Here is a 123,074-nt window from a genome sequence, read left to right as displayed (position 1 = left end):
GAGAGGCAAATCAAACATTGGATCGCTAACGCTCACCCAAAGAAAATCCTACCTATCAATTGATTCTTTACTCCCTCAATCCCTTTGAAATATATTGTATTCAGAAACTTACTTGTCTAGCTCCAGTAGAGCTTGTTTTATGAATGAATGAATGAATAAAAGCGTTTTTCCAAGAAGAAAAACCACGACGCATGAATCCTGGGTCCCACACGAAGATCCCGCTCTTCCAACTGCACAATTCATTCTTTTTCAATCTTTCCAAAATTTTGACCCCCCAAAAAAAACTAGCCGAGATACGACCACGAAGACATTCCCATAAAAATTTTACAAGATCTTTCAAAAGACAATCAATTCTCTTCACCATGATGTCCTGTTTTATTTGGTGAATGATATATATTACGTGTATCATTCTCTTTTCTTCATTTGCCAAGTCATGCTCTTATGTCATGTCTCGCCAGAGATTGATAATCTTATGCACATCGTAAACCATTGATTGCATGAAGACATACATCATGTTTTGACACAAATCCAAAGTGGCAAGACAAAACCAATTTCGATATCTCATAGAGGTTACCCTTTCTTTTGTATTTATACCTCATAATCTAATTCTGGATAATAGAGAGAAGAGTCATTTTATCACAAATTAAATTTCATAGAAATGTATTTCGCTCATGATCAAGCAAATAATTAGAAAGGCACTTTTTAATAGTCGAGAAATGAAACCACAAAGGCATTACATAAGTTCAATGACTTCAGTTCATGGATAGGTCTTCCGGCAACCTTGAGAGCATGAGTCCGCACAAGCTTGAATCTTCTTCACATCCACTTCAACTTTCTTGGTGTCTACATAAGTTCAAATATGAAACAAAGATTTTAAAAAGTAGCCCATATCAAAATTGAAATAGAATAAATTTTTTTTTTTAACAAGAGCATATATATCGAAGTTTGAGGAAAATGAAATGAATTAGTACGCATCATCCTCTTGTTATTAAAATATATCAGTGAAACACTTATAGAGAAAACAAGATTATGCAATGAGTTTCTTGATTTTATGGATCTTATAAAGAAGTTACGCTATATCTTTGATCACAATGTGAAGATTATTACTGGAATAGTAGTCAAGGCAAGAATACTCAACGGACATTGCAGTGCTCTATTGCCACAGATGTCAAGGACATTCTAGACGGTTCTGTAAGGCAATTGCGAACGCATAGACGGGTCTGAGAGCTGAAGGCACAAAACCATGTACAAAAAAGTTTGGTCACAAACCATCTGTTTGGAAAGATTTTGTTCTCATCAGCATTGACGCCAATGGATGACCACAATATTAGAGTTGCCACGAGCATCATCGCTCTCATACTATTGCTCGTTGTTGCCACCATGTCTCTTTCCACCTTAACAGTTCTTAGCCCCTCTCTCTGTCTCTCTTTTATGGAGTCTTGACAGCTTTGTGACTTAGTGCAGTAATTTGTCGGGATGATCCAGTGTGGCACTTTTGTATACTTAGAGATTCATTTAAATTGCTGAATGAGTTGATGATCCTTATCATTTATGTTGGACATTGAAAGCTATTGAATTTCATAACGTTTTTTACCGTCATCAATATATAACCTTTTTATAACGTTTTGTAACGCCTATGTAAGGGCTATATAGCAATCATCTATTAATTACCGATTGATTCTCAACGGCTCTTTTGTTTGAATATAAAATTACAAACCATAATCCAAAAATAAAATACTCCGAACTAAAAGAGACTTTCCCTTCTTTATTTTTCTTCTTGGCCGGGTTATAGACATAGCATTATTCCCGTTCCTTCTTGGTTGGGTTATACATATAACATTGTTCCTATAGTCATACATCAGATGTTCCTTCTTGGTTGGGTTATACATATAACATTGTTCCTATAGTCATACATCAGATATTACACTCCCATCCATTTGTCCAAATAAAATATATGTCCTATCAAAACCGTGTTAAAATTTATGTCCAACACAATCATTTTACATAATCCTACTGGAGCGTAAGGCCTTGTTTGGTAACCATCCAAACAGGGCCAAATTCTGATTCTTTGTTCCCAGAATCAGTTTAAGCCTAGAATCACGTTTGGTAAAATTTTTGTTCCCGGGAACAGATTGGGAATAGAATCAATAACAAAAAAAAAGTTGATTCTTGTTTCGAAAACGAATTTGAGAATCAAAATCAAGAAATATTCTTCTTCCCTTCGGTCATCTCGCGACCGCTGTCCACCACCGCCCGCCACCATCCGCCGCTGGCTGCCGATCCGGTGAGCTCGCCCAGGCTCGCCGAGACAAGGCGAGGTCGGGAGAGCTCGCAGAGGCAAGCCCAACCACCCGAGGCTCGGCCTCACCAGATCTAGCGAGGCGAGCCTCGCCTGAGGTTGGGCAGGGGCTAGGCAAGCCTCGTGATGCCCAGCCCCACCAGTGGCCAAGCGAGGCTCGCCCAGCCCCGCCGATGGCCTAGCAAGCCTTGCTCAGCCCCAGCGAGGCCGGCCTAGCCATTGGCGAGTTAGGCAAGCCTTGCCGAGGCCCGGTGAGGCTCGGCGATGAAGGCGGCGGCAGCTCCAATGAGGTCACCCGGCCCTCGTCTAGCGGTCGCGGTCGGCGACCGGCCACAAGAAGAAGAAGAAGAAGATGAGAAAAGGAAAAAAATGAAAAAAGAAAATAAAAAAAAAAAAAAAAAGTAAAAAAATTATTTAAAAATTAAAAGAAATTGATTTGGAACAGAATTAATGAGTACGGTACCAAACGCAATTTTATTCTAGAATCAGAAATTTTGGATAGTTACCAAACGGCTTAAAATGCTTAGAATCGGTCTGCAAAATGAGAATAAAAAAAAATCAATTCGATCGGAATCTACTCGGTATGTAGATCGTTATCAACGCGCCTAAGCCAACTTTACATGCTAGACTCAGGATGTAGACGAAATCACACACTAAGAACAATACCAATTGTGAAAGCAATATGAAAAGAAATAAAATCAGTTTCCATAGGAATGAAATTATCACAACATAAACAGTTCTTTTCCATAGAGCGCACGACTTACTCAACCCAAAACTATATTCCCAATGCACAAATAAGTGTAAAATTCAAGTTGGGTGCTTCCCTCACACGTTTAAAATACAAGTCACATGTTGGAATGTCACAAAAGCAACCATTGATGTATTGTATTCTTAATTATGGGTCAATTTCCCTGTTATTCCTCCTTTCTTTGTGACCTTGAATACATACCCAATCGATTTCCTATCTGATGCAATAAAATAATGTCTTTCCAGACCTTACTTCATTGGTCTGAAATTTCAGGCAGTGGCAGGACCCAAGCCGATTTCTTTTCTGTTCTTTTTATCATTCTTCGGGATTCCTTCTGATCCTCCCATATGAAATACCAATGAAACTTATCATAACTAGGGAAGGTTGAAGCGTATTCCGCTCGTGGAGAACCGGATTCCAAGTACCTTGTTTTTGCTATGTCGAGTTGAAAGATCGGCGGCTGAGGACTAAAGGCTGATTAATTATGGACATAATTGGGATTGAACATTCTAATCCCAACCGGGAATCATATCATTTTCAATGCAAAACGGAAAGTGTATAACGAAAGATGGTTGAGATAGGTTTGGAATCGTAGAAAGGGTAGGAAAATAGGAGAGTAAGAAGAAGGGCAAACTGACGCAGGACGGAAACGGGCAGCAAAACATGACTGAGAATCACAGAAAGGGGAGAAAAAATGGGGTAACGAAAAAGGGGGAAGTAAATCAAATAAAAGACGGAGGAAAGGGTAAGAAACGCCAAAATTCGGCAGCAACTCAATGATCGGAATAGCCATTGACACCTAAACTTAGCCCGTGCATTGACACCGATGAATATGGTGCGATCGCTAAACCTAGTTTCCCAGTGAATACTATAAAAAAGAACCATTATCAACTAAACTCTTGATGAGATAATTATAAATCTATTGATAAGAAAATTAAATTAAAAGTGTAATCTCGTCATTCTCCCCCATCTAAAAGAACTTGACTACAGCAAGTTGCATGGTCGCCATTTCTAATGAGCCAAGTAATGAAACCGCTTAGCGCGTGAAAACCCCGATATCCCTATCGTTACGTCAGGAACTATCTTCACAACAATGTCATCCGCAGTAGCACACTTTATCTTCTCAATCCTCTTCAAGATTTCTAGTAGCTTCCGAACTTGTCTCGATTGAATCTTCTAAAATGAAATCTCCAAATACAAAGTCATCCGATATAGTTTTCTTAGACATATTCTCGATCTGGAGTAACGCACCAGTATTTTTGCTGAACCAAACTTCATGTCCAACATTGTATGCAAATTTTCAGCAAATGATTCAGTATGATATCAATATGTAAAATCAACTAATGATCGTGCTTGTTTATACTTTGTTTTCATTTTCTGAATCTTTTATAAAAATGCAAAGGGCCTTAAGGCGCATAAATTAGTACTTAGAGTGTGCTTAGTTCGTGGAAAAAATTTGCCCCATTTTTTGGCATTTGGTTCACTTAGGAAAATGAATCGATAGAAAAAGTTTCCCTACTAAAACTCAATTTCAAAAAAAAAATGATTTCTTCTTAAAAAAATTGGAAAATGTTTTCCAAAACATGATCAATTATCGGCACTTTGACTTGAAACTCTACGCTTGGACAAAGAGACCCCGAGTTGGTTCTCAAGTCCCGATTTTCAAGACTATGTCCCTCAACGGCTAAGGCAAGGTCTATCAAGTTACATTAGGCTGGGCTAAGACCCCTAGTGCCTACACCCAATGCTCCAACACTTGAACTTGAGTCCATAAAGACCGTGCTCGAGTCCCCGCTCGAACTCTGATACCAACCCTTGGGCCTGGGTTCACAAAGACTATTTGTAGTTCATCGACGTCAGGCTCAAGTCCTTTGTCAATAAAACATTGTTTCTTGTAATATTTATATATATATATATATATATATATATATATATATATATTCTTCTTTCTTATTCTTTTCTTCTTTTCTCTTTTATGTTTACTTTTTCCTTTCTTCTTATTCCTCTTTCTTCCTTGGCCGACTGCATGCCTCAGTGATAGCCAGTAGCCTAGCAAGCTAGGGGCTCGCCTAGTGAGCCAGGTTTAGCCAACACTAATGAGCTTGCAGCTCGCTCAATCTCGGCGAGGCTAAGCTCACCCGATCCCAATGAGCTTGAGCTCACCCATGGCGATTGTTGAGGCTTGATGACCAGTAGACAAATAAGGAAATAGAAAAATAAAGAAAAGAAAAAGAATAAAAAATCAAAATAAAGATACAAAATTTAAAAAAAAAAAATCAATTTTATTTTTTTGGCCTTAGATAAAGTCATGAGATTGAAGTTATTTTTACAATGAGATCAAAACACCATAAAATATTTTTGATCACATATCATCAAATAAAGGGAAACTCACAATTTTTTGAGGAAAATATTTTGGAAAAGTATTTTCTTTTATCATGAAATTTTTCCCAAAAAAGCGTACCCTAAATGCATTACAAATAATGCTCACTTAGACTTTTCATGGGGACTTAAGTTCTTTTTTTAAGGGTTTTTTAGATAAATTTGGTGCATAAACCCTCCTCTCACATAAGTATGGGTCCAACTCGAGTGTGGTTGGCATCACATTTGACAGTCACAAGAAATTTTTAGAATCTCTAGGAAAAGTGATCGTTTCATTCGCCCTCCTAAGTAATTACGTAATATATAATGTTGGGTGAAAAACATTTCCAAGCGAGAGGTAACTAATACGTTGCAACATACAGGGCATATTCATGATATCTGTGTATGTATGACCATCTGTATGTTTAAGTCGACGTACGGATATAAATATGTTAGTTTTTGTACTTTGTATGTAATGTGAGTATACACAAAACACTAATTATTTGCTCGTCAATGAGGTGACACGACTCCGAAGTCCTTTTTAAGGATCACATCATCATGCATCTGTGTCGGTAGAAGATATTCATGATGTTTGCTCATGAATATCGAGATATTCATGATGTTTGCTCACTGCATAGCACGTGCTGAGATCATATCAAGAAACGAGGAGGGAGAAAAATCTTAAGAGCGGTGATATTGCACCAACCTTACACGGATATCTTTTCTCAAACGACGAATCGAGCAGTGACTAAACTAATCCTCTAATTCATTCGAAAGAGCAAATTCTAGATGTTTGTGTATAATTGCTATAACTTTGGATGCAAGGAACATTATTATTGTATTAAGGCTCCATTCGTTTTACGGAAAATGACTTCTAATAAAAACGTTTTCTGGATTTTCCAACATTAATTTCACAGAAAATGAACTAGTTAAGAAAAATGTTTTCCATTATTAAAAAAAAATTAAAAGTGAGCAAATTTTTTCCACTTTTTAAAAGTGAAAAACATTTTCCATAACTTATTCCACCTCACTTCTTTTCACCAAATACACTTTCGTTTTATTTTTAGTCTTTCTTTTCTTTTCTTCTTTTTATTTTTTTTAAATCAAGTTTTAATCTTTTTTCCTTTTCTTTTTTTCTTTTCTTTCTTTCCTTTTCATCTCACGGCCGAGCTCGCCCGAGCCCGGCGAGCTCGAGCCTCACTAGATTTGGCGAGCTTGGCAAGGCTTGGGCCTCACCCAAGCTCGCTAGAGGTTGGTCGGGCTCTAGCGAGCCACAAGCTCGCCGGATCTAGCGGAGAGCTCAGGCTCCTAATCCAAGCAAGCCCAAGCTTCGCCACCGGATTTGGCGAGCTCGCGACTCGCCTAGATCGGCCAAGTCTCGAGCTTGTCGGATCTAGCAACCACATCTTGGTCGGCCGCCGGGCAACCAGCCATTGTCGAGGCATGTGGTGGCGGAGGAAGGAGGAGGAAGAAGGAGGAAGGAACCAAAAGAGGAAAAAGAAAAGAAAAATAATAAAAATTTCGATATTTTAAAAATATAAATAATTAAAAAATCATTTTAAAAAATATAAAAATGATAAAAATAATTTTTTTGGTCAATTAAAAATATTAAAATTCAATTTTTTTGATAATTTTTCCCAAACAATTAAATTAGCTAACGAATAGTGGAAAATATTTTCCACTTAAAATTCGGGTTTCAGTAGAATATCGAAAATATAGTCATTTTCCAAGAAAATAACTTCCTAGAGAAAACGAACGGACCGAGAGACTACTAATCTTATCAAAAACTCCCCTCAAAGCTTCTAAGGCTACGTTTAGTGCAAGGGAAGTGAAGAAAGCATTGGATGTTCTTCTAGGTTTGGTTGCCACTATTAAGGTAGCGCATGAGAATGTTTCTGTTTCTAAAGATTTCTGTTCTTTTATTCTCTAGAACAATTCGTTTGGTAATGCCAAGTTGTTTTTCTATTCCCGAGAATAGAAAGTTAGCCTGGGAATAGATTTGGAGTAGAAACGAGAAGCAAAAAAGTTACTTCTTGTTCACGGGAACAATTTCTAGAAATAAGCTAATTTTCTTTTTCTTTTTTTTTTATTTCTCTTTATTGACGCGGTCACCTTCAACCACCCGAGCCACCGCCCACCGCCGGCCACCGCCACCGCCACCGCCGCCGTCGGTCGCCGGTTGCCGGCCGTGTGGTCGTCGCCAGTGATGGGCGTGCGGCGTGATCGGCAATCAATAGTGACGATTGGCAGCCGGCAATCGTGCGGCGGCGGCGGCGGGCGGCGGCGATCCGTGAGCAAGAATAAAAAATGAATAAATACAAAAAAAAAAAAAAAAAAAAAAAACGGTTGCGTTATCAAACGCATTTCTATTCTTTTTTTGTTTCAGAGTAGATATTTTGTATAATTAGCAAATGAGTTCTTTTATTTATAAATTATTTCCGGAATAGAAATAGAAAATAACTATTTTGTAAAAAAAAACTATTTTCCAATTAAGAAGCATTGTCATGCGCAGCTTAAGCACGAGGAGGTGATTCTACGACTCACCGAATACCAAAGAGCAAAAACACAATATATAGCAAAAAGAAAGTTCTTTTCTTATTATCTTTCCTAGCCGACAACTCCTGCACACCAATTTGTTACAGACAGAATAGGAAATATTCAAGATTCTCAACGAACAGGAAATGAGTTTCCGTTGTACACAGTAAGATGCGCATAAATATTCAATTTTCATACTCTCCTTTTATAGATCGGACTTATTTATGGGTTTTAACTTGAGATATATTGTCAATAATTAACAACTGATTGAAAGACTAATTGTAAACGTACTTACGACACTAAATTCAAGCATCTTCCTAACCCAATCCATCAAGTTGAATAATCTTAGCTGAAGAATAAGGTATGTGTCGGCGAAAAGAAGACTACAACAAGAGCTTTAGAAGTTGACATGCGATGTTTAGGAAATTGGGGATGCATACGGGCATCATTTGGGGGACCATTCTCTGCAAGAAAAGGACAGCAAGGACACACTTTTAATTTTAATTTTTTTCCTTTGTGTTTATATTCTCGAATTGTTTTTTAAGGTTAGTGGCCACATGTCGTTCCGAGTCGTAATATTCCGAATTATGGGTGGGATCTGGTGATGTAAGGACAGCGAAGGTTACGTGAAATGGGTGGATTAATCTTTGTAATCACCAATCATTTTAGTTGATATTTGATGTAATGTACATATGTAATATAGTTTAAATATTTGACCACTCTTGGCATTCTCTTTATTGGCATCAAGTTATTATTAATTAGTAACTTGGGCATGCATCCTTCTATTTTTAATCCATCAGTGACAACGACACAATGTGCCCATAAATGACGAAGAGTTTTATCAATCTTGGATAAGAAAGGTATGTCGTATATAAGTTGAATACGATGATTATCAAACTTAAATCGATCAATGATTTTAATGTTTAGTGGAGTGAGTCACCTCTTGCGGTTATTGTTCGTTTGGTATGGTGATTGGATCTCACTTTCAAGTTGATTTATGAAACCATATGTGATTATGTCATGAAGTTGATATGTGGTGAAATATGGGAGCCATGTTAACCAATATTGGGCACTTGTTAAAGAAAATATCATATGAGAACTCTCATGTTGATATTGTTTATTCGTAATGAGAAAAAGTCAAAGTCTGCAAAATTTTAATTAAGCAAAGAATGGAAATAGTAAAAGTCTATTCAAACACGCCTTTCGATTTCCAAAATAATAATTACACATCATAAGAATGGTCAGTGTAGCGAGCCCCATTGTATTTTCTGACTTGATTGTTTAACGAGTGTTCGAATGGCAATCTTGAACAAATCCTTCATGTTAACACCGGTTATATAAGATGCACTGCAAACTAGGGGTGAGCAACGGTCTAGGGTCGACCCTGGACCAACTCTGGACCGGCCCAACCCGCGGTCTGGTCCAGGTTCCCAAGGGACCGGGTGGGTCCTTGGTCTCGAAATTCCCGGGACCAACACTATGCGGGTTGGTCCTCGATCCTAAGAGTTTTGGGTCGGTCCAACCTCGGCCAACCTTTGTATATTATATTATATTATATTATTTATAATTCTCTTATATATTCAAACCTAAGTAAAATTTCTGTTATATTATATTATATTGAAATGTTCTATCAATAGTACTAATAGTAATTTCAATTTAAAACTTTTGTTGAGTATTAATTAAGTGTCGTTTGTTTTGTTTTCGGGTGTTTAAAAGTTCAAGTGAATTAACAAGATGTGAAGTTATATATTCATGGTTTATATTAAGTATTTTGAACTTTTTATGGTTTAATTGTATTTTACTAATGAATTTCATTTGCACTTTACTTTTCAATTTGTGTCAAATGGTAGAAGTTTTTGAAGAGTAGAGTAGTCTTTGCAGTTGCTACGGTAATTTGCTAGTCAAGTGGTGTGAAGCTCATTTTTTGGTTGAGTAGACTCTACATCAAATGCGAAACGCTTTTGCATATGATGTTATGAATATTAAAGATAGATGATTACAAGAACTTTCCATCTTGTCCCATATCTCGATGAGCGGTTAAGGTACAAAATTTCTATTATTGTGTCATCTTAAATTTGCTAAATATGTATTGGTATTTATAGTTTAGTTGCACAATGTCGCATTATTGATTGATATGTAATTTGAATTTGTAAGTTTGCTTTTTTAGGGAGTATAAAAAATAAGACGAAAAAATTATCGATCGGTCCGGGTTGACCACAGGCCAGGACCGAACCCATTGGGTCGGTCCGGTCCTTGGTCCCCGAGCTCAATAGGGTCGGTCCTTGGTCCTAAAATTGAGGACCGACAGCTGACGGGTTGGTCCCAGGGTTAGGGGTGACCACTGACCACCCGGACCATGCTCACCCCTCTTGCAAACATTGAATTCGATCTTGCAGTAATACGTTCCATGTATGGTGCTGATGAAGGATTGCACTCCATGATCTCGTCCTCCATCAACTTTCTCGGTCCTTCATTCGAAGCAAGCTTTGGGTCTTGGGTCAAAATGGACATGAAGACGACATGGGATGTCTGGTTTTCCATCTGTTCTGCAACTTGTGGAAAGATACATGCAATTTGTCGGAAGAGGAGTCTCGAATTTGTCTTATGAACTCTGTTCTGTGTCATTGAGAAGTGATGATGCACGCGATGGACCTATCTCTGTCAGATTCGTGAGGTGAACAGAGGTCATGGAGAGTTCAATTTGCCCGGGGACCTGAGCAAATTGCAGACGTCTCTTTCCACAAGAAGCATTCTGAGCTGCAAGTGCTTTCGACTGCTCGACTCTTGCATGGCTCCCAGGCCTTGAAATTCTCACTCTCATTACAAGTTACATTCGCCATTATGAAGGTTAGCACATATATGAAATGCCCAAATCTTTGCAAACACCGTTTAACAGGTGCAGAGACATCAGCATCAATGCCTTGTGCAAATAAGTTCTTTTCCTCAAAAGGTTCAAACTGAGAAGAAAAGAGACTGGACAGTGAATTCATTAACAGGTTATTGCATGAACCATGTACGAGAGTCCCATAATATGAGCAAGCAAGATGAGTAAGAACAGGCGATTCACAAAAGGTAAGGAAAGTGAACACAGGCAAGGGGGCAATGCCTCCTGCTCAATGGTTTTTTTCTTACAAAGGAACCGCGAGAGCACACAAGCTTGCCTTTCGATTCCATGACCCGGAAACACAGCGTGCACTTGCAGACATATGGGCAATGCATGCAACTGGGTAACGAGCGAGCCAACAGAGACAATTTGCAAAACAAAAGTACTTGCCTAAACCAAGAAATGAAATCCTCAATTATATAGAGATAAAATCTCCTATCCATTCCACCCTGGCACTCTGCACAAAGGTTGTCTAAACTGTCAAGCCAGTGAAGGGAGGCTAGAGACCTAACTGTGCATGACAGAACTTATAATTAAACCTGAAGAATCGACAAGAGCTGGTCATTTATTCAAAACATTAGCAAGTCTCTATATCATGATTAGATGTAAGCGAGAGGCAATTACAGGATTGGGCCCCAATTCCCAACACCCCCTATCACAACCTAAAAATGGGAGTACAACGTTACTTAAAATATGGTCCTGCAAAAATTTCCAGTGCTAACATGCACCAGGGTGTGTAAGAATTGATTGACCAACATTAAAGACATGTGACAACTCGATTTTACTCTGTCTTCCAGCTCCTTGCATCACTTGCTTTCAGCGTCATAAATGTCCGTGCTGCAAATGTTTATTAAGGAAAAGCAACGATACTATTGAAAGAACCATACAAATAAAATTGAAAGACTACATAAGATTATAAGATCTTCACTTAGTCCCAGAAGGTTAAAAGGCACCCTAATTCAATGAATTATAGTAATTTTACAAGCTATAGTGGAATGCAAAGGACAACTTCTGTAATTTGTAGGTAAATTTCTCATTGCTAAGCTACAAACACAATGAGGGACACCTGCAGGAAAACTACATCCACAAATAACGCAAGGTAGAGGAATTGATTTAATATATGAGAAGATGGGGATGGAAACGTCGACCCACACAAACAATAGAAGACAAGGCTCCTCAAACCTACAGGTTTCAGCTAAAAACTCCTTGCTACCTATTAAAAGAAACTGCATCTTAGTTCACGTCCTTAAATCATCCACAGCAGAAGAATAGAGACCTTACATGCCAACATCCTGGGAAGACCTTGACATGCATTTGAAGATAATACCTTTTTCAGAAAGAAAGAGCTCATCACTCAGGAAAACATTCCCTCGTAGTGTGCAAGTGAAGACTTGATTTCACAGTTATACAAGGATTCAAAACCTATTTGCCACCACCTAAGTATCCAAAGGAGATCTAAAGAACTCAATCACTAGTTCTTTGCAACGGCTTTCTAAGCACTATTAGAGCATGTATACCAAAGTTTGTCAAGGGATCAAGAGTGGGACAAGGCCATTAACGTTTAAGGTTTTGCACCTTATCCATCAAATCCTCAGTTCACTAAGATCATAAGGTTGAAACTGCTTGCTCAGAATCACTACAAGACATGCACATCTAGTAACCTCCTGTAATGAGACTCCAATTAAGTAAGGAATTAACATCTTGTACCAACGAAGACACCACCATTTTCTGGATCCTATACAATTACAAACCATTGATTGATCAATCCGCAATAGAAGATAATAAATGGATAAAATGGAAAATACTGATACATTCATCTATAGAAGAACATCGGCAGAAGATCTCGACATAATTGAAAGACAAGTGCTTTAATAAACACAATCCATCAATACCATGAACATGAACAGATAACAGCCGAAAGCACGAGATGGCAACAAAAAGAAAAAGAATGCAAGGAAAAGGATACACCAAGTAAAACCCATGAGCGAAAGCCCCAGCCAAGACGAGGGTAAACAAACGATCCCTCACCACCGGGTTCCTCCTCAACGAGAGCCGAACTGCGAAACCAGATTCCGAAACGAAACAACCCCAATTCAATAAGAAAAACAAAACCAAGATAGGATACGACAGAAACGATTGAAAACCCACGAAATTTAATCAAACTCTAAACAATCATCATACGTACTGAGAGGAAGAACAGGAGCGTATATAAGAGGGACCAAGAACTTAATCGGGGCTCCTTTGTTTTGCTTCCTCACAATAGCCTCCCTTCAAATCACCTAAAAGAAAAGACCAAAACCCGCAAGTGAACACAACCGATCAATTCAGATTATTCAAGAAAGATGCAGACTTTGAGCTTCAAAAAGACCCAAATATTTTAAAAACAAAACGGGAATTGTGAACTTACTGGTTGGAGGTGTCGGACGGTGAGGCCATTAATTCAAGAGAGATTGACAAATGCGCGCGGACGCTTGAGAGAGACTCGTCAGGAAAACAAAGGAGTTTTCAACCAGAAAAAGAGTTTTCTGTTATATTAAAAAAAAAAAACCAGAAAAAGAGTTTTGCTGGGTTTAGAATTCAGATCTCAAAATGATCTTTGGTCTTCATATTACTGTTGGCGGTGGCGAAGCGGTTTTCCGGTTTTGGAGACGGTAAGAAGCATTCGAGACGGCATGTCGTTTCAGCCTGTGCCCTTTGATTCTGGAGTTCTATATTGGGACGAGATTACTTTCAATTTTTTTGTTTTGCTAAATTACATAATTGCTCTTAGTTGATTTATCGAATTAGCCTTCAATTTCCGTAAATATAAATTGATATTTGACAACATATCTTTTAGACAATTATGGTTTATGAACTTCTACTTTCTTATTTTCACCAAATTTTTTTTTTTACTTTCTTATCTTGACTTGAAACTTTATTGTGCTTTTTAATAAAATAGATTAATTAAAAAAATTGGAGCTCAATTAGACTGCATGATATAGTCTAGGACTTGATTGAACCAATTATAAGATTTAGTTTTTAGATGTGTTTCATACATAGGATTTAGAACTTATGGTATACGCATGGTACTATATCTCATCAAAGTTTTACAAAATTTGGCGAAAAACATTCATACGCTGCTCGCTTTTCGAACCAGGCCATGTAGGAAAGAAGTATTAGTTAAGTCATGGGTAAGATGTATCCTAATGAACTTGACACAATTACACAATCGTTCATTCAAGTTCAACGGATGTTCTACTGCCGAATCGCGAGACTCAAATTAGGGAGGCCTCTCATGGGCTTTTTTCACCGGCGTGGGGGCATTGGCACAAGGAAAGCTTCAAAAAATCTTGGACTGAGAAAGCACCTCCGGCCACAATAGATTAATCTTTTCATTTATTTATTTGGATGTGAATAATCTATCTTTCATAAGGAATCATTTGTTTTAACATGTCAAAATTAGATCCGTCAAACCGACGAGTTGAGAATCGGGTTGAAAATGATCCGAATCAAAATTAACTGATTTTAGTGTAATGTAAATGTAGTTATTGATATATGATCCAAAATCAATTGTAAAAAAAAATTCATTAGATTATTGATTTTTTGAAAAAAAGAGCGGTTCCATAAATCGGCTCGTTGAAGAAGAAAAAATTCATTCTCTTTTAAAATTTAAATTCTTTCTTGTTTTTCCTTCAAATTCTCGTCCCATGACCCTCTGTCGGAACGGAGAGGGTATGACATTTGATGAAAAGTCCAAGGACTTTGGTGAGATAAAGAGCGAAGGATTTAAACCAGGGGTCTGTACATATCGGACGGTCAGCAGGTTCTAAGTAAATCGAATCTAACGGAGGAGACGGCAGCGTCGGCTTGAAGCCATGTTAGACAGAAGAAAAAAGAAAAAAGGGAAAATCACGCTTTCCCTTCCATCTCCAAGCATCAAATAATAATAAAAAACTCACAATAATACTTTTTATTATATATAATAACATACGTACAATTTCAATTCATCATGGATGAATGATGTGACACAGAAAAATACTTAACATAACAATAATCAATCCTATAACGATGGCTCCAAATTCAGCGTACATGAGACTTTTTTGACCCTCAGGCGTCGAAACTATTATCGGGATTGCAAATGTTGTACCACACAACATAATAGCAATCCAGATAATAATTACGGCCAATTTCATAATAATTGGCCATCGTTTAGAAATTCCACTGACCATGACTATAAAAACAAGAAATGATAAAGCCAGAGAATACTTGATACATTCAACCATAAAATTATACTCAAAGGAATTTTTCACAGCCATGACATGGACGATGGTACCTTCCACGTATCCCCCCGGCATATTGAACTTCACCAGAAAAGCCACCACCACTAGGACCATCGCAGCTCCCATTACCATAATTTCCTCCATCTCCTCGGAACAATTCTGGCTCTTGTTGGTTTCTTCTTCTTCTTTTTTTGAACAAAGGCTCTTGTTGGGTTTGCTCTCTGCATAGCATTTCAAATCCCCATTATATCCCGACAAAAAAAAACAAAAAAACCCCATAGTTAGTACTCTGATGCACCTCTTCGCTAAAGACCCGAATCGCACGGCCCACGGTTCCCCTACAAACCAATTTTTCAACAAAATTTCCCCCTCCACCTAATCCTGCGGCCCTCCAACCAAATTTTACCGAATTTCCCCCTTCCCTCCTAATCCTGCGATCCTTCCCCATCCACACCTCCCTCTCCCTCTCCCTCCCCGAAAGGTCCCCTTATAAAAATTGAAGAATAAAAGCAGTGTAGTTGTACCATTTCCACATTGAACCAAATAATAAAAGCATCCAGAGAATGTTGCTATTCAGAACCATCTATATTATAACCTCATGCATGTTGTACAGAAAGAGCCTACATAACAAACCCACGAGTCTGCATATATGAGGCAAGATGAGAAGCAGACAGCAGTTGCCAGGATGAAATTAATCGCCAAGAATAAATGCAAAATTAATCTTTATCAGGCCAAACACATGCCAGATTTCTCATTTTCCTCGTCACAAGAGGATGAAAAACAAAAATAAACTGGTGGAGAACAAACCTCATCTCCACGCTCATCTCCACGCTCATCGAGCCACTCCCTCGAACTTTTGCAACATGTCGCAATGGGCATCTCCTTTATAAAGCCCCATTGCCGCCTCTGCATCTCGACCCTACAATTCTGCGCCAGGATGGAGATGTAATCCCTGTCGATCTTCACCTCGAGCCTCGCTCTTTCGTAGCTATCCGGGGATAATCCTGATCAAACTTTGAAGTGGACTTAACATAATAATTCACACCTCTCTGCGTCGTGTACTGGTACTCAAATGGATACGACCTTCATAAAGAGTAAATCGGGTCAGAAGAAGGCAAGAAATTCAATAGCAGGATCAACAAGACGGGGAGATGCTAAATCAATTATCTGCCTGTCTCAGCCCCATTCCAGTCCCGAAGCTAAACCCTCGATAATGCGTAGTTGCCGGCTGCATGCTGCCGAAGAAGAAGTTCCTAAATATCTCATCGGCGTCGAACTCCGCCTCCTAAAATCCGTTGAATCCTTGCGCTAGGCCGCGCCTGGCCGCCCGAGCCATGTGAACAGGCTCATCAGAACCGGTGACACTATAGGCCTTCCGCACATCCTCCACGGTGCAGCTCCTCTCAACCCCTAATATCTCATAGAAGTCCTTCTTCTTCCTAATTTGCTCACGATCTCTATCTGCTCCTCGGTGTACGACGCCGCGCCGCTCGACGAACGGGCCTCGGTGCCGAACCGACGGCCTCTGTTGGCACGACAGATCGGTCCGGCGCCGGCCCCTCGCCATTGTTGGCCGATTTCGATTGCGAATCGGACTGCCCCTCGATTTTCTACAGCAGATCGTCAACCGGCAGGCTGGGATCCCTAGACGAGTGCGGCGATCGCCAGAGGCCACGGGAACGCCGAATTGGGGGCCAGAAAATTGCGAAATTCGCAACGGCGAGGCATTGAATCCGACGGAGACGGAGTGGATTAGTTAGAGGTAGGATTTTTGAGAGAGAGAGAGAAAGGCCGATGGTCCTCTGGAACCGCAAATCGCTCGAGGTGGCCAATATAGAACGGGTTATGTTCGGGTGCGGGCTGGTGTACGCTACCACGCGCCCGCGCCCACGCCCGAACAGTGACACGTAGTTGCAGTGATCCGGGCCGTTCACGTACCGCCTTATTCCGCCACCGTAGGATTATTGCCGATTTGGTGTTATAATCGTACGGCGCGCACGTGTACGGGCGAGAGGAGGAGGCAGGATTGATAAGTGCGGGTGAAATACACGAGAAAATATTCAGTGGTCTCGCTGAATTATAAAACCAAAAAAGAATCTTTTTAAGTGAAATCACATTCACTCGATTTTCTCTATAACATATATTGACAGAAATTTGCATTATATGCATCAGAAAAATGTATAACATTAACCTTCACACAAGGTTCATTTACAAGAGGAAACACCAGTCAATGGCATCTCACTTTCCCTCATCTCGCTTTCCCTCAAAGCGATCGACAGATCCTGATCATTCAACACGTTTGAAGTCGACCCTATGTTGCTATGAGAATGATCACCTCCGCCTTCTTCATTTCCCAGAGCGTTATTATTATGCCCTTCAACGCTTGATTGATGTCCGTTTTGCTCCTCATTCCCCATCACAATCACAGGGCCAAAATGAACATGTCTTTGCTCGTCATCGTCATTGTCCCCACCATGCGGGGAATCATTCACCGGCAACTGCGGATTTTCCGGCAACGCCGGTTCTGGCGCCTCAACAATGCTATTTACGCCAGCAGTAAACCCTTCTGGCGAAGGCCGGAACCAATGGTATGAACAAAGAAGACAAAGGCGGAGATAACCAAGAAGCCAAAAGCATAGTGGAATGGCCTCAAGGACTATGCCGGCGGGGTAGAGCCAGCTGGGGGATTCGGTCTTAGGACGGAATGTGTAGAGGCTGAGGAAGACACCCCCCACGACGACGCACGCGAAGAAGAGGCTGATTACTATCAGGACCCGTGCATCGCCATCCCTTTCTCCCATAGAGATTTAACTTAGATGGCTAAATGTTATGAATATGAGAACAATGAAGAACGCGAACCAAATTACAGACGATCAATGGTTGATCCTATATATGTTTCTTACGCTAGGATGGTTGCTGGTGGTAGACAAAGGCATCTCATGGTGGTGGGAGAGAGAGAGAGAGAGAGAGAGAGAGAGAGAGAGGCGCGGGAGTCTGTTGATCTTCTTAATCCAGCTCCAATTTTTTTTTTCTTTTTATGGGTTCTTTAGGTTGGAACAATTATCAAACGGAACGGAATCTTACCCAAAAAAAAAAAAAAAACAATTATCAAACGGAAAAACGACGACTGCACTCGTTTACAAGAAGAACAGTACGTCTCAACCACAACCTCAAAAATAGAGGAACAAATCGAACGCGGACGTTTTGTCCCCTACGTCCGATCCGTCCACATTGGCAGCCCCCAATACTTGGCTGCTCGAAACCGGCCATCGGGACCCACTCGGGGCCGGGGAGGCGGCGGCTCAGATCTCAGATGGGTACCAACTCATCAGTCATCACCCCATACGTCGTGGGCCCGACAATTCTATCTATGATTTATATTTTGAAAAGTTTTCTCGTTAGGCGCGCAAGTTAGCATATACTTTCAGTGAAATGATTGATGACACCACTCCATCATACATTATAATATATGCACGAATCCGGATGGTGGCAAGTGTCTCCTCTCCCTTCTCTTGTCTTTTCCCCAACCCATGGACTAAAGGACAAATACGAGTTCTGCTTTGCCTCGTTCAAGGCGCTACACGTAACGAACTACAAAAGCATGCACGCATAATTTAATAAATCCGACTCAACAGCATGGGATTCCACCGTAGATTGAGCAATCAAAAAGTGAGATTACAGTCATACTTTCAGAAACTCAGGTACTCTGAAGATATGACCCCAAAAAAGGCGTACTTTACAATTTCACACGAAATAAGTATTAATCTAACGAACAGGCTACACAATTGCGCCGCTAGATTTATGTAGTGTCGATATTCCTGAAATATTTTGGGGGTGTAATTCACGGAAAAAAAAAAAAAGGAAAAAAATCACTTCTTATATAAAGAGTAGAAAATCTATTGAAATTAAGAGACGCAACTCAAAAAAAAAAAGGAAATTTCTTATTTTGGATCGAATCCCACTAGCATAAAATCACCCCTGCCCGTCACTCCCCGCTCCACTTGCAACTGCTCTACACTCTCTCGAGTCTCTCTCTCCATGAAAGAACCGCCTTCTCTCCCCCGCCTCCGGAAGAAACCCTCCGCCGCCGCCGGCAGCCCGTCAAGAAAGCTCAAGCTCGTCTGCAGCTTCAATGGCGCCCTCCAGCCCCGCCCGCCGTCCGGCGACCTGCGCTACGTCGGGGGCGAGACCCGCATCGTCTCCGTCGACCGCGGCGTCTCCTTCTCCCGCCTCGCGTCCAAGATCGCCGACCTTTGCCCCAGCATCCCCCGGGGTTCTCCATCAAGTACCAGCTCCCCCACGCCGACGCCGGCGCCGGCGCCGGAAAAGGCGGCGGCGGGGACGCGCCCCTGGTCTCGGTCGCCTCCGACGACGACGTCAGGTGCATGATCGAGGAGCACGACAGGCTCGAGGCGCGCGGTAAGCACGCGAGGCTCTGGGTCTTTGTTCTTAGCGACGGTAGCGATGGCAAAAAGGTCGTCCAGACGGTGGGGCTCGGGAAGGATCGTGATGCGCGGGGGGGTTTGTGTGGAGAGAATGAGATTTCGGGTAGGAGAGGGTTGGAGGGTTTCAATGGTTGCGGATTCGAGGTCCAGAACGGTCAGGAGGCCCGATTTCGTGGCAATTGGGTTGGTTGCGCGGTCGTTAAGAATCCGCTGAATGGTGTTGCCGGGACGGGATTTCGTGATGATCCTGTTAGGAATATGGGGTGGAACGAGCCAATTCTCGTGAAACAATTGGCTGTTTACAATAATGTTCGAGATGTTTTAAATACAAACATGGAATTTTCCGCTCGCCGGGGGCGCGTGAAGTACGACCGGTCACCTGCTTGTTTGGCTTCTGGACCCCAAGCCCCAATGGACCTGTTGGACCGTGTAAAAGTGGGCACGCATTGTCCGGGCAGTGACAGTCGTTATAATCTTGTTCAATTTTGGGTAGCACGCCCACGCCCCCTAACTCCAAGAAATGGGAATCTTCCAGTGCAAACATATGTAACTGCGCAGATTTTGTCAAGGAAATGTAGCCACGAGTTGGGGATCTGCAAAGGATGCTTGAGTCATTATATTGCCGTACCCCAGGATCCAATGCAATGGGGCAATCCCGCAGTGGTTTTGAACAGTGAAAGTGTTAATGCTCCGAAAAACTTGAGAAGGATTGAGGCGGGGTTGCACAGTCATTTGAACAGGGAAAACATTGTACCATCACCTCGCACCAATCCACTCACCAGAAGAAGTTATACTGAAGAGCCTTCAGCTGTGGCTGGCAGGGCATGGGGAGCAATGCAGAGCAGTAACCACAGCCATAGATCTGGGGCATCTGATGCAAGATATCAGAGGGTTCATCCATATCATGTTCGAAATCATCGCTATAATCCAGCTGAGATGAAGAGCTATCTAGCTGTTAAAGCTGAACCGAGGCTCTCATTTGGAAAAAGTTGTCCTGGTCTCAAGCCTGTTTCTAATATGTCAAAGTAGGAGCAGTTCACAAGAACACATCAGGCAGAGCACAAGGCATGGACTGGATTTTATAACTGTTTGTCGAATGGAAGCGTGAATTTGATGAACTCCTATTTGAATTGTGAAAATCCTTGCATTTATGCTCAAGGTGATTATCCGACCTTACTATTTTCAAATGCAAAGTTTATGGAATGCAATCCAGCTTATCCGGGTGTCTCTGCAGGTGTGGATGGGAAGCCAGCTGTGCATCACAATTCCATATGTTGATCGACATGCCTAGAGGTGATGGATGCTCGAGAAGATATCCAATCCGCATTAAATGCATATAAGAACACTGTAATACATCAAACCTTCCCTGAAAATTTCCTTAATGGGTCAAAATGTGATTCTAACATATACAAGAAACCACCTCCTATGGATCCTTTGGAAAGTTCTGACTTTTGCCTCTTGCCAAGTGACAGCAAACATAGTGACAGCACAGGCATGAGATGCAATGGCAAGTATCCCAGTGGATCAATGGGCATTAACTTGTCAAGCTATAATAATAACATTTCTTCATCAGTTGATCTGTCATTACACCTCTCATTGTCATCACCCAAAGATGTGGAACTATCTGCACATTCTTCTCATGCAACAAGCGACATTTCTAATGCTTTGACCAAGCCACAAACCAAGTCTATAGATTTGATGGAGTTTAGCACGGGCCCACAACTTGATGAATCAAATGGAGTTCAATCTGATTAATCTTCAGAGGATGTCCCTAAGGTGGAAAAAGATCATGTTTATGAAGATAATCCGGAGGAACTTTCATCAGGTTTAAGCATTGATGACAAGGTAATGCTCGATTATACTTTCCCATTTGCTCAAGAAATGAGCGAGTAAAGTTTCTTGAGCATATGATATTTTCCATTGACTTCATTCACCATGAGCCTTTCCTTTGACAGGAAAAGTTTAAAGGGAGTCCCAAGTGCTCTAAAATAATTGGTGGCATCTCAACAGACTTGACCGCTTTTTATGCACACCTCACTTCTCAAGGGCTGCAGGTAATATTTCAATTTTTGCTTTGGTGCCTTCCCTTCCAGTGACAGAAGGATTAACGGTTTCATTTTCTCTGCAGACTATTAGAACTACAGATGTAGAATGTATAAAAGAACTGGGATCGGGTACATATGGGACTGTATACTATGGGGAGTGGAAGGGATCTGACGTTGCGATTAAGAGGCTAAAATCCTGTTGCTTCACAGACGGTGCTGCTCGGGAAGATCGTCTGGTAAATATTCCCAGTTGTAACGTTTAAATGTCACATCTTAAATGTTTGATTACTTTGGCAGAATTGCAGATTTATTGTAGTTACCAATCACCCATAGTCACTATCTTTTTTATGAGAAATACTGTTTGTAGGATCATAGCATTCCAAACTTTTTATTGTCCACTAAATAATTTTAGGCAAACCTAACTGTTAGAAATTCCATGTATGGTGTCCTTTTGATTTGAATATCTGTCATAATAAGTTCTCCTAACTGATGCCTTGTCAAAATGTCCATTTATTTTCGTCTAAGTTGGGGCCTAAGCCCTACAGAAGTACTCTTGTTCACTAACATTTAACTAAATGCTTATTTCAGGCACTACTGATGAAAAGAATGCTCATTTGTAGTAGGACATCAATTTGATTGAATTCTTTTCCATGATCATTAGACTCCATTGAAGTGGTTCTTCTCTGGAACTGCCACCCTTACTATTTAGTCTCTCATTTGAAACTTTCGACTTCAGTCATGCGTTTTGTCGCACCCTTGCTTGCTTAAGTATGGAAATACATCAAATGTATCACTTTATAAAGCAACACAGAAAGGCATGGAGACGGTATAGGTTACATGAATCCCTTTTGCATGTCAGGATAGTATAGGATTCAATTTGCATAACTCAGTGATCTGAAATTTGATTTAATTGAGTCCTTTTTTTACATATTCACTGTTCACTGGCAATCGATCGTGGATGAGTTATAGTCCATCCATAATTGTGCTCCAACTTTCTGTTGTCAATTTAAATTTCTATTTAGGTATTTCACATATTCCTGCAAGTTGTCAAAATGTGATGTAGAACCTGTAATTTGGTCAATTCAGTTTATAAATGGTTCGGGTTTGCTCTATATATACATGCTTTTTCTGTTGATGAGATACATTTCATTTATTGTCCATCATCTTTAGCACCCGATCTGCAGCAGCATTCAAACCTCTTTCTATACTAGAGAACGACGTTTTTTAGCCTCTTAGCTAAATTAACACACTTTAGAAAGATCAGATGCACTTCTCATGCAAAGCACTTGTGCCTTTTCTCATTTGCATTCTGGGCATCTGCTTGCACCAATGCTCATCCTCCTCTATCACCAGCCTACTTTAAGCCTTCCCTTCAATCTTCATGGAAGATATTTAGATTTAAGAGCATCTCAAAAAGTTAATTACTCCTGCACTGCTTTTGCTTTGTATCGTGATGACAGCACTGGATGTAAGTTTTACTACGGAGATATAGAGTTCGCTGTGGGTAAATCCAGCCATCGAAACACCACCATGTTTATTCATGGGAATTTCACTTAAACAGCTTATCAACTTCCAAGGAATTCTGGTAGGTTCGATAACTTACTTCATAATGTCGGTCTGCATGGTTTTTTGTATTTTGTCATAAACTTTAAGTAGCTATGTGAACTTCTAAAACAAGATATACAGGATCATTATTTGGAATTTTGTTGAATAGCTTGGCCTAAATAAGTAAATGAATGATGAAATACTGATGCTTACATCCCATATTCTCGGCCTCCATTAGTCACATTTATCTATCAAAATCCATGACTAGATTGATCTGCCAATTGTAATGGAATTGAAGCTTTAAAACAAAAGAACGTTTGATCATGGTATGTTTATGGACTTTGCCTTGAACATGTAATGAATAAGTTTCATTTTCAGGTCATTGGAAAAAGAGGCTGCTCTGGCTGATCATAACCATTCCTCTAGTTGTATTTGTCATTTCAGCCTTCGTCGTTATCTCAAGATGGAAAAGCTACACCTGCATAGGAACTGAATCTACTCATAAGCAAAAATACGGTTCTTTTCTTTCTTTTTCTTTTTCTTTTTCTTTTTTTTGACCCATTTCTCTCTGAACTGCTTGATTCTTGAAGCAGCATGGAATGTGAAAGAAACAGACACAAAAAGGAGCCTGGAGTTGCTCCTGATCCAACTGGACTCTGATGTCTCAATGGAAAATCAAGACAAGCGCACTAGTAAGCCAAAATCTGTCACAAAGAGAGATCACGAGTTACCGATTCTCAGCTTTTCTTGTGTGTCAGTGGCCACAAATAATTTTTCTCAAGCAAATGAGTTGGGCGAGGGTGGTTTTGGGCCTATTTATAAGGTTATTTGTGAATGAGTAATTCAATGTGGATACTTTTTCTTTTCATTGTATTGATCCTTTCCTTCTCAAGTAGAAACATAAAATTTCCTAATTCATGTTTTACAGTGTTCCACATGCGATATCTTAGACTAAATGGCCTAGTGTTTAATACAGGGTATATTGCTGGGGCCTGAAATTGCTGTGAAAGGACTTTCTAGGAAGTCTGGACAAGGGCCAGAGGAGTCCAAGAATGAGGTTCAGTTAGTTTCAAAGCTCCAGCACAGAAATCTTGTCAGATTGCTAGGTTGTTGCATTGGGAGAGGAAAAACTCCTGATCTACGAGTACATGGCCAACAAAAGCTAGATTCCTTTCTTTTCGGCATTTGATAAAACTTTTCTGATCAGTTGACACTTCGGCATTTGTTAAAACTTTTCTGATCAGTTGACGCTAGCAATCATGTGTCCCTTGGATTTAAACTGCTGGTGCAGATCCTCACAAAAAACTGCTTCTGGAGTGGAAGAGATGTGTATATATCATCGAAGGATAACTCAAAACCTTCTTTATCTGCACCAGTATTCTAGATTAAGGATATCCATCATGATCTGAAGACCAGCACCATTTTGTAGGATTAAGGCATGAACCCAAAAATATCAGACTTCGGGATGGCGAGAATTTTTTGAGAGAATGAAGTGTGGGCAAAGACCACTAGGGTTGTCAGGACATAGTAAGTCTCTTAAGACAAACAAACACATGTTCTTCATGTATTTCAATTAATTGATTGTTTTGGTGCAGAAGGTATATGTCTCCAGAATATGCTGTGCATGGCCTTCCCTCTATGAAGTCTGATGTATTCAGCTTTGGAGTGATTATGCTGGAGATCATTAGCGACAGAAAGAACACAATCTTCACTCATTTGAATTACTCTCTAAACCTGCTAGGATAACGTAAGTTGCAGTTTTTAGCCCAACATTTTGAAGTACATTTACAAATAACCTGAAACTCCTTTTTACACAATCTGTGAGCTGACTCAAAAAAGTCGTGTTTGTTAGGCTTGGGAATTGTGGAAATCTGGAGGAGGGGTCAAGTTAATGGACTTTATTTTAACTGATCCGTCTTCCGTAAGAGAGTTCCCTCAATGCCTCCACATTGCGCTGTTGTGCGTACAAGAGCATCCAGAAGATAGACCAAACATGACAGAAGTCGTTTCAATGCTAACTAATGAGAGTTCCAATTTGCCTTTGCCGAAACAGCCGGCATTTTCTTCACATGTTGGTTATCGTGGTTCACAAGAGAAGCCAGATTGCTCGTCAATTGAACTGCTTATGGAGCACCATCATTCAACTAGTTGTCCTGATTTTTTGTTCTCCTCCAGTTTTCCTCGTTGTGGTTAATCAGTAGGAAGAAACATACTTTAGATTCATTTTATGCTGTGAATCAAAGCGTGGATCCTTTTACGTGTTGTTCATCTGACAGAGACCTTCACGGTGTATTATGAAGCCAACAAGGGTGTTGAAACTGACTTGGTTTCTTAGGCACAAGAGTCATGATAATCCGTTCACTCCTTTCTTCTTCACCATCGCCTTTAGAATTCTCAAAGAAGGGAACTTAATTAGCATGCCCATGCTTCAGTATATATCTTCCATTAGAACCAGAAGGGTCTCTGGAGAAGGATCAAAATGCTTAATATATGCATGCGCACATAAAACTGGTAAAAAAAATGTCAAAAAAAAATCTTCGCTTCTTTGAACTAATCGTTCAAAGCCATGTTGATTGCCAAGAAATTGTCCTTCAAACGGTATTATTTTCTGAAAACTTATGCAGGGGATTATGGTGATCCTCAACATGATTCAAACATACTGGATTTGATGCACAATGAAACTGTGACGTCAAACTGGGTCGACTGCCAAGCAGTGAAAATAAGCGGGTAATATCATGATGATCATTTAGCTTTTTCAAACATGGTGTCATCTGTAGGAATGGCCAAGTCAATACTAGATAATTCTGAACTTTGAAGCAATCTGACTTCGAGCCAAAAGAGGTAGGGTTTTCCTCTTATCTCAACGTAAAGAAAACAAAAAAAAAAAAAAAACGTAAAGAAAACCAAACTACCCACATTGGTGCAAATATGAAGACTGAAATGTCATAAACTAACATTGCAAAGGTTCGAATTGCAACCTGTAGTTAAAATACCAGACCTTTGAACGGAAAACCATCAGCCCAAGTGTAGCGATGTCCTTGCAACTACAATGTAAAAGAAGAATAAATCTAACTGTTGTTTTTCATTTTGCTAGTCAGTGTGTCTCCCCAAAACCTCCTCTTCTCTAGCTGCGTTCTTAGTAACTCTTACATTGCTCCGTTCCTTGAGTTCTTGCCACTTTCCCACTACTACCTTGTCCGTGGGCATACTCAATCCAAGTTCTATGCAGTTTTAGGACAGTCTGAACTTGCATCAGTTGGCAGACTTGCCTAACACTGTTGTTCCACAAAGTAACAATTTTCGCCTAATTTGAGTTCCCTGTCAATTCAATCAACATGGGAATCAACAAAAATGCTGACCCTATAACAGCTCTTTCTATTGCAGATTGTATCTCAGATGAACATCTCATGGCTTTTCAACATTTGATGCTCAGTATGATCAATTAACCAGAGAGCGGAAAAATGCTGGAATCTTTTGGAACAACGGGATTCACACCTTTTGAGAGGAAAGCTTCTAATTCCATAAACTCGGTCATCAGAACTCGGGGATGAGCAGCATATACTTAAGAAACAATCAATGGACAAAAGCCACAAGAGAGGAACCAGAAAGTCCAAAGCAGAATAGCTGCAGTATATCTGAAAGGATACTAGTCTTGAATAACAAATTCTGTATTAGTGATACTAGGCTTTTTGCATTGAGAGATGCTCTGATGCTCATCAAACGGAAATTCACTTTTACAGTAGAAATGGATTCCCAAATAAGGCACTAGCATAAAAAATAAATAAATAAATAAATAAATCAGGCACCAGCGTCAGAAGAACAAGATCACTATGTATTGAAAATAAGAAAATGACATCTGAGATATTATCAACAACTTAAGAATTAGCTTTCGTTTCCTTGATAGGGAAAGCAACCATGTAGGAGAATTTATTGCTTTCAGAACTGTTCAGATTTACCTCCAAGTGATTGGACCAAAAAATTCCACAATCGTTTACACCAAGCATGGTACATGCTGGTTGGAGACTCAGACTGTCTTCCATTTGACTATGTTATCGTTCACTCCTTGAAGTTTGAGAATCCAGTTTACTTCTTATGCAAAATGTATTTCACTAGCATATTGACCCAAAAGAAAAGGGAAAGCAAGAAAGGAGAGGAAGCCAGTCCGTTTTAGAATCTTAGCAGCTAAATTGTAACTGGCATTGAATGCAAAAACAAGAGGAACTAATTCTCTATTTGGCTTGATCCTAGGGTGTGGACATGAATTATTCATCAAATTCATGATCTCTGAAGAATAAAGGAAAAACTCATCTACTATGAGGCTGAGAAGAAGCTAATGAAATTCAGAATTACATTGCACAACAATCAGGAATCTGTTTATTTGACAAATAAAAGAATATTCAGAAAATTTTAGCTGAGGAATTTAGAGGAATGATCTAATCTCACTGCACATGCAAATTCTTGACTGAATATTCACAAATTAATAGAATATCTTAGCTGCAGAAGCTGTTGACGTGGTATCTACAGTTGTTATCTAGCTTCTATGACAGAGTAGCTTATATCATTAGTCAGAAGATCTTGCTGTTGAAGTGAATTACAATAATCAATATTGGCTGAGAACGCTGGCTTCTTTGGTGGGGGCAGATCCGCATTTTCGTTGCTTAATGCAGTAACAATATCTGACACCGAGGGTCTATCTTCTGCGCGTTCTTGCACGCACAGCAAAGCAATGTGGAGGCATAGCAACAGTCCGCTACTTGACGATGTGTCAGCCACCACCGGATCAATTAACGCTATGCCTTGGTTGCTATTCCAGAGCTCCCAAGCCTACATGCAGACAGTTTATGAGGACTAGTTCAGTACTTCCATTTGAAAGCTAAGTGTTAGGAGATTTGGATATGAGATCATAAGAAGAATGCAATTGCTTACATATCCAAGCAGGTTTAGAGAGTGATCTAGATTAGCCAAAGTTCTGTTTCTTTGGCCACTAATGATTTCAAGCATAACAACACCAAAGCTGAATATATCAGACTTCGTCGAGAAAAGCCCATGTACAGCATACTCTGGAGACATATAACCACTGCTCAAGAAAAGGAAAACAATTAAAACATATCAGAAGACATGGGCATCAAATTTTAAACGTATATGCGAGAGACTTACTAGGTTCCCACAACTTTATTCGTCCTTGCCCTTGCTTCATTCTCCCCAAAAATTCTTGCCATCCCAAAATCTGATATTTTTGGGTTCATGTCGTCATCTAGCAATATGTTGCTGGTTTTTAAGTCTCGATGTATGATCCTTAACCTAGAATACTTGTGTAAGTAAAGAAGCCCTTGAGCTATCCCTTCAATTATAGAAACTCTTTTCCTCCAGTCCAGCAGTTGCTTCTTGTTAGGATCTGTAATTTATCAGTGACCCAAAAAGTGAATGTGGGACTATAAATCAATAGAGGCATTGCCATGATCCAGTTATAGCCATGATCCTGTTACATACCGAAAAGAAAGGAATCCAAGCTTTTGTTTGCCATGTACTCATAGATCAAAATCTTTTCCTCCCTTTCTATGCAACAGCCCAACAACTTAACGAGATTCCTGTGTTGAAGGTTGGATATTAATTGAACCTCATTTTTTAACTCCTCTATTCCCTGTCCGGACTTCCTAGAGAGTCTTTTTACTGCAAATTCATGGCCCAGCAACACGCCCTGCAAGAGTTTTTAGAGGAATGCTGAAGAATCAAACTTAACATCATAATGAGAGTTATGACTTCATAACACCGCTTCTAATGCAGAGTGACCAAATGAACCAAAACTAAAAGATAAACCCACAAGAAACCAAGTGTTGGTAACCGAGTGTTCTTCGGTGGGCAAACTACCTTGTATACAGGCCCAAAACCACCCTCTCCAAGTTTATTTGCGGGGGAGAAATTATTTGTAGATGTTGCCACAGAAGAGAAACTGAGAATTGGGAGCTCATGAACCCTCTTTCTGACGGAATCAAGTCTACTGGTGTCGTTGCTTTGACCTCGTGCTGAACCCAGTTGTTGTAGAAACAGCTCCAAACTTCGATTTTTGTTGGTCCAATTCTCCTTCCAAGCTGCTACTTGAGAAATCAAGCAAACTACTTAGGCTAAGAAGACAACTATCTTATGAATTTGTTCAGGCATAATGAATACCTAGACAGGTGGAATATTTCCCTCTTGGGATGCAAATTGCCACAGAAATGACCAATATAGCCGCCGGAATGATTCCAATCAACCAGAGCAGCCTCTTGTTCCAAGAACCTGAAAATAGAACCGTCTCATTTTCTACACCGGCAGCAATATAACAAGAAAAGGGGATGCTACGGTAACTTTAAAACACAAAGATGAACCGCTTGATGATGAATTCATGATGAAAGTTAAAGCCAATATGCAAACATAAAATCTACTTCAGCCAGGTAAGTGCAACATTGTGGGGTCAGAGTTATAGAGTTATGTGTTGTTTTCTTGACATAATTTTGAGATTTGACACAATTTCAAGAACTAAGATGACGCTTACCTGATCTACTTGGATTTTGGTCAGCAGTTTTGGTTGCATTCCCACGGATGTATACAGTGGCATTACCTTGGCCAATTCTGTCTAAAATGGAGCTAGTTTCCTCGTAATGAAACACACATCCAGTCCCATCGTCTCGATAAGAAGCAAAACCAGTGCAGGAGCAATTGGTTCTGCACATGATGCTGCAGTCGCTAATACCCAGACGAACTGAGTCATTGAACACAGTAGGATTTGGCATCACCCCTTCTATCTCAGAAAAGTTATTCCCATTGCTGCAAGACACCGGCTGCTCGAGGAAGCAGTCAGTTGCACTGGAAGAGGAAGTACTCTCGCAAATCGGACTATACATCATTGATATCTCCTTCCCTATCATAGTGAAAGCTTGAATTTCCCCCGAAGGTGCCATCACAAACCAGGAAACGCTATCATTTCTCCTATTAGCGAAAGTGAAATATATATCATCTCTGCCAGTCACGTAACTGAAATTGTAGTCATCCAGTGAGCTGTTGAAGAGGAACCTCAATCTCCAGCGGTCCCAATACCCAATCTCCCGTGAGAAGTTGAAGTGCCACACCCGGATCGCAGTCTGGTTATTACTATCAATGCCGAGAGCGAACGAACCGGTGGAAGGAACAGATGGGGTCCGCCACGAGACCAGGAACTGTTTCCTCAACTTGTCGGTCCGTAAATTGAACCACCCAAGTCTCATCCCAGGCAACAACGTGTCACATGGATAAAAGAAGCTTTCCCAGACAACGGTCTGGCTCTCTCCCTCCACAAGAACGAAATTGCCAGAATCAAGAAGCGTGGCATGCGTGCTGTTACTAGGGGCAAGCATATCATTATTGACCAACATTGGAATCTGCCTCTTATCGGTGATCACCAGATTCCCATCGGACCTGATGGTGAGAACGGCCGAGGAATCCAACATTGGGTTATCTCTGTTGGCGACCCAGATGGGTTTCTGGTACGGGTCGTCTAGGAACCAAAGGCCCACGTAGTAGTTCACGGAGGAGGACCCGACAGTGCTGAAGAATCCGAGCTCGAACACTTGCTTGGGCGACACTAAGGTCTTGTTGCCGCTGATGTCCTGACCCGGCAAGAGTGTGTCGATTGTTGTTGCAGACAAACAGAGCGATAAGGAACGAAAGAGGAGAAAGAAGAGTAAAGCATGGAACTTGCCCGAGTTTCTTAGGATACAGAGCGAGGTCGAGGCCATTGTTGAAAAAGCTTCAGTCTTTGAGAAAGATGCCACGTAACAAGGAAAACAAGAAGAGTTGCAGGAAGAGAAGTTGTCTTTTCTTTTCTTTTCTCTTCCAGGAGGGATAACCACTTTCGTATCCTCCAAGAGTCGACTCATTCCTCGGCCACTAAAGTTGTCCTACTTCAGGTTTTGTGTGAAAGTGCTGGAATTGCGTTGACGATTGAAGCCTTTGCATTCTTTTCAACCAAAAAAGTCGCAGAGATTGATAAACAACGGGAGTCTCGAGTTCAGAACATCTCGTACGTGGGAGTTGCATTGCTCAATTAAAGACAAACGAAAAGGCACCAAAAAAAAAAAAAAAGAAGAAAGAAAACAAGAAGTAAAATGCAGAAGTTTTACATTGCCTTTCTCTGAACGTGGGATCAGACATCTGTATCTATCTAAAAGACTTGTCTGGCATAGTTCTTATGTCCCATTTTTCATTTCACAGCAACGTCATGGATATTATTGAAATGACTCGAGCACCTCGAAGCAGAGTCATCAACACAACGAACCATTTGGTCATGAGTGGCCATGCATTAGCTGTAATCCATGGTTGTCTTTTTCTGAACTTATGTGGTCGAATTAGCTCGAGCTCAAGCTATACTTCAGATAGGCAGTACTTGTTCTACAATGATGGGCCAATGACTTTACATATAGGCTAGTAAACGCCCAAATTCAAGAAAATGCTTAGATAAGCCTGTCTGCCTGTACAGCTGACCTGGAGTTACCATCAGAGAAAAGGACTGATGTGAAGTTTTTTTATGTTTTAGAGGATGAAAATGAGAAGCATCGTTTGACTATCGCTCTATCAACACTCTTGGTCCCCCGATTAGGATGGGTTTGACCTGCTTAAGGTGCGTTTGGAATCAGTTTTGCAAGGGACTTTGGGCTTCTAAAGATACTTGGGCTAAAGCTGGGGTGTTTGGGAACAACTTTAGAATTTCCATTAGGCCAAAGCTGGCCTTCCCAAGGTTGAAAGCCCAAGGCAGGTGAAGGGGTGCCTTGGGGCTTTCGAACTTTCTCAGCATACAAGTGGCACTGTTCACTTTTTTTTTTATCTTCTTCCAAAAATATCCTCAGCTACTCTCGATTTTTCTGGTTTTGCCATCGTTGTTGTACTGTTCATCTTCTTCTCCATTGAAGGCCGACGATGTGTTCCTCGAAGCTGTGAGTGAGTGGCCGCCGAAGGCTCGGCATGGTTGCGGTGGCCCAGGCGACCGTCGCCGGGGAGTGGTGCGACCGCCGCCCCGTCCGGGGTCGCGGTGATCGCGTGGGTCGCGGCGAGGTTTGGGTCGCCGACCTTGCCGCGACCCGGATCCAAGGGCGGCGAGGTCCTCCCGCGACCTCGCCGCCCCGAGATCTTGGTCACGGCGGTTGCCGGAGGTCGCGTGACCTCGCCGCGACCCGCATCCGGGCTGCGCGGTCGCGTGACCCGCCGCGACCCAGATCTGGGGCCGCAAGGTCGCGGGGACCTCACCGCCCTGCACTGGTCGCGGCGGGGTCGCCCGACGTCCGAGACCCTCGCCGATGGTTTTCGGTGGTCGCCGACGTCCGCGACCCTCTCGTGATGGTCTTCGGTGGTCGCCGACGTCCGGCGACCCTCGCCGTGGTCTTCAATGATCGCCCGACGTCGGCGACCCTCGCCGGTGGTCTTCAGTGGACGTCCGGCGGCCACTTGCCCTTCCCGGCCATCTGCCCTTTCGGTCAATTTTTTATTTATTTTTCTTTTGATAATTTTTTTTATCACCAAAGCACTTTGCAAATATAATTCCTCCAAACACCATTTTGCTTAAAAGATACTTCAAATGGGCTTTCAAACTACAATTTTACCAAACACACTTTGCATTTTGGAAAATACATTAAACTCAAAGGTCTTTGCATTTTGCTAAGGACTTTTCCCAAAAGCGTTCCCAAACGCATCATAACGAGAAATCTGAATAGAAAGCGAAGGCAGTGGGAAATGGTTCTTCCGAAACTTACTCCTTTCTTGACCATTTTATAGCTTGGAAATTGACAGCTAACCCGAGCATATACTGTATTGCCGGTGCTTGTTCTCCATGGAGTCCTGACCGAGTTTCGTATTCGACTGATCAACAATTCAACTAGTCGAACGACGAAATGACGAATCAATTCATCTGTTCGGGGGAAGTAGGAGGGTGGATCTTTCCTGGTAACTTCACGGAAGAATCTTGAGAACAGCAGGAGAACGACAGTCAACGCCATCAATGAAGAGATAACTTCTTGGACGGAATATGAGAATAGACGTAGGATGACATTGATGTAAACATTGAAAGAGACTTATTCCTAACTTTGAGGGAAAAATAAACATATTGTAATTATATCAATTTAGTTTGATGATCGACTTGAAGAATAAAGAAGAGAATGGCCAAAAAAAAAGGAAAGAAAAGAAAAGAATAAAAAGGACAAGGAAAAGAACAAATAAATAAATTTGAAAACATTAAAATATCATTAAAAATTATTTACGCTAACATCGCCCACACCACGTAGAACAACTAGAGCCCATGTCAATGCTGACCAATTTTTGATTTACCAGATGGACTAAATTGGAATAAATACAAAAGATTTAGGACTTAATTGGTATAAAAAAATTATGACTAAATTGGTACAATTGTAATAAATTTATGACTTTAAAAAAAAAAAAAAAAAAAATTCACGAGTCTTTGATCTTACTCGAGTCTTGTTATCAAACTATCAGTCTGACTCGATTTTCCGAATAGGCGCAAGAGATGCTCGGATTACGTTTCATGTCGAGTTCGGCTTCAACCTCGACAAAAACTGTCTGGCTTCAGATAATCAATGAATACTTTTTTAGTCAAGGAATCAAGAACTCCTGAGGGCTGTGACTTTACCATAGCCTCGCGTTGAAGCGTTGAAGCCATTATATCTGCCCACTATAAGACCATTCGCAATATTGCACCAAGCAGAGCGACACTTGTATTGTTAAGCACCGCCTTGTAACACTAAGATAGGTGCTATATATGACTTGAATTTTGATCTGGCATAAAGTTCAATCGTGACAACTGTGATTTCAACCATCATCGTCATACTAATGAAATAAATTTTTGGAAGAAATTACATTTCAAATTTAGAACTGATGCATTCTAATGCCGTTAGTTTAGAACTGTTGCGACATTTTGCGTTGTAGCTAAACTCCGAAAATGACATATATCGACACAAGATAATTCGCCTTCTTTGACTTTTGAAAGCTAACCCAACCCGTGGCAAATGAGGGACAGTGGCTCATCAAAAAGGCCGGCCCATAAGCATACTGCTTGGGAGTTCATATTTTGGTTATAACTTATGGGTCCAAAATGAAGGCGTCGATGTGAAGACCATCAATCGAGTTATCGATACGAGAGACTAATTGCCGATTGACTACGGAGCCATCGGACAAGGAGTTGTCGATTCTTGACTTTTGCAAATTAAGTTCCGTTTTGCCAAAATAGTTGCCAATTTTCAACACTAATTAACAACATATTTGATGTAAGACTATTCTTGGTTATTTCCTTGGTTATTTGGTGAAGTTCCGAGATAGTTATTTTTCTAGATAAGGCTGATGAACGAATTTCGGAAGATGTATTGCTGGGCTGAAGAGTCAATACTTCAGGTCTCCATCTCATTAATGAATTTTCCAATTACTAGGTCTTTAAATGCTTTGTAGTCCCTGTGTCCTTAAATGTTTGGGCGATTCTCACGTCTCTTTAGTGTTTTAGTCCCTCTATAAATTGAGGAGAGTTCTCATCTATAACATAGATTTTGATGAATTAAAATACATGAGACCTTCCTCTATGTGAGAATATTTTTGGATAGTAGATAACTCCTATTCCGATTTTTTTATCTTTGAAAGGTGGATTGTTCTTGGGTGGTGAGTCAAAAAACACTTTATCCTTAGCTAGCAGTTTCCTTTTAGGCCTTGATAATGAGCTTCCACTATTCGAAATTCATTTATCATTGGTCAATTGTTTGTCCTTTATGTCTTAGTAGCGAATTTTGACAATCCCAATCTTCATCCTCGAATGGTAGAGTGTCCTTTTAGGCCTTGCAGTGATCATATTCTATCGTGCATCTATGTTAATCTATCGATATCTATCCTAAAACACTCGATTCTTCATATGTACATAACCTAGCAAACCCCAATTCACAGAATCACTCACTCTCGCGCATATCATTATTGCACGCAATTAGCAAGTTAAGTCTCCTAGTCTGTTAACTGTGACTATAAATGGTGCGCTCAGGTCTTTCAAGCATAACCTAGAAAATATGAAGTGCAAATTTTTATTTCTCCATAACCTATGTGGATGGGGCTTTTCTGGTCTCAACCGAGTAATTAACAACAGCACTTTATGTGAACGACTTTAATGTTCGTCTAATTCTTGAATATGCCCCCAAAGATTAAATGATAATTATCCGAGATGCATTAGCAATACGATGGATTATCAAGCCAAGGTCAAATGCTTTTGAGATAAATATGAACCTTGAAATATTTAGAGCTTGATTTACTATCGAATATCAATATCATCCAATATCCACAATACCATAATAATTTTTATGTTGATATTATTAAAAAAAAAGCCAAAATTAGTACACATTTGACAAATTTATCTTAAATAAATTTTTTAATTATAAAAAAACTCAAATTGGTATATTAGTGATAAATTTTATCTTAATTTATTTTTTTTTATAACAAAAAAATCTCAAACTAATACATTTTTAGTCAAATTTACCATATGTTGGTTTTGGTTAAATTAAATTAATTCCATGAAAAACTATAACTTGATACATATATGATGAATAAAGATTAAAACCTCAAGTTAATATCTTCAACCGGCCATACGTATGTTATCCAATTTAATAATTTGATGATAAAATTTAATTTATCATCAGTATAAAAATTTAGAAATTTTTATCATAAAAAATTAATTAAAAATAAATTTATTTATTATAAATATATCATTTTTTTTTTTGGGTCAGTTAAATATATCGATTTGAAGCTCAACAAAATGTCCTCGTTTACAAGAAGATCGGTGCGTCTCAACCACAACCTCAAAAATAGAGGAACAAATCGAACGTGACCGTTTTGTCCCCTACATGCAAAAGATGATGGAGTCACATCCCAATTAATATGCACAAATCAAATCATACCAACCGATCCGTCCACATTGGCAGCTCCCAACACGTGGCAGCTCGAAACCGGCCACCGGGCCCCACGAGCTAACCTTGATCGGGGCCCATTCAGGGCCCGGGGGACAGGCGGCAACTTAGAGATGCGTACCGACTCATCACCCCATGTGTCATGGCGTTTGTGGTGGGAACTCCGAAGTGGGCCCGACAACACGTGGGCCGGGCCCAGATCCCCAACCAGAGAGGCACACTTGCATCGGCTTTTGTGTTTTTCAGGTGGCATTCAAGGGGTCCACGTCAGCACGAGAAATACCAAACTTGATTTTGAAGTTGTCTTGCTAAGTCCTCTTTTTGAACCGAAAGCCAACATGCACCTAACTTCCCAATTGCCAACCTTAAAGTACACGTCCTTTTTTTCTTTTTCTTTTTTTATATTTCCCTGAGAATGATGGCGGCTGACAAATATTCCAATAAAAATAATTAACTACATAAAATAAGTGTCATAATTCGATAATGAGGAATTTATTTATACTTAATGTTCTGGGATATGGCATCTAAAGTAATTCGCACTTTAATTTATGCATTGTCGACTTTTTCCTTCTAGAAGTTGAAAAAATAATTCCTTTGTGAGAATGGTTATAGTCTCGGCCAAGATCTATTTTCAAAAAAAATATACATATGCGGGTCATGGTTTTGTTTTATAATCACATCCACATTGACTGATAATGTTAATTAAAAGTTAAGCAATAAGTTTAATGTATATAAAAATTAGTTGTCCAAATAAACACATGGCATTTTCCTAGCACCGCTTGCAAGGAATGGTACCCTACTCTACTGTGGAAATGGACAATAATAGATCCTCTTCTCATGGATGGAATCTCCATCAACGGCTTCACACCCTTTAACTTATACGAGATGTCAGATAGCCTTAAACCTATTTGTTTTGAAATCTTTCTAAGCGAAAAATTAGTTGATCGAAATTCAAAATATTATTCGAATATACAATTTTATGCGCAAGTTAGCATATGCTTTTAGTTAAATGACTAATGACGCCACTCCATCATATATTATAATATTGGCACAAATTTAGATGGTGGCGAGTCTCGGCTTTCTTTTTATAAGAGATTTTGTAAGATTATTGCAAATTATTTTAAAAGTTTAAGTTGTTAGATAAATGCGTGATTTAATATTTAATTGTTCTAAAACTCTCCATCACGCTTAGTTTGGTTTTTGGCCTAATATTAAATGTGAAAATTTCAATTGAGGAGACAGTAGGAACTTAGAAAAACTTGAACTCAAAATCTCCTACTCTAATACCATATGAAAATTTGGTCTCTACTAACTATTCTAAAAGTTTAACCTTTTAGAAGCATGTGTAGTTCATTGTTCTAACACTCCCCCTAATAGTAGAAATATTTAATTGGGGAAGCAAATAGGATCTGAAAAGATTTGAATTCAAGACTTTTAATTCTAATATCATGTGAAATTTTGTAAAATATCCACCAACTATTGTAACAAAAAGACATGGTTTATTATTCTATCACTCTCTAAGGGTGAAAATTGTTAATTTGGGAGGTAAATTAGACCTGAAAAGATTTTATTCTAACGCTCTTCTCTTTCCTTTTGGCCCACATAATGGACTAAACGGCGAACACAAGTTTTGCCTTGCCTTGTTAAAGGTGCTACACATAACAAACTATAAAGTATAAACACATTTATAAAATTGTTCAAGTGATCTACTTCACTAGGAGAGCAACCGCATGGGATTCCAATATGGATCAAGCAATTAAATGGGAGATTACAACCACACTTTAATAAGAAATACTTTGGAGTCTATCCAACATCCAATCACACTAAGTAACTCGCGACGATGTTTAAGTGCATCGATTCCACACGAAATAATCCCTCGACCTTCCAAACAAGCTACACAATCACACAACAAGATTTATGTAGTGTCAACATGCTTTCGAATTATTCCAGGGTACTGTATTTCACGAAGGAAATGCCTCAAACGGATACTTTTCATGAAAATACTCACTTCTTATACATAATAAACACAGATTCAAAGTAGGAATCTATTGGAATAAAAATGAGCATATGTATCGTAGGGAACCGCCACCTTGACATAATCAATCCTAGTAACGGCTAAGCTGCTCATTTGGGAAACAAAAGGGAAAGAAGAAGCAAGAGCAACACAATAATATGTTATCGCTTGCAATTAGCAAGTTAAAACGGTAGTCTGCTAACCACGACTTGGAATGGTGCGATGAGGTTTTTCAAGCATAATCCCGAAAATAAGAAATGCAAATTGTTATTTCTCCATGACCTATATTGATGGGGCCAGGTTGGCGATCAAAGCCTCAAAATTTTATTCGAGAAGAAAGATGGGTTTTTCTAGATCTCGATCAAGCAATCGACAACAACATTTTGGATGAACGACTATAATGCTCATCTAATTCTTGAATTTGTCCCAAAGATTAAACGATAATTGAGATCCAAGATGCATTAGTAATACGATGAATTATCAAGCCGAAGGCCAGATACTTTTGAAATAAATTTGAACTAAACTTTTGAAATTTTTAAAGCTTGATTTGCTATCTAACCTCGATGTCATCTAGTATCCACGATATCATAATAATTTTTCGTCATTTTAGTACAAGGATAGCACGTCTCAATTACAACCTCAAAAAAAAGAGAAACTGAATCAAACGTGGATGTTTTGTCCCTATATGCCAAAATGAGTCACTTCCCAATCAATGTACAAATCACTAAATCAATCCCATCACATGGCTACTCTAAACTGGCCCATCGGGTTTCATGTGCTGACTCTGACCCCAGACCCATTGCTGAAGGCGGCGATGGCTAAAGGCGCTATGATTAAAATTTTACTCTCAGACTTTAGTCAGAAATACATTTTTCTATTTTTATTCTCAAGACAAATTCTTAAGTAAAAATATCAATTTGATAATGATACAAAAATTTCTCCCTCCTGGATGGTTGGAAGGAAGCAGTGAAAGCGAGAGGTAGGGGAGGTGGGCAGCAATGGGTGATAGGGGGCAAGCAATGAGAAATTTTTTAATCTCTTATTTCTATTTAAAATCTATATTTGAGTCAAAAATTGTTCTAGAAATTAAAAAAATTAAAATTATGTTATCAAATGAATTTTTATTTTAAATTTTATTTTAAAAAATAGAAAAAAATAGAGAAATAGGTTATCGACTCATCACCACACGCGTCCGGGCGTTTGTGGTTGGAATTCGAAAGTGGGCCCGATGTCACGTGGGCTGGGCCCCAAATCCCCAACCATAGAGGCACACTTGTTTCAGCTTTTGTGGTTTTCAGGTCGGATTTAGTGGTCCACGTTGGCATGAGAGATACCAAACTTGATTTTGAAGTCCTCTCTTTTTGACTCGATTCCCAACGTGCGACTACCTTACCAAGTGCCAAACCTTAAAGTGCGCACTCTTCTTTTATTTCATTATTATTTATTTCCCCAAGATTGCTGGTGACCAACATATATTCCAATAAAATAATTAACTATATAAAATAAGCATCGTCATTTGATAACTACGGAATTAATTTATACATAATGATCGAAGATATGGTACTAGAGCAATTTGTAGTTTAATTTATGCGGTGTCGATTTTATTGTTCTAGAAGTTGGCGGGATAATTTCCTTGTGAGTAATTGCCATCTCCACCATTATCTGTTATTAACAACATATTTATATGTGGGCCATGGTTTTGTTTCATAATCACATCCGCATTGATACCAATAATGTCAATTGGAAGTTAAGCGATAAGTTTGATATATAAATACAGTGGTTAGCAAAAGAAACACGTGGTCAAATAACACTCAACTCTATAGTGAAAATTGACATGATATAATCTCTTCTTATGGATGGAATCTCATTATTGGCATCACACCCACCTGTACAAGAAGTAGATATGCAATTCTTTATAAGTAGAAAGTTACTGGCTAATTTTCCAATCGAAATTCAATATATTATTCGAATTTATAATTTCATGAAATCTATCTGTGATTTATACTTTGAAATGTTTTCTCGTTAGGCGCGCAAGATATCATATACTTTCAGTGAAATGATTGATGACACCACTCCATCATACATTATAATATATGCACGAATCCAGACGGTGGCAAGTGTCTCCTTTCCCTTCTTTTGTCTTTTCCCCAACCCCATGGACTAAAGGACAAATACGAGTTGTGCTTTGCCTCGTTCAAGGCGCTACACGTAACGAACTACAAAAGCATGCACACATAATTTAATAAGTCCGACTCGACCGCGTGGGATTCCACCGTAGATGGGGCAATCAAAAAGTGAGATCACAGTCATACTTCCAGAAATTCAGGGACTCTAAAAATATGACCCCCAAAAAAGCATACTTTAAAAAATTCCCATAAGTCTAAGCTCGCTAATTTCACATGAAATAATCCATCAATCTTACAGACGGGCTACATAGTCGAGCTGCTAGATTTATGTAGTGTCGATTCTCCTGAAATATTCTGAGTGTAATTCACGGAAAAAAAAAGGAAAAAAATCACTTTTTATTTAGAGAGCAGAAAATCTATTGAAATTAAGAGACGCAACTCAAAAAAAAAAAAAAAAAAAAAAAATCTTATTTTGGATCGAATCCCACTAGCATAAAATCCCCCCGTTCCCGTCACTCCCCGCTCCACTCGCAACTGCTCTACACTCTCACTCTCTCTCTCTCTCTCTCTCGCCATGAAAGAACCGCCTTCCCTCCCCCGCCTCCGGGGGAAACCCTCAGCCGCCGCAGCCGCCGCCGCCGCCGGCAACACGTCAAGAAAGCTCAAGCTCGTCTGCAGCTTCAATGGCGCCCTCCAGCCCCGCCCGCCGTCCGGCGACCTGCGCTACGTCGGGGGCGAGACCCGCATCGTCTCCGTCGACCGCGGCGTCTCCTTCTCCCGCCTCGCGTCCAAGATCGCCGACCTTTGCCCCAGCATCCCGCCTGGCTTCTCCATCAAGTACCAGCTTCCCCACGCCGGCGCCGGCGCCGGCAAAGGCGGCGGCGGCGGCGGCGGGGACGCGCCCCTGGTCTCGGTCGCCTCCGATGACGACGTCAGGTGTATGATCGAGGAGCACGACAGGCTCGAGGCGCGCGGTAAGCACGCGAGGCTCTGGGTCTTTGTTCTTAGCGACGGTAGCGATGGTAAGAAAGGTAGTCCAGACGGGGGGCTCAGGAAGGATCGTGATGCGTGGGGGGGTGTGTGTGGAGAGAATGAGATTTCGGGTAGGAGAGGGTTGGAGGGTTTCGATGGTTGCGGATTCGAGGGCCAGAAAGGTCAGGAGGCCCGATTTCGCGGCAGTTGGGTTGGTTGCGCGGTCGTTAAGTATCCAGTGAATGGCGTTGCCGGGACGGGATTTCGTGATGATCCTGTTAGGAATATGGGGTGGAACGAGCCAGTTCTAGTGAAGCAATTGGCTGTTTACGATAATGTTCGAGATGTTTCAAATACAAAGATGGAATTTTCCACTCGCCGGGGGCGCGCAAAGTACGACCGGTCACCTGCTGGTTTGGCTTCTGGACCCCAAGCCCCAATGGACCTGTTGGACCGTGTACAAGTGGGCACGCATTTTCCGGGCAGTGAGAGTCGTTATAATCTTGTTCAATTTCGGGTAGCACGCCCACGCCCTCTAACTCCAAGAAATGGGAATCTTCCGGTGCCAACGTATGTAACTGCGCAGATTTTGTCGAGGAAATGTAGCCATGAGTTGGGGATCTGCAAAGGATGCTTGAGTCATTATATTACCATACCTCAGGATCCAATGCAATGGGGCAATCCCACAGTGGTTTTGAACAGTCAAAGTGTTAATGCTCCGAAAAACTTGAGAAGGATTGAGGTGGGGTTGCACAGTCATTTGAACAGGGAAAACATTGTACCATCACCTCGCACCAATCCACTCACCGGAAGAAGTTATACTCAAGAGCCTTCAGCTGTGGCTGGCAGGGCATGGGGAGCAATGCAGAGCAGTAACCACAGCCATAGATCTGGGGCATCTGGTGCAAGATATCAGAGGGTTCATCCATATCATGTTCGAAATCATCGCTATAATCCAGCTGAGATGGAGAGCTATCTAGCTGTTAAAGCTGAACCAAGGCTCTCACTTGGAAAAAGTTGTCCTGGTCTCAAGCCTATTTCTAATATGTCAAAGCAGGAGCAGTTCACGAGAACACATCAGGCAGAGCACAAGGCATGGACTGGATTTTATAACTGTTTGTCGAATGGAAGTGTGAATTTGATGAACTCCTATTTGAATTGTGAAAATCCTTGCATTTATGCTCAAGGTGATTATCTGACCTTACTATTTTCAAATGCAAAGTTTATGGAATGCAATCCAGCTTATCGGGGCGTCTCTGCAGGTGTAAATGGGAAGTCAGCTGTGCATCATGATTCCATATGTCCATCAACGTGCCTAGAGGTGATGGATGCTCAAGAAGATGTCCAATCTGCATTAAATGCATATAAGAACACTGCAATACATCAAACCTCCCCTGAAAATTTTCTTAATGGGTCAAATTGTGATTCTAACATATACAAGAAACCACATCCTATGGATCCTTTGGAAAGTTCCGACGTATGTCTCTTGCCAAGTGACGGCAAATGTAGTGACAGCATAGGCATGAGATGCAATGGCAAGTATCCCAGTAGATCAATGGGCATTAACTTGTCAAGCTATAATAATAACATTTCATCATCAGTTGATCTGTCATTACATCACCTCTCATTGTCATCACCCAAAGATGTGGAACTATCTGCACACTCTTGTCGTGCAACAAGCAACATTTCTAATGCTTTGACCAAGCCACAAACCAAGTCTATAGATTTGATGGAGTTTAGCACGGGCCCACAACTTGATGAATCAAATGGAGTTCAATCTGATTTGTCTTCAGAGGATGTCCCTAAAGTGGAAAAAGATCATGTTTATGAAGATAATCCGGAGGAACTTTCATCAGGTTTAAGCATTGATGACAAGGTAATGCTCGAGGATACTTTCCCATTTGCTCAAGAAATGAGCTTGTAAAGTTTCTTGAGCATATGATATTTTCCATTGACTTCATTCACCATGAGCCTTTCCTTTGACAGGAAAAGTCTAAAGAGAGTCCCAAGTGCTCTAAATTAATTGGTGGCATCTCAACGGACTTGACTGCTTTTTATGCACACCTCACTTCTCAAGGGCTGCAGGTAATATTTCAATTTTGCTTTGGTTTCTTCCCTTCCAATATCAGAAGGATTAAAGGTTTCATTTTCTCTGCAGACTATTAGAACTACAGATGTAGAATGTATAAAAGAACTGGGATCGGGTACATATGGGACTGTGTACTATGGGAAGTGGAAGGGATCTGATGTTGCGATTAAGAGGCTAAAATCCTGTTGCTTCACAGACGGTGCTGCTCGGGAAGATCGTCTGGTAAACATTCCCAGTTGTAACATTTAAATGTCACATCTTAAATGTTTGATTACTTTGGCAGAATTGCAGATTTATTGTAGTTACCAATCACCTATAGTCACTATCTTTTTTTTTATGAGTAATACTGTTTGTAGGATCATAGCGTTCCAAACGTTTTATTGTCCACTAAATATTTTTAGGCAAACCTAACTGTTAGAAATTCCATGTATGGTGTCCTTTTTATTTGAATATCTGTCATAATGTCATAATAAGTTCTCCTAACTGATGTCTTGTCAAAATGTCCATTTCTTTTCGTATAAGTTGGGGCCTAAGCCCTACAGAAGTACTCTTGTTCACTAACGTTTAACTAAATGCTTATTTGAGGCACTACTGATGAAAAGAATGCTCATTTGCAGTAGGACATTAATTTGATTGAATTCTTTTCCATGATCATTAGACTCCATTGAAGTAATTCTTCCCTGGAACTGCCACCCTTACTATTTAGTCTCTCATTTGAAACTTTTGACTTCAGTCATGCGTTTTATAGCACCCTCGCTTGCTTAAGTACGGAAATACATTAAATGTATCACTTTATAAAGCAACACAGAAAGGCATGGAGACGGTATAGGTTACATGAATCCCTTTTGCATGTCAGGATAGTATAGGATTCAATTTGCATAACTCAGTGATCTGAAATTTGATTTAATTGAGTCCTTTTTTTATGTATTCGCTGTTCACTGGCAATAGATCGTAGATGAGTTATAGTCCATCCATAATTGTGCTTCAACTTTCTGTTGTAAATTTAAATTTCTATTTAGGTACCTCACATATTCCTGCAAGTTGTCAAAATGTGATGTAGAACCTGTAATTTGGGCATTTCAGTTTATAAATGGTTTGGGTTTGCTCTATATATACATGCTTTTTCTGTTGATGAGATACATTTCATTTATTGTCCATCATCTTTAGCACCCGATCTGCAGCAGCATTAACCTCTTTCTATACTAGAGAACGACGTTTTTTAGCCTCTTAGCTAAATTAACACACTTTAGAAAGATCAGATGCACTTCTCATGCAAAGCACTTGTGCCTTTTCTCGTTTGCATTCTGGGCATCTGCTTGCACCAATGCTCATCCTCCTCTATCACCAGCCTACTTTAAGCCTTCCCTTCAATCTTCATGGGGGATATTTAGATTTAAGAGTGTCTCAAAAAGATGGTGTTATGTAGATGTTATTCTTGTTGCAGTGATCCAGTCTTCTTGTCTGAAAGCTTTTTGCATGCCTCATTCCCTCCCTCGCCACGGGGGTCTCACCTATTTACTAGACAGATCAGTCAACTCGTATTATTACTATTTTATAAATGTGCTATTTCAGCTTCTTTGTCTGACATGAATAATGAACTTATACTTGGAAAACAAAAGGCTATTGAATAAAAAGTTCTTGTCTAATTTGTCAATCTCATTATAATATTGTCCAGGTTGCTGACTTTTGGAAGGAAGCTCACTTGCTGGGCCAGCTTCACCATCCAAATATAGTGGCATTTTATGGAGTAGTTTCAGATGGGCCCGTGACGGATTTGGCAACTGTAACAGAGTATATGGTCAACGGCTCCCTCAAACAAGTCTTACGAAAGAAAGATAGGTATAAATCTGTCTGAATTATGTACATGGAACTTAATATCATAAGCAGACAAACAAATAAGTTTAATGTCAATAATTTGAAGTTGGAAATTTAAGTACCTGACCTAATGCTGCTGCTTGCTTTTGCTTTTTGTGGATTCCCATATAATCAGTATCAAAACCAGTTGGTTTGGTTTAGTTGACTTGACATCCTGAAATTCTGAACTTTGTGAATTATCACCAAGATCATAAAGATTTTAAGTGTTGTTGCAGAGAGTAACCTTGCATTAGCCCGTCACTTTGTATTCTGGCAAGTTTATTTTTCTGTTACCATCTATTCTGGCATTAACCTGGCTTGTTCAGGTGATTATAGAGTTGTTGACATTCTTTATGAAGTTACGGTGACCATTGTCTTGCACTGTTCTATTCTAAAGTCCCGGAACCAATTCCTGAATTGAAGCAGGCACATATGCCTCCTCAGTACTGACTAAAACAAAGAAGTTTACCCAACTCTATGCTTGTTAAGAGGGATGAAATAAATTATGGAGTGGAGAACGTTGGCAGGAAAGGAAAAAGCAACTCTCTTCCCTGCAAGGTCTTCAGTCTGAAATTCGAAACTGAAGTATAAGACACATTCTTTATACTGATATGAGCTGTGGGTAGTTGTACCTTAGAAATCTTCTCAACTAAAACCATTTGTGAAATATTCACATGACCGTTTCATCTCTGTTGTGTGGACAAAGTCCTGTTTCAGCAGTTATGGAATTTAATTTAAGGCCAATTGCTTATGTTTCTACTGGATGACAGGACGATTGATCGTCGGAAGAGGCTGATTATAGCAATGGATGCAGCCTTTGGGATGGAATACTTACATGAGAAGCACATTGTTCACTTTGACTTGAAATCTCATAATTTCCTCGTGAATATGAGGGACCCACAGAGACCAGTTTGTAAGGTGATTAATCAATTAACTTAGATGTCCTGCCTTTCATAATGTAATTACATTATAGGTTCCCTCTTTATTAAGTGCCTGAGCCTTTATTTGCAAATCCTTCATTGTACTTGAGTAAGGTATAACTGTGAGTGGGAACCTTCCTCAGATTGGTGATCTTGGCTTATCAAAAATCAAGAAGAAAACGCTTGTCTCTGGTGGAGTACGAGGGACAATACCGTGGATGGCTCCTGAACTTTTCAACAATAAGAACAACATGGTGACAGAGAAGGTATCTTACTAATTGGACTATATACAATTTACAACTCTCAGATGCCAACATTTTCCTTGCCCCATTCTTAACATTGTAATATGGGAAAATTGTGCTGACAATGTAGGTTGATGTCTACTCATTCGGAATAGTCATGTGGGAACTTTTGACAGGGGAAGAACCCTATGCAAACTTACGGTCGGAAGATATAATAGGTATGATCCCAGACTGAGAATTCTGATCTGTAATAAATTTACGTGTTTTACAATTTCAAAAGATCCGCCTAAACATTAGTTCCAGAATGCCATTTTTTCGTTTGGTCTTCTATGCTTTTTCAATATATTAGAGCAAAACCAAGACAGCGACTTTCAATATCATACTAAAGTTCGTGTTGCAGAATTGGAGACTGAATGCTCTGTGGATTTCTCTTTATTTTCCATAACTTGGTTTTTCTAGATACCCTTCTTGGATTTTTCGTCAGGGTATTGATCAGAGTAGGCATTGTCAAAGGAAAGCCTGTTCTGACTTTGTTTCTTTCCTTTATGATGCTTCAGCTGGTATTATCAAAGGAACTCTGCGACCCGAAATCCCGAGTTGGTGTGACCCCGCATGGAGATCACTGATGGACAGATGTTGGTCCACCGATGTGAATTCAAGGCCCTCCTTCTCAGACATTGCGAAAGAGCTACGAGCCATGTCAGCTGCAATGAACATTAAATGATGATATATATATATATAGGTCTTCCGGTTTCTTTTGCTGTAACTAAGTAAACTTTAGGAACACCGAGGACAGGGCATGTTGGGGCGTTGAGTACTATTTGCCGTCCACTGTCTTAGAGGACTGTTATGAAGATAGTGACCGTTGTTAGGATCTGTCGACAACGGTGAATTAATTTTTGCAGTCACCGCTGTGATGCGACGATCCATACTTCCAGAGCCGCATGCTTGTGAGATGAACATGCAGGACGTTGAGTGAAACTGTCGCTTTTCTTGCTGAGATTGCAATTCATAATGCATTCTTGGGAGTCTCTCTCTCTCTCGATTCTTTCTCTGATAATCATATGGAGCATCGACTCGTAGCATGTCAGTTACTGAGGACAGGACTGTCATTTCTTCATTCAACTGATTCAAAAGTTTTCTACTGTTGACGTAATCAAGATGTGTGAGTGAATGTTATGGATCGATGGAGCAACTGAAAGAAAATTATAGGTCTTGATTCTACTGCTATGGATCCAAAATAACAGATATTTTTTTGTCGGTCAATTTCAGAAAGAGTTCCGAGTCTCAAAAACTGATGGCAAAAATAATTCGATAACTTACTGATGTTGTTTACCAAATAATTAACTCCCGTTGCAAGTTTGCAAACGACCAACTGTTTTTTATCTTTCTTATCGGTGTCTTAAATTTCAAAAATTGTTAAGTTCATAAGTTTGAAGTGTTCAATAAGTCTTGCAAAATAAAAGATTGTAGGTTAGCATGACATTGCTTTTTGCAATGTCACTCTAGACTCTATCGACCATCTCTTCTTTGCTTGTCTCGTCTCGGCGACTCTTGCTTTTTTTTGGGCCAGGATGTAATCTTCTATGGCGTAATAGATTTTGGGCAGAAAATCTCCTTTGGTTTTGAATTTCCTGACTGGTAAGGATTTCTTTCATTCCATTGCTCGGTTCTCTTTTGGAGCCATGTGCTATTTAATTTGGAAGAAAAGAAATAACATCATTTTCCAAGATGAAACGCTTGAGGTTTCGGCTTTGAAGAATCAACTTGTCAAAGTTTTTTAAGATAAAGTGTTGACCTTCAGCAACGTGCCGGACAACTTTCGTAACAGGCGTCTTTAATGAGGGTGGGGCTTAGACTCTTCTGTTTTTGTTGGCGGGCTTGCCCATTCTCCTTAGTGGTGCTTCTTCTGCTAGGGTTGGTCAGTTGGTACTGTTCCTTCTGGGTTTGTAACCCCATTGCTGTGTTGTGCTGCCTTACTGACAGTTGTTTTTTTGGTTTGCTTGGTGGCAAGTTTTCTTTTGTTTGCCGGTCTGTTTCAGCTTCCTTGTTTTCCATTGTTTTTGTTTTCTTTTACATCGCTCCCTTTCACTCTTTTTTGCTCATGCATTATGAGTGAAAGTTTTTTGCGCTGGTTTTTTGTATAGTTGGCTTTTGCTCTATATATTCTTACCTTACCAAAAAAAAAAAAAAAAAAATTAGTGATTCATAATAATGTTAGTATGTCATGGACAAATTATCTGGAAAAAAAAAAATTGTCGGTCATTCTTTTTAATAACAGTATTTTGACATGTACCAACAATTAAAATTTACCGGTGTGAATTAGATATCTGCACTTTTTGGAAAAAGAGATAAGTAGAAGTATGCCTATTTTAAAGATCAATTTTTGCCTGAGAGATGTGGGAGTGCATAGCGACAATTGAAATGGGCGAATGTTGACAAATCAAATGAATATGGATGAACACTAAACGAGAATAATAGTAAAACGGGATTCGAGAACATAGGATTTCGATATTTTAAGAATTCTTTTGATAGCAAAAAAAAGAAGAAAAAGCATAAATTTAAGAATAAATTATATGTCGGTTGACGATTGTTAAAAAATGTGTAGAAAACCACACGTTAGTCTTAGATTAATGTAAAATCTTTTTGACTCTGTCTCTGTACTCTCAGTCACTATATATTGGGATGATAACATTAATACTTCATGAATTTTGGCATAATATATAATACGATTCCTAAATTTTTAATTAGTTCGATGTGGTTCCTAAACATTAGCCTAATGTGCAATGTCGTCTTTAAACTTCTAATTTATTCAATACGATTCCTAAATTTTTTATACTAGTTCAATTTAATCCTCATACTATATATTGTTAAGGGTGTATACATGTTTTAACGGAAAACTTCAAAAAATGAATTTTTAATAAGCTCCCAATATCAAATCAACTTGATTTAAAATAGGCATTTCGCTTGATTAGTTAACTATACACTCCCTTGACCAAAAATGTGAAAACGTCCACCCAACCCGAATCAATTTTTTGGGCTCAAAATTGATTTTAACGTCACGCTTCAATCCTATTTGATCGGTTCAAAAGACCTACATCTCGTAATTATTGTTATATAATCTTTGTTATCAAACATAATAATGTCGTGGGCATTTCCAGATAGGCGTTTACTTTCTACTTTTCGTTCAATCTTTGACTGGACGGTAAGAGTACGAAGAAATGGATTGCCATGATCACAAAAGTTCCGCTAAACTCATTGTTTTATTTGGCTAATCATCTCTAATTTTGCGAAGGAGAAAAAGATGCAAAATAGGGTGTGTCCTTGTGCTAACTTTTATCCATATGCTCAGTCTCTAAGACCTAATGTGATAAACATTGTTCCAATTAGACCTCATCGCCAGACAAACACCTGTGATTCCGACTAGACTCAATTCACCAAAAAGATAAAATACTTAATTCTTGGACTCGGCTCATCCACCTTGAACTTACCAAACCGTTTAATTCCACATAGAAATTTTAAAGTTGTTCTAATCATGAGCAAATTTGAAATTGAAGGGCCATTTTAGAGTTTAACAATAGACCCGGTCCACCCATCGGTCGTATTTTATTTCATATGATAAAGATACTTTTATTCTGTAAAATTGGTTAGTTCTCTTATGGTAGTTGATAGGTAGGATTTCTTTGCTTGCTGAAAGAACAAGTTCCCTTGATGTAATGAATGATAATGTTAATGAATTCCGCAGAAATGTGGATACGACAAGTTCAATTAGGATTATATAGAAATGCAGTCCTTGTCTCCGGATCGTCATCGGAAAGATAGTACACAAATCGAACTTGTCCAGTAAAAGCATGATGTCCAAAATCGAGTTAGTGCAAAAGGGCCAAAGAGATTTCCACGCGAAAGGAGGAGCTGAAAGCAATCTTTGCCATTACAGACAGGAGCCAGCGACAAAACGTGTTTTGGTCTGAGCTACAATCCTCCAAGGCTGCCCAATTATTACAAAGCCTTTCCATGTTTCATTTCTCTCTACCAGAAGGTCAAATTGTCAGCCAGAGAGAGAGAGAGAAAGGGAGAGAGAGAGGGAGCCACCCGTGTTCTTTATTGACCCCCTTGCTCATCATATTCGGTTTTATTCCCCTTTCCACTCAAGATTCTTCTCCCCTTTCGTTCCTTCGAGGGTCCAAAACTTCTCTCTTTCTCTCTCTGTGTGCGGCTGGAAGAGAGATCTTGGAGGCTGTGAATCTTGGTTTCTTTCTCTTTTGGTTGACGGGTCACATAACACGAATCTAGGGTTCTTGATCTTTGGTGGGTGTCTTTCGAATTCGAAGGAAGAAAAGCCAAGAAACAAGAAAATGGGTGTGGAGACCACCTCCGGATCGGGCTCGGAATGCGAGACGCGTGTGATGCTGAACGTCTACGATCTCACGCCCATTAACAATTACACCCGCTGGTTCGGCTTCGGCATCTTCCATTCGGGCATTGAAGGTGAGTTTTGCTTGAGCTGATGGCTTCTTGCTCCTGTTGTTCGAGGTGTCTTGGCTTTCTTGGGTTGCTTTCGTGATCTGGGTGTCTGTGAATTTGCGGGGATTAGCTCAGTGGTGTCGGAAGCTCGGGTTTTGATGATGATGGAAGTGCCGCGGAGGTTGCATTTGTTCTCTCTATTGACGTGAGTTTCGAATTTGGGAGAGGTTTGGTATGATGTTCGATGATACGATCTGATGCCGACTGAAAAATGCGGTGTGTAGAATGCTCATGATGAAGTTGGATGTCCTTAATTCCTGTATTTGTGTACATCGTGAACTGCTGAATCGACTGAATTTCGTCGCTTGCGGAATGCTTGTTGAGTGTTTACTTTCGTTCCTTGTGAACTTGTGGTTGGACATAAAAAAAAAAAATTAACCTGTATGTCATTGAGTCGAGAAGGTCAATGGGTCAAGGCATAGTGAGAGGGAGAAGACGCTGTCGAAAGTTATGACCTTCTTGTCTATGGTTAACCTGTATGTCATTGAGTGTTTCCGCTTCTTTTTTGATTTCTTGGAGATGATCCTAGAGGACTTTACTCTCTGTTAATGAGACATAAGCAAATAGCAATAGTCGGGCAGCGGGTGTTACTTTGCAACATGCGTTGTTTAACGGGCCTTACTGTTCAAATTAATTGAATGCTTACATCACTGCAGATGTACTTAATAACATGTTGTTATGCCTCCAATCCCCTGTTAGGCCGATTCAAGAAGTTGCTTCTCTTGTATTGCCCTTTTGTTTTCCCTGAATTCTTATTTCTTCATTTGTCGTGATAACCTGAAACACCCGACTGATGTCTGTGAACAGTTCATGGCAAAGAGTATGGGTTTGGTGCCCATGACTTCCCTGTTAGTGGGGTTTTTGAAGTGGAACCAAAGAGCTGCCCGGGTTTCTTATATAGGTGTTCCATATTTTTGGGACACATTAGGATGTCTCCCTTAGAATTTCGAACATTTATTGAGAATATGGCAGCTGAATACCATGGAGATACGTATCACCTCATCTCCAAGAACTGCAATCATTTCACAGACGATGTCTCGTTGAGATTGACGGGCAGACGGATCCCTGGGTGGGTAAATAGGCTTGCTCGGTTAGGTAAGCTCACGAAATTTCTGGTGCATGCTTCTTCTCAGTCTCCTCAGCCTGTTCATTTTTCTTTGCCATTGTAATCACCATCATGCTAAGTGAAAAATAGGTTGACCTGACCTTTTATAATATAAAAATGAAGTGAAGCTTGATTGCTTAAGTCCATTTTCTCTCCATGCTAAGTGACTTGAAATTTACAAATATATGGTTATCTTGATGTCAAAGTAAACAAACTAGCTATATCCATCGCACTGGGGTAGACATATACTTATCTCATGCTAAGTCTTCTATCTTTCTCTACGACTATTCAGGACAAAGAACTGACGTGAATTATTGCTGTTAGCATTTTGTGCATCTTACTGTGTATTTTGGTGGCATATCAAATCTATGAAATGAATTATGTATGGAAATTAAACTTAGATGTATTGATTGGTACAACCTTAAATATTTGAAATTTTCTTTTACTACCATTATTCTTATACAGAAACACTCTGAAATGTTGATGATCACCACGTTGCATTATATCTGTAGGCGCTGTATGCAGTTGTCTGCTTCCAGAAAGCTTACAAGTAACCACAGTTAAACAGATGCCAGAGTACCATGAATGTTCCGGTAATGATTCTCTGCATTTTTTCGCTCACTTTTGTTAATGAATATCAATTTGCACGCTGGCCATTAAGAGCTGCATGTAATTGCCTTTCGTTCTTTTTTAATCTCCAGAGGATGAAGTAACGGAATCTTTGTCAAACGCCACTCCTCGTGAGTCAACTGAAATAGACGAAAACGAACAAGAAAAGCACTTGTTGTCCCCTGCCATGGGAAGCGGAGACATAGTTTTCGTCAAAGAGATGCAGAAGTGATGATACATGAGTGCCTTCTCAACGAAGGGAAGGGCAAGATGTGCTTCCCTTGCAACTGGGGTTGTATCATTGTTCACTGTGCTTTGATCAAAGAGAAATGATTGTGGCCAATTCATCATTTGTTATTTTCCATTGGTTTGCCACTCGCAAGTTTTGTTTTTTTACTTGCAATTGGAATTTGTCCTTGACTTGATCACCTTCCAACGACTTCAAAATTTTCTGAATCTCTGTTCTTTTGTCCATCTTGCCAGCAACTGTGTGATTAATGATTTTGTGCTTTATTGGAGGCAGGGGGCCGTTGATGTACGTGCTCCCAGACAAGCTATAGCTGCTCTCTCTCTCTCTCTCTCTCTCTCTCTCTCACAGTGACCAAGCATACATGAGAACACAACTGTCAAATGTGGATGAAAACAATAAAATGGACAAGGTGGACAGCGCAGTTTGAACGTGACCATGCCCTGAGCCATTTCAAAAGATGGCGGGTCTTTGATTCAATATCTTAGGTTCCATTACATAGAGGAAAAATCATGTTTTGATTTTTTGATGTTTGGATGACAAAAATTAATCAATCTACTGAAATTTTTTCATGAAGTTTTCCATGAAATAGTCACACCCCTTTAAACATCCCCCTTTAATCATCGCAAGTTTTAGGTTAAGTGAGCTATGTATTTAACTGTAAAGACACAATTTTGAAAGACTAGCAGCTTCTCTAAACTCTCCTTCACACATGATGTGACTTGGGTCTTCCATAGATTTGCCCAGGGAAAAGTGCCAAAAAAGTTCTAAATCTTTTGCCTTTGTGCCGATTTAGTCATAAACCTTTTTTTAGTGCCGATTCAGTTATAAACCTTTTTAAGTTGTGCCAATTCAATCCTTTTGGGCGGATTTTGCTGACTGGACGCCGGCTAGATAACGTGGCCTAATCGGCGCGTGGACAATTTTTAATAATTTTTATTTTTTATTTTTAAAATTTAAAAAAAAAAAATGTCTTTTTCCTCCCGGCCGGTCGCCGAGGTCGGGCGACCGCCGGCAAAGGCCACCGCCCGGCAGGGCGAGGCCGACCTCGCCGGATCTAGTGAGGTCGAGCCTCGCCGCCATGGCGAGGCTCGCCCATGGCGAGGCTGGCGAGGTCGGGCGAGTCTCGCCCATGGCCGGTGAGGGCCAGCAAGGCTCGACCTCGCCGGATCCGGCGGTGGCCTCGGCCGTCGCCGGACCTCGGGAAAAAGACCGGAAAAAAAAAAAAAATAAAAAATAAAAATAAAAAAATATTAAAATATTATTAAAAATTTTCAACGTCGCACCGATTAGGTTACGTCAACCGCCGGCATCCAATCAGCAAAATCCAGCCAAAATTGGCTGGAAATGACTGAATTGGCACAACTTTAAAAGGTTTAGAACTGAATCGGCACCAAAAAAATGTTTACGACTAAATCGGCACAAAGGCAAAAGGTTTAAGACTTTTTTGGCACTTTTCCCGATTTGCCCAGTATAGGTTTTTCCATTTCCATCTTCATTATGGGTTTAGTTTTTCCGCGCTCTTCACATTCCTAACTCTTTGCAAGCTTGAAAGTTATATAACATCATCTGCGTCGAGCAACTCGAATCAATCATAACCATCCTTGGCTTAGCAGAGGAAGCAAAACAGCAAATGTGGAGACTTGGTTTACCACCCCATTCAGGCATATGCAAAATCCGGACTCCAGAGCAGATGACCAAACACATTCTTTATGCGCAGGTTAGCTGACGGAAACAAAATCCCCGACCCTATCGCTAGCGGACAATCCCTTCCGAGAGGGCACTTTAACTCTGAGATCAGATTGCATCAGTGGCACTTCATCTTTATATCTTGCTCTTACCTTCCATGTCCTGGCTTTCATTGCAAGTTCGAAAATTATCTGCTCACAAAAGTTTAATCTAGGATTGCCCTAGGAAAGTGAAAACTAGGAACCGATCAGCTTAAAAGACCATGTCTAATGTGCACTTAAGCAAACATGAAATTAAAATATCCAGAATCCCAGTATGGCCACCCCCAAACTAATTGTTTACATGAGACGCCATGAACCCCCACCATGAGTCCATGAGGTTCCATATGTGCCAAACAATAAGAGAAAGACAGCAGGAGAACGAAACTCATAGCCAACGTACGTATACCATTGCAACCACCAGCACAAACTATGGGTTACCCAATTCAATTTATCCCCATCATTAACCAATCTCTTTCAACACCAGCTCTTCCTTGGTTGTCATTTCTCGAAACTTGTCTCGATGCCTTATGATGATGAGCCATCAAGCCCCAAATTCGAAGATAGCCATGCGCACACCTGATCCATCTCTTCAGGAATTGTGAAGTGCCCGAGCCTGCACAGTCAAGGAAATTACAATGAGATGGTCATGAATTCAATCTCAGAATCAGTTCCTCCTAAGTAGCGCTCTTAAGGGTTTGCCACAACATACCCACTGTAGGATTTGAATATCACATTTTGGAACCCAGCAGCTTTCAAGGTCCCTGAGGATTTCTCACCAAATTTGTAAGGCACCACATCATCACCTGTCACAGCATATCAACATAAATGGATAAATTACTTCTGCAGTTCACATAGTGACCGGCACTGATTCGTCGAGTGAGACATGCTTCAGAAAAATAGCTGTTTTATCAAATTTTTTTTTTAAATGGCTAACAAAATTTATCTTGACCAGCAATAAACTCGCAAATATGACAATGATCATCAGACTTGAACAATAAGAATAGCAATGACAGGAAACGAAAGCCACAGAATGAGTACTTAGATCAGATGTCACATGGCAAAAGGGTGAACGATAAAGATGGTCAAAGAAAGAATTAAATTTTATATATTATGGTAAAGTTTGTAAATCCTTCATGCACTAAACTAAGACCCTGGGAAACTAAACTCCGCTTTTCTGCAACCATCACTTGAAAATTGGTTGAGATGACAAGAAAGGTTGGGAAGTTTATATCGAATAGGGTGGCCGTGGTGAGTTAAAGAAAGATGTGAGTTACTGATAAACTAGCTACTTTTAAGCTAAGCATCAGTGCCTCATCAGGTCAGAAGGAACTAATCTATGATTTACATATAGAAAGGAAAATTGGCAGTGCACAAACAAGATATAAAAACTGTAAACCTACATGTCTCTTGTTCATTGTTCCACATACTGAGAACTGATCAAACTAAGTGAGCTGTCCAACTGTTTATAAAAGTCATTCTACTTCATGGCACCACACAATAGGCATGCAAGAGAGCTCCCATGACTTAGTATTGATTATTTATATAGCTGAACATAAAAGAGTTATATTAAGGAAACACTGAATGGTGCATTCTCATGCAAAGGTAGTTTCCATACTTGTGCCATGGCAGAGAAGTACGGGCAATGAAGCAGCACGTGTCACAGCTTCATTTTCCCCTTCTAACTTGTTTTTCAAAGTCCTGTTGAAGAATAGAACTAGTTATTCCAGCACCTAGGCCCCACCAATTCAGATAAGACAAACCATAATGAAAGTAGCCAAACTTTGAACATGGAAGCCAGCCACTGAGCCCAACGACTGTACTTATTTTGGCTGGGTAAGGATTGCCATTCCCATATTTTCCCAAAGCACAGCATGATGCACAGTATAGAGCAGTTGCTGCTCCCATGCTGAAGCCTCCAACGCCAAGTTTGACTGCCAAAGGTGAAGAAAGTACCAATTACTGGTTTTCAAAATGTATAAAGCGCTCATTGAATTAACTTACTGAGAAAAATGAAAGATAAAAACTAATAGAAGGGATAGGGAAACTTTTTTATCCTTCAAGGAAAGCTTCTTCCATCAAGGAGTTATTGCTTCGACATCCAAGGCTTCTTCAATATTAATTGGTATCAGAAAAGGCTTTGCCATCACATCAGCATTATGAAACTTACTATCAGCTGGTTCTGTTGACAACAAATTTGCGACATGTGCAGCTGAAGCATCCAAACCCTCTAAATCATCAGCAGCATTCTCGGAAAGGTCTCCAACGTCAAACCCTGAATTAAATAGTATTAGTACATACGCAATGATGGTCAACATCATTTATCTTCTCCAAAACGCCAATGTCTCAATTATGAGATTTACCTTCTTCAAAACAAGCATAAAAATCCGAACCAGGAATGACAATTATAGTTTTTTTCATGATGGAGTAAGGATATCTTAATTGTTTTTATGCGATAAGGCGTTTATTGCCTCCTCCTAAGATACATGCTAATATTAAAGATAAACTGTTTTTATTTATATAACAATTCTACTTCCTGATGGTATGGCTGTTTCTTGAAAGGCAATGGACGTACAAGCAGTAGAAGGGAAGCCCCCAAAAATGCTGACTGGTCGTGTAGGGGAAGTTGGGCATATCCATTTTATCTGAGATATAAATAGTGAAAAGTTATGAAATCGTATAAGGAGAAGAAAGCAACCACACAGCATGCAATAAGGTGTGCCTTCACTATAAATTCTATTTCTTACATTTGGAAGAGGCAGGGTCTCCAACAGCTGCGACCAGCTGCCAAAAAAATCGAAGTGTAAATAAGAAATCTAAAATTACCCAATTGTAAGAGGTATTTGACAACCCACTTAGAAGCTACATGTTATATGGGCAGATAAAAACTTGAAATAGACAGCTTGAGCTTGATCCTTGACACGAAGAACCAACACAACTATTTACTCGTAATAAGAAGTGAAGGTGAGCAAAGATTGCATCTCAGATAAACTCTTCTAGACGTAAAATGTCATCATTAAAGAAACTTGCTGCCAGACAGATTAATAAATGAAGTTACATTTGGTAGGCCAGTGTTGATGTCAAATATTACCTTGAACCATTATCACCAAGGCCATGCAGCCAAACAACAGTTGCTTGGTGTTTACCTTTGGGCCTGACCACATACGTCCTTCCAAAGTTAACTGCCTTTCTAGCTGTTTGCCCGCCTGTAATAAAGCGACGACCACAGATAGGATATTGATGTCAACATATAACATTCAAAGAATTTAGCCATATCATAAAGGACCTTTTTGATAGATTCCAGCATCAAGTGCACTAGAAAAATTGCTTACAACAAGGAGAAAAAGGAAAAAGAAGATCAAGCAAACCAGAACCCATCGAAGTCCCTGTCAAGCTCATTTGGCTCCTTAGGATGTAAAACTTAAAGAAACTTTTCTGCACCGTTCGGAACAGTGGAGACCCTGACAAAAACAAACATCAAAGTTATATAACCCATCAGAATCCAGCTCCAACAACAGATATTGTAGGTTCAAATCCTACACCGGCTGATTCCCAACTCCATGTAAGGCTAAACATCAACAGCTCGAAAGAGAGATCTTGGTGTCAGGGCAGTCACTAAAGTTAACACGTATGAACTTTGTCAAATTCTCAAGCAGTTCATCCTGAATTGACAGTCAACACTACAGCATTGACACACAGCAAAAGTCTAGCGCATCATTGTTGCAATGTAAAGAATGTTGGCATCCTGCTACTATGCTAAAGCGAAACGCACGAGTCATTCTCTGACAAGCAGGGAACGGATGCTCACAAGAGGCTGACTTGGGACGACACTGCATAACAACGTTCCACGATTCACAACACCCTCCAAAGTACCGAAAACTACGACACCAAACACATCTATAAAATGATAATCTCAAAACATCCATTGCAAAAGGGACAATTTCAGGTTTTCCTAAAATGGGCAGAGGAGAGAACCAGCAAATAATCAAATTAACACGAAATCAAGAGCCCAGAAAGGCTACACGCATCACTCAGCAGAACCAACGAAAGACAAAGACAAAGAAAAGAAAAGAAAAATACCCATTACCCTCAAGACATCAAAAAACGACACAATGCACAAAACAATCACAAACGAAAAAGGAGCAGGAACATGCCCAAGAATCAACCCAAGTCAAAACAGCACAAAGGAACAATAAAACGACGACGATTTCGGCCCCAACGAGCTCATCGCGAAGAAGAAGACAACGGAATCGGGATGAGAGGCCCTAGGGTTGGAGTGGAGCCAGGCACCGGCGCTGCGTACCTCGATCGATTGGCGAAGATTGCGAGGGCAAACCACCACTCTCTCTCCTCTCTCTTCTGCGTCTCTGCGTGCTAAAGGTGAGATTTTTATCTCTGTTGTTGTCATGTGTTGTTTTGTTTTTTTGTCGTTACGTGCGACCGGTTAATGGCCGTTCAGAACTTTCGTGAGGGAGATGGCGAATCAGGTTCTAAATTTAATTTGCAGGCGCTGGCATTCATTTATCAAAGAAACTAGGAAAAATATAAATTTTGGAAAAGATTAATACTACGAAAAAAAAATCTCAAATTGGTTATTACAAATGTACTTTAAATTAATTTTTGAGTCACTGAAGATCCCAAATTAGTACACTCGCTACATATTTACCCTGAATTACCTTTTGTTAAATTTTAACATGAAATTACTAAATTGATAAGCAATAATTACAGATATACCAATTTAAGATTTTTTGTGATCCAAAAATTAATTTATAGTAAATTTATTATTTATATACTAATTTTAAAGTTTTTCATGATATTAAGATTTTTGGAGAAAAAATAAAGTTCCCCATGTAGTAAAGTGGAGTTATTACATGTAACTTCATCAATTTCGTGGTATATTATATTCATCGAGAGGGAAATAAGTCTAATTGTGAAAAATATTTGTTCAAGTGAGCTTTATTTTTGTTTACGGTAGATCTCGCCATTTTTAATAGATAATATAAAATAGTAAAGACCCTCGAGTAATAAATGTTCCCAATGGACTTTTTCATTCTGAGTAAAATAGAGAGAATTCCAAATAGGGTTTGTAATGTCTTCGTTTTATAAAATGAAATGGTATCAAGTCAATCTTATTTTAAAAACGATTTGAAATGATTTATTTAATCTCAAATAAGGGTTTGAAACGACATATTTAATCTCAAATAGGGCATTGTCAACCAACCAAATTTGTGCCGGCTAAAGAGCACATGCATTTAATATACTGATTCCGACATCGCGGTCAGTGGCATTTTTGTCTAAAGGTTTTTTTTTTCTTTGCTTTTCATTTTACCGTTCATCATCTTCTTTGTTCTTCCATCTTCTTCGCATGGGCAATCAAGGGAAAAGGCACGGACATTAGGATAACAAACCCTAGCCCAAGCACAGCCATGCAAGGGCACTTAGGCCTCGAGCAAGAGTAGGCACCAATCTAGTGTCCACATAAGCCAAAACCGAGAACCCCATGCTTGTATACAGCTTCTTGGCGCCCCGACCCAAGTCCATAGAGGTCGAACCCATGCTCAAATCCTTGTCACCTAGACTCAAGTCTACAAAGGCCAAGCATGAGACCTCAATGATTGTGGTTCCCAACGCTTGAGCTCATGTCCTTGATATTAGAGCCCTAGTCCATTGAGGTTGGCCCAATGACATTGGTGCCCATGCTGGGCCTAAGATCTCTAGTCGCTGGGACTCGGATCCAGCATCAATGGACATAGGAATAATTGTTGGGACTTGATTATTGGTGCCGGGGTCCCAAGCCTACCCTTAATGGACCCAAGCATAGGCACTGAGGTCTTGAGCTTCAACTTGAATGAACTCAAACTTGAGTGATAGAGATTTGGGCAATGGCAATGGTCTTCAGCCCAAGGACTCAAACACAAGTACTGGGGTCCCAAGCTTAGCCTCAATGGACCTGGCATGAGCATCAAAATGTTGGGCCTCAATCTCAATGGACTTGGGCTTCAACGCAAGGAATTTGAGCACGTACATTGGGCGGGTCAAGCTTTTGTGGACCAAGGCTCAAGTGCCAAAGACACAAATAAGAGCATTGGGGATTGGAGCCCATCAAGACCCGGTCTCTATAGACTTTTGCATGGTCATCGAGATCTCGAGACCTTAATAGACTAAGCACAAACATTAGGCATCTGAGCCTCAGCCTCAATGAACTCAAGCTTGAGTGCGGGCAATCCAGCATAGGCATAGGAATCTTGGGCTCGGGTGACAAGGGAACTTGGCACAAACATCGGGGTCTCAAGCTTAGCTTTGATGGATCCAAGCACAAACACCAAGGTCTTAAGCCTTAGCCTTTTTGGACCCAAGCTCAAGTGTGGGGGATCATGTTATGGGCCCGAGTCTCAAGCTCGACCACTATGAAACTGAGCTCGAGCTTGAGGACCTTAGCATAAGCACCAAGAGACTTGGGCCCGCCTCGATGGACTCGAGCACCAACATTGAGGACCAGAGCACTTCCTTTGTTGACTTTGGGCTAACAATGAGGGATTTGAGCACGATGGACCAAGATCTCGAGCTAGACCTTTTTGGACTCAAGTCGATGCCAAGGCATGAAGCGTGGACACGAGGCCTCTAGTCGGATCTTGATGGACCTAGGTGTGGACATCGGAGACTAGAGTACCATCATCAGGGTCCCAAGACAGGCCTCAATGGACCCAGGCATGGGTGCCAAAGACCGGAGTTTGGGCAACATGGGCATCAGAGTCATGAGCCTAGCTTTAATGGACTTGGGCTTGGGCGCCGGGGACTTGTTCTCATATGTCAAGGACTTGGAAATGAGCATTAGGATTCCCTTACCGAAGCACGGAGTTTTTGGAGCAAGCGCATACATTTAGTCTAATTTTGAATAACAATTTTCAATTTTTTAAATAGAAAATCATTTTCATGAATTTAAACATAGATTTTCCATTGAGTTATTTTCCTAGTCGATCCAAACGTTAAGAGACAAGGAAAAGTATTTTCTGTGAAATAAACAGTCTTAATAAAGAAGAAGAAAATCGAGATGAATGCATTCCCAATTAGTAATCGGACGGTCTTAGGCCGTGGTCACCCGAGGCAGGCGGGCGCTTGGTGGCGTTCACCGGCGCTGCACGTGGTTTTAACTAGTCGAAACAAACATAAATTCATGTCACCACCCGACATGACAATTACGGGGCAATCCACCTCTAACTCTCCATTTGCATATTCAACGAAAGAGCTTAGGCGAGATAAAGTTAAATAATTTAAAGACTCAATTCACAAAAAAAAAAGTGTTAAGAAGGCTAGATATTAAGAAATTAAAAACGTTTTGGGAATTATCCATGCCCTTTATCCCTCTTGTTTTTTCAACTGAAATTTAAAATCCACGAGGTTCTGAAATTTCACTAGTAGTTCCGTCAAAACTCGAGTGCGAGCCAGCGCAACACATTTTTTCGTTATTGTTAAGGGTTTGTTTGATAACGCTTTCTATTTTGGAAAATAATTTCTTTTCAAAAATAGTTTTTTTTCTATTTTTATTCGAAAACAAATTCTTAGTAAAATAAGGCATTTGGTAACTACAAAAAATTTATATTATTGGAATAAAAAAAGAATAGGAATGCGTTTGGTATCATCCAAATTTTTATATTTTTTTTCGTTTTTTCTTTTTACTCATGAACGGCCTAATGTCGATCATCAATTGCCACCCGTTGCCGCCGGCCGCCGCCGTTGTCGCCCAACCATTGCTCGCCACTGTCACCACCACCTTTGGCGGTCGAGCGGCAATAGGCGGCGGTCGACAACGGAGGAGGCGGCAATTGTAACAATCGTTAGCTGACAGTCGACGGCGGTAGGCGGTCGAAGGACAGTGGTAGCCAACGATGGCAGTTGGCAGTCGGCAACAATTGGCGATGGTTAGCAAGCGGTGGAGGCGGCCGGTTAAAGGACGATGGCGGCAATGCTAGTGACAACGGCGACGACTAAGGCGCCAGTCGGCCAGTCAGTGTTGGCCTCGGGTGGCCGAAGGTGGCATGTGATGGCTGCGACAAGAGAAAAGAACAAAAGAAAAATGAAAAAGAAAATTGACTTATTTCTAGAAATTATTCCTAAAAACAAGAAGCTATTTTTTTTTTCTTGTTTCTGTTTCAAATCTATTCTCTAACTACTTTTCTATTCTGGGTAATAAAAAAATAAGTTAGCGTTACCAAATAGATTTCTGTTCTTTTTTTTTTTTTGTGTCGAAGAACAAATGAACAAAAAAACAAAGGAACATAAATGTTTCCAAATAGGCCCTAAGATAGTTAAGTGAACTCATTAATAAAGTGAATAATACGAGCTTTTCAAGCAACGTGGGATAAGAGAAAACATGGGAAACAAGCTTCTTGAAATACATTTCTATAGAATTTATTTGAGAATGGCAAAGATGCCTCAGAACGAGAGTTTTAAGTATAGAAGACTCATAAGCCAATCCTCGTGCAAAAGAGTGTTCCTCGTGCTAAGATGTCGTGAGGCTACAATAATGACATTACCTATTTTGAAATAGTGAGTCTCTATGGATCTCTCTAAGGCCGAGATAGTCTGGACAATAGTTATGATCTATCTCGGATACTTAGATCGAGTGCGAGACTTTTACAACGAAGTTATAAAAGCCCGAAAGAATGTTATTAGTAATTGGTGTGTGGAGTGATCGAATACTTGCTCTACTGCAGCACTTTTTTCTTTTTTATTTGTATCAGTACCGTATAAAAAAATCTGAAATACATTTTCATACTTCTGGTGTATAATACACGGTGTAAGGATGGGAAGACAGACCGTCGAAGTCACCTGAAGTACAGCGTCCTAAGATCCACGAAAATGCCAATTGCGGTCTAGGAGTCTACAAGAGAGTAGCTTTACAGGAAAGTCAACCGAAGGGCAGCATTTAGTGCCATATTTCAGGGTCGAACTCGCGCCACGATTTCGGAGGCACGCTTTGAGAGGCCGAGAAAGTAGCACGAATCCGGCACTCCATAATAAATTTTGACAGCTGAGAGAGTACACTGTAGACCCCCGTGGCCGTGAACCATAAATTTTGCAGGACCAGTGGGAAGGCAACTTGGACAATGACTTACCAAAATATCATCCCTGGAAAAGCCACTCTCCTGGTAAATTGATCTAGAATTTCCAGGAATTGTCAAATTGGTCAATAAGGGACATAATCTTTCCCTTTGTTCTTTTGTTTTTTGTGAGCTTTTAGCTTTCTTGCTGTAAAGAATTTGTGCAGAAAGCATAAAGAGCTCAGATGGAAACCTCAATTCATCCTTTTAGAGAAAGAGATTGACAGTTGAATGATTGAATATAATTGACAGAAAGAGGCAAAAGAATAAAGAGCACCAACCTTTGTTCTTTTGTTTGCATGAGCTTTGCTTTCTTGCTGTCAAGAATTTGTGCAGAAAGCATAAAGATAATGCCAATTGCTCAGATCAAAACCTCAATTCATCTTTTTAGAGAAAGAGATTGACGGTTGAATGATTGACAATAATTGACAGAAAGAGGTAAAAGAATAAGAGCACCAACCAAGAGCAACCCATCCTGTTTTGATGATGTTACCTTGGATTGGACCTATCTAGGAGAGAGAACAGACAACGCAAATGAACATGAAGAACTAGCAACATTGGACTCCACATTATGTGCTGCTAATGTGGCAATTGTAGGGCAATTCGGATCACCTCGCTCCTGCTCATCGATTGATAAGAGGTCAACCACGATCATTGCCGTTTCAGGGGGCTCGTTAACTGCCACGCGGCCCTCAAGCATCTCAACCACACGGGCCATGCTTGGCCTGAGCCTCGCCCTCTCCTGGATGCACCACAAGGCCACGAAAACCAACCTCTTCACTTCCCTCTCATCAATGCTCCCGTCTTCCAATAGCCGGCGATCAACCACCTCCATGAGCCTCCCTTCCCTCAATTTGTCAGCCACGATCTTGGGGAAGTACTGCCACTTCCTCCCTGACCGGCTGTTTCTTTTGTCAGTCAAGCACACGTTCCTCTGCCCTCCGATGATCTCGAGCAGGACCATCCCGTAGCTATAGATGTCCGACTTCTCGGAGATTCCGTGCTCCAATAGCCACTCTGGGGCCAAGTACCCTCTTGTCCCTCTAATAGTAGTAACAACCCGGCTTTCGTCTTTCCCCATCAATTTTGATAAGCCGAAATCAGCGACGACAGCCCGGTAATTCTCATTGATAAGTATGTTCTCAGGCTTGACGTCAAGGTGTAGGATGCGAGACCGGCAATCATGGTGGAGGTATGAAAGTGCCTTGGCCACATCGAGAGCCACCCGACACCTGTGGTCCCACGACAAGCAGCCTCCAGGCCGACTCCGCCGCTCCGACTTGGGGAAAATCCAGCGATCCAGCGAACCATTCTGGATGAACTCGTAGATCAAGAAGCGTGGCCCAGCAGGGACGCAGCAATAGCCGATCAGGCGCACGAGGTTCACATGCTGCACGCTCGCAATTGCGGAGACTTCTGACCGGAACTCCCTCTCGCCACGCTCCTGGCCGTCAATGCGTTTGACCGCCACCGCCGTGCCATCGCTCAGGATCCCTTTGAAGACCGTCGCAGAAGCGCCCCGGCCCACCAGGGCCTGGAATCCATCGGTCGCTTCCTCGATCTCCTTGTACCGGAACTTGGTTGGGACGCCGGCGACTTTGCGGAGGAAACTGTACTCGAGCCTCAGCTCACGGCCCTCGGCCAAGCGTGACTCAAGCAGTATCCGGCGGCGGTTGTAGTGTCTCCTCACCGCGAGCCAGGCGAAGACCGAGAGGATCAACGCGACATCCACACCAAGAACGAGGTAAAAGGCCTTGGAAAGCCGGAGAGTTGCGTGGGCGACGATGATCACGACGATCAGAGCAAGAACCGATGAGCAAGCGATCCAGTTCGCTTTCTTGTCCTCCATCAAGACCTCATCTCTGCTTCAGGTTGTGAATCCACAGGTTAAGGAGACATTCTCCGGGAACGGCAGGTTGACAATTTCCAAGGTTAAACTCAGAAGAAAACCCATTTTTCGTGTCCGGATCTTGCTAAATGTCTGAAAATTTTGGAGGAGGCTGGGTCTGATCAACGTATGAACCGGAGAAAACGCCATGGAAGGTCACAGGCGTACTCTTTTATATAAATGTATGTTGAGTTGTTGCTTTATAAGTGGCCACTTGCGTAGTTGATTCAGTCTCTCAGTCACGGTCGAATCAGGCCTCGTTACTTCGAAATTAGTCGTGATTTGCAATGAGTAATTTAATTAGGTTTCTGTCTTCAAAATCTTGACCGAGCAATGGGCGTGCTGCTACATTCATTAGTCAACTTTTTCTGAAAACTATATTCACAGTGGGTAATCAGTCCCTTTTTCTGAAAGCTATATCAAGTGTGGTCAAAAAAAAAGAAAAAAAAAAAGTGATGCAGTTGTCTTTTAAAAGGGACTGATTACCCACTGTGAATCCTAGAGTTTGACCTGTTCATTAAATTCATTGCCATACTTTCTTGCAATTTTGCTACGGGTCGCGGGGTACCATCGACAGTAATTATTTTGTTTATATGATAATAGACATTAGTCAAGTCAACAGTATGTTCTTGATTTGGAAATTTTATCATCGATTCGAAACTCACACTGTGGTTCGTTCACTTAGTCGCTGGGATTAACTCATGTTCTGTACATAAAACAAGCATTGTTAGGGCTTTGATGTTTTTAATATCTTGGAATTAGGCCAACCAATACTAATGAGATGAACATACAATCACTCGGTCATGACGTGAGATCAGTGTTGAATGCGCAACCATAAATCACTCGCAAATGACGCAAGAATAGTATAAAAAAAAATAGCTGGCCACAAAATTGAAGACTAATATAAGAGAAGACATAAGAGTACAATACCTCATTCAGATTACGTAAACTTGAGAAGTTTTGTCGCTGTTGACCAAGATGTGTATTTATCTTATCATGTAAGACTTGGTATACATACAACTATTGTTAGCAATTTTATCAGTTTGGTTAAGCAATAGTAGTTTTAGTAGAGATGCCAATTCATCCTTTTTTTTACCTTTGGTCTCATTTGTCACTTTTATGTACAAGTTTGTATAGTGCTCATGATAATCGAATCCCGGATCTAAGACTCTCCGACTCCACCCCTAATCCCTTGAGTAGAGCGGGTAAAGTCCGCAATCCATAAATTTTCGAGGGGCCAATGGAAAAAGCCTTTTGGGCCTCATGGGGGGTGGGGACGGGGATGGACATGGACGACTTCGCGCCCGCTTTGCCTTCACGCCCCTAATCCTCTATGTCTAATGGCCCCTGTGTCTTTTTATGAGATTTACGTACATATTTTCTTGTTTCTTATGTTTCTTTCTTGATTCATCATGAAGATTTCTATTTATTTCGTGGAAGATGACTGATTTAAAAATATTTTTCTCAAAATGATTATTTGTATTTCTTGAAATAATTATTTATTTCGTGAATATTGAACATATTTTCTGTAAATGGTCATTTTTAAAAAAAATTAAATTATTTAATTTTCTCAAAATAAAGAGAGTTAAAGTGTCATTTTCATCCTAGGATCAACCTCCGGAATGAAAAAGAGAGGCCTCATGGGTTGCAAAATTCAAATGAGAGTGATATCATTGGGCTTGAATCAATGGCGATTGATACTAGGGGTGCATCCGGTAACCATTCAAATATTATGAAAATTGGAAAAAATAAAGTTGCCAATTTGGGAAGATAGATTGCAAATTGTATCGACTCTAGGGAATGGCGATAATGGTTCATTTGATTCTTCGAGACTTTTGATTAGGACATGACATAGTTGTAACATAAGAGACTTAGACATGTGAGTGAGATGGAGATGATTGTTATAACTCGAAGGGCTTTACTAGGGGGTCATAGACTAAGAAGCTAAATTTTGTAAACACCATGACATGGTTAGTCAGCAAAGAGTGAAGTTTAACATGAAAGTTCACTAGATTATAAGCTGCATACACTCAAACTTATAGGGACCCGTCAAGTTCCGACAAAGAGTGGGGCAATGTATGTTTCATCCTTTGTTGATGATGTATTGATGGAAGTCTTGATTTGTCTTCTCAAGCATAAGAGTGAGGTAGTTGGTCGATTGAAATTGAAAACACTAATTGAAAAGCAGATAGTAGTCAAATCAAGTCCTACTACTCAACAATTGTGATGGGGTTTTCTACTCGTACTCAAGAGTAGGTATGAATTACATGGAGGCATCCCTTTTCATCATAGAAGAATGCGTGATTTACTACTTAAACTTCCAATGCTAGCGTGTTTGCATGCATTTGAGTTAACTTTTTTAAAGTCTCATGGAGTCAAATACAACTTCTTGTAGTCTTCAAAATTCAAATAACAATTCTGACACTAACAAGATTGGAAAAATGCAACGTACTTTCATTTCAGAAATGCATTAAAAGAAGAAACACTCTTTTATGAAATGGGGACGACGACAGATGGCTCAATAGGAGCAACTTTGAGTCTAATGTGATTTCCGATACCAACAATCGAATGTGTGATTTCTTTGCAACTAGAAGGGGAACAAATTCCATGCCTTTCAAATGTGGCAAACAAAACATAAGAAAAATATCACAAAAACTCTCTCCATTTCTCCTTTAGTACTAAATGGCACAACCTTTAGAAGCTTGGAGGGGGGAGCATCTCCGGTAAGATTAGCATGATCTTCTTAGTACCATAAACATTCCTTGCATCCAAAGCTAGGCATCAAGAGGAAGAGGGTTAAAGAAAGTGGGAGGTGGCACCGCATCATCAAAGGCATCTCCTCATTCTAGGGTTTTTCACCCCTCCCCATGTCAAGTGGGACAACGACATGTATTTTGGCCTTGACATCGTCGAGCCGGCTTAGCCTTGCCTCTGATTCAGCAACTTCGACAACCAGGCTCACTCGGGCCATGGCCAGGGTTGAGTCGAAGCCGTGGCAATCACGTGGAGATCGATTCCCTTACCACCAACCCGAGGTCTAACGGGACGTGAGCCCTGAGCGGGATTTGAACTTGCTTGATGTGATTGCCAAGTTCGGCAACCTCGAGATTGTCGAGGAGAGTGACGACCCTAGTGGCAGGGCCATTTGTAGAAGTATTATCCATATAAATAATTAATTAATCAAGAACAATCAGATCCATATATGTTTGTAAAACACCAAAAATTATATGCACAACGGAATTAAACATACATGTTTAAGCCATTGCTTTACTTAAAGAAAAATAGATTAGTCTGTTTAATCAGAAATCTTTTGAAATGCCGAATCTTCCTTTGTATGACCTATTTTAATAAAGTAACTTTTAATGAGACTAAGTAATTGATAGACATAATTTACTCTTTTATAGGTTAGAGAGGGACCTAGCAAACCCTAATTAATAGAGAGTCAACTAGGCCCCTCCTATTACGTGTTTTAGTTAAACACAATTGCCTACATTTTGCTGCTCGACTAGGCCCGTTATTAATAGATGTCAAAACCCAATTCAATAAGATTACTCAATGGTTTAACAAATATTGGAATATTAATTAACTCGATTAGTTAAAATAGAAAATCAATTAATTAATGTAAGCCCATATTATAGGAAATTTCCAACATTCTCCCATTAGGTTACATTAATTAACTTATTTTTATTTTGAAAAATATTTTATATTGAAAACAACACTATTAGGTTAATAACTGAAAATTTTGTTTTAATGTGGCCACAACTTTAAAATAAAAATAAAAAATATTCCAATAACGGCATCTCAAAACCAATTCAATTCTATATAACCTCATTATAGGACTATGGAGATCAATGTGTTAAGAATATACCGCAACACACGACTTTCCATAATCACATATAATAAGCATTATATTTTCATGGATCATGGACCTAGTAGTATAGTAAGAAATAGTGCTCACGTGTGATCAAAATATATACTATTTATTATCGGTCCTCAATATATTTTCTCAACGACATGAAATTACATCAGCGCAATTTCTAAACAACATGAAATTACACAATTATGTCACAATTCAACATGAGATTTCATAATTAGTGACATCCAGTCATCTTTAAACTAAAATTTGTTTAAAGATGCTGTTTTATACTTTCATTTTTCAGTCAATAAGAGAAATGATAACAATTACAATAATAATCATTGAGAATAAATGCTTTCATAGACATCATGAAAGTATTATCAATTTACATATAAATATAATATCAAGAAATACAAAATATATAGCTCACACTAATAAAAGAAATAAAAAAAAATCTAAAACGTTCATATTCTTTACATGTTCTTTAAACAAAATGGGTCGTAAGCAAAGGATCAGCCAACGTGGACTTAGTTCTAATTTTCTTGATCACAATGTCTCCATTTTTTACCAAGTCCTTAACAGTATAATATTTGATCTTCATGTGTTTGGACGCATTACTGATCTTATCATTTTTAGAATAAAACACAGTTGTTGTATTGTCATAGTAGATCACCATAGGTTTGGCAATAAAGTTCACAACTCACAATTTTGAGATCAAATTTCTAAGCTAAATAGCTTGAATTGACGCGCCGTAATACGTTACAAATTCAACATACATTGTAGAGTTTGTAATCAACATTTATTTTGTGCTCTTCCAAGAAATAGCACCTCCAGTCATCATAAAAATAAATCCAGAAGTTGATTTTCTATTATTCGAACAGCTAACAAAATCAACATCTGAATATTGAATCACCTTTAGGTCCTCTGCTCTGCTATACACGAGCATGAAATCTTTTGTTCGTTGGAGATATCTCATCACCTTTTTAGCTGCAACCCAATGTTCATGACCTAGATTTGATAGATATCTTCCAAGAGTATTCACAGCAAAAACAATATCATATTTGGTACATATTTGTGCATACATAAGACTATCAACAGTACTAACATATGGAATATCTTCATTACTTCTTTTTCAACATCATTCTTGGAGTATTGTTCTATGCTCAGTTTACACAATAGGAGCTTCACCTAACTTACATGTTTGCATATTGAATCTTTTCAAAACACAATCTATATAACTTTTTTGAGATAACCCCATAACCTTCTTAGCTTTGTCGCGATGAATCTCAATACGTAAAACAAAGGAGGCTTCCTAAGATCTTTATATCAAACTTTGTAGATAAAAATCTTTTTATGTCATTCAATAGACCAACATCTTTACTAGCAATCAAAATGCCATCTACATATAAAGTACTAAGAAAATATATTTACCCCACTTACTTTCATATAAATACATTGATCAAACTTGTTTTCCTCAAAACCAAACAATCTCACAATCTTGTGAAATTTTAAGTACCATTGACGTGATGCTTATTTGAGACCATAGATAGACCTCTAAAATTTGCACACTATATGTTCATTTCTAGCTTATTTAAACCCTTTAAATTGTTGCATATATATTTCTTCATCGAGATCTCCATTTAGAAAGATTGTATTGACATCCATTTGATGAAGCTTTAAATCAAAATGAGTCACCAATGCCATGATTATCTGAAAAGAGTCTTTAGTGGACACTAGAGAAAAGACCATAGTATAATCAATGCATTATCTTTGTGTGTACCCCTTTATGACTACCCTTGCCTTGAATATTTCTATGTTGCATTTTTTGTCTTTCTTGGTTTTGAATACCCATTTGTAGCTGATCGGTTTATGCCTATCAGGTAAATCAACAAATTCGCATACTTGATTAGTTGACATGGAAATCATCCCATCCTTTATCGCTCCTAACCATTCATCTGCCTGATCACTATTAAGAGCTTAGGTTGCTGGATCAACTACATTTCCAATGTCAAAATCAGCTTTTCCAAGATAGACGTGATAATCATTTAGAGGTGTCGATCTTCTTTGTCACTGTGATCTTTGCACGGGCATTTCTAGAGTCTCATAATTTGTCGAGGGAATTTCATTTGTAATGGGAAGATCTATCGTCATATCTCTAGTATCTGCTTCTTGCTGAATTTCTACTTTACAAGACCCTCACATGAAATCATCATTCAAGATGGACAATGGAATAGAAACCGTTTTATTTGGTTATTCCCTTTCAAAAGATTGAGAATAACTCTCTTCAATAACATCTAGTTCTAGGATTTTGACAATTTGGGATTCAACAATTATAGTGTCACGAGTAGGATAATAGAACATATACCCTTTTGAATAAGCAAAGTATCCAATAAAGTCTCATCTAGTAGTCTTGAGTTCACTCTTCTTCTAAGAAGGATTAAAAAAATTTCACCTCTGCAAGACACCCCAAACTCGAAAGTGATTCAAGCTTGGTTTCCTCCTCATCCACAAATCAAAAAGTATTTTCGGCATTGATTTACTAGATACACGGTTCAATATATAAGTTATTTTTTTAATTGCATCACCCCATAAGTATTCAGACAGTTTAGAACTACCCATCATATTTCATTTCATCTCCATGAGTGTGCAATTGCGCCGTTCAGCTACACCATTATGTTCAAGACTTCTAGGCATTATATACTAAGCGACAATATCAGAGTTATGCAAATATTTAGCAAACGGTCCCATTTGTTGTCTAATCTCGGTATATCACCCATAATACTCACCACCGCGATTTGATTTGATAATCTTGATAATTTTTCCCAATTATTTCTCAACTTCAATACGAAACACTTTGAACATTTCAAAAGCATTAGTCTTTTCCTTAATTAGATAAACATAACAATAACGGGAGAAAACATCAATAAATGTGATGAAGTACTTATTTCCACACAAGGTGGTTAAATATGGCCCACTAATATCCGTATGAATTATCTCCAATAGATTTTTATCGCGAGTAACACATTTCTTCTTGGTTTTAGTCAATTTTCCTCTCACACAATCAATACAAGTCTTAGTATCATCTGAATCAAGAGGAGGAATAATATAAGCCTTAATGAGTCGTTTTACCATTTCTTTGAAGATATGCCCTAATCGCTTATGCCATAGCAATGAAGATCTTTATTTGATTAAGGATCTCTTAACAACATTATTCTCGACATTGAAAAAATAATATGATCTATTGGGAGATAAGGATAATCGATATACTCCATCAAAAAGAACACATTTTCAATTAATTCTAGAATCATAACTCAGATTCACTCTTTTATTTGCAAAATAAAGACTATCCAGTTTTGTCAAGCGAAGAAAGAGATATCAAGTTTCTTCTATAACTAGGAACATAAAAGATATTATTTAAAATAAGCTGAAACCCAATGTTTAAATTCAAAACAACTATCCACATGCGCTCCACATTAACTCCAATATCGTTTCCAACTTTAAGTTTTGACTCTCTCAGATTTGGATTCCTTAGATTTGTGAAATCCTGTAAAGTAGTAGTCACATGAATAGTAGTACCAGAATCAAACCACAAAGAATCCAAAGAAACATCAACTAAATTTGATTCAAAACAAACCAACAATTCACCTTGGTGACTTTCTTTTATTGCTTTTAGCCAAACTTGGAACTTATAACAATTGGCTCTCTTATGACCCTATTTTTGTAGTGAAAACACTTGAAATCATTATCTCCATTTCTTCCATGATTCCCATTTTTTTCTTGAAATCTTGGCATTTCTTTGAATCATAAGCATTTGACCCTTTAGGTTTCTATTTTCCTCTAGATAAACTCAACTTGGCATTGGCAATTAAGTGAGTGAACTCATACTTCTCATTCTTTAACTTCTCTTCCTTAATCACGCATTTGGTAATCAAGGCATTGATGCTCCATGTCTCATTATGAGCGCTATAAGCATTTTTAATTTAGCTAAATTCAGCTAGTAGAACATTTAAGGTGTGATGCACAATGTAATTTTCAGAAAGAACAATTTCATGGGCCTTAAGTTTTGGATTGAATGTGGACCATTTTGAGTATAAATTCCTTAACACCTATAGCAGCATCATACTTCATGTTCGTTAACTCACTCAACAAGTTCCCAGCTTCAACCTTATCTAAGACTCTATATCTTCTCCTACTTTTTCAAGGAACTATCATGCATTTGTATCTTCCAACAAACCACTCATGAGATGCTTAGTACTAGACATCTTCATAGTAATGAGGCTTAGTCGGTTAGATTTTTCCCATCTAACATAATGGGCCTTTTGATCTGCAGTACTTTGGTCATGGGGCTTGAAAGATTCATCCTTACGTAAAGCCAAGTCTATATCCACAATGCCCATAGCAAACTTTATATCTTGCTTCTATCTATTGAAATTTGATCCAATTAACATTTCAACCGTGGCATTATTGTTTTTTTATAGCAAAGGTTACTATTTATCACACGTAATGCAATAAGATCAATTATGGGCAATAAATAATTTAACAAAAATAATTAGTATATCATAAACTCCAATTTAGGCAAAATGTATAATGCAACATTATTTTCCACAGCATAAAGTTTATAAAGTAGCAACAATGAGAATTACATATAATTGTCAAGGATCCATCCATTTTGGTAGACAAATTCTTTAAATTATATATCTCCATGATATCAATATATAAAGACAATAAGGAGAATTACATATAACTTATTTGCTTTGTGGACTAAAATTTATCTTCTTTAGGAAGATAGAACTTTTGAAGTCATACATCCCCATCAATCATCTATATTATATTAATATAGAAAAGAATTACATATAATTTTCAAAAAATTATCCCATTTGGACAAATAAATATTTTTCAATTATATATCCCTATCTTTTAATCTAGGAATTAATGTTTATACAACTTTCTAAATTAATAAACACAATAACCCCCTTTGGACGAATAATTTTATCAATAGGAAACTCCAAAAAATTTATATATAATGTTTCATTTCATCAACGCCCAAATTTCATCTAATAATATGAAGCAATTTACAACATGTGTTTCCCAATATTATATTGCATTTATCAAACAACAATTTATTTATTTTTTTAATGGCCGAAATTCGACCAAGCAAGTCCAGGCCAGCTGGATCAGTAGCCCAAGATTCTAGGCTCATGCCCAGAATTTAAAAAAAAAAAAAAAAATGGGCGTAAGCCCATATTTGACCCCTGCCCAAAGATTCTGGGCTCATGCCCAGAATAAAAAACTTAAGAAAATGCCCATATTTGGCCCATCCAAGATTTTGGGCTCACACCCATAATAAAAAATATGAACTCGGCCTAGTTGAAGGTCTTCTTCAACCTCCAACTGGGTCCTAAAACATGTAAACTAGATCACATGATCTGGTTTCAACCCAAAACTCAAAAAAAACATATATAATTATTGATTGATGAAAAATATATGTGGATCTTGCTTTTAACATCAATATAATTGACTAGAATGAATTAAACAAAAAATAAACTAAGAAATCAACCATATTCAAGCTTCAAGAATTTTCGGATCTAACACCCATGACGGAAATTTGTTTTTCTCTTATTTAAGCAGAAAAAACTTACCTTATTGCAACCAAAAGATTCTAAAACATATATAAAACAGTATCCATGCAATAATTTATAACAAATATCAATCAATTGCATGTAATCTAAAAATTCTAGAACATTTTCAAGGTATAAACCCTAGAATTTCAAATTCCAAATTCTTACTCAATTCTAAACGAAACTATACAAATTATATATGGTTGAAAAGATCTCGACGTGTAGAATAAAAACCCTAAGGTTTTAGGATCAATTAATAAAAAAATCCACACAAGAAAATAATGACAATATTCGGTTCAAAGAGGAAAATTTTGAATTTGTTCATAAAAAAAAAAAAATTGGGTTCTATAATCATATATGACTTGCTCTAATACCACATGTAGAAATATTATTCATATAAACAACCGATTAATCAAGAACAATCAAATCCATATATGACTATAAAACGCCAAAATCTATAAGTACAACAGAATTAAAACATACTCGTTTGAGATGTATTACTTCACTTGAAGAGAAATAAATTAGTCTGTTTAACCATAGATGTATTGGAATGCCAAATCTTCCTATCTATGACTTATTTCAGTACAATAGTTTTTAATTGGATTAAGCAACTAATAAGCATGACCAACTCTTTTATATGCTAGAGATAGGACAAATATTGGAATATCCATTAACCCGATTATTAAATAGAAAATCGATTAATTAATGTAAGTTACTATTATAGGAAATTTTTAACACCATCAACTTCGTTACATACGAGAACGTGTTGGTGGAGGCAACGGCTCCAACGTCTTGCCACTAACGATCACATTCGAGGAGATCAACTTGGGAGAGGCGCGGAGCCTGAACATCAGGCATTACAAGTACGTGAAGGTGACATCGATATAGCGTCACACAATCCCGATAGCCATTGACGAGTCTGACCTCATGGCGTCTGCTCATACTAGGTTCATCAATTACCTTCTACAAGTCCACCTGCTCTCAAGGAAAGAGATGTCTTTTTTTCTTTGGAGGGGGTCTTTATTGTTGAAAACTCCAAAACAACGACATCATTTTGGGTTTTCGCTTTTCAAGTAGAAAAAATTGGAAGACCCAAACCGACTTGGCTCGACCCAATCCGGGTTTTCATTTTGATTCTCATGCGTTTCGATTTGGGTCGAGTAACTTCAAAACCCAGCCGATTCTATGAATAATGAGTGGAATGCCTTTCATTTTCCAAAAAATGATTAGACATCGACCCATGAACCAAGAGACTCCATTGTTTGACTTAAAATCCAACACCCACTCTCGAGTCCTTGGCAGTGGGAAAACAGTCCCAAAAATATCAAGTTAATCAAGCTTTGTCGACTGTGACCTCTGTGGATTCCTAATTAAGGTTGCCATACGAAGATATGATAAAATAAATGCCTAAGCCCTACGAAGTCGCCTTTCAATTTCACTGACCAAGGCAATTTCAAATTCTATACCAGCTGCCTTAGAATATGGAACAACCAAGCATGAATAGGGACTAATTTTAGTAATCAGACGTGAGGCATCTCGTTATAGAGTTAAATGAAAACCTACTACGAGGCTATGACAAATTAAGTATTTGTATAAGCAAGCAATAATGCCGTCTGCTGTAGACTCCATCTCATGAAAGTACATATGTACCCAGAAGAATCTCCATCAATACCAGGAGACAAGACGCTACAACATGGAGAATCAGCATCGCAATAAAGGACAACATAGATCATCAACTTGGGAGCTGACTTAAAGAACATTAGAAAGTAATTGGATATGAAGCATCGGCGACATGACATATATACAACGCCATCCGCTTGATGACCAAGTAAACAAAATCCCCCAGGCATTTCATTTATCTTATTTTTCTGGTTCTAACATGGGATTACGCCTGCAAATGGAGAACAGTTAATTCCCAATGAAGTTAATCAACAGAATTCTAGATCGTCATACCATCCCCTCTACGGATCATAAGCATGATTGCGGTTACTGAAAATGATAAAGAATGAAATGCATAAGTTCATCCTGAGACACCTCCTGCGGTTTGTCTGGCATCAGATAGTGCCTGAAGAAATGATACTGTTCATCTTTACATGGGTACCTGCAAAATGTTAAAGTTTGATTGCCAACAACATAAGTCACAGACATCAACTCATACAATTGTTAGGACATGGAAAGGCATAATTTGAGGAACATACAAACTGTAGTCGCATTCATAGCCTGCTTATTCGTTGAATTGATTTCCTATGTCAAACCCTCGGAAATTATACGACTCATACCCCAAATCAATGAAGTAGAGTTTCCCTGCAAAGTGAGCAGAAATACGCAGAACAGTTAGTTGCTAGTACAATGTGTAAAAAGGAAAAGTTACATCTGTATTTGATTACATGCTTCTCTAATGTCCTCCTAATAAACCAATGGTTTTTCTTTTTCCAAAATGCTGGTTTAATGGTTACTTCAGGGTAAAGCCCACGAAAAATGTTTATTTTGATGAATTTCTTTTGGCATTGATTAAATAATTGAGTCGAACTATTTTAATGCCAAAAGCATTGATTATGTATGGCACAAAACTAATATTTTAGAAACCCTTTTCTTAATAAATTATTTATGGTGCGAATGATAGCCCTTTTATTTTTGTCGGATCTTTTTTTTTCTCAAAAATAAAATTGGAATATAATTTGTTTGGTAATGCAATTTTATATTTTTAATTATTGCAACAAATCTTTAGTTCAAAAATAAGTTTGGAATAAAAATAAACAAATTTTCTATTTTTCTAATTTGGAATAGAAAAAAAGTAAAAACTTTTTTCATCATTTGCTCTTGCCTTTGGTCAATCAACCAATGTTCACCATAATTCATTGTCCTCCATTGCCCATCGCTCGTCCAAAAAAGAGATATTTTGCATTGTTATTAAACGCGCATTTTATTAAATTAAGTATAGAAAAATCTATTTTGAATAACTATCGGTCTATCGTGCGCATCCTTAATATTTGCTTTTGTCGGATCTCCTTAATAAATTCTCTTTTGGGAAAAAAACATATCCAACTAGTTGTAAAAAAAAAAGTTCAAAATATGTCGGTCCAAAAATAAAACGAAAAAGGAAAGGAAAGGAAAGTGGAACGTTAACTGCGTGAGAGGGCAAACATTGGCGCGCCGCCACCGCAGTCGCAGCGACGTTGCCCTAAAACCCTTCCGAAGAACCCTCAGCTCGACCCTCGTTTTCTCCGAGAGCCATGGGCAGCTTCGGGAATGGCCCTGCCGGCGACCGTACGGGCCCCCACGGCATCGGCGGCGGCGGCGGCGGCGGCGGCGGCGGCCCCGCGGCGGCGGTGGACAAGGGCGTCGACTTCGCGAACTACTTTTGCACCTACGCCTTCCTCTACCACCAGAAGGAGATGCTCTCCGATCGCGTCCGCATGGACGCTTACTACAACGCCATCTTCCAGAACAAGAACCATTTCCTCGGAAAGGTACGGCCTTTCCGGGTTTTATGGTGGAAATATCTCTGCTTTTAGGTCCGTTCTTGTTGTGGGTTTTTGCTGTTCTGGTTGTTCTGTAATTGGTTCGGTTGTGTTGTGGGTCGGATCAAGTCGAGTCCTTTTCCATGTTTTTGGATGTCTAGTGGATGAAAGCTTAAAACTTTAGTGTTCTTTTGCTGCGGAATTGTTTGCTTTGTTGGGAAAGAAGGAGTTCATAGTTTGTTGTCAAGTGAAGCTTTTGCTGGTGCTTTCAATTTCTGATGTGTCTGAGAGAAATTTCGTTTCGCGCATGGATGATATACAACTTAGCATATGCAAGAAAGAATCTGTTCGCACTGTTGGGATGAATTAGTGACATTTTGATTATGTGGGTTTCTTCTTGTCCTTGGGGGCAGAGTTTAGGAGTGTTGAAGTTCTTTCTTTTAATCATGAGCTGCAACAGCACTGGAAAACACATGAAATGCTTTTTTCTTTTTTCTTTTTAAAATGTTGGAATAAGCACTGACTTGATGAATTTGTCGAGAAGACGGTGCTGGATGTAGGAACAGGAAGTGGTATTCTTGCAATATGGTCAGCTCAAGCTGGTGCGAGGAAGGTTTATGCAGTGGAGGCGACAAAGATGTCAGAGCATGCCCGAGCTCTGGTAAAAGCAAATAATTTTGAAGACGTTATTGAAGTGATTGAGGGTTCAATGGAAGATATTAGTCTCCCTGAGAAAGGTTAGAGCTTGGTATCATATGACATCATTCTTGGTTTTTCATGCCATGTATCTTAAGTCTGATGTAGGTGTATGCTATGCCTAGTTATCGCTAATGACAGTATGAAAATCCTTTGATGGCAGTTGATGTGATCATATCAGAATGGATGGGTTACTTCCTTCTGCGTGAGTCTATGTTTGATTCAGTGATCTGTGCACGAGACCGCTGGCTGAAGCCAACTGGAGTCATGTAAGTTTTGTAGGTAAATCCAAATGCTTTTTAACTTGAATTGCTTGACTTGCATGCCAAGTGCATTTCCCTTGTTTGGTGGTGGTGCTAGTAGCAATAGTCAGGGACTCAGGGCTAAGGGCTAGGCTGTTGTGCCCTCTGCCCTTTCATTATTTATCTGAGTTTTTACACTTTTGCCCTGGTTGGAATTGCAGAAACCACATGTAACCAACAGTCTGGGTATGACTAGTTTTGTTTGGTTTATGACCTTCAATTTGGAGAACTAGCCTCATATAAACTGAAATGCATCTTGTCGGATGCCTTTGCTTTACTTGCGTTAGGTCTTCTGTTGATTTTGGGATGTTACATTTACGTCTGTGCCTATCTATAATTGATTTGAGCAAACCAAGATCTGTTGTTTTATTTGAGGGCTTTGTTCAACTGGTATTGGAAAAAATCAACTGTGCTTTCTGCTTCCATGCACTGCATTTTGCTTTCCACTTCCACACATTGCTTTGTAAACCTGCTGCCTGCCAAGGCTAGAGTACGTGGCATGTAAGTAAAAGCTCTCTTCAGCATGTTCAGCATTCTTTTAGTTTATTGTGTTGTATATGTGCAGTTCTTTGCTGCATGTGCTATGAAGCATTAAAGAAGAGTGCTTTGTATGCTTCCATCCTCTTGCAGTGGCAGAGCCAGTGTGTTACCATGGTGATTGCACATATTGTGATTCCACCGCTCACTCTCATAATCATCACTGTAGTACATGTGCACCAGAAGGAATAGGCAAAAAAGAAAAGATGGATACAGTGTTAAGTACTTGATATTATATTTCTTTGAGGAAAAGAAAAGGCTTAAAAGTGAGTGATAAACTGTAGTAGCACTGTCCTTGTCATTCTTCATGCACGGTCAGATAGAGGTGCTGTATTTGGTGAATATTTGACAACCTTGGACTTTAGTTTTTTTTTTTTTTTTTTGACAATAATGACTATAGACGTTGTTTTGTCTGACCAAATATCCCCCTTTTGGCAGGTATCCTAGTCATGCTCGAATGTGGATGGCTCCTATCAGGTCTGGGTTGGCGGATCAAAAATCAAATGACTTTGAAGGAGCCATGGATGACTGGCACTGTTTTCTGGAGGATACTAGGATTAGCTATGGCGTCGATATGAGTATCTTGACCAAACCATTTTCTGAAGAGCAGAAAAAATGGTATCTTCAGGTGTGTCCTAGTAATTGTGGTCTTTGGGATGTCACATCTTTCCTCTTTAGCATGTTCTTAGTCCAGTCATAGTTATTCCCCTTAGTTTATTCATGTGCTATAGAATAGGATGTACACTAAGAAGAGCTTCTCATAAATGAATTCAATAGGGAGGTCATGTGCTACAGCATGCAATGTTATGCATGCGTGAAATACATCAATTTAATGTGTTTATTTCATGTATACATGCTTTGACAAGCATATTCTGACCACCTCCATGCAAGCATGACTAGTACTTTGTATTTCCAGGGATATCTATTATGCATAAAACTCAACTGTCTCTTCCCTTTTAGTCACTCTGCTTTGTATAGCATTTTGAGTAATTCATCCACTTTTCCAGCTTGGTGATGATGCATGATGGGAATGAGAGATAATTAAACTTGTTTTCTGTGCTAAGTATATGGAAGAATGTTTACTGGAAATGGTTAATGGAAGGGGTTTTTGGAGTGTGTATGAGTGAAAATGAGGTTGGGATAGATGAATTTCACCACCTGGGCATAAAGCAACATGCCACCAGTGAAGTATAAAGCACTTTTGATTCACTACCAAAGGGATTGGATGAGGAACTGAAAATAGAAAGTCGCTCACTTGAGGAAAATGTCATGTATATGTTGAATTCAAGTCTGCCTCTACATGTGAGATGACTCTATTTGTAGAGCAACTTTGTTTAGGAACTAAACAATTTAAATGACTCTTGGAATCTAGCTAACAATAATAACTCTGGGACAGTTATATAGACACATTATGATTCATGGAAATTGGCAACACTTTAAGATGCATGGTAACCATGACTTGACTCTCCCAATTCATCCACTAGTCTGAGAAGTCAAATAACCACCTTGGAAGATTGACAAACAACCATAGAAATTGACCAGCAGTCAATTGGTACTCGATCGGCAGCCTCCAAATCGACAGCTAGTCTCGTGATGCGACTTCTATCAACCTTGGACTGATCAAATTAAGTTTTGGTCGAATTTTTCTTGCATGAGTGATGATTGGGTTGGATTAATTGATGAAACCTGAGTTGGGCTTGAAAGTCGATGTGGGATCTCAGTATTGATAATACAATGTTTTTCTACTGATGTTCATTCTTCTGACATATACTGAATACAAATCTCGTATACTTATGTAACCAGATGGACCACTTTCATAGAAACGTGTATTGAGACTGTACTTAAAACTGATTGCCTTGTTGGTTGGCCTTTTGTTGTTGCCTGGAAGTTGGAACTCAGTGGGTTAAAATGGATCCTGATGCCATGTTCTTTATTTTACTGTTCTGTTATGTTGCATGAAGAATGTCAACATGTTTCTGTCCTTGTGCACGTTTATTTAAAATAATATTGGTCTTGCCTATTGAAAAGAAAGCTAAATTATGCAGACTTCCTTGTGGAACAACCTTCACCCGAATCAAGTTATAGGGACAGCGGCCACCGTAAAGGAGATTGACTGTTTGACTACCACTGTGGATGATATTGCAGAAGTTAGATCAAACTTTTCATCAATAATCAAATGTAATACGAGACTTTGCGGTTTTAGTGGATGGTTTGATGTCCATTTCCGGGTAAGATGGTACTCATGCATCCCTGACATTTATGAATGAGCTATGACTAACTTCCCTGTTATCGTTACCCCCAGGGGAGAATGGAAGATCCAGCTCAGAAAGAGATTGAGTTGACTACAGCACCTAGTGTGGACAATGGCACTCATTGGGGACAGCAGGTTGTATTCCTCTGACAAATATGTGCAGAATAACATCAAACTAAGCTTTATCCCACTAAGTGGGTCAGCTACTAATGTGTCAGTGAATGGAAAATTTAATATCTTGAATGTGCATAGGCGAAGTATTAAATAAAGCCATATCTGTTCTTCTCTTCAAGCTTTTTACCATTTTATGAGAGCTTTGCCATCCATTACATAAAAGCTTGAATATGGTTTTCCTGAGGTTTTGCGTCGTTAGATGATATATGAGAACTGCCACACGATCATTTTCAACTTTGTCTTGATTGCTTAATTCTTGAATCATACCATCCCTTTCTCATGTACTTTTGCATGTGCAGGTTTTCCTATTAAATCCTGCTGTTGCAGTTTCTGAAGGGGATGAGGTTGATGTTTCATTTGCTATGACCCGTTCAAAAGAAAATCATCGATTAATGGAGGTTGTGCTGGATGGCAGACTCAAGCAATCCTCTGGCAATCTGCTTCAGCCTTTCAGAAAATTGTTTTATGTTGAATGAGACAGTGAAAGTTACAAAATGATCATTTGGGTTCAGCTTTAACCGCAGGTATGTACTCTGAGCACTTCCATTCATTCGAGAAGGCTGTTGCTGTGTGATCTTATTCTGATCTTCTGACACTGCCATCCCTAAAATATTCGTTTGCTTATGGTTTTCCAGAGCCTGAGTTTCGGGATCAGGCAACCTACTGTGTTTTGGAGCACAGGTCCTCGGGTTCTGGGTTGACAAGCTCTCTTTGGAGGGTTTTGCTGTTTTTTTGACACTCAATATTCCAAGTCAAACTGTTGTACTTTAATTAAACAATGTACGATTGTTTTGGGAGAAAGCATGCTCCTACTAGAATTCCAGTGATTTTCTTTTTCCGGAATCTGTAAATAGTTGTTGCTTCAAGGAAACAACTATAATTGTGGTGTGGATCTTTCATTGCTCTGCGAGCTATTTTCTTCATGGTGAGCAATATGTTAAATTGCATGCATGTAGATCTTTCATTCCTCTGCAAGCTAATATCTTCGTGGTGAGCAATATTTTAAACTGCATGCATTAACTACAGAGTCTACTACCAGCTACATGTACTAGTTTAGCCAGTTTATCTTCACTCTGAGGCTAAATTTGCGGCCATGATACATTGGTAATCGATATGATGGTGTAGCGAGTAGCGAAATGCATTTTGGCTTATGTAATAAAGTGATGCCATAGGAGGTCAGGATATTATAGGGGTGTGATTTTTAGCACTGCCTGACGGGATTAGAAGCTGGGTAGATGATCGTTGGGTTAGACTTCCGCCCTGAAGCGGGTAGATCAGCACAAGCAATTGATTCAGGAGGGTTTTGAACAGATGTTTAATTCTATTGAAGTGTGCATTTTGTGTTTTGAGCGTTCGGTTGTGAATGTGAAACCATTAGATAAACAGTACTTAATAAGCGATTGAGAAAAGTATGACTTCCGAGTTTCGTAGCTTAGATGGTCAAAGTGATCAGAAGAAAGATGGCACTGATTCATTTTTTAAGCTTTCTTACTGCTAAGGAGCTTCATGGGAGATGGCTTAGAAGAAGCATATTTTGCATTTGGTAACAATTTCGGTTAAAAAATAGTTTTTTTTTCCGTTTTTGTTCTCGAGAATAAAAAAGTAGATTGTTTTTTATACTTTTTGATTTTGTTTTAAATCTATTCCTTAGTTACTTTTTTATTCCAAAAAATCGAAAAATTAGCCGACATTATTAAACGGATTCTTGTTCTTTTTGTTTTTGTTTCGGAGAACAAAAGAAAAAAAAATAGAAAAATATGATATGTCCTTAGTGCCTGAAACAGTTAAAGCAAGTTGTATTAGTTCTGATCTCTCCCGGTAGGAGAGAGGCCATATGACATTGGATCGAGCATCTCCTGCTCAGTTGCAATCCCCAAAAGCTTAGATCCAAATAAATTATGCTTATCTTTGGAGGTTCTTTATGTGTTGAAGTCGAATTGTATGACAAGCACATGCATGCCTTAATTGCTCTGGAAGCAGCTTCCAACATACGCTGACACCCTCATAACTCTTCTTGCAAATCCATGGTTAGCTTTGGCTCGCCACTATTTCAAATGTCAAGCTTCGCATTTTCTCCTCCCAAAATGCTTTTTCACGTCAAAGCTACATCACCCGTCGCCTCCACTTCAGGCTTTCCGACGCTTAACATTGGCAAATTGCCTTTAAGTCATATGCCTCAGCCAGCTATAAAAGTCTGGTGATTTTCAGAGGGTTGGTAGGGTTTCAAAGTGGTTCTCTTGTGCTTCCCATATCCTGAAGAATGCACAGGCTATCGAGCGGGTCGCGGGACTCGGACGAGTTCTTGGTCAACCTGTTGCCCGCGTCGGCGGCCCTCTCGGCGCTGAGGAACTCGTCCGCCAATGACTTGCCGCTGTTTCGTCATCCCTCATCTGATTTGACCAAGAAGGAAAGCGGTGCTCACCTCAGGTCACCAGGAGAGAAAGCTATTCACCTCATCCCGGTTGTTCTTTTTCTCTGTGCTCTCACTCTCTGGCTTTGCTCTCATTGATAAGGAAACAGCAATGTGGCCATATGTGATTTAGTTTGCTTCTTTTCCCTTTCTTGGAAAAGAGGAAAAGTGATTATGTTGGTGATATACCTTGGATGAAAAAATTAGAGTAAATGGCTTCTAATTCTGACACAATACTCGCAGAATACCATCTTTTTTTTTTTATCATTTGGGATCACTTACTTTAGCTGTCAAGCAGTTCTTCTCCCTCCCTCCCTCCCTTAATATAGAGAAAGAAAAGGAAATTGAACTAAAGAAGATCAAGAAAGTCTGGAAGGTTCATGCCATCTTAAACTAACCTCCCCTTACACCGGTCAACCAGATCGATAATCGAGATTATTAAGAACTTAAACACGGAGTCGGCTCGCTTGCAATCGCATAACCTCATGGATTTTTGCGTGGTCTCCTTGTGATGAGTCTTCTACTTATTAACAAACGTGGGAAACGTGGCCGTGACTCCGAAGCAATCGCCCCCATCCTGGAAAACGATAGAGCTGCCAGATCTTTTCGTATATAGACAGAGCGAAGCATCGATGAAGAATCGAGGAGAGACGTGAGATACAGGAACTTTTGGCTCAAGCCTTCGGTCTTTCCCACGCCTCATACGTCAAAAGGTGCCGGTGTACGCTCGAACACTTCACGTAGAAATTCATCCACGTCTTAAGGGCCTGTCGACGCTTCCAACGAAGCCGAATGACCCGAGCTCATGTTGAAGTCTCAAAGGCTTGCAGATTAAAAGGGTCCCAAGGGTCCTGCCGACACAAATGAGTGGCTCGCAAAGATGAACTATAGCTAGGCTGTTTGGGTTAACAAGTCCTAAACATATATTCAATCCTAAATCTTTCGATTGTACCAATTTAGTCCTATATCTTTTGACGATTTGTCAATTTAATTTTAAATATTTCGATTGTGCCAATTTAGTAGTAACAAACATTTTGACGATATGTCAATATCGGCCAATTATCCCAATGATAGGTATTTAGGACTAAATTGACAAAATTTCAAAAGGTTTAAAATTAAATTGACAAGACTCAAATGTTTGTGACTAAATTAGCAAAAGATTTGAAACTAAGTTAGTACAATTAAAAGATTCGGGACCGAATTGACCGTCATATAATAGGTTCAAGACTTTTAGACGATTATCTCTTCTTTTGCGGGTCTATGAAGTTTGTAGCAATACTCTATCGATTGATAATTTATGGATTTAGACGAACTCTTTTGATAGTGGAAAAGCAAAGAAAAAGAATGTGGAATTACCCATGACAATGAACTCTTTGAGACGCCACCAGGCAATTGATGCCTTGATATCTCAATATTTTCCTACCCTATGTGTTGGAATTTCTCGCTGCGTTCTCCATGGTGTCGACTCCAGCCAAATTCGAGCTCGATATCTAGCCACCGCGTGAGGGTGCGTCTCTAGCTAACTTTCATTTGGGAGTATAGATCCGTCCCTAAAAAGAATGAAAAGAATAGTTTCGTGGAAAAGACTAACACTTAGAATGATCTTTTGTTTTCTTTTATTTTCTTTCCAAATTTAGCCCAATCTTTCCAAGTTATCTTAGGAATAAGCTCCCTATTTCTTTTGAAATAGTAACACCAGAAACTGCGGAAGCCCCACCTTTTCTTCTTCTCTGCTTTGGATGACCAGCTGAAAGTTAGATCTTTCCCAGAAAACTTTGATCTTTAGAGAACCCTCGAAGCAACATTCGGGAGAGTCGTCCAAGCACATACGCAAGTAATATTCTTTACTAATCCCTAATGAATCCGACACCTCAAAACATCTAAAATTATGTAACGAAGAGAGTTCCAAATTGAGTTTCGTTAATGACCATATCAGTCGTCCTAATCTTCCAATGTTTGTGTAACAATAATTTAATAGCGCCCGTGTTGAATGGTTCTTGGTCAAACGAAAAAAAAAATGAAAAAAAAAAAATAAAAGGACTTTTTCAAGGGACCAGTCGTGGACCTATCTGATCCATGTATAGGAATTCCAAGTTTTCTTTTCCTTCTTTTTGTAAACCCAATTGCACGTTTCTTTTGACTTCGCGTGCGAAAAGCTGTTTACTTCACTAATTTGTAACAAAATATACGGGATCTTTAAATAAATGGAAACACTTTTCCATGGAAATTTTACTCATGTGTTACTAAAATGTGTGGCAAGGACGACGGACTTTGGGATGCTAAGGAGTAGAGATAGGGGTGAGCACCGAGCCTAGCTCAAATCGGAAACCCACCTAGGATCGGCTCGGTTTAGGAGCTGACAAGTTCGATTTATAGTTTCAATATTTTGGAACGAGGGGTCATAAAATCGATTTCTTATTTAACGTTAGGACTTCCTTATTTCGCCTTGCAATTAGCCTACCTTTCTCACTAGATCTTGCACCATCTCAGCCCTAAGTAGCGAGCACCTGACTAATATTAAAGGGAAATTAAATGTTCTAAAATACAAAAATTGTTTAAAGCATTTCATTCGTTATATCATGTCAACCGTATAATTAATTAAAAAAATATTTTTCGGGCTCCACACGTTAATGTTTGTCCTTATTCTTGATTGGAAAAGAGATGCCTCAAGAATTTCCTTTAAATGAGTAATCCGGTAGTTATGCTGGGTCGGTTTGACATAGTATCAATGATTTTTATTTTTATTTTACTTTTAATTTTTGGGCTTCACTATGGTAGGCTGCCAATTAAGGAAAGTGGCAAGGGAAGAGGCTTTTTGACTTCTACAAAGATTCTTCGCCATAATACATAAATATATTTGTCTTAAGAAATGATCAATTTCGTGGTAACAAGGGAAAAAGAAAAGGTGAGGGAGAGGGAATAGCTAAGAAAGATCGCATTTGCGAGAGAAGCGCTTCCTCCTCTCTTTTTTCTTTCTTTTGTCCCTTTTATCTTTGCAAAACCCTAAAACTATTAATTTTTACCTATAAACTAAAAGTATCAAAAATATGAAATTATTTTCACCATGACACATTTATCTTAAATCCCAAATTTGTACATATGTAATATATTTATGCCATGTTAAAATTCGGTCAATGAGGCTTGTTAAAAATTTGCCTTCATTGCAAAAGTTGCTAACATGATGCTCATGTTACTTAAGTGAAGTAAAAACGGTAATTATTTTGACTGAAAAATCATTTGATTAGACCTTGATGAAGGGGTAAATATGTCGCGTAAGTTCAAGTTTTGGGTTAGTGTAGATGTGTCAAATGAGATATAATTAGGAGTTTTTGATGTCACAAAAAAGTTCAAGATAAAAGTGTCACGGTGACATAGTTTGAGATGTTTTGTGAGTTTTTCCCTTACCTTTACTAGTTGGCACAACAAATCAACCGAAGAACATGTGACACGACGGTTCACTTAACTGAAGAATTACATCAAGCGAAAAATAAAAAATTTAGGGACTAAATGAAATATAAAGAAATTCCCTGAGGACTTAAAAATGAATAAAAATTGAGAAATTATCCATGACATTATTTCATAATTCAAAATATCGGTAACAATTTCATTTTGAGATAAAAGTACAAGAGGTTCCCTAAAATTTTTTGTAAATTGTCAAATCAAGTCATTGAAAATCTTTTTATGCAATTGAGTCCTCAAACTGCATGTTCGAACAACCCTTGTGGAGTTCATGTGATTCCCGAGAACGCTGAACCAAACACTCCCACATGAACGGAGGTAACAATGGTTGTAGGGTGGTTGCCATAGATCGGCAAGCACGGGGCAGTCCTTGTCCTCGCTACACCTTGATGATGCAGCAATGCGGCCACCCTTCCCCATCCCAGCCCTCTCTTCCCAATGGTTACGGTCCGGTATTTTTTTCGGAATTTTTTTGTTTTCCTTTTTTTTTTCTTATCCATATCAAGCGCTCGGTTAATAAAATGCCGTATAATTCTTGCTAGTCTAGTCCATATCAAGCGCTTGGTTAATAAAATGCCGTATAATTCTCGCTAGTTTAGTCCATATCAAACGCTTGATTAATAAAATGCCGTATAATCCTCGCTAGTCTAGTCAATGTTTACGTGGTGACGCTATCGCAGATCATACTTAACAAAATAACCAATATTCCAAAAATGAAGATTCCAAATCATGTAGAAGAACAATAAGAATTTCAATGCCTTAATTTTTATATCTCATGCTACCAAATCCTTCTCTAAAACAAATTACCCATGTCCCAGGAAACCTATATTTTCACCTTTAGGGACAAAATGGCCTCCAACTGCAGCTTGTTTTGGGGGGCAATCTTTATGTGCCTATGTGAAAAGGAGAACAAAGACAATCCCCACCAACAGTGAGAACTCTTTCCCATCATCACATCAAAACATTCATACAAAAAGCCCCCAACATTTGAGCAGCATCAAGAAGTTTCCTGCACAGCTTCACCTTCAGCATCGGAGGGGAAAGAGAAGGTCAGTCAAATTCCACCCATCTTGCAGTTCTTCAACCATATCATCTTGAGGGTTCATTGCCTTTTCGTTTGATCTCCTGGCCGTGTCTCCGAGGCTCCTCATCAATGTCTTTTTTCTGTCTGTTTCCGCGTTTTATTGCTTAAAGTTCAATCCTTTGACGTGAAAGTTGAGGATTTGAGGATTTGAGGATTTGCCCAAATTTCTTTGACTCTGGTTTCGTTGCTGTGACAGCAGAGGGAAACAATGGAGTTATGATCATGACTTGAATAATTTCTTCGTTGGCATTTTGATTGCTATACAGGCCCATCAAGCGCAGCAGTCGTATTTTGCTCGATTGAGTTGTTTCTCTTTCCCAACATCTGCAAAGTCATAAATTTTACAAAGTGGGATTCTCTCTCTTGGATTGGATTCCAACCAAACGGGGGCTCTGAGAAAATATTCTGCTAATTGAAATTTCTTTGCTTGGATATGTAAAAGTTTCTTGTCCTTTTCACGGTTACATGGAGATGTTTGTTGTGAGTTTTTCCGTTTAGATGCTCTGTTTGATCTTCGGGCAAAGGAAATTTTTTATGGGTGAAGCAGAGACATTGCCTGGACTTTGTCAGTCTCAATTATTTGGTGTTACATCCAGTCTTTCTGTCCTGGTACAGTTTTATGCATTGCAAGTCTTTGTTTTTCTTCTGATTTGATCTTATCTTGATGGTAGCAATTTTAGCGTCTGTGTCCTTTCCTTGAGGGGACTCTCTGGATAGGTCCTCTTAATGTCATGTGTCTTTAATCTTGTTGCTCTTTTGATGCCTTCTGTTCTTGGAGTTTGAAACATTACATTTTCTTGTGAATTAATGCTTTTAGTTTTATGAGATGCATGCTTTTCTTAAGCTCTACTTCCCTATGAATTCATGTCCTTAAGAGTGCGAAGCTGATGTTCGTCATCTCTTCTATTTTGATTCTTATGTTAGTCAACACTAGCTTCTTGGGCATGGCATCTGACGGATGGTAGGCTAAAATTATGGTGGTCAAGATGGGATATAAGAAGGGCACTAGAGTTGAGGTACTGAACATAAAAGAGCTTCCATCTGGCTCCTGGCGAAGTGCAGAGATAATATCTGGCAATGGCTGCAACTACATGGTCCGGTATTATAATTACAAGGGTGCCGCAGTAAAAAATACTCTGGAGAGGGTATCAAGTAAGGCCATCAGGCCTTGCCCACCTTTGCTAGATATTTCCAGCAATTGGGTTCCCGGTGATGTTGTTGAGGTGTTCGATAGTTTCTCTTGGAAAGTGGCTACAGTATTAAGGGCTTTGGGAAAAAACTACTATCTGGTTAGGTTGCTGGGAGCCTCTGAGCAGTTAAGAGTTACGAGTTCTGACATTCGGGCAAGACAGTCTTGGCAACATGGTACATGGACTTTAATCAGACAGGTAAACCATTGAAGGTTCGCTTATGTTTAATTACACGATATCTTCTTTTGATCTGCATAGGTATCTGTGTGAAACTTTCAATTGCTTGCATGTGCTGCACTTGGTTCAGTTGGTTTTCCCGTCATGTTCATGTTTTTGGTAGTTAACAAGATCTATGAGCATCTCTATATAGAATACCTGAAGTTTCTTTATTCTAGTAAACGGATGAAAGAAGTCATATGGACTGTCTGCAGTTAATTAGAATCCTGCCATAAGCTAGTCATTATGTTAATATTGTTGCGTGTTTACTACAAATGGGACAATGCAAACCGGTTTGAATTAGAGATGTGAACACTTGTTTATTTATCACCGGTGGGACAATGCAAACCAGTTTTGAATTAGAGATGTGAACCCTTGCTTTGCATTTGTTTTTGTCTCACTTTCTGACATTGTTTCTGTATTCAGGATTCTGCAATTTTCCGTGAAGGAAAATGTAAGGAAATGCCATTGTTGAGGTGTGACAAGAATCCTAACCTCCCAGGTAAAAAGGAACATGCAACGCGGAAGCTGTCTCAGAAAAATAATCTATCCACAGCTGAGAACGGCGAAAATTGGCAGGATTATTGTGTCAATAGACATATATCTATGAAAAGACCATGGTTGAATGGCTCAATTGTACCAGAAGCAACTTCTGAAGCTTTCAGGAGTTGTAAAGTTAATGATAAAGAAGGAAGATTCCCCAATGTAACCGCTGCAAAGACACCTACACTATTGAAGCAAGTTGATGCGGCTGCCATCCGAAGAGACACATTGGATCAGGAAACCTTAAAGCCTTCTTTCAGGAGAAGAATAAATGGATTTACTGAAGTGGATGCGAAGAGGATTAAATTGACCGATGCAGATGGTTGTGCTTTTGCATCCCGTGCAGAATCCAGTCACAACAATAACGAAGAATGCTCAGTCGGTAGTTGTAGCATCAGTGGAAATGATAGTCACATATGTCCTCATGACATCTCTGCTTCTCCTGTTGAATTTGTTAGCGCTTGTATCGGTGATGCTCAATCCACTTGTCATGGGGAACATGAGGGAGGCAGTAATCTCCCTTTGCCAAAAGAAAACTTGGAAGATGAAATACACAAGTTGGAGTTGCAAGCTTACCGTTGCACAATGGAGGCATTGCACGCATCGGGACCTTTGAGTTGGGAGCAGGAAGCGCTGGTGACTAACCTTCGTATTTCACTCCATATATCAAATGATGAACATTTGACGGAGTTGAAAAAATTAGTTTCTACAGATCATAGCATCTAGTTTAGTTGAAGAAAGCACAACAATATGGCTTCTTTCTTCATTTAAACTTAGATTCATAGATTGATTCCTTTTCATTTACCTTTGAGCAGTTGCTGGAAAACAGGATCTGACGTTTTGCCTGATTGCTTTCAGTTTTATTTTGCAAACTCTAGTTTCAAATGTTCATACGAGGACTTCTTAACATTAGACTTCAAAGATAAGCTTTGTGCTTTGCAATATTCATCATCGGCTGTTCTTTCTATTGCTTGGAAACTTAGTCATATGAATACTGTAGTCTGTTGACCCTTCTGATGTGCCAAGTCACATTACCTTTCAGGTGTGCTTAAGAACCGCATAGCAGAATCTTAGCTTTGATCGATGTATCCTTGTTCATAAGCACTTGGCAATCAGATTTACGAGACATCTAGAGCTATGGTGTATTTGTGTTTGGTATACACTTAAGGTTTGAAACAGGAAGAAGCTGCAGAAGCAACATAGTTCCCATTCGACTAAATTCCACTGCAGCTCTTTTTAGTCTAGACGAGAAGATGAGAAGGCAAGATGATGTCTCAGCCTCCAGTTAGTGTGAAGCAAGTCAATTGACTCATTCTGAATCTTGTGGAGTCGTGTTCATTACAAAGCCAATCAGTCATCTAAACGCATGTCATGTTCAGCATCTCACTAATAGTGTAATCAAATGCATTTCTACTAAATGTATCTCTTCTTCAGTTTAAAGAGTGAGGCTTTCATTGGACAACCACATATTCCTTTGGAGCTTGTCATACAAAATAAACTCATTCGGTATGTGATCTGCCAGTTTAGATCTTTCAACAGCAATGGAGCTCGTCATAAATTGGTTTTTGCAAATCATACTTAGTAAATCCATCAATTATCTCGATCTTTCGAAGGTAGACCACATACAGAAATTCATGAGAAATTGCTTTTACGTGACTTGGCTATAACAGACTATTCCATGATGAAGCAAAATTCAATATCAGATCTGTACTTCCTGAGATGCACATTCAAGTCCTCATCGGAAGCCACCAAATAGACAGCACTGTAGTCAAAGACCAAAGAAAGATTGACATAAGTTCTTGATTGAGGAAAACATCCAAAGTCGGCCATTAAAGAGAAGGAAAAAGACTGGCCCAAAAAAAACAAAAGAGAAGGTAAGAGAACTTAACTGATATTTTTTTAACTGGGCCTTTAGAGTCTAGGCCCAATGACTACAGGGGGAGGATCCATAACATCCGGGGACCTAAGTCCCTGAAAATGAAGGGGCATGAGCAGCAACTTCTGGAAGTTTAATACAGTAGTGTGCCAAAGAAGGATCTAATGTTCTTGCTCAAATTCTCTTAAGATCGAATGTGGAATACCCTTATCAGTTCGACTAACCACGAGAAAAAAGTACGACTTTGCTAGCTTCTTTTTTTTTCTTTTTTTTCTGGGGAAATATCTGGCAACAAAAAGCAGCAAATTACCAACCAATTGTCGTTTATTTTGGTCAAGACGCCTCCTTAGTTGATTCCATATATGATGATGACTTGGTTGCTCTAGATGGAGTTCAATTTCAACTGCTCATCTGTTGTAATCAGAGAGCTACCGTTAAGACTGTAGAATTTTGACTCATTACTGTTAATGCGAGTTGGACCAAATAAACTAACAAGTCGTCTATTTCAACTGTTTTTCGGCGCAACTTCTTGCGAAAAGCATCCTGTTTATCTGGTAATCACAACCATACGCAAACAGAAACAGTAACGATTGAGCTGTTCTTCAACCTTGCGATGTCAAAGAGCCAATTTAATATGTTCTGAGTATGGTTGTCACCTTGCTGTACTGACATGCGCTTACCTAAGTTTGGGTTCAGAATAAAAATAAAAAGACCAGTGGGATATAGGAGCACATGAAGACATATACTCTCTTATTATCAAAATACTGTTCAAGTGTTGTTCTTTGTATTTTCATCTTGTCGCATATATATATAACTATTTTGTTAAAGATCAATCTGGGTTTGTTTTTCTGCCATCCTTTTTCAAAAGGCAATTTTCCAAGAACTTTTTGTGAGACCATAAAGAGGAGAAGACTGCACAGGTGCCGTTGTCTCTGGAATGACCAACAAACCCCACCTTGGTGTCATTCCTAGTTACAGTGTATACTGTACAGCATAAATATTTAATGTATTGAGACAACTTAAACTGTGAATTCATCTGAGATTTTCCCTTTGTTTGTTTGTTTTTGTTATATATAATAAAATAAATAAATGGGGGTTGATGATTTGGAATGGTGTCTCTCTCTTTTATCACCCAAAGTGAGACTGATGGATGGGAAGCCTACGAATGAATTTGGTGCATTTATGTGGCTCCACCAAATCCCCCCAGCCCCGTCTCATTAGCATCTTTTCATGATTGATGCTGCCATGTGATCTTGCCTCTTTCATAGGAGAGAGAGAGAGAGAGTTGGGTTGTTCTTATCGCTCCTAGTCTTTATGATCTTCAATTTAGGTCCACTTTTCTCCAGAATTTCAATTCCTAATGGAAAGGAGATTGAGGGGGCAAATGCTAGATTGCTAGTGTTGTCTTCATGTGGACAAAAAGTTCCTGCATTTTTTAGCATGTAATGTAATCTGGGATGAAAAGCTTGGTGCAACATTGATATCTTTTGCTTATATTGATCAAGAGAGCCTTTCTTCGATGAGAGAATGTTTGCCCACCTTTTCTTCCTATTTGGTCACTGTACACATGATGGCGGAGCAATCAATCTTCCCCATCTAAATTCTACATTGTCAACATAGATGCGCTAATTACTACTTTGGCTTGAATGTGTTTCTAGATTAGCACACAAATTTTATATGTCAATAGCTGGACAGGCAGATAAGTACACTCTCTTTCCTTAGAAATACCGGGGACACTAATGTAATTTATGCAGGGGGTTGATTCTGCTGTCTTGTCATTTGGAGAAAATAAAGGGAAAAAATGCAGGGTTCACTCCAAGTATCTGTGATGCACTGAGAGGATGATGAAGCAATGAAGAACACATCTGTCAAAATTGATAGTTTGTCATCGTAAAAGTTGAATGATCAATCTAAGATCTCATTGAAAGAAATGACATGGGCAGATAAAGGATCAGAGGGACTGAACAACACTGAGATGTGTACAGAGACAAGAGAGAAGAGCCATTTGGCCAATGCAAACAATGAAGATGGCTCACTCATTTGAGCATGAAATGGCCAATCATACATAAATTTAAAAAAAATGGTTTTTTAAAATAAAATAAAAAATAGAGAAAAGGTGAGTCCTTGGACATTGTTCTATGACACCCCGACAAGGTAGCATTAATCAAGGACAGACAATTAGCCAGCTCAATCTCTTTGGCGTTTGTGCTGCTATTGGGGACATTTTATGATTAAATATGACTGCATTTATACTATATAAGCGACTCTCCTTCCAACCATATGGCTTCATGCTTTAATTAAGCCAAATTTTGTGAGCTGGCCACCACCAAGATCTATTGGCCCTAGTCGGGCTTAGCGAGTTTCCCAACCCGACCTCACCTTTGTGTCAAGTACCGGGTACTAATTACTAAGTAAGGCTTCTAATCGAGTTGTGAAAGATTATGTGAAATTCACATAATATTTTTTTTAAAATGAAGCAAAATAGAACTGATTGTTTTTTGTTAAAATTTCTGATAATTTTCCCTAATAGTGGGTAGAACCTTCATATCTCATTTCTGCAACTAACATTGCTAGTCTGTAGCTCAACCTTGCATGATTGGCAAAATCTTTAAATTCCCCAAGACAGTTGCTTGGTTCTTGAGTGGGATTTTAAAGGCTACTTTTTAGAATCTCTCTTGATACTCACATGTTTTTATATCCCTTTCTCTTTGCAGATAGAGAGAAGCATGAATAAAAGGAATTAGGTATGCATATTTTGCTTTACACAATAAGCCTCATCTTCCTTCCTCGTTATTATCTTACTTAAAGGTGCCTTCTCTCTTTTTAAATCTCGAATACATTGGAATGTTGATTTTTGTCGTTTACTGACCTTGGGGGGACATTGCATGGATGTTAATGAGGAGGCTTTGCTCAAGACAAAGCACAAACGAAGAAAATCCTCTGTTTGCACAGCAAATATATTACTAAACTATAGACTATAAGATGAGGACATGGATCTTGTTTATTATGGAGAAGTGCATTATATCATAGTTTAATCACGGTAAGGGCTTTTAAAAAATACTGCTTTGTTATATGGAATTTGAGGTGGTCCTGAGAGGTAAATCATGCTCCTTCTGATGCCCTTAATTATGTGAGAAACCCTTGATTCAATTATTAATAACCAGGAATGCCAGAACTCCAAGATTAGCATAATAATTATGAGCTTTCTCTTTTGGTTCATGGGTTCACCTTAGCACGTTCATCAAGAAATAAAAAGGAATGAACACACCCAGAACAATCATCTCCATCAGTGCACCAGGATTTGTCCCCCTCTCTCCGAAGAGATCATGCATAAAGAAGGAAAGGAAAAGGAAAAAGAAGAAGAAAAACCCACCTCAAAACCCTAACCAAAACAATGCCATGGGACTCCAAAAGTGAAGAAAGATAATCAAGAAATCAGCAAATGTGCTCATACTGTAATTATAGATGAGATCTTCCATCACATGGGCTTCGTGGGCATGCTTGGATTCCTTTAACAAAAGCAAGAGAACACAGTTAAACCCACAAGGATCAAAAGGGAGGGGGAATTACCCCAGCCACATGCTTCCTCCTGGGGACCATCAAGGCAAACGAATTATTTAAATAAGCAAAACGATCCACAGTAGTAATAATAAGAGCATGAGAAGATCCCAAAAAGCTAGTGCTATAAAGGAGAGGTTGGTTACTCCTCTCAATGACACTGCTCACTAAATACTACACATACCGAAGCCCCCAAATCCCATAAAAAGATGGGAGACATGTTCGTTTAAATAAAAGATGCCTTGCATGGTGGATTGCAGTCACCTTCTTTTCCTTCCAAAAGAACATTTCGTGCCTTGGGAAATGTTAGTGTTTTTGTATGTGGTTTGTCTATGATTTTACCATAATCTATTGTTGCATGTATAAAAGTTTGATTAGCTATCATATGCATGTCACATTTGAACTTAGACTCAAACGTATTTGATCTCAGTTTATTCTGCTTTCACAAACAACTTTCAAAAAAATGCAGAAAGGTATACATCCAAGTAGCTAGTTTGTGTGATTTTAAAATTCAGTGTAAAATAAAATCACTGTATAATTAGAGAAGGAACTTAGATCCTCTAAACTTAGGGGGTAACTGCGCAATTACCCTAAAACGACGGAATCACCCTCTCTTCTAGAGAAAAATACATTAAGCCTACACTCTCCCCACCCGCTACCACCTTCGGTCCATCTCTGCTTTGCCGGGAACACTGGACCTCTATCACCGTCGTTGCGCCGCTCGCTGCGTGCCAGTCTAGGACGAACTAGGTTGTGAAAGAGCTGCCCAAATTTCCGACGACAGCGGATTTAGAGGTAATTGGACCTTGTACAGTTATCCCATTTGATTTAGAGGTCCCAATTCTTGTAGAAAGGAAGCTCTTTAGTGCTTTCTTTTTTCATTGTAAAAGGCAAAGAAGAAATAAAAGCTTCTTTTTTTTTTCCATTGCAGAAAGGCAAGAAGAATGGAACATTCGGATTGAAAATAAATTTAACTAGTTTACACAATGTTTAGAAGAGCAATCAATCCCATTGTTTGTTCAATCAAATTAAGGTAAATAATATCTCAAGAAACAACGATGTTTATAATGAATCCTATAACAGCAACCATTCTTTTCAACACGTTTCTCTGTTGTGATTATATTCACCATAGTCTCATATATAATATAACATTTTGGCGGTGTGAATTATATTTATTTCTAAGTTAAATAGGTTAACATAACATGAAGAAATAGCTGTATGTGTGCTAAATGATGAATGGGAAGCTGGCATCGATGGGGAGAGATGATGCTTCAAATCTATGATCAGAAAAGGGAATTTATATACGATTTCCACACCACATACAGCCAAATCTAAATCTCTCTCGAGTGTTTGTTTTATTTCTTTTCTTTTCCTTCCTTTTCTTTATTTAATAAATATCAACATGTCTGCTACATTGAATCTCACAGGCCATGTCTTCATAGTTAGTTAACTGACACAGTCCGTTCTTAATGGAGGTGAATGGAGGGACCAGAAACTGGTCCAAATCATCTTAAGATAGGAACATGGCATCGGATGGACCATTCCTAACAATTCACTTTTCAGTTTCCAAGGAAACGTAACACGTCCTTGAGTTGTCGCTACCCGAATCTGTCGCGGTCGTGCTAAAGTGGCCTGCCGGTTTGTAACTACAAGTTCCTCTGGAGTAACTACATGGCAAACTCTTTAGTTGTAGAATGGAAAATTCAAAATATATATGTTCATATTGACATGTATATGGTCTATATTATGTATGTAAGAGTGAGCATGAGAGTTGAGATGACCCTTGAAAGTCTTTACCGAGAGAATATCGATAGCTCTTGACATGCACATTCTCTTCAGCCAAATTTAAAGCTAAGTAACTCCTACATATTACTCAAGATGTTCATCGAGGTATATAGATATATCCCGTGCGTATATATGATTCACACATATACATGCGAAGTGTCGCACACATGCACTCGTGGATACTATAGACTTGATCACACTAAGCAAGAGACGAAGACTCTCTCAGCTCTTGATTGGCTTGGTTGGAAAAAGGTGGTAGTGTATATACTTCATTAGTTTGCAGTGGGGCATCTTACCCTGATTGAAGAGTTGACCTACATTTTGATATCTTAAAAGATAGATAAAGAAGAAACCCTAGATAAGTACCTCGTTTCCTGACATGGTCCATGCCCGAATGGAATAGAAAGGTCCAACAATACTTGCAGAGACGTACGTTGTTTCACTGGAAATTCATTTATGAAGATCATTGCCTCTCTCTTGACATGGGATTTAGTAGAAACTTTTGTGAGTACCGTCACAATTATCATGTACCAATTAAATCGAAACATTGCACGATGTTCAATCTCAATAAATTTCGGTGCAGCTTTTACATGTTACTCTCATATCTTCACTATGGGTTTTGGTGAGAAGTCATGTGCAATGTCCATGTACATGATATTTATACTTTTCAATCAGAAACATTATCTTTAACTATATGTTAGACCTATTCACTGCCAGGAAAATGTCCAAGAGTAATTGGGTACTCGTTAAGCTTTGTCAAGTTTGTTTTATGAAATGTAGATATTTTCCATTTGACGTAGGTATATCTTCCAAGTACCATTAAAAGTGGTCGGTGCCGAAAGGGCACTAATTAACAAGACTTCATTATTTTTTTCATGTAAATTAGGAACAAGTTCTAGAAACTCGGCAAGACCGGCTCACAAAATTGAATGATAGAGACAACGTGAATATAGAAATCCAATGCACGCCAAAAAGACTTCATACCACTAACTATACGAATCAATCAATAACAAGACTTAATATGCGGATATCATTTCTTTTACTGATTATATGTATCAATTATCTTCGAAGTAAATGAGCTCCGTGGACGAGAGAGTACACCTTTATGATAATTCAGTGCGCTGAAGTAAATAAATGATATTCTAATTTGTACGTTTTTTTTTTCCATATGCGTGCGTGGACCTTCTTTCTCCTATCATTCTGCACTTCACCCATCCAAACTATTCATCCATACTAATTGTGGGACATAATTGGTTGAGAGGTACTGAACATAGTAGAAGATGTTTGCATGTACTCTATGGCCAATCTCCCCGACAGAGCGCCTTAAAGTTCATGTTGATGATACTTCGAAGGATTAAAATGTACCTGGATTTTCGCATTCCTCAACTCCATTGTCCCCACATTGAAAAGCAGTGCTGAGTAAATTAATATTGATGTTAACTATGTATAGGAAAGAGAGTTTTTTCTTTTTTTTTCTTTTTAAGTAAGGAAAGTAAGCTAAAGGTTTTTTTATTTTCACAGGTAGACGGTGCAAAGTATACAATCAAAAGACAAATCTCCTCCACCTTTCCAAGGGCTAGATCTTGAAAAGGAATGCACTTCTTCCTAATAGTGCCTGATAAAATCATTGCATTTTAAAGTGAATTCCGCGTCGAGCCACTAAATTTCCATTACTGCCGCCACATGAATGTTCTGCTCTATGGATTATTTTTAAGTACATTAAAAGCTATAACCATTTTTCCAACTAATTTTGCATTAAAAAAAACGTTGTATGTGGCATCATGTCTTGCCAGACATGTGGTGCAAGCGAGAGAGAGAGAGAGAGAGGGGGGCTTGAGTAAAACATCTTACTTCATGTTCATAAATGCATAATGTTACAAAAATGCTAGGTACTAGTGCAAAATATACATTACATACACATATGAGATGAACTACTCCTATTCGTTAGCAAATTCCTACCTAAAACCTAAAAATAATAATTAAAAATCCCACATGCCATTAGGCACCCCCCCCCCCTCTTTTTTTCCTTTTCGTGAAGAAAATAAAATTTAAAAAAGAAAAACATGACTATTGGGTCAGAATTTCAAAACGCCTCTCCCATTTCCTTTTCCTTCAATTTTGTTCACCCTCATTTTGTTCCTCCCTATGGCACTATGGATTACTAATTAATCATGGACAAATTGGTCACTCCACTCCACCCACCAGCAATTCCCCCACACTACCAACACATAACACCAAAAAATGAAAAAAAAAAAAAAAAAAATTCCCCCACACTACCAACACATATACTAAAGAGCAGCTTCGTTTCACAACCGTTGATCTCGTGGGGCCGGGGGATCCGCCAACCGTTTAAATATGATGGGCGCCCCATGCTGCGGGTACAGCAGCATCAGAACCGTTGGCGCGTGCCGGTAGCTCGGTGCGAGGACGAACGAGAACCGCTGGATTATGATGGCCAGGGCCAGCTTGGCCTGCAGGAGGGCCAGGTTCTGTCCGATGCAGTTCCGGGGGCCCAGGCCGAAGGGTATGAACGCCCCCGGGTGCTTTGCTGCCCGGGCCACGCCGTCCGCGAACCGGCCTGGGTTGAACTCGTTCGCGTCGCTGCCCCATATGGCCTGGTCGTGGTGGAGGGCCAGGATCGGGATCAGGATCTCCGTGCCGCGGGGGATCTGGTACCCGTTGAGCTCCGCGTCCGCCCGAGCCCGCCGGATCATCGCCACGACCGGCGGGTACAGCCGCAGGGATTCGTTCACCACCATGGTCAGCTGCACAAGCGGGACATGAATATTAAGATGAACTAATGCAAGGGGTCTTTTCGGCAGATGACAAAAAGAGAGAGTAAAACAAAAAAAAACAAAACGGGGACGAGCGTACCGTCTTGAGCTTGACAAGGTCGTCCTTGGTGGGGACGTCACGTGATCCGCACACCCTGAGGACCTCGTCACGTGCCCGGACCTGCCACTGTGGGTGCATCGCCAGGAGGACTGTCGTCCACGTCAGCATGTTCGACGTGGAGTGCTTGCCGGCGAAGAAGAACCCCTTGCACTCCTCCACGATGTCGTTCACCGAGACCGCGTCCGACAACTTGGACGCCTGGATCATCAGCCCCAGCAGGTCGTTGGGCCGGCTTCGGCTCCGCCCCCGAGGGTCGCCGCGTCGTTGCCGCCATCGCCGCCGCCATCCCCGCCGCCATCGTCGCTGCTGCCGCCCGACTCCTCTTTCCGGCGGTCGATGAGCTTGACGAGCGACTTCTTGATTTCGCGGTCCAGCTTCCAAGAGACTATGTTCCTCTTCGTTGGCAAGAACCTGTCGGGCGAGTAAGGAAGTGAGTTAATGCATCGAATGAATTTCGGGTATTTTGAACCCAGCACGCCAGTTCCGAAAGATTTGACGAGTAGGCGATGGCGGGTTTGCTTGATTGACGAGTTACCTATAGCCAGGGATGAAGACTTTCTGGAAGACGTCCGCCGCGAGGACCATCTGCCGAGCTTGGAGCCTGAAGATGGCCTTGCCATCTTCGTAGCTGATGCCGAATGCTGTCCTGGTGATGATGTCCTCGGTCAGGTTCTGGAGCCACTCGGAGACCTCAATCTCGACCTCTCCCGATTTGGACATCAATACCTCCCATTTCTCCAGCATGCTCGTCACGCTACTCGCCACCACCGGCACCAGCAGCTGCGCACCAAAAAGAAATCGACAAGAGAAAGACAGCGAGTCAGTCGATCCGGCATTGACCAATTGAGTGTGTTTCTTGATGTGATTGGAATTCTCTCGTGGGATTCTTGGGTGGGGGAGAGCTTTTACTTTGAGATTCTCCATGTAGAATGTGGGGACGATGATCTTGCGGTGGTGAGCCCATTTCTCGCCCCGGAGGCTGAGGAGGCCGTCGCCCTCGAGCTGCTTCACGAGGGGGTGCGACTCGCTCTTCTCGTAGAATTCCGACTGCTTGGAGGTGAAGATCTCCCTGATCAGCTCGGGGTCCGACACCGTGAGCCGGACCGTGGGTCCGAACCACACCAGAAACGTTGACCCTGCGAAATCGCTTGGTGATGTCATAAAAAAAGCTAGAGACGGATTAGTGCAACGACGACGAGATAGGCGGTGGTAACGCGGCATTGAATTTCCATGTTAAGTGGGGGGAAAATGTAGAACAGATGGAAACAGCTGCCAAAGGGCAAAGGGGCTTCTTGCACCAAGAGGGAACTGCCACAAGGCCTCAAGGAGTAAGTGGGGAGAGTTTTGCTTAAAGAGGAACGAGCAGGATTACACGACAACCATTAAATTCAGAGAGGGCATGGATAGTGTAGACCCTACCACCGGCCGAGTTAAAGAGAGAGAAGAGAGAGAGAGAGAGAGAGAGAGGGGAAAGACAACTGAGAACAGTGTCGCTAACAAACAGAAGGAAGTTCATTGTCACCATTCGAACTTCCATGATAAACAAAAGAAAGTGGACAAGAAAACGCCAGCGAGAAAACGTAGCTTCAGCGTCCTCAGAAGAAAGATGACAATTCATTGTACGCAACACAGAAGGGAAAAAAGGGCATAGAAAAAAGAGGAAATTGAATTTGCGGATTCGTAGCGCCTGAAAATCGGCAGGGAATAGGGGAAAACGAGAACTGCTGTTGGAGCTACAATCTCTCCACATTTTTTTTTATTTGAAGGAAAGAGAAAAATATTGCAATTTGATGGGCACCAAAGAGAGAGAAAGGTGGAACCCAGGAGGCGCAAAGAAGCATTAATAGAAGAAGAACCCCAAAACAGTCCAAAACCTCAACTTCAACATCAAGAACACCAAAAACTCAAAAAGACCCACAAGCCTAAAAGATAAAAAAAAAAAAAAAAAGAGGAGAAAAAAGAGCAAGAGACTGAAAAGCCGTTAAAAAGAAGTACCCTAGAGAGAACTCAAAGGAACAAAACAGTAAGCCACTGAAAGTGAAAAAAAAAACTCAAAGGGGCCAAAGGGAACATCATCACGCTGAAGTACATTCGCAGTCGCTTTAATCATCAACCCCCCACCACCTCTTCCGAAACCCAGAAGCCGTGCCCGTTCAAAACGAAGACGCTCAACCACCCGTGAAAAATGCAAACATCAGAGGCATCAAGGACGAAGGACTTCAGATGGAAAAGATGGGAAGGAGCTTGCGAAGTGTACCGTAAATCTTCTTCCAGTGGTGGTAGAAGGAGAGGACCCTGGGGAGGATGTTGTGCGAGAAGGGAGGCGCCATGGGCTGTGACGACGCCTTCATCATCATCCCCACCAGCTCCTTCACGTTCCCGATGAAGAACCGATACGGCGGGCCCCTTATGCCTTGCCGCGAGAAGTGGTCCTCGATCCTCCTCGGCCGCCACCACAGCACCGCCGCGATCCTCAGTGCAGCGGCCGCCACGGCCGCGCATATCACCGCCAGCTTCAGCCACGCAAACGCCTCGTCCTCCATGTTCACACACAGAAAGAGAGAGAAGGGGTGGGGGCTCTCTTTTCTTCTTCTTCTTCTTCTTCTTCTTCTTCTTCTTCTTCTTCTTCTTCTTCTTCTTCTTCTTCCTTTCTCTTTGTTGTGTGTCTTTCTGGTGAGCGATTTTTGTTCTCTTATATGACTGAGAGCTTTGGCGACTTGCTAGTGTCTCCGCTTTTTATTACCACGCGAGAGAGAGAGAGAGAGAGAGAGAGAGAGAGAGGAAGGAAGGGGAGAGAGAGACAGAGAGGCCCTTTCGTATTATTTCAAGCAATTTCTCCAAGAGCAACGCCGTAGGGGCCGCCATTGGAATTCTAAGGGTCAACGAATTAGGTGCTTCTTTAATTAATTTTTTATCTTCTCTTCTTGGGTCTCCTTGGACGATTTTACCCTTGCTCTCTTTTCCATCTTGGACAAACAAAGATTAGCTATTTCATTATCCCTGAAAATATTATTTGTCTTTCTTAATTTAGAGGTCGGGATACCCTTCCGTTGTGCTACAGGGTCTCTTTACGAGTACGTTTAGATACTTTTAAATCATACCAAACTAAAAAAATAATTTCATTCTCAATGCATGATTATGCACGACACGAGATCAATAGTGTTTGAAAATGACAAATTATTTAACGAGTATCCCTAAGAACACTTGTTAACAAAATTCATAATAACACGCGATTTGTTTTGATATTATCGTGAAAATAATCTTCCAATCAATGAACCCCCTCCCTCTAGTCTCTCTGTATTTCTAAATATGAAAGTACTAAGTACATAGTTTAATGATTAAGAATGTGGTTATCCTCATGGAACGACATAGAATGTACTTCTTGGGCGTATAAGTTTATAATTAAGTTGGGACATTCCATTTGTTTTTTTGGGGGTGCATGTGTTTTGCTGGTTACAGCAAAATGAGGTATGTTACACGATAATCATTCATTAATAAACATGCGCTTACTAAACAGGGCGGGCGATGGAATTTTTAATAATCATCTCTCCATGCTGCTCTCTCCAAGAGATGATGAGTCGAGGAGCTTCGTCTATTACAGTCAAGAAATTTGAATTGATTGCTTCAAATATCAAAAATAGAAAATTTGAATTGAAACCAAAAAGGAAAACATGAACTAATAGAAGAATAATTCCATATTTTAGTTACTTATGGGAATAGTATATGGTTATGGCTCGTCTTTTGAGTATATGAGAAGTACTGACTTTCGTTTTTTTGGTAAAAAAAATTGAGGTTAAGAGCTACTTCTCGAGGTTGTCTTATATACAGCATGTATGAAAGTTTAACCAATTAAGAGATCCTTTTGTCATGCATTAATTTTTTATTTTTATGGGTCAAATTGGGATCATTTCCATTCAAGGGATAAAACTGAGATAGGGAAATCAGCCTCAAGATCATTTTACAAATCAGTGTCACTCTCGACAAGTATCTGTAGCCTGATGGTTATGCCGATGTAACCTGTTGGCTGGGAGGACACAGTCGGACCTCCCATTTTCTCCTGTAAGTTGACCTGCTTGATTCCTTGGTCAAATCATAGTTTACATCGGAATTTGATCTTATCGAGTATAAATGTAAGGTCGTGTCCAATTTCCGATGATCCAATCAGGCTTTGACCACTTTTTAATCACGTAAATTCGATATGTCAGTGGCGAAAGGGAAAATGAACTGTGGGAATGTGTTGGGCTTGTTGGTCTCCCATTTTTCAAATGTAAAGTAGATTCGTTGATCATTTTAGTCACATGAAAATGTGAATACAATTTCCTAAGCACACGATTTCCCCACTGCTTCAGCTGGTCATCTTACAACTTAGGAGAGGTTTGCATGGCCGCATGGATAAAAAAGATGTTCGAAGAAATCATGCCGCCATGTGTTCTGACAAATTGACAACTAAATATGAAGGAAACAAAAAAAAATAGTAGGTGGTTGGACAATACTAATCGTTTTTATCTATGTATGACTAATCTCATTCTTACACGTTTTGACAAAACGTAGCGACTCGTCAATTCAAGATTAAATTGTCGAATGAAAAAGTGAACACAATTTACGAAGTAAAATATTTGACCACTACTTTAGCACGTCATCTTACAGCTTAGAAGGAATTTGGTTATGTGGTGTGGTCGTATGGATTTGGAAGACGTTCGAAGAAACGACACCGTAATACATCTTGACAAAACAAACCGACAACTAAATAGAAAGGAAATAAAAAAAAAAAAAATCAAGGGGGCAATTCAAAAATAATAATCGTTACATTTACGTATAATTAGACTCACCATTATACGTTTAACAGAATAGACCAACCGGTCAATCCAAAATTAAATTGGGTAACTGATAAACAGACATTACCGACATAACTTATCTTCTTGTCTGTTGGCTTGCGCAAGTATTTATAAAGTAAGAGCAAGTAGCATTATGTAACCGATATACAAAAGATCGACAATTCCCACAAACGTGTTCAACGGTGATTGCGAAGATATTGTTACCCATGTATGATACCACTCTTTTTTGGAGAACTTATGGTTATGTGGTGTGGCCATATGGATTTGAAGACATTCAAAGAAATCAGACAGTTATACATCCAAACAAAACAGACTGACAACTAAATAGAAAGGAAAACAAAAAACAAGGTAGGTGGTTGAACAATAATAATTGTTATATTTATATATGATTCGACGCACTGTTATACGTTCAGACAAAACAGACCGATTAATCAGTTCAAGATTAAATTAGGCAATTGATAAACAGACATTACCGGCATAACATATCTTCCAATCTGTCGGCTCGCATGTGTCTTTGTAAAGTAAGAGCAAGTAGCATAACGTAATCAATGCACATAAGATTGACGATTTGCACAAACTTGTTCAAAGGTGATCACGAAGATATCGTTACCCATGTATTGTAGGATACCTTGTGGAGTGTAGGTAATTTCATTCCGCGTACGCACTTTGAAAGACCCTCGAACGCAGCTCTTTCTACTCCTTACACATAACGCCAAAGCCAAAAGCCACAACGCATACGGGCTAATGCTTAATCATCCCTCCCTTCCCCTCTCTCTCTCTCTCTCTCTCTCGCCTACGGCTGTTACTTTCTCTCTGTCCATACATGCTCGTCTCAGCCCCTTTAACCGCTAGTGAGAACACTGGAGAGGAAAAGAAGGGGATGGTGCGTCGAGCGTCCAATTGCAAAACGCACATCAACTTATATTAGACTGATTTTGGGGAAACAAAATGAAAGAGGGGATAGATCGGAGAGGGGGCACAAAGGGGGTTGTTGTCTTGGAATGTTGCTCTTAAATTTCGGTCACATGGGACAAAAGGGCCATCGAAATTAGGGTCTCTTTTCTTGTGGCCTCTAGGTGGGGAATACGTGCCCTCCAGTCGACCCAACAGTCCGTGCCCCACCCAAAGACACCCCTCCCTAATCTTGTCCTAATGCACCCAAGACATGTTGGGGCCTTGTGCCCTTCATGGGTCCTACGTAAATTCAATGTCAAGTCCTACTACATTTTGTTTGTAGTAGCCAAATTAACTCATGTTCCTTCTACATGGTCTAATGGAAGTTTTTCGCAAAAAATGATCCAATACAGCTCAATTCCTACTCCTTCTCAGCCTATGAGATCACTCGCTCATGAGAGAGACGTTTTCCTCTCATGTTCTTTTTCCCCTGCTCTTAATTAAGGGAGGTAGCTCGACCGTAGAATCGTGGATCGAGTTGTTCTGTGATCACATGCAGCCTCACGTAGGGACAAGGCACCAGCATTCTGTTATTGTCGAGTTTGCAAGAGCAGGACAACTGCATCCCACCATTCCTTGATGAACAAACCCAAATCTAATGTGGCATCAACCGAGTTATAGCATGTGACTCCTCATGATCTAAGTCTTGAAGAAGCATACCCGAAATGATGTCTTTTGGAGCATGCATCCGCTCGGGTATGGCCTTCCCCTTCTACTAAAATGTAAGAATCTCAACTAATCAGTTGTCAATACATGCAACGTATTAAATTCATCCTAGGTTTTTTTTTTTTTTTTTTTTTTTTGGGTATTCACTCTGGGTGATCAATGTATGGTGGTGGATTCTTGGCTCTGTACCACAGAGAGTTGAAGGGAAGAACTGAATTTGTCCTTCACTGCCTCTTTGCCCTGTCTCTTTGCTTCAGTTGGATAAGGCTGGTGCATCTAAGACGAGACTTTTAGAAAAGGAGGAAATAAGAGAATCTGACCAGACCTGGACCTGTGAAAAAAAAATAAAGAAGAAAGGAAAAGATGGATTTTCTCTTTAATTTTTCTTAATTAAAAAAGTTCAATAAAAAGAGCTAAAGGACAAACTATATGCAATCACATAACAGAGCCGTGTGGAGTTTTCGAAAATGATCAAAATCATTCAGCCGAAAAAGCCTGCAAATGATGGTGGTGATGATGAAGCTCTACCCCTTCCTCCCTTTGCCAATTTTCATATGTTTTTTTTTTCCCTCCTTTGTTTTTCTTTTTTCTTTTTCAAACCATGTTGTTACTTTTGGGCCACGTGATTTCTGTGGACATCAAAAGGGAAAAGAGAGTTCTGCGAATAAATCATAAATTTCTTGAATACAAATCGAGGGTCATGTCCAATTTGACTTATTTGCAAACCAATATTAATAAATTTAGCATTGCCTTTTAGAAATCTTTTAGCAACATTAATTAATTAGTCCATGGCATCAAAATAGATAAATGAGTGAAGACAATGCTAGCCCCTTTATTTCAGTGGCTACCGGGAAAAAAAAAAGGACTCATTCGATTCATTGGGAAGTCGATTGTGGAGAATCAAATAAAAAGTACCCAAGAATATTCTAGATACAGTTGATTAGCAGTGTTTGAAACCTGATATAAATAAATAAAATTGACAAAGTTCAAATTTGATTTGAGTAGCCTACAATCCATGTTCAGCAATCTTAAATTAAGTTGTCCAACTAGACCGTCCGATGATAATGCCATGATTCTCCCGGACGAACATTTTAAGAAGATGGAAAATTATAATATGCAAAACATCAAAAATGAAGGAAATCTGCCTATATATATATGGAAAAGTAGATTTAGAAATTTATATATATATATAAAAGGGAGATATAGATTTAGAAACACTTCACCCTTACGTCAAAGTAGAGTTGCGTCTCAATATCTTTTAGTTTTTCTCTATACATTTATCCAATTTTTATTATTCAAATTTTCTCGAAATATCAACCTACTTTATGATGAGAGGGTGATGGATTATTTAAATAAATTCGTATTTCGAACTTTTTTTTGGATGGACTAATTAATGATGGTCTCGCTGGATATGTGGTTCCGAGGAAGGAACAATAAATTAAGTGCTGCAACGCTTGTAGAAGACTAATGAGTCATTCAATTGAGTTTGAAATTTGAATAAGAGGATCATTTACGCAATTTCAAAAGGAGAAACAAAGGGTGAACCTTTTATTTGGGGTAGGTAAAGCGATGAATGTCTACCGTATGTGGTGGTTTATAAATGTATTGAGAATACTCAAACATATCTGAAAAGAAAAAACGTTTTTTTTAATTGCTTAAATGTTTAGAACAATTAGTAATATTTCAAAAATCTCACTTGATATATGAGCAGGAGATATTGAGTAGATCAAACTTTTCTAATCCACTTATGTGACTCCCTGTATATATTTCCGCTCTTGGTCGCACAATATTTTGCACTATCAATATACATAAAATTGGGATATTAAATCTGTACTCTTTTTTTATGGTACATAGTATTGAAATCTTGGATTCGATTGATCCTCGTAAATGCTTGCAATCAATACGTCCACATACATGTAACTCCTTTATGACTTCATCCACATGATGGCAAGCTTGAACTCTAAGAAATACTACATAAGAGATGGTGTGATTTGAATGAGGGATTTGCAGTATATAGTATATATACCTATGACTTGTAAATATGAATGTATGTATCACCAAGGCTTGTTTATCAATTGAAATGACTAAATTTTTCGACTCGACACACAGAGTTTAGTCGGTTAATTGAGTTTAGTTGATGTGATCAAATGGTTATTGATAATTGTATGATGTAATTATTGGCAATTACCAAACTACTCTATCAATGACCATAATGCGTAAGCCCTCGATAGACATGCAGTATAGCTATCGAGGAGCGACGAATCGAGGAAGACTAGTAAATGGAAGTGGTGCGAACTATTAAATGATTAACCATGGTATGACATTAATATCGACATCTATTAAGAAAATCAGTGACGGCGTTGTGGAATCAATATCGACACATAGCTAAGAGTTGTTCAACCGATTAAGCGAAGCAAAGGCTTGGCCATTGCAAAATTTGGCTAAGTGTTTGAAGCAAGCGGAGGACACAAGGACAAGAAGATCGACCAAGGGCGAGGATAGCAAGTGACCTTTGAGTGACCCAATGGCCTTGGAAGATGTAACTGTTTGTGAATGAAGTCGGCATGCGAATAAGGGGGCCGGAATCTCGGGAGTGCAAGTGAATGGCTGTAGTTAGTGGGATTATGTATATGGTGATATGTAACTATAAAGGGAACGTCAATCAACAACACATTTTCCCGATTTAATTTTCTTGGTTTATTAGTAGTATTGTCTTTTTAGTTTCTATCATTTACAATCTTTTTCCTTTCAAGTTGCTATTCATCTTCTTTGTAAAATTGATCAAGTTTATATTCAAAATCAACATTGAACCCATTCCATAAAAAATCAAAATTTAACTTTCAGTGGAAGATTTTTCACTATTTGGGTCGATACCCATCTCTTGTGACACATAATTCAACTATTATCAACTTAGGGGCATGAACATAGAGATCAAACTATCTAGAAATCCATAAAACACTCCGCAAACTTCATGAAATGGATAACTTCTAACATTTGACCTATGCAGTTGGTCATGATGAAAAGTAGTCCAATGAAATTGATAGGATTTGAACAGATGGCCTCCAGAACTTAAGCTGGAACTTCCTCTAATGCCTCCAACCAATTATTCTAACCCTAAGGGCTAGGAGACTATTAGATAGAGAAAACCAAAATCTATGCATATATGCACTTTGTATCCAGCGAGAAATTTATCCCTGCGTTGATATTTCCATAATCCAGAGAAACTATGCTCATCCTTTTTTTTTAAAAAAAAAAAAAAAAAGAATTTCACACGAGAGATAGAGGGATGTTCAACCTTTGGAATGTTAGCGACATATATGTCCGAAATAGTTGGAATCTATAGCTTTTGTCAAGAACCGAAAACAACGCTAACGACGAGAAAAGCAGAAGAAGAATTATTCTTATTCCCTGCTATCATTGTGAGGATTAACTTTTACCTTTTCTTTGCATAGTAAGATGGAACAGAAAAAAGATTCTATGCAGGCTGTAGCGAGAAGAGAGGATCCTGCATATGCGGAAAGCCCTTTTTGCCATTTGTAGAAAATTTCTCAATCAAATCGAAAGGGGGTAACATCAAGAGTGCGTACCATCTCCAATCATTTCAATTTGAAATGCGTAATAAGGGTTTAATTCGTCACTTCCAAATTCAAGCAACGAGGCCCTCCGTGAAAGCATTTGGGTGGGCAGGTCTTGACTAGACCGTCAATTATGGGACTGTTCAACCTTTGGAATGTTAGCAACACATATAATGAAAAGAGTGGGAATAGATTAGTGTTTGCGCTCATTTGTTTGACTTGATATATTTTTGAGAGATTGCAGCCTAGTATGCTAGGAGAAGGGCTTCACGGGAATCAAGGGCGGGGGACCCGAATTAAGGGTGGTCTGGACCCTACGGTTAACATTACCCCATTTTACTGTTGGGGTTAACTCCGAGAACAGATGCAGTTTAAGGACCTGCTCAAGTCCAACAACACTTTCTATTTATATTCACACATTGCATTTTGATTAGCAATGGCCTGTTCTATAATCTCAAACAATTCGCGTATTCCGGCACCTCTTTCTCTCGGTCGAGTGCCAAACTTAGGTACATTGGTGTTCAAATCAGCCATATGTTGTTTGGTCTGATTTCATAATATGAAAAGTGTAATGGTTTTGGACTTTGTGAATTTCGATTGACAATAGGTATGTAAGTTGTGATTTCTGAATGTCTTGTATAAAATAGGCGTTCTCTTTATTGGCAGATTGGGTGGGTTTTTTTATTTTTTATGTTGTCTCCATTGCCAACAATAACTATTTTTATTTTTATTTTTAAGTGCTAAAAAATAAAAATATATAATAAGGAAAATCATCCAAAAACATTCGTCCAATTACATAAATGATATACAAGTAAATTTGCAAATTCGAGAAAAAAAAGATTACACTTACAAGTTCTCTAATATTGATTAAAAATACATTACATCCAAGAGAATGTCTAATTAGTTTAGTGTGTTCGCTGATGTGTCCCTAACCATGACTTGGATGATAAGGTAGCATGATCATCCTCTTCTTTATGTTGGGTACATTCGATTGGATTCAATTCTTGCAATAAACTATCATGTCCACAAATTGCCATTCTAGAACTTCGCAATCAACTTACATTTATTGTCCACCATAATCCATTGGCTAACACTAAATATGGAATCCAATAGTATGCGGGCCTAAGTAGCACCGACACTGACACAACATGACATATGACACGACACGACGACACGTCGTTTCTCAAAAAACAAAGAATTCTGACACGTTGGATATTAAATACATATTTTTATATATACATAATAAATTATCATTTTTTTATGTTTATTTCAATCAAATTAATTTGATTCAATTTCATAAATAAATATATATATAAATATATAAATAAAAAAGCCTAGAATGAATTTATACTAAAAACATTAATCCATCATTTATTAATATCCTTCATTGTTTCAATTTGGCAAATTCAACTCTATTCCAATAATTCATAAAATTTGAAGAAAAAACAAGTAATGCACATTCTAGACTCGCATGTTAGATATGTCGAAGATGAGAAAAAAAAAACTTAAGGGATAAATTGTGTATCATAGGAAGTGAGAATCAAAAGAGAAGAGAAAAATAGGTTTTTCTTCTTTCTTCATTTATTATTTTTATTATTGTGTTTTATTTTTCACATATATATTTTAACCTCTCATTTATTGAAAATTTTTAAAATGGACCTCGATATCGGTATCACATGTCAGAAACTCGTATATCGGAATTTTGACTCGAGTGTTGAAAAATGTGAAAAAGTTGACCAGGTTTCAGATTTTCCGACACATGTTGACCAAGTGTCTGAGAGTGTCCGAAAGTGTCGGACACGTGTCAAAGTGTCTTGACACAATAGGAAGGCTCTTGAAGAGTGTCAGTGCTTCATAGATACGGGCTAAATAAGTCTTGAGCCATCATGGAATGGGTCATGAAATGTGAAGTTCTACTCTTCCATCACTTCAAAACGTCGATGTTGTCTTCGCCAACTCTTTCGATATATTTGGGATAGTATGTTGTGAAGCATCTCTTGACTTCATTGGTTGATGATGATGAAGAGCTAGCAAAGGTTGATAGGGCGTTATTCTTTTTTATGAAGTAAGGACCATAATTATGACTAGAAACTACTCAATAAGAAAGTCATCTTTGTTGATGGGATGGAGTTCGTCGTATTGAATCAATTGCCATATGGATCATACATATTTTAGAATTAATTCCTGAACATCGTCAATAACTGTTCCATTTGGACTTCCTTAACTACCTCCAGATTGTTGTATTATGGAACAAGCGGGTTCCTTAGTCCCTCTAACTTGAACCTCAATTTCAAGTAAGTGGACACAGAAAAAAGGTAAAATGTGTATGAAATAATTGAAAATTTTCGCCTTCAAGGCTAAACACACTTTGTTGAAGAAGGATTACCCTCCTTGTTCGCTAATTTAATTGACATCATGTATAGGAAAAGAATGGCAATGTTACTTGATGGACAATTGTTAGACAACAAAGTATTCGATGCATTGCTGAAACGCTACAAAAAGTCCCCATAAATTTTCTGCAACCCTCCAATTTTGTTGTGCCGACAACGGGAAATAAGTATTTGCGATATGAGTGGCGGAATACAGCATCAACTTAGCCATCTCTTCGCATGCCACCTAAAGATCTTATATATCGAATTCCACCTTGTTTTTACATTTAGAAATACATTTTTAAAATTTCCTTTCTTTTGTCTTGTATAGGATCTCCAACTCTTGATACCCGAGTGGGGTGGATCCAATCTATTGAACCTACCCATGTAAAATAGCTACATAATCATTAAATTGACGAAGACTATTTTGCGCACGCAGATTAATGTAGTGGCACAGACAACGTACATGGAAAAAGATCCTATTGCAAACAAGCTTTAGCTGTCTGAGCAGAATTTGGATCAAAAGGTATAACACTAGCATTATCTCAGGTAATCTAAAAATTTTATCAAAGATACCATACTCATTGATAGCTTTCACTATTTCGGTAGTTGTATTTCTAGAATCATACATAAATATGAACTTCTTAAATGTCAAAGTTTGGTGATGTAATTTCCAATCCTTATCAACTCAAAGGCCCATGAAAATACATCAAACATAATTGGTAAGGTCAGTCCATAAATTAGAAGTTAGAGAGACTTGTAAGTTACACATGGACAGTAAATGTAGCAACGCCGCCCTTTCTCCTTTGATTGAGCCGAATCATTCAAATTGTTTGGATCAGTGACCATTGGGCAAAAAAACATCATTCCTCTATAAATTGGTCCCCTCTCCCTCCCTTTTTCCCCATTCACTTATTGATAATGTAAAGAAGGATTGTATGGTCTTCTAGGGTTAATTTTAGCCCACTAAGTTTAAGAGGATGTCAATTTATTTTGTCCCAAGTATTAGAAGTTTTAATTTTTAGGCATCAAAACAGTTTTTCATACCTTATCTATTTTCAAAAACAATATGGCGATTAAGTACGTATTCCTGTGGGGGTAAATGGGCATTTTCAACGAATTTGGATATCCCTAACTTCTAGTAATAAGGCTACGTTTAGTCGTTCGGATTTTTAATTGGGATAAGATTGGATAGAATAGGATATGAAATCCTATGATTTTTTAATATATTATTTATTATTTGGTGAATCGCAATATTAAAGTCGGATACGTTTACATTATATCATATACATTTTTTATATATAAACGGCATATTATTATAAATGAACCTAAATGTTCATAAACGGAGATGGGGAAAATTTCTCATAACACTATTCCTTAATTTATTTTTATTTATTTTTTCCTCTTTTTTATATTATTTTCTTTATTATTTCTTTTTTTCCCCTTTCATCATTCTTTAATAAAATTTTATCAAATAGTAAACTGTACTAACATACCTAAAATACAAAAATACCTAAAATATGTAATAAATATAAATATTTAATTTATAGATTAAATGTTTATTATAAGATAGAATTAAAGTTGAATATATATAAATTAAAATAGGATTAATTAAAAATATTTTTATTTTTTATTTTAAATTTCTTAAATTAGAATTCAAATATTATTTATATTGAAATATAATTTCAATTTTGTTAATTTAATAAGTTTGTTATTCGAGAAAATAATTTTCCTATTATGAATATTAGAAATTCTATCCACATTTATCCCACCTCCCCATGGGATAATTTTATCCTATCTATATCCCCTTATATTCGACTTTATCCTATCTTGAGTGAGTGCTAAATGTAAGATAGGATAAATCATATCCTATCCTGAATTTTATCCCGACTGTCGAACGCAGCCTAAGTGTTTTCCCCTTTTCCTGTCCTCAAATTAGTTAGTTCATGTATACAATATATAAAAGGATTGTTAAGCTGAATTACAAGTATGTAAACATTCATCAAAGTATACTATCCACAACAAGACCTTGGAAGAAAATTATGCTTCCACATTATACGGTCTATTACAATTTGCGCGAGTAGAATTCCTAGTATACCACATCATCAAGGAGGCCGATAATGACTCGATAATCAATTGTGACTATAGGGCCCCCTATGTTGGAAAGATGATTGACTCAAAATTTTTATTTTTTTTGGTCGGTATTGACTCATAATTTGACCAAAAAAATCTCTCATTTTTATATGGCAAGAGGGCATGGGACAAGTTTCATAAGTGATGAAAAGATATCATTAGTAAAGACCAAGTTTGGAGAGCAAAAGATGGGATTTGCACACATGATGTCCTAGCAAATCCCCTTTTGCCTGTCCAGATATCATATTTTCCTCAAGAGTGATTAGCACTCTCCTCCTACCTTCATCCTACAACTAGAGATTCAATCATACCCCCAATATTTTATGTCAATCTTTTTGAATGTATCAATCCTTACCTGTCCTTCCGTTTATGGCATGCTTGACTTCCCATTTCCTTTATGTGAGAGAGAGAGAGAGAGAGAGCCTTTTGACCTAATTAACGAAAGTGAAAGCTAAAAATGATCCATGCCTACTTAATGCCAAATCCATTTTGACCTCCTCCCCAGCATTTTCGCAGATTCAACGATCCCAATCAATCACTTCTGGGGTGGTTGAAATCTCCTAAACATGAATGAGACGTGCCCACTTAAGAAATGGCTAAGTCAACGAATCCAAAAGAAAGGAGAAAGCCCGTTCTCTTTCACCTTCGAATCATTTGAGATCACCCCTTGCGCTAGCTGTACCAATTTAACACTCCCAAGCAAATCTTGCTGAGCACATGAACATTATTCCGCCAGATCTTATCGCTAATCATGACGATTACAGCATGGTATTTTAAGATCCAATTGCGTCTGAGATTGGCAAGTCAAAGCTTGAGAAATTGCCATATTGCTCTATGTTGTATGTTCTTGATTGGTGGAATAGGTGTGAATGGAGGAGAATGTTACTTTCAGCTATCCATACTAATAATACGAGACAAAGGAATGTCGAAATAACTTCATAGATACCGAACGGGATTAGATTTCCTGATGAAATCTCATTTGTTCATCATATTAACTGAGGTAACCAAAATCGTCTAGGACTTATGATGTTTATTTTACATGAAATGCACTTCACCGCCCAGGATTCAAGGTGCCTATGTTTCCCTTATATGTTTTTGGCGTTTCCACCATCTTTTGCCGTCTATTTTATGTCTTCAACTCCCATACTTTTCACACTCTTCTGCGGTTCATCAATCGGCATCACATCTAGATCGAATCCTCCGTAGCACACTATAGTTTCCGGCTTGACCCCGACACTTCTCGCTTTCTAACAACTTCTTTCATGCCACCGATCCCATAAATGCTCTCGAAGTGTAACGTCCTCGCCAATCCCCCGTCTCACTCGCCTCGGTTCGAGCGAAATGTGTCCAGATCAAATGGGGTTGGGAGAGGCCGGTCGTGTAGTTACATCAATGCAAGGTAAGTTGATCGCAGAAGCACAGAGAGAGAGAGAGAGAGAGAGATTTCGAAAACGCTTCTGCATTAGTGTTATTCAACAGGAGCCTAATGGCCAATGCTGACGAGAGAGAGAGAGAGAGAGAGAGAGAGGGTGATGGTGAGCTTTCGTCCACGCAATCAACGGTGTGACGGATCCTGCATAGCTGCTGCTCGCTGCTGCTGCTGCGCTTTTGTCTTTTCCCTCCGCCCCGCCCCCCGGGCAGCCACGTCAAATCGCGAGCAGCCACGCGTCGGCCAATCATTTTCCGTCGCTCGTTGCTCCCTTGTCCTCTTCCCTTGTCAGCGTGACCAGCAGAGTCCCCCATCATCGTCAGCGATCTCACATTCAACCTTCTCCCATTTCTCTTTTCTTTTCCTCTTCGGAAAGACCGGCTCCCACCTCGTATATTATATACAATAATAATGTTCGGCAGCCGTCGTAAAGAAACCAGAACATAAAGGAAAAGATTTCCGTGCGTATGAACGAGAAAGAAACTCGCGTCGACTTCACCGAAAACTTTCTCGCTTTGAATATGTCATTTTCCGCGCTCGGCAGGCGTCGTTTAGTTTTACTACGAATCCCGGGTCGTTAGAACAACGAAAGATTAGAAAACGAGAGGGAGGGAGGAGGGGCGGCGGTGGCGGTGGACCGGTGGTGGTGGGGAAAAAGGGCGACAAAAGTGGGGGAAAGGAGGGGAGGGGGCCGGATTCTTGATTTTCCGATGCTTCCACGTAGAAGAAATCAAGAAACGGGCAGTGGCCGTTGTAGGGGCGGCGACCGCATGGGGACAAGGCTGGTTTCAAAGAGACAAAACACGCGCCACGAAATGTAGGAGAAACCCCCTTGTTCTCGCCTTTTTTCTCCAATTAATAATAATAAAAATCTAGCCCTAACTAAAGAAACATTATCGTAATATCAAATGAAATTATTAAAAACAAAAAAGGGGGCACGAAAAAGATCGTCGGTTTTAAAATAATAATTTCGAGAGGGAAAACCCAAAACAACGGAGGCTGGATATTTTCGAAGGAAAATCTCGGGAAGGTGTCACGGGGGAGAGAGAGGAATTGAAAATAATAAAAATAGAATATTATAAATATGTGGAATTAATTAAAAGAAAAAAGGGAATTTAGAAAATGGAAAAGGTGGAAAACACTGCTCCTCGATTTACGAGGGGGGCGATAAAGTACGGATTTTGGCTTGGCAGTGGTTATGTCACTGCCAGAAGTTGTTATCTTTGTACTCAAAATCGCTAGCCACAGACCTGCCTTCTTATATTCTCTCCCTCCTCCTTTTATGTTATTTTATATCATTTTATTTATTTTGTTATATTTTATAACTTTTTATTCTTTTTTTTATATACTTTCTTTTTTTCCCTTCAGGTGCATGTGATCTCTCCTTTTGGTTTTCCACATCTACCCTCGCCAGCTTTGTGCTTTTATCTTCCTTTTTCCTTTTCTTTTTTGAGGTTAGGATTAGGGTCATTGAGTAATCAGGTGTTGACAAGTAATTGATTTGAGCTGATCTTTTTAATGTCCCAACAATAAATCCGATGGGAGAAATCTGTTGTTTATCATCAGGTTACAATCTTAGTTAGTTTAGAGATAGAGGAGTGTACACACAAACTTTGAAAGAGAATAAAATTGTTATAATTCTTATGTCACACCAATTTTCTGTTATGATTAGATCTCAGTTCTTCTTGACCTCGGCTTAGTCTATCGCCTAAGTCAAGCCTTTCTTTTTCCATGCTCATTTTAATAACAAATGATGCTATCGTATAAAAGAAAAAAAAAAAATTAGACCGAGCTAATTGCCACGAAATATCCCAATCATAGTTAGGAGTGTAAAAGAGATGGGTAGGTTGGACATTTAAAAAGGAGTTTTTTCGGTTTGGCCTGAACAAATCGGACATGGCTTTTTAGGTCAAACTATTAGGGTTGACACTAATGAAAATTAGCCTGATCAAATCAAGTCGAATCAATCCCATATGGTTCAGGCCAAAGCATGATTGTTGAAAAAGGAATACCATGAAAAAAAGTTATCGAATTTCCAAAGTCTTAACAAGTAATCAAATGATCATGATAATATCATTGTTAAATTTACAATAGATTAAGATTTAAAAATTGGGTCCGGAATGATCCAAGGAATCAATTAGCATATAGTAAATTTTAGTTCTTCAGTTCAGAGATTCTTAAGGATCAAATTTCTTGTGTTGCCTTATGTCCTTACTCCTTGATGATGACACTCGAACACTTTAGTTCCCACAAGTATCATGTGATGAATAGTCAAGACATTTTAGATTTTTGTTGTTAAATTAACCTTGATGGTTGTGAACTGTATATGATATGGTACCGTGCTTCCGGCGAATTTGGTTTTTTAATAGAGTTAGTTGAGGGGGGGTCCTGCATTATTCAACGCCACATCAATTCCACAAATTCATGAAAATATAGGCAAAGATGATCGCGACGGCGGCGACGACGACATGGAAGTTCTAACATATGAAAGTTGAACCTGTCTTTCACAAAAGTCGAAGGAATCAGAGGGGAGGGTGAAACTGTGATGCCGACAGGAACAAAATCCTAATATCTAGAGATCTTAACTTAACAACTCAATTGAAAAAAATATAAAATTAGAAGTCGAGGCTTAGATCGGACTAACCCACCTAAAATTCCTCGACGAGATTTTCAACCTGCGAATTATTTAAAAACTTCTAATGTACTTACCCGCATAACTTTGCTTGGGGGAGTACCATATTAAGAGAAACAAATTTTGAATTGGGGCAAGTTGCTGGGTCGTCTCTCATCAACAGTAGTTTTCCATGTCATTTGAAGTTTGAAAAAAGGGACAGGAACAGTTTCTTGAAGTATAGAAAAATTCCAAGGACGTAAGCAAGGATAATTAAGTGGACGAGTGCGTAATAGCGACATCGACCCAATTTGCAACGTAAAGGTGGTGAAAAGTACTGTGTGACTATACTATTGGCAATTAGTCTATTCTGGTAGAGCTGTCTCTTTTGCTATTTTAGTTGACTTTGCCATGCTCGTTTCCAAGTGCCCTTCTAGAATTTATGTGTATAAATATATAAAAGGGTTAGGTTTTGGTATGGCCCCAATAAAATATTCCATTGGATGGGTTCGTTTGACAAAAAATAGATAGTTTTAAAAAGTTTAGTTAAAAATAATCGATTTGCATCATATACCAAAATGAACAAATGAAAAAAAAAAAATATTTATCGTCCGTACAAATGTTTAGATATAAATCGTTATTGACAATGAACTATGTTCATTAACTAATGATGTGTTTGTTTCACCAAAAATTTTATAATAAAAGGAAATATTTTTCATATAAATCATTTTCTAGAAAAAAAAATAGTTAGTTTTCATTTGTTTGGTGGTTTAGAAAAGTGATTTTCTAATTATCAAGTAGGGAAGTTATTTTCCCCCAATCTAAATTTGTTATTTTCAATCCATGAAAATCATTTTCTATAAATTTATTAATATTTCCGTCATCCAAACACCGAAAAATTGGAAAACGATTTTCTTGAAAACAGTTTTGCTTCGACCTAAGCACTCTTTGACGAGACGTTTACAAGTCAGAAGTCGAGCAACTGAAGCGGCCCTAGATGAGAGGATTACATCGAACAAGAAAGAGTTATGCATCGGCCATCTTTCTTACCAAGAATTTTCCTCTTATATCGTACCAATCTCCACATATGCATTTATGCATTATCAACCATACTTGATGTCGATAGCTTAATCTCCAGATCATAGTACATGGGATGAAAAAGGGACACGTCACCAATGTTAGAGTGTTGGAATTTCCAAAAGATCAGTGTTTTCAGTGAGAATATTTATGTAAAAAAATTAGGCATCGAGTCACCATCGGAAGCCCATGTGATTACAACCGTCCGATTGCAGGGTGCACATTGGTCCGGGCCCATATGAGTGTTGGGCATGCCTTGACATTGGTAAGATGCAGACATTGCATATACCAAATTTGTAAGAATCGAAGACATGAAAGCGATTCGGAGCCAAGGCAAACTTAAGAGATAAGATTTGCACGAAGATTGACATGTAAAGTCGTACTTCTTGCGTAAGATGTACAATGCTACTCTTGAGGAGCAAAATCTCAGGCTTAAATTGGCTTTTGGCTTTAGCTTGAGCTGTTCTGAAAATATAAGTTAATGGATGAAAGTGAGGTTGGAAATTTGAATGTTCTAACACTCTCCTCACATGTGTAAACTGGATTTTGGCCTAAGACTAGAGCGTGGAAATATGTAAATCAAGGAGGCAAATAGAAGTTTGAAAATATATGGATTCAAGACCTCCTACTCTGATATTAAGCGAGGCTTTGTGAAATCGTTGCCAACTATTTTGAAAACTTGGTCTAATAGATGAAGAGGCGAGATTTGCTATTTAAATTTTCTAATTTAGAAAGTCCAACCTAAAATCTTAAATTTTTGGGCTGATCTTTCAAACATGAAGCCTTGTCATCCCTTTCACATATGTGCGTCTACCCCCATAAGTTAAATTCTACATCTCTTAATCGAACTTGCACATGAGAAGGATGTTTGAATATTGTTCTATATCTCTTAACAATAGATCTTATATCTTTTTTTAGATTCATGTGATCTCCTTTCACCTATTAATTTAGGTTTCTGGGTTGACTTTTATAACATATATCATGATCCTCAAATTCAAGAAGAGGGAAATTAGGGTGTTTTATTCTATAGCAATGTAGGATATGTCAAACACTTCATTTATATATTTTGGTAAATATAAATTGTGTATTTTGGTAAAGATCGTGGGGTTTCACTGTCATTTTAGAGATAACTACATAGCAAACTTTAAAACTTGTCATGATCATAAATTTTGAGTCCTAGAACTTTTATTTCGTGCTTTCGAATATTAGCTTTAAGTGGACAGAAAGTGCTTCTTGGTTATTTTTATCATTAGCCAGTACATGACGTTTTCCTTCTTGTTGTAATTGTTAGAAAGTTTTACAAGCTAACTGACCTGATCATACGGGTAAATATCAAATATTTAGTTGAAGTTGACAAAGTTATCAGATGATTTTAAAAACAAGATCCACGTTTTATTTATTATTTGTTAGTAATTTAAGCAAATAACAACTCATTGCAGTGAATTGTTATTATTATTTCATGAAAATATGAATCATAATATAATAATGAGGAAGACCATAGAGGCTATTTACGGAACTTTTTTTTTTTTAAAGTATTCCTTCATGTGATTTTGGTAAACCAAAAAAAATAGTCTTGAACTAACTATTCCATCTTACAAACAAAAATAATAGAATAACTACAACAACAAATCAAGTCTTATCCCACCATATGGGGTCAGCTGTATGAATCTTATTACGTCATTACGATTTCCGAATACTCCATACTTTTCCTTATCGTGCCGATTTACACTTCGTTCTAGATCATCCCTTGCCCCTTTTAATGCGTGCTTCCAATCCTTGTTCACATCTCCTCGTTGGAGCATCCAAAAGTCTTCATTCAACGTCACAAAACCATCTCAAGTGACCTTCTCTCATCTTATCGTCGATGGGACAACACCTATCTTTTTCCAGAATAGACTCATTTCTAATCTTGTCATTTCTCGCGTGACTGCATACCCAACAAAACATTCCCATCTCCCCCACTCATTTATTCACATTTTGATGTTTAATTGTCCTTCATCCCTTGCTATAATTAAACCTATTACATTC

The 123,074-nt window shown here is 39.2% G+C and overlaps 11 protein-coding genes and 1 pseudogene across 19 annotated transcripts; 5 read left to right on the top strand and 7 right to left on the bottom strand.

The window, feature by feature from the left end:
• Nucleotides 1-11,357: 11,357 nt before the first annotated feature.
• Nucleotides 11,358-13,354, bottom strand: LOC120292186. Of its 2 annotated transcripts, XM_039310290.1 has the most exons (4): nt 13,232-13,354; nt 13,010-13,092; nt 12,791-12,881; nt 11,358-11,661 (listed from the first exon to the last, which is right to left on the bottom strand). In XM_039310290.1, the coding sequence occupies exons 1-4, from the start codon at nt 13,258-13,260 to the stop codon at nt 11,631-11,633; spliced, it is 234 nt and encodes a 77-aa protein (XP_039166224.1). In that variant the 5' UTR covers nt 13,261-13,354; the 3' UTR covers nt 11,358-11,630. The 2 variants fall into 2 exon arrangements, with proteins under 2 accessions (XP_039166224.1, XP_039166223.1); XM_039310289.1 differs by lacking the exon at nt 11,358-11,661 and having other exon boundaries at nt 11,668-12,881.
• A 1,922-nt stretch (nt 13,355-15,276) lies between these two features.
• LOC120291676 lies at nt 15,277-16,706 on the bottom strand (annotated as a pseudogene).
• Nucleotides 16,707-17,287: 581 nt separating this feature from the next.
• On the bottom strand, nt 17,288-17,884 carry LOC120291675. Its single transcript, XM_039309360.1, has one exon. It carries the CDS (start codon nt 17,882-17,884, stop codon nt 17,288-17,290), a length of 597 nt encoding a protein of 198 aa, XP_039165294.1.
• A 1,212-nt stretch (nt 17,885-19,096) lies between these two features.
• Nucleotides 19,097-25,437, top strand: LOC104442564. Its single transcript, XM_039310288.1, has 8 exons — nt 19,097-20,687; nt 20,763-21,373; nt 21,484-21,582; nt 21,657-21,809; nt 23,034-23,810; nt 24,095-24,645; nt 24,714-24,865; nt 24,971-25,437. Exon 1 carries the CDS (start codon nt 19,469-19,471, stop codon nt 20,555-20,557), a length of 1,089 nt encoding a protein of 362 aa, XP_039166222.1. The 5' UTR covers nt 19,097-19,468; the 3' UTR covers nt 20,558-20,687; nt 20,763-21,373; nt 21,484-21,582; nt 21,657-21,809; nt 23,034-23,810; nt 24,095-24,645; nt 24,714-24,865; nt 24,971-25,437.
• Nucleotides 25,438-27,547: 2,110 nt separating this feature from the next.
• On the bottom strand, nt 27,548-30,987 carry LOC104442562 (receptor-like serine/threonine-protein kinase SD1-8). 2 transcript variants are annotated; one of them, XM_039308888.1, is made up of 7 exons: nt 29,651-30,987; nt 29,287-29,394; nt 28,987-29,210; nt 28,609-28,816; nt 28,276-28,513; nt 28,045-28,195; nt 27,548-27,942 (listed from the first exon to the last, which is right to left on the bottom strand). In XM_039308888.1, exons 1-7 carry the CDS (start codon nt 30,867-30,869, stop codon nt 27,646-27,648), a joined length of 2,445 nt encoding a protein of 814 aa, XP_039164822.1. In that variant the 5' UTR covers nt 30,870-30,987; the 3' UTR covers nt 27,548-27,645. The 2 variants fall into 2 exon arrangements, with proteins under 2 accessions (XP_039164822.1, XP_039164823.1); XM_039308889.1 differs by having other exon boundaries at nt 28,987-29,207.
• Nucleotides 30,988-40,747: 9,760 nt separating this feature from the next.
• On the top strand, nt 40,748-47,318 carry LOC104436653. Its single transcript, XM_010049501.3, has 9 exons — nt 40,748-42,367; nt 42,443-43,056; nt 43,167-43,265; nt 43,339-43,491; nt 44,945-45,108; nt 45,894-46,041; nt 46,187-46,309; nt 46,416-46,503; nt 46,843-47,318. The coding sequence occupies exons 1-9, from the start codon at nt 40,783-40,785 to the stop codon at nt 47,007-47,009; spliced, it is 3,141 nt and encodes a 1,046-aa protein (XP_010047803.2). The 5' UTR covers nt 40,748-40,782; the 3' UTR covers nt 47,010-47,318.
• A 2,886-nt stretch (nt 47,319-50,204) lies between these two features.
• Nucleotides 50,205-53,076, top strand: LOC104436652 (deSI-like protein At4g17486). Its single transcript, XM_010049498.3, has 4 exons — nt 50,205-50,773; nt 51,617-51,904; nt 52,427-52,507; nt 52,616-53,076. Exons 1-4 carry the CDS (start codon nt 50,641-50,643, stop codon nt 52,753-52,755), a joined length of 642 nt encoding a protein of 213 aa, XP_010047800.2. The 5' UTR covers nt 50,205-50,640; the 3' UTR covers nt 52,756-53,076.
• Nucleotides 53,077-54,689: 1,613 nt separating this feature from the next.
• Nucleotides 54,690-58,952, bottom strand: LOC104436651 (acyl-protein thioesterase 2). Of its 6 annotated transcripts, none has more exons than XM_039310311.1 (11): nt 58,801-58,873; nt 58,038-58,112; nt 57,872-57,958; nt 57,589-57,703; nt 57,245-57,281; nt 57,073-57,142; nt 56,668-56,772; nt 56,281-56,431; nt 56,116-56,198; nt 55,210-55,303; nt 54,690-55,113 (listed from the first exon to the last, which is right to left on the bottom strand). In XM_039310311.1, the coding sequence occupies exons 2-11, from the start codon at nt 58,057-58,059 to the stop codon at nt 55,026-55,028; spliced, it is 852 nt and encodes a 283-aa protein (XP_039166245.1). In that variant the 5' UTR covers nt 58,060-58,112; nt 58,801-58,873; the 3' UTR covers nt 54,690-55,025. The 6 variants fall into 6 exon arrangements, with proteins under 6 accessions (XP_039166245.1, XP_018725417.2, XP_010047797.2 ...); XM_018869872.2 differs by having other exon boundaries at nt 57,866-57,958; nt 58,801-58,872; XM_010049495.3 differs by lacking the exon at nt 58,038-58,112 and having other exon boundaries at nt 57,866-57,958; nt 58,801-58,952.
• Nucleotides 58,953-63,959: 5,007 nt separating this feature from the next.
• Nucleotides 63,960-65,666, bottom strand: LOC104436650 (probable receptor-like protein kinase At5g20050). Its single transcript, XM_010049492.2, has one exon. The coding sequence runs from the start codon at nt 65,445-65,447 to the stop codon at nt 64,104-64,106; it is 1,344 nt and encodes a 447-aa protein (XP_010047794.2). The 5' UTR covers nt 65,448-65,666; the 3' UTR covers nt 63,960-64,103.
• A 12,415-nt stretch (nt 65,667-78,081) lies between these two features.
• LOC104436649 (protein arginine N-methyltransferase PRMT10) lies at nt 78,082-83,323 on the top strand. The gene is made up of 8 exons (XM_010049490.3): nt 78,082-78,430; nt 78,966-79,158; nt 79,281-79,386; nt 80,395-80,584; nt 82,002-82,184; nt 82,259-82,342; nt 82,681-82,905; nt 83,017-83,323. The coding sequence occupies exons 1-7, from the start codon at nt 78,194-78,196 to the stop codon at nt 82,855-82,857; spliced, it is 1,170 nt and encodes a 389-aa protein (XP_010047792.2). The 5' UTR covers nt 78,082-78,193; the 3' UTR covers nt 82,858-82,905; nt 83,017-83,323.
• A 5,821-nt stretch (nt 83,324-89,144) lies between these two features.
• Nucleotides 89,145-92,294, top strand: LOC104436647. Of its 2 annotated transcripts, none has more exons than XM_010049487.3 (3): nt 89,145-89,299; nt 90,259-90,722; nt 91,167-92,294. In XM_010049487.3, exons 2-3 carry the CDS (start codon nt 90,309-90,311, stop codon nt 92,007-92,009), a joined length of 1,257 nt encoding a protein of 418 aa, XP_010047789.2. In that variant the 5' UTR covers nt 89,145-89,299; nt 90,259-90,308; the 3' UTR covers nt 92,010-92,294. The 2 variants fall into 2 exon arrangements, with proteins under 2 accessions (XP_010047789.2, XP_039163875.1); XM_039307941.1 differs by lacking the exon at nt 89,145-89,299 and adding an exon at nt 89,312-89,943.
• An 8,222-nt stretch (nt 92,295-100,516) lies between these two features.
• On the bottom strand, nt 100,517-104,163 carry LOC104436644 (cytochrome P450 734A1). Its single transcript, XM_039308561.1, has 6 exons — nt 103,655-104,163; nt 102,307-102,533; nt 101,933-102,177; nt 101,726-101,808; nt 101,377-101,669; nt 100,517-101,267 (listed from the first exon to the last, which is right to left on the bottom strand). The coding sequence occupies exons 1-6, from the start codon at nt 103,938-103,940 to the stop codon at nt 100,809-100,811; spliced, it is 1,593 nt and encodes a 530-aa protein (XP_039164495.1). The 5' UTR covers nt 103,941-104,163; the 3' UTR covers nt 100,517-100,808.
• Nucleotides 104,164-123,074: the final 18,911 nt, after the last annotated feature.

The sequence above is a fragment of the Eucalyptus grandis genome, chromosome 3 (assembly GCF_016545825.1).
Source record: "Eucalyptus grandis isolate ANBG69807.140 chromosome 3, ASM1654582v1, whole genome shotgun sequence".
NCBI lineage: Eukaryota > Viridiplantae > Streptophyta > Magnoliopsida > Myrtales > Myrtaceae > Eucalyptus > Eucalyptus grandis.
This window is presented reverse-complemented; position numbering and strand designations above follow the sequence as displayed.

Coding starts and splice junctions, on each gene's coding strand:
- LOC104436649 (XM_010049490.3), top strand. CDS start 78,194: ATGGGCAGCTTCGGGAATGGCCCTGCCGGCGACCGTACGGGCCCCCAC. Junction 79,387..80,394: donor CTGAAGCCAACTGGAGTCAT/GTAAGTTTTGTA, acceptor CCCTTTTGGCAG/GTATCCTAGTCATGCTCGAA. Junction 82,185..82,258: donor GGTTTGATGTCCATTTCCGG/GTAAGATGGTAC, acceptor CGTTACCCCCAG/GGGAGAATGGAAGATCCAGC.
- LOC104436650 (XM_010049492.2), bottom strand. CDS start 65,447: ATGGAGGACAAGAAAGCGAACTGGATCGCTTGCTCATCGGTTCTTGCT.
- LOC104436652 (XM_010049498.3), top strand. CDS start 50,641: ATGGGTGTGGAGACCACCTCCGGATCGGGCTCGGAATGCGAGACGCGT. Junction 50,774..51,616: donor CTTCCATTCGGGCATTGAAG/GTGAGTTTTGCT, acceptor GTCTGTGAACAG/TTCATGGCAAAGAGTATGGG. Junction 52,508..52,615: donor AGAGTACCATGAATGTTCCG/GTAATGATTCTC, acceptor TTTAATCTCCAG/AGGATGAAGTAACGGAATCT.
- LOC120292186 (XM_039310289.1), bottom strand. CDS start 13,260: ATGGCCTCACCGTCCGACACCTCCAACCA. Junction 13,093..13,231: donor CCGTCCGACACCTCCAACCA/GTAAGTTCACAA, acceptor GGTGATTTGAAG/GGAGGCTATTGTGAGGAAGC. Junction 12,882..13,009: donor CGCTCCTGTTCTTCCTCTCA/GTACGTATGATG, acceptor CTGGTTTCGCAG/TTCGGCTCTCGTTGAGGAGG.
- LOC104436653 (XM_010049501.3), top strand. CDS start 40,783: ATGAAAGAACCGCCTTCCCTCCCCCGCCTCCGGGGGAAACCCTCAGCC. Junction 43,492..44,944: donor CTGCTCGGGAAGATCGTCTG/GTAAACATTCCC, acceptor AATATTGTCCAG/GTTGCTGACTTTTGGAAGGA. Junction 46,042..46,186: donor CACAGAGACCAGTTTGTAAG/GTGATTAATCAA, acceptor AACCTTCCTCAG/ATTGGTGATCTTGGCTTATC.
- LOC104436647 (XM_010049487.3), top strand. CDS start 90,309: ATGGTGGTCAAGATGGGATATAAGAAGGGCACTAGAGTTGAGGTACTG. Junction 90,723..91,166: donor CATGGACTTTAATCAGACAG/GTAAACCATTGA, acceptor TTCTGTATTCAG/GATTCTGCAATTTTCCGTGA.
- LOC104436651 (XM_018869872.2), bottom strand. CDS start 58,059: ATGGAGTTGGGAATCAGCCGGT. Junction 56,773..57,072: donor GGGCTTCCCTTCTACTGCTT/GTACGTCCATTG, acceptor TATTTAATTCAG/GGTTTGACGTTGGAGACCTT. Junction 55,114..55,209: donor ATATTCAAATCCTACAGTGG/GTATGTTGTGGC, acceptor TTGACTGTGCAG/GCTCGGGCACTTCACAATTC.
- LOC104442564 (XM_039310288.1), top strand. CDS start 19,469: ATGATCGAGGAGCACGACAGGCTCGAGGCGCGCGGTAAGCACGCGAGG.
- LOC104436644 (XM_039308561.1), bottom strand. CDS start 103,940: ATGGAGGACGAGGCGTTTGCGTGGCTGAAGCTGGCGGTGATATGCGCG. Junction 101,670..101,725: donor CGTCAAGCTCATCGACCGCC/GGAAAGAGGAGT, acceptor GGCGGCGGCGAT/GGCGGCAACGACGCGGCGAC. Junction 101,268..101,376: donor ACCTTGTCAAGCTCAAGACG/GTACGCTCGTCC, acceptor CCGCTTGTGCAG/CTGACCATGGTGGTGAACGA.
- LOC104442562 (XM_039308888.1), bottom strand. CDS start 30,869: ATGGCCTCGACCTCGCTCTGTATCCTAAGAAACTCGGGCAAGTTCCAT. Junction 28,514..28,608: donor CTTGGATTCCTTTCTTTTCG/GTATGTAACAGG, acceptor GATAAATTACAG/ATCCTAACAAGAAGCAACTG. Junction 28,196..28,275: donor AATAAAGTTGTGGGAACCTA/GTAAGTCTCTCG, acceptor TTTCTTGAGCAG/TGGTTATATGTCTCCAGAGT.
- LOC120291675 (XM_039309360.1), bottom strand. CDS start 17,884: ATGGGAGAAAGGGATGGCGATGCACGGGTCCTGATAGTAATCAGCCTC.